This window comes from Myotis yumanensis, unplaced genomic scaffold (assembly GCF_028538775.1).
Source record: "Myotis yumanensis isolate MYYU_CA2020_CCGP unplaced genomic scaffold, mMyoYum1.0.hap1 SCAF_23, whole genome shotgun sequence".
NCBI lineage: Eukaryota > Metazoa > Chordata > Mammalia > Chiroptera > Vespertilionidae > Myotis > Myotis yumanensis.
The window spans coordinates 5289211-5433389 of NW_027223774.1; the positions used below are offsets into that span (position 1 = coordinate 5289211).

The 144179-nt window shown below is 44.0% G+C and overlaps 5 protein-coding genes across 7 annotated transcripts; all 5 read right to left on the reverse strand.

The window, feature by feature from the left end:
• Positions 1-504: 504 nt before the first annotated feature.
• On the reverse strand, positions 505-49341 carry LOC138999850 (zinc finger protein 91-like). Its single transcript, XM_070402062.1, has 5 exons — positions 49229-49341; positions 12106-12228; positions 5971-5979; positions 1733-2846; positions 505-1483 (listed from the first exon to the last, which is right to left on the reverse strand). Exons 1-5 carry the CDS (start codon positions 49241-49243, stop codon positions 564-566), a joined length of 2181 nt encoding a protein of 726 aa, XP_070258163.1. The 5' UTR covers positions 49244-49341; the 3' UTR covers positions 505-563.
• On the reverse strand, positions 26480-28924 carry LOC138999856 (zinc finger protein 420-like). Its single transcript, XM_070402071.1, is given in 3 exon segments — positions 26480-26986; positions 27234-28028; positions 28533-28924. Coding segments are annotated over 3 exon segments (1527 nt in total). The 5' UTR covers positions 28914-28924; the 3' UTR covers positions 26480-26635.
• Positions 49342-56255: 6914 nt separating the features above from the next.
• LOC138999853 (zinc finger protein 420-like) lies at positions 56256-76338 on the reverse strand. Of its 3 annotated transcripts, none has more exons than XM_070402067.1 (4): positions 76268-76338; positions 73547-73673; positions 64627-64700; positions 56256-58251 (listed from the first exon to the last, which is right to left on the reverse strand). In XM_070402067.1, the coding sequence occupies exons 1-4, from the start codon at positions 76280-76282 to the stop codon at positions 58210-58212; spliced, it is 258 nt and encodes an 85-aa protein (XP_070258168.1). In that variant the 5' UTR covers positions 76283-76338; the 3' UTR covers positions 56256-58209. The 3 variants fall into 3 exon arrangements, with proteins under 3 accessions (XP_070258168.1, XP_070258167.1, XP_070258169.1); XM_070402066.1 differs by having other exon boundaries at positions 56256-63296; XM_070402068.1 differs by lacking the exon at positions 56256-58251 and having other exon boundaries at positions 63623-64700.
• Positions 76339-90685: 14347 nt separating this feature from the next.
• LOC138999852 (zinc finger protein 665-like) lies at positions 90686-115263 on the reverse strand. The gene is made up of 5 exons (XM_070402065.1): positions 115120-115263; positions 112611-112706; positions 108500-108626; positions 96028-96101; positions 90686-93293 (listed from the first exon to the last, which is right to left on the reverse strand). Exons 2-5 carry the CDS (start codon positions 112623-112625, stop codon positions 91653-91655), a joined length of 1857 nt encoding a protein of 618 aa, XP_070258166.1. The 5' UTR covers positions 112626-112706; positions 115120-115263; the 3' UTR covers positions 90686-91652.
• A 5983-nt stretch (positions 115264-121246) lies between these two features.
• Positions 121247-139356, reverse strand: LOC138999472 (zinc finger protein 420-like). The gene is given in 6 exon segments (XM_070401592.1): positions 121247-123009; positions 123011-124554; positions 126748-126821; positions 131052-131178; positions 135742-135855; positions 139231-139356. Coding segments are annotated over 5 exon segments (1938 nt in total). The 5' UTR covers positions 135757-135855; positions 139231-139356; the 3' UTR covers positions 121247-122831.
• Between the last annotated feature and the right edge of the window lie 4823 nt (positions 139357-144179).

Sequence of the window (144179 nt, forward strand, 5' to 3'; positions counted from 1 at the left end):
AATGAACTCTCTGATGCATAGTAAGGTCTGAAGAGAAACCAAAGGATTTGCCACATTCTCTACATTAATAAGGCTTCTCTCCATGGAGAACTCTCTGATGATACATAAGGCGTGAGGAATGATTGAAGGCTTTGCCACATTCTCTGCATTTATAAGGCTTCTCTCCGGAATGAACTCTCTGATGCCTAGTAAGCCGTGAGGAGGTGACAAAGGATTTGGCGCATTCTCTACATTTATAAGGCTTCTCTCCAGAATGAAATCTCTGATGCCTAGTAAGCTCTGAGTAGGTGCCAAAGGATTTGGTGCATTCTCTACATTAATAAGGCTTCTCTCCAGTATGAACTCTCTGATGATAATTAAGGGATGCTGCAAAACTGAATGTCTTGCCACATTCTTTACATTTGAAAGGCTTCTCACCAGTATGAACTCTGTGATGTTGATTAAGGGATGAAGGGTGGCAGAAGGCTTTGCCACATTCTCTACATTTATAAGGCTTCTCTCCAGTATGAACTCTCTGATGATAATTAAGGGATTCTGCAAAACTGAATGCCTTGCCACATTCTTTACATTTGAAAGGCTTCTCCAGTATGAACTCTGTGATGCTTAGTAAGGTTGGAGGAGTAGCGAAAGGATTTGGCACATTCTCTACATTTATAAGGCTTCTCTCCAGTGTGAACTCTCTGATGAGAAGTAACATGTGAGGACTGGCTAAAGGCTTTGCCACATTCTCTGCATTTATAAGGCTTCTCTCCAGTATGAACTCTCTGATGCCTAGTAAGCTCTGAGGAGTAGCCAAAGGATTTGGCGCATTCTCTACATTTATAAGGCTTCACTCCATGAAGAACTCTCTGATGAGAAGTAAGAAGCGAGGACTGGCTAAAGTCTTTGCCACATTCTCTGCATTTATAAGGCTTCTCTCCAGAATGAACTCTCCGATGCCTAGTAAGGTCTGAGGAGAAACCAAAGGATTTGGCGCATTCTCTACATTTATAAGGCTTCTCTCCAGTATGAACTCTCTGATGATAATTAAGGGATGCTGCAAAACTGAATGCCTTGCCACATTCTTTACATTTGAAAGGCTTCTCACCAGTATGAACTCTCAGATGATGATTAAGGGATTGAGAGTGGCTGAAGGCTTTGCCACATTCTCTACATTTATAAGGCTTCTCTCCAGTGTGAACTCTCTGGTGATATATAAGGTTTGAGGACTGACTGAAGGCTTTGCCACATTCTCTGCATTTATAAGGCTTCTCTCCAGTATGAACTCTCTGATGCCTAGTAAGCTCTGAGGAGTAGCCAAAGGATTTGGCGCATTCTCTACATTTATAAGGCTTCTCTCCAGTGTGAATTCTCTGGTGATATACAAGGTTTGAGGACTGACGGAAGGCTTTGCCACATTCCCTGCATTTATAAGGCTTCTCTCCAGTATGAACTCTCTGATGCCTAGTAAGCTCTGAGGAGTAGCCAAAGGATTTGGCACATTCTCTACATTTATAAGGCTTCACTCCATGGAGAACTCTCTGATGAGAAGTAAGGAGCGAGGACTGGCTAAAGGCTTTGCCACATTCTCTGCATTTATAAGGCTTCTCTCCAGAATGAACTCTCTGATGCCTAGTAAGTTCAGAGGGGGTGCCAAAGGATTTGATGCATTCTCTACATTTATGAGGCGTCTCTCCAGTATGAACTCTCTGATGAGAAGTAATGAGTGAGAACTGGCTAAAGGCTTTACCACGTTCTCTGCATTTATAAGGCGTCTCTCCAGTATGAACTGTCTGATGCCTAGTAAGCTCTGAGGAGGTGCCAAAGGATTTGGCGCATTCTCTACATTTATAAGGCTTCTCTCCAGAATGAACTCTCTGATGCCTAGTAAGGTCTGAGGAGGTGCCAAAGGATTTGGCGCATTCTCTACATTTATAAGGCTTTACTCCAGTATGAACTCTCTGATGAGAAGTAAAGTGTGAGTACTTCCCAAAGGCTTTGCCACATTCTCTACATTTATAAGGCTTCTCTCCAGTATGAACTCTCTGATGATAATTAAGGGATGATGCCGAACTGAATGCTTTGCCACATTCTTTACATTTGAAAGGCTTCTCACCAGTATGCACTCTGTGATGCTGATTAAGGGATGAAGAGCGGCTGAAGGCTTTGTCACATTCTCTACATTTATAAGGCTTCTCTCCAGTATGAACTCTCTGATGATAATTAAGGGATGCTGCGAAACTGAATGCCTTGCCACATTCTTTACATTTGAACGGCTTCTCTCCAGTATGAACTCTCTGATGATAACGAAGGGATGAAGAGTCAGCAAAGGCTTTGCCACATTCTGTACATTTGTATTGCTTCTCACCAGTATGAACTGTCTGATGTCTATTAAGGGAGGAGGAATTACTGAAGGCTTTGCCACATTCTCTACATTTGTAAGGTTTCTCCCCAGTGTGAATTCTCTGATGAATTCTAAGTCTTGAAGAACACCTAAAGACTTTGTCACATTCTGTACATTTATAAGGCTTCTCTCCAGTATGAACTGTTTGATGTTGTTTAAGTTGTGCGAACTCAATGAATGCTTTGCCACATTCTGTGCATTTGTAAGGCTTCTCTCCAGAGTGAACTGTTTGATGTTGTTTAAGTTTTGCAAATTCAATGAATGCTTTGCCACATTCCATGCATTTGTAAGGCTTCTCTCCAGTATGAGTACGCTGATGACGATTAACGTTGGAGGACTTAGTAAAGGCTTTGCCACATTCTCTACATTTGTAAGGTTTCTCTCCAGTATGAACTTTCTGATGTCGAATCATGTTTGAGGCTTGGAGGAATGCTTTGCCACATTCTCCACATTTATAAGGTTTCTCTCCAGTGTGCATTCTCTGATGAAGAATAAGGGTGGAGGGTAGGCTAAAGGCTTTGCCACATTGTGAACAGTTATATGGTTTTTCATCCCTATGATTTCTATGATGTTGAGTATGTCTTGAGGACTGACTAAAGCCTTTTCGATTTTCCCTGAGTTTGTGTGTGTTTTCCACAATAGGAATAACCTGACGTATATTGTGAAAAGACATTTGGTCAAAGACATTTCCACTTTTACATTGGTCCCCTGTGAGCTCACTTGTCCGATGATTAAGATATGACTCTTGCTTAGATTTCTTCCAATGTTCAATCCACTGATAACTGCTATCTCCATTTTGTGTATTCTGGTGATAATTGGAGACAGAAAGATCTTTAGGGGGTTATAATCACATTAAACATGTACACTAGATCCATAAGAACCATTTTATGATACTCATTAAAGCGATCCTAATATATTAAAACTGGAGGCCTGGTGTATAAAAATCTTGCACTCAGGGGAGTATCCTTCAGCCCAGCCTGCACCCTCTTGCAGTCCAGGAGCCCTGGGGAGATGTCCAGCTGTTGGCTTAGGCCCACTCAGAGGTGGGAGAAGCTCCTGCCACTGCCTGTGCACTCATCAGCTGTGAGCCCAGCTTCTGGCTGAGCGATTCTACGCCTGTGGGAGTGCACTGACCACTAGGGGGCAGCTCTAATGTTTTGCAGGATCAGGCTGAAACCAACTCTCTGAAATCCCCTGACAGGTGCCGGATTGTGAGATGATGCATGCCAGAAAGAGGGACCCCAGAGGTGCATGACTGAGGGCGGGGAGGGATTCGAAAGTTTGGCCAGCCAGAGAGGAACTGTGGGTAGGCACCAGGGCCTGTACGGCCCATCTGGCTCAGTCCTGATCAACCAGACCCCAGCAGCAAGCTAACCTACCGGATGGAGCATCTACCACCTGGTGATCAGTGCATATCATAGCGAACAATTGAGTGTCCTTAACCTATCGTTAGCATATTATGCTTTGATTGGTTAAGCGGATGACCGGACCACCAAAAACTTAGTATATTAGGCTGTTATTATATAGGATGACAGACAAAATATAAACACAACACCTTAATTATTAGAGAAAGAAGAATGAATCCTTGTAGCAAAGATTGCCAAATGCCCAGCCAGCATGGCTCAGTGGTTGAGCTTTGAAGTATAAACAAGAAGATCCTGGTTCCATTCCCAGTATGGGCACATGGCCCAGCTCGGGGATCAGTACCCAGTGGGAGGCATACAGGAGGCAGCCAATGAATGATTTTCTCTCATCAGTGATATTTTCCTCTCTCTCTTCCTGTTCCTTATACTCTGAAATCAATAAAAACACATTTTTCATTAAAAAAATCATAAAAGATTGCCAAATTGAGCACATTATATAGATATACTATAAATTTATACCTCTTAGAAATGATTCAATGAAAGTTTAATCCCATCCTCCCTTTAAAACAATTCAAATGATTATTTATTCTAGTGACTACATGAGTTACTAGTTTTTCTAGATTTCCTTTCCAAGATTGGGTAACAGTAAAAAGTTGTTTTCAACCTTCATGTCCAGAAACACCCTTATCTGCCAATGTCACTGACTTTAATAAGGGAGGTTTCCCAAATCCAAAGTACACCTGACATGGTTAGGTAACAAGAAATTTATTATGATAATTGTTCCAGATTAGTTCTGTTTATATTAATATCCTCCCTTCTCATCACACTCTTCCTCAAATTCCAAGGCTTTCATTAAGTGTACATTATCAAAGCGACACCTTTTATATCTTACCTGTATTATTTCAGGGAATAAATCCTGTATTCTGGGCTTTGGCATAAAGGCTTGGTTATCTTTAGATGGTATAGCTGAAAGAAAACAAGTTTTCAGTTTTGACAATCAGGTAAGTGCACAGCAAGTATTGACCAAATGACATTTTGGAGTACTCTAAGAGCCAGTGAAGAATTCAAAGAAAGCTCAAGATAGGTACAAGGAAGAAAACTCACATCAAATAGGGGCAAAGAGTTGCTAACATCTGCCCATGATACCTGCTCAAACACCCTGTCACACAAGGGCAAAATATAACAACACTTCCAATTCCCAGTTTCTCTGCTGAAGAGAGAGATGAGGGAAGTGCGTGTTCAATGATCTCGCTCTTTTGAAGCATCTTCAAGAACATGTGTTTGTTGTGCATGACAGAGAGTGCGAATGGAATGGCAGTACACATTGAGTGCCCTGTTGTGGCTGCTATAAAGAGACAATGAGCTGAAACCGGTTTGGCTCAGTGGATAGAGCGTCGGCCAGCGCACTGAAATGTCCCAGGTTCGATTCCGGTCAAGGGCATGTACCTGGGTTGCGGGCACATCCCCAGTGGGGGATGTGCAGAAGGCAGCTGATTGATGTTTCTAACTCTCTCTCTCTCTCTCTCCCTTCCTCTCTGTAAAAAATCAATAAAAACATATTTACAAAAAAAAAAAGAAGAAGAAGAAAAAGGTAAAGAAAAAATTATGAAAAAAGTAAATACATATCTATCAACAAGTGATCTAAAAATCAAATGAATAAAAAATCTGATAAACAGAATAAACTGGTGAATGTAATAGAATCAGGGGCATGGAAATGGAAGAGACTGACGATTCTCACAGGGGATGGGAGCTTATACATATATATAAGCCTAATGTGCATTTACAACTTCCCATGCATGAGGTAAAACAATCTTCTACAGGATGCTTATACCACAAAAGAAAGAAAGGATACTCTCACATATACGAATAGAGTTGACATACCGAGATGTCTACTTGTAAAAGAATAAGTGAAGTTGGACTCTTATTAAACACCATATACAAATATTAAACCAAAATGGATAAAACATAGAAACATAAAGCTAATATCAACTCAATCTATTAAAAGAAAAGTTATAGAAAAGCTTTTGTTTATTTTTAATATATTTTTATTGATGTCAAAGAGGAAGAGGGACAGAGACGGAGATAGAAACATTAAGAGAGATTCATTGGTTGTCTGCCTCCTGCATGGACCCTACTGGGGATGGGAGCCTGCAACCTGCTCATGTGCCCTTGATCAGAATCGAACCCAGGAACATTCAGTCCGCAGGTCGACAGTCTATCCACTGAGCCAATCTGTCTAGTCATGTAGAAAAGTTTTTATGAAATTTGATTTTTTTATTTTAACACCAAAATGAAAGGTAAACAAAATGAAATAGTCAAAAAGTATTATACCCTGTATAAAAGTATTATTCACATGAAAGCAAATGGTCAGTGTGTTAAAAATACAAGCAGTGAAATGGAAAAAAATATCCCCAAAGCATATTATCAGATAAGTAGTTAATATCCAGAATATGTAAACACCTTTTAAAAATCAACATGTAAAAAAAAGTAACACAACTTTAAAAATGTCCAAAGCTATAGGGTTAACTAATCTGTAAGATAGAAGGCAAGAACACACAATAGGTAAAGACCGATTCTTCAGTTGTTCAAGTAGTTAATCAAAAATGAAACAGATACATGCAAAAATACTAAAACTACACCCTCTTTATAGGACGGGAACCAAACTGAACTCAGCAAGGATTAACAACAAAAATATGACACCTGAAACCATGGAAACACTGGAAGAAAGCATACTCAATGAACTTTACCATCACTCTTTAAAATACGGGTTTCCATATATCTTCCTAGGCATAATAAAGAACCCAAAAAATAAAGAAATGAGACTACAAAAGAATAATTTGACATATCAAAAGAAACCACAAAATAACAACAAAAACCCAGCAAAGCTACATCCTCCAAAGCTAAAGATCCAAAATATATGAGGAACTCACACAACTTTACACCAAAAAGACAAACAATATGATTGAAAATGGGTGGAGGACCTGAATACACATTTCCCAAATAGGACGTAAAGATGTGCAATACACATAATAAACGACGTTTTACTCATTCATCACCAAGAGATGCAAGTGGAGCCCTAACTGGTTTGGCTCAGTGGATAGAGCATCGGCCTGTGGACTGAAAGGTCCCAGGTTCGATTCCGGTCAAAGGCATGTACCTTGGTTGTGGGCATATCCCCAGTAGGAGGTGTGCAGGATGCAGCTGATCGATGTTTCTAACTCTCTATCCCTCTCCCTTCCTCTCTGTAAAACATCATTAAAAAAATATTTTAAAAGAGAAAGAAATGCAAGTGGACAATACCATGAAATATCAATCATACTTAAATCAAAAAACAACAAGTATTACTAATGCAGTGGAGAAATGAGAACATTATTGCACTGTTAGGAAGATTATAAACACTAGAGGCCCAGTGCACAAAATTCATGCAAGAGTAGGCTTTCCTTTCCCTGGCTGCTGGCACTGGCTTCCCTCTGGCAGTTGGCAGGCACCCAGGACCCAGGCATCTCTCACAGCCCTGGCTTCGTCTGCAAGGACTCCAGCCTAACTGGCATTTTATGCTTTTACTATTATAGCTTGGTGCAGTCACTAACAAACACAGAGGGTTTTCCAACATTTACAAACAAGTACCAGGTAACACAGCTCTTTGAACTTCACAGAAAGCAACATATAACTGACCATGTCCGGAAACGAATTCAGGTAGGAATATTCCTACTCTGTCTCGAGTTTGTCCTTTCTGGCAATTAAAACAGAGAACATGAATTCACAAAGATATACCCACCCATGTATGCACTGCAGCACGATTTGCAATAGTGAAGATATCCAACTGGAAAAAAAGACTATTTTCATAATGATGCTCTGCCATTTAAAATAAATTAAAAGACTTCATTTGACTTGACATGTAAGGAGACAAAATTTATATCTCAACTCATCTCCTTCAAGACGTGATTAACTATGTGTTTATTCCAGAGATGACACAATAGCTGGCTGCATATAAAATTTCCATGTTACTAAATATAAAACTACATTAATTTTACACACTTCAAATATTTGAAAGGCGAATATGTAACCAAGTTTGTATTTTAATCCATTGTATTAAAATGGAAACTCCCTAAGTATCAACTCAAACATTAAAGAAAAAACAACAATAAATACAGCATTCTCAAAAGAAAAAAAGAAAAAAAAACAACCAAGAAGCAACAGGCTGAGAAAATATATTTATAAAACTAAACATGGCCTGGCTGGTATGGCTCAGCAGTTGAGCGTCGACCTATGAAACAGGAGGTCACGGTTCGATTCCTGGGTGGGCTTATGTCAGGTGATCAATGATTCTCTCTGAGCATTGATATTTCTATGTCTCTCTGTCTCTCTCCCTTTATCCCTGAAATCAATAACAAATATCTAACTATCTATCTATATATATCTAAAAGGCTAGGATGCAAAGCGTCCCCTCAGGAATTCTACCGGGAGACCGGGAGTTCGATCATTCACTATGACATGCACCGACCACCATGAAGCGAAGCGGAATGAAGGAAGGCCCCGCTGGAAGCTGGCATCTGGGGAAGGAAGGCCCCAGCGAGCAGCCAGGGAAGGAACACCCTAGCCGGTACCTAGCAGTCAGGAAAGGAAGGCCCTGGCCTGTAGCCGGAAGGCCCGATTGTCCCTGATTGCCAGCCAGACCTTGGGACCCTAACCGTACATGAATTTTGTGCACCAGGCCTCTACTATATACATATATGTAACAAACCATACATCCGTATGACCATCCAGTTCATATGACATACACTGGCAATTGAAAAATAAATGTTCACCCGTGCATGCGTGACATTTGTCCCCATTTGACACTGGCCTCCCAGTTAAATTAATTCGAAGACAGTTTCGTGTGATTCCAGCATTTGTGATGGCTATTAATAAATCACAAGGACAAACTCTAGACAGAGTAGGAATATTCCTACCTCAATTCGTTTCCGGACATGGTCAGTTTTATGTTGCTTTCTGTGCAGTTCAAACAGTCTGAGATGCTAAAGTTGTAAATACTTCATCACAAGGATAATTAGTCAAGCAGTCTCAAAGTGTTTTTATTCTTAAATGAGTGTTTTTAATCTTAAATGACTGCCATCTTGTTAGGTGTTTGGTGGTAATTCACTCTTTAATGTGGTATACAGGGAGATATTAGAATGAGGTTAATGACTTTATCATTCCATGTTTGTTTCAATGTTGTTTTAATAACGTGTTTTTGTTCTTTTTACATAATGTTTTGTTGTTTTTGTATTAGGGGTTTGTGGTTCTGATATCATGTTGTTACTGTTTACTTCATTAATCAATTTATACATTATTTTCATATACATTTTACTCATTTTCTTTCATCTCAGACACTTCTATTATAGACAAGGGCGATATTGAAATATCCCTTCTAATTAATTTCCTTTCAATGTGCATGAATCTGTGCCAGGCCATTAGTACATTAATAAAAAAGTAAACATGTACAGGATAATTATGCAAAACACACAAAGAAACCGTTCAACTCGACACTGACAAAAGAACCAACATGTCTGAAAAGGGCCAAATACCTTTAAGGCACAGCACTACAAGATATATACACATAGAAAATCAGTGTAACAAGATCCTGCACATCTTACGTCACTAAGGAAATGCACATTAAAACAATGAGAACAAACAGCACAGCACAGGCAAGCAACACTAAACCACCATTGTACAGGTCAGAATCCAGAACACTGACCCCACCAACTGCCTTTGTGATTGATGGTGGAGCAACTGGAACTCCAATCACTGCTGCTGAAAATGCCAAATGCTTACAGTCCTTGGGGAGATGGTTTGGAGGTTTTTATAAAACTAAATATACACTTGCCATGGGATCCAGTAATTGGGCTCCTTACTATTGAACCAAAGAGTTAACCTTTTTATCTACTCAAAAGCCTACAAGGGGCTGCTTATTCATAATCTACAAAAGCTAGAGACAATGAAGAGGTCTCAACAGGTGGATGGATAAATACACCGAAGGACATACAATGAAGTCTTATTCACTTGTATAAAGATATAATACATCAAGCCATCAAAAGACATGATAGAAGCCTAGATACACAGAACTAAATGAAAGAATCCAATCTGCCCGCCCAGGTAGCCCAGTTGCTTAGATGATAGTACCGATATGCCAACGTTGTAGGTTTGATCTCTGGTCAGGGAACATACAAAAAAAAAAAAATCAATTAATGCCCATCTGAAGTTTCTATCTCTCTAACTCTCCCATCCTCGCTGAAATAAACATGATCTTCCCCTAACCGGTTTGGCTCAGTGGATAGAGCATCGGCCTGTGGACTCAAGGGTCCCAGATTTGATTCTGGTCAAGGGCATGTACCTTGGTTGCAGGCACATTCCCAGTAGAGGGTGTGCAGAAGGCAGCTGATTGATGTTTCTTTCTCATCGATGTTTCTAACTCTCTATCCCTCTCCCTTCTTCTCTGTAAAAAAAATCAATAAAATATATTAAAGAAACAACAGGGTGGCCAATTGTGGGCGAGCAGTCAGACATCCCCTGAGGAGCACCAGATTGGAGACGTTGCATGACGGGCTGAGGGAAATCCTCCCCCCCCCAACCCCCTGTGCACAAAAGGCATTTGGGGGCAAGCAGGCTTTCGGGTAACGGGGACAGGGGGACGGGACACTTGTGGCGATCAGGCCAGCAGCGGGGCAGTTGGGGATGATCAGGCCAGCAGGGGGGCACTTCGGGGCAAGCCGGCAAGCAGTTGGGGGCCATTAGGCCGGCTGTGGGTGGGGCAGTTGAGGGCAAGCAGGTCAGTGGCATGGGCAGTTGGGGGTGATTAGGCCAGCAAGGAAAGAAATTGGGGGTGAGAAGGCCGGCGGGGGCAGGCGGGGAAAGATGGGGGCAAGCAGGACGGCAGGCTGAGTAGTTAGGGGCGATCAGGCATGCAGGCAGGTGAGCAGATAGGAGCCAGCGGTCCCAGATTGCGAGAGGGATGTCTGAGGGGTCCTAGATTAGAGAGGTTGCAGGCCGGGCTGAGGGACACCGGGCCACTAGTACATATATATATATATAATTTCGTGCACGGGGACACTAGTGTGTGTGTGTGTGTGTGTGTATACGTTTATGCATGTACACTGGTGCCTTGACATACGAGTTTAATTCATTCCATGACGGAGCTCGTAACTCAAATTACTCGTATGTCAAATCAGTGGCGTTCTCTGTGATGTTCGCTGCGCCAACTAGCGGAGGGGTATTTAAAGCTGATTCGTAACCCAAATTTTAGCTCGCAACTCAAAGCAAAAAATCAGCAGAGAGACGGCTCGTATCTCGAAAAACTCGTTAGTCGGGACACTCGTAAGTCAAGGCCCCACTGTAAGTACGTATGTACGTACGTATGAATGTATGTATGTATAACGCCTTCAGTCTTCGCTAATCTGCTTCACGCCTCCATATGAAAAGTAAACGCCATATTTGTTGGTGGCTAATTTGCATATCAACCTGATTAGCGAATGGGACTCATAGCGAAGGTATGGGCAATTATCCTATTTGTCTATTATTAGATTCCATATATATATATATATATACACACACACACATACACATACACACACACACACACACACACACACAGGCACATATATGGCTAATATACAAAGTGTCCTCTCGGGACTATGACCCGGAGAGCAGGAGTTCCATCACTCCCTGTGATGTGCACTGACCACCAGGGGCCGGTCCAGAAGAAGGATGGAGAGCAGAGATAGCAGCGGGGCACTAATAGAGGGAGGGGAGGAGGAGGTGGGGAGAGTGGAGACCAGGCCTAGGGATGCTTCTCATGCACGTATTTCGTGGACTAGGCCTCTAGTGTAGACTATAGAATATTCTAGAAAATGATTTTTAAAATATGACTTTCTGATATTACCTTCATTAGTGTAGACAAAATGTAATGTGTGCAAACACTGAGTTACTAATTAACATACATCAAAAAGTGGTTCTTTTCTATACCAAGGAATTCCCCATTTGTTCCTTTTTAAAAAACTATATATATTTATTCCTTTTAGAGAGGAAGACAGGAGAGAGAGACAGAAACATTAATGAGGAGAGAGAATCATTGATCAGTTGCCGCCTGCACACCCCATACTGGGGAGGGAGCTGACAACTCTGGCATTTGCCCTTGGACAGAATCGACACTGGAACCTTTCAGTCTGCAGGCCGGTGTTCTATCCACTGGGCCAAACCAGCTATGGACCAACGTGTTCCCTGAGAGCAAGAATCTACCACAGAAAAGAAAAGGCCATGGAGATGTGAAACAAAAACCTGCGGGTAGAGTAGGAACTCAGGAAGGAAGTCATCCTTACCCACGGACACCAGGTTGCTGTAGTTCTCCAACATCACATCCAGGTACAATTTCCGCTGATCTGGGTCCAGGCATTCCCACTCCTCCTGAGAGAAATCTATGGCCACATCCCTGAAGGTCAACGGCCCCTGAAAGATAAGAAACATTTACCAAGAGATCTCCAGAAGTGTTCACAAAGTCACCCAACATGAAATCAGTATCAGAAGAGGTTTGGACCTAGGGGAGTATCCTGAATCAGATACCTTTGCCCCAGGAACATTCTCTGATATGTGTTCTAACATTGACAAATGAGGATGACACATGTCCATAGATCCAGGATTCAGATTTTCCTATATAAGAAAATAAACTTTAAAATTAAGTCATGGCCATAGCTGGTTTGGCTCAGTGGGCTCAGGTGGATAGAGGGTGGGCCTGCAGACTGAAGAGTCCCAGGTTCAATTCCTGCCAATGGCAAAAGCCTGGGTTGCAGGCTCAATGCCAAGTAGGGGGTGTATTGGAGGCAGCCGATCACGAATTCTCTCTCACCATTGTTCTCTCGTCCTCTCTCTCTCTCTCTCTCTTTCTCTCTCTCACCCTTTCCTCTCTGAAATCAATAAAAATATATCAAAAAATAAATTAATTAAATTGAGGCGTGGATACAAGCATATGGATTTCTGAGTGCTGCGTTTGCATCATTCAGGGCCAGTGGGGTATATTTCTCAGATAGAAATGCAATGATGGGTTGGAGTTTACGGAATTCTCAAGTTGAAACAAACCACAACAAAATGAACTCCTGTAAAGACACAGATTCTGATCCAGGTTCTGAGATGGGGCCTGTGTTTCCAAACGTGTCCCAAGCTCACTTTTTACTTGTGATGCCAATATTTCCAAATCATGTGCCATACTTCTGAATACACAGAAAAAGAAAACACAGTAAATAATTCATAGAGAACTTTGAACTAAAAAGTTTTGTTAATGGAATTCAGATCTCATGGAATAGGACAGATAAGAACCATACACCTAGTTGGAAATTTACTATGAGTAGTCTTAGAACAAGATTACTCTGCCTGGTCCAACTGGTGTGGCCCAGTGGTTTAGTGCAGACCCATTTACCAAGATGTCACTGGTTCGACAAAACAAAATTGCCAGCTCGATCCCCGGTGTGGGGTGTGCAGGAGGCAACCGTTCCATGATTCTCTCTCATCGTTGATGTTTCTATCTTTCTCTACCTCTCCCTTACTTTCTGAAATTCATACAAATATACTTGAAAAAAAATACTCGAAATAATGTTAACCATTTAGGCACAGAGACACACATATTGTAAGTATGAAATCAAGATGGTTAGGTGATTCCGTAAATCTCATGAATATATTTGTGTATGATCCCCTTTTTGTTTTATAAGCAAAATAAGGACAGAAACATAAGGATACAAAACAAGTGAAGACTTATTATTTTCTTTGTGTGGTTGTAAATCCTCACCTCTGGAGATTTTTTCCAATGAGTTTTGTAGAATAGGAGGCAGGGAGGTAGAAGCACAAAAGGGAAAAGGTGAGAGTGAGAAAGAGAGACACACACACACACATCAATGTGAAAGAGACAGAGATGCATGGGTTGCCTGCCTACCACATGTACCCAGGACCTACTTGCCCGAAACCAGGAATCAAACCCTCCACCACTGATCCACGCCAGACTGAGGGAACTAATTTTTCTTACTAGTACATTTCTTTCCAAATTTTTATGTATCATTAGTGGAAAGTTATGTTGTAGAAATTTAATGAAACTGAACATGCATTAATAATAACATTCTTTGAAACTTTCTAGAAAATACAAAAAGTGATCATGTAGGGTATGTCTCTCATGTGAGTATAGAACAGTGATGGCGAACCTTTTGAGCTTGGCGTGTCAGCATTTTGAAAAACCCTAACTTAACTCTGGTGCCATGTCACATATAGAAATTTTTGGATATTTGCAACCATAGTAAAACAAAGATTTATATTTTTGATATTTATTTTATATATTTAAATGCCATTTAACAAAGAAAAATCAACCAAAAAAATGCCTTTGCATGTCACCTTTGACACGGGTGTCATAGGTTCCCCACCACTGGTATAAAATATAATGAAAATTAAAGACTCAAGGTCTGATTGTTTAAAAGATCCCATGAAAAAGCCAATGATCCGTAGGAAATAAAAGTCCTTCATTTTCCAAAGCAAACACAAACTAAGAAGAAGAACATTTCCAGATGTGAATGAGGTCTTTGCACATCTTTCATTAAACCACTACTACACCCTTGTTCCTGAGCAAGGGAGACTATTAACTCTACAGTGAAGGGAGCATCTCTGCCACGTGATCATCAGGTAGCCTGAGACAATGGGCATCAGGTGACTGAGGCACACGGGAAGTCAGGTCACCACTGCTGTGACATTACTGCCAAAAATACCTCAATAAAGAAATCATTATGTGGAAATGATCACAAATTAACATTAATTCTTGCAAGTGTGAACCCATAGGTACCTCTCATGTTCTGTAAGCAAACAGTATATTTGAGTACCAAAACTTTCCCCCTAATCTAGTGAGCAAGTCTCTTCCATTTATTATTTACTCTTCATTAAGAACTTGCTGAGCTATTTTGAACAGTAAAATGTGCATTTTCTTACTCCTGATCATGAGCTGATGCTGCAGCCACTTGAACCTAAAACCTACCTTTCCCTTCTTCAAGACACAAGAGCCTCTGACCCCATCCCAATAGGGATGTTAGACATGGATGCCTTCCCAGGTGGATCTGTCATAAAAGGGATGTTTTGAGTAGTTGAGAGTCATTAATTAAAGGTGGGAATGCTTCCTGACCTTGTGGAGGCTGCATAAAATGAAGGCAGACAAGGCTCTAGGAAAAAGGAGAGAAATATAGCCGGGCCATAGAGGCTCAGAGGTAGAACACTGACCTCCCAACCAGGAGGGCAGGGTTCCATTCCTGGTCAGGGCACACTCCAGGTTTCAGAATTGATCCCCAGTGAGGGGTGTGGAAGAGGCAGCTGATCAATGATTCTCTCTGCTCATTGATGTATCTATCTCTCTCTCCCTCTCCTTGCCATTCTGAAATCAACAAAAATATATATTTAAAAAGTGAAGGAAATATAGAAACTGCTGACACTATTGGTGGAAATAGAAAAGCTCTTTCTAAAATTAATGTGAATGTCACAGGACTCCATGTAACCAAATCAATCAAGAAAAGAATGTATGAAATTAAAGGCTTCAGGCTTCCTGATTTTAAAACATACTTCAAAGCTTCTGTTATCAAAAAACTATAATGCAGCCCTAGCCGATATGGCTCAGTGGATAGAGTGCCGAACTGTGAACTGAAAAGTCCCAGGTTTGATTCCTGTCAAGGGCACATGGGAGGGTGGCGGACTTGATCCCCAGTTGGGGACACGTAAGAGGCAGCCTATCAATGAATCTCTCTCCTCATGGATGTTTCTAACTATCTCTTCCTCTCCCTTCCTCTCTGAAATCAATAAATAAAACAAAAAATTATAAACAAAGAAATAAAAAGCCTGTGATACAGATATTATGAGAAATAATGAAGGAAGGTAGAATAAAAGGCCTACATAGACATTCTCCTGGAAAGATGTAAAGATCTTCACCCAGGAAGAATTGGGTACGCGAGAGCGGGGACAGGAAGGGGGGTTTAGGGATGACAAAGTAGAGGGAAAAGCAGCACTGAGAATGAGCTAGCTGTAGGTCACAGGACACAGTGCAACAGGGGACACAGGCCCGAGGGAAAGACAAATATATCAACAAATGTTAGAGGAAAAGCAAACAGAGCCTCTGACCCCGGACACATCTTTTACCTGAGAGGCAGCCATTTGGTCCTGGTCCTGATGGGGTCTGGGTTGTTTCCTCAGGAGACAATGTGTTGAGGAGTCACAGAATGTGCCTTCAAAGGCGTCCCCACAGCCTGTCAATCAGCTCCCCTCACACAGTCAGAAGGACCTGGAAATGAGGAAAAGGACACCCCTCCTGTCCTGTGTCACAGGAGAGAGTCAGGAACAATGAGCTCCTACAGGGAGACCACAGTGAGGTGTTTTTTTTGTCTTCATGTGTCAAACATTCCACAAACTCCTACAGGAATGAGCACATGTGCTGCTCTGCTGAACCCCCAACCCCACAGAGCACCCCTTACCTCCCCTGAACAAAGCCTGCCCTGGGGGCCCTGACCGGCATTTTCGTTCCCTCCTCGGCCTCCCAGGCTGCCCCAGAGCTGTTTTCAGGGGCGCTGGGTACCAGACACCAGACCCAGCAGCCCTGAGACCTGCGGGGCGTGGGAGGGGGAGAAGCAGGAACTTGTACACGTGCAGGTTTCCCAAGCCTTTGCGGTGGGGCTAGGAGGTGGGGTGCAGACCCCCAGGCCGGGAGCCATCCGGGCTCTTTGGGAGGAAAGCGCCCGGCGTGGGGGGGTGGGGGGGCGCAAAGGGCGGGAACCCCCTGACCCAGACTCTCAGCCCCGCGGGGAGGACCGGCGGCCCCGGGAACGGTTTTCAGCGGGAAAACCGCGCGGCAGGCGGTGGCCACAGCCACAGGCGGAGAGACCCCGGGCCAGGGCCTCCGTTTCCTCCCAAAGACACGTGGCGCCCGCACCGCGCGGCCTCCCGGGACGCGGACTCACCGCTGAGAGAGGCTCCGGGGCGGGGACCCCAACACGGACTTCAGCGCCGGCAGCGCCCTCAGCCTTCCCTGCGGGGAGGGGGACGGGGAGCGTCAGCTTTAAAGACAAACACCCTCCTCAGGGAAACCGCCACCTTCCCCTCCACGGCCACTTCCGGGGCTGCAAGGAACTGCGCATGCGCCTTCCTGCGGGTGGGCGGGGCCAGAGCCTGAGCTGAGCGACTCCGCGATGGGGGCGGGGCCGAGCCTAAGCCAGAGCCTGCCTAAGCTCATCCTCTGGAAATTTTGTTTCTATGTTACTAATGCAATGCCCCCACCCCATAACAAAGAAACAATTTCCAGTGGATGAGGCCCAGAATTCAGGATTTTAAAAAGATTCCCCGGTGATTCTAATGTCCAGCTAAGGTTGAGAACCACTGCTATAGATAATAAACGTGCAATTCTTTGTCCAAAACATGAGCATGTTCAAAAATTAAATGAAGAAAATTTGGATATACTCGATGTAGATTTTCACACATATTTGAGTGATAATTCCATTGATTCCACAGATGATGCTGAAAAGGAAAATTTTCCCATCCAATTTCTTAATAGTATTACTCCTTCGGGAATGCCATTTCATAAATTAAAATTGAAAGTGGGTGCAATCATCATGCCATTGAGAAATATCAATAGTAAGTGGGGTCTTTGTAATGGTACCAGATTTATTATTAAAAGGTTACAAACTAACATTATTGAAGCTGAAGTATTAACAAGATCTGCAGAGGGAGAGGTCGTTCTGATTCCAAGAATTAGTCCCCATCTGACACTGGCTTCCCATTTAAATTGATTCGACAACAGTTTCTCGTGATGCCAACATTTGTGATGACTATTAATAAATCACAAGGACAGCCCTACCGGTTTGGCGCAGTGGATAGAGCGTCAGCCTGTGGACTGAAGGGTCCAGGTTCGATTCAGGTCAAGGGCATGTACCTTGGTTGCAGGCACATTCCCAGTAGGAGGTGGGCAGGAGGCAGCTGATAGATGTTTCTATTTCATCGATGTTACTAACTCTCTATCCTTCTCCCTTCCTCTCTGTAAAAAAATCAATAAGATATATATTTTTAAAAATCAGAAGGACAAATTCTAGACAACGTAGGCATATTCCTACCTGAAACCATTTTCGCACATGCTCAGTTATATGTTGCTTTCTCTCGAGTTTGAAGAGCATGTGACGTTACAGTTAAAGTTCTAAATACTTCATCACAAGGGAAATTAGCCAAGCACTCTGAAAGTGTTTTCACTCTTAATGTGGTGTACAGGGAGATATTATAATAAGTTTAATCACTTTATCAGTCATTGTTTGCATCACTGTTGTTTTTATATCATGTTTTTTTTTCATATCATGTTTTTGTTGTTTTCATGTCATGTTTCTGTCGTTTTTATATCATGTCTGTGTTTGAGTGAAGCATCACGACCCTGGCAGCCAGGAACCTAGATGGGGTGGACCCTCCCAGGTGGTGCTGAGCACTCCAACCGCCATCAAAGCTGCAGGAAAGAGGCACTGGATCCATCGCAGCCGTGACAGCCCCCAGAGGTGGAAAGTGAAACTAACCCAGGACCCACTGAAGGTGAAACTAGTACCTGCATCATGATTTATCTACTGCTGCTTGCTGTCATGTGGAGGTTCTGAGAAACGGGCACCGGTGAACCGACTCAACGGTTTGACCTGTGTAGCCTCTTTGGGGAGGATTGGAACCTGCCTCAGGACAGACCCAGGCTCAAGAACTTGGGCCCAGCCAGGTCACAGCTGGGGATCCCCGGGGGAATGGCTACACACAGGGCCGCAACCACCTACGGCTGCGGGACCCGAGGGACTGCACAACAACTATGACATACCCCCCTATATGTCTGCTCTCGCCAGCCCAGGATTCCCTTTCTGAAGTGCAGAGACCAGGAGGATTATTATTGTGGACAGTGGGGCTGTGAAACCTATGCCCAATGGCCCCAAAGCTTCAGGACAGGGACATACGATTCACCCGACAGGTGTGGCCAGGGGCCCCAGAAAGGAACTGTACTGTTGGAAACTGCAACCCCATTGTCATCAAACCAGTGGCCTATTGGGCTAAAGACTGGACAGGGGGAAAGACATGGGGATTGAGGCTATATGTCTCTGGCCCAGACCCTGGGGTACTATTTACTATCCAGCGACGGGAAATACCCCGACCGCTCAACCCAATTGGCCCCCTAGCCCCTCAGCGACCCGAGGTCAGGAGACCAAGCCCGGCCCCACTTGTGATGAGCCGCGACCACCATCATCAAAGACTGAGGCAAGGAAAACCAAGCTGGCGGCATAGGTTAACACGGGAGTTTGCTGTCTTGAACAACCAATTCAAAAATACAACTAAAAGACGGAACAGACATCACCCAGAACCACAGGACGGTTGGCTGAGGAGAGATTCTACAACTAGAAGTAAAGAGAAATCCATACCGAGAATCAGAGGAGGCGCAGTGCGGAGGTGAAATACTAAGGTGTGGAGGTGCACGTGGAGCGGGCTGGCGGCAGAGGGCGCGGTTGGTGGTTTCAATCAGGAGGGAGTTTCAGACTCTGAGCTCCAGATCCGGGCGAGTCTCTAGGGACCCAGACTCAAACAGGAGAAGCGGGAAGGCACCTTTCTCTCCCAGGTTTGCAGCGGTTGCAGAGCCGCTGGGGACGGAACTGAGAGCAGCCAAAACTGCTCCCTCTGCCTGCCCTGTAGATCCCCTGGGACCCGCCCCGCCCAAGCCCTGCACAGAGGCATTTGCCACATAGCCTCAGGCAAAGGCTAGATTAGCACCGCCCTAGAGATTCATCACAGAAGCTCTCCCACTGCAGACACAGCTGACTCTCATAGCCAGTTAGCCTGGAGGTCAATTCACTCCTTTATTGCCGACAACAATTAAGGCTTAATTACAAGACTTCGCACAAAGAACACAAGGGGGTGCACCAAGAAAGCATAAAAAATGCGGAGACAAAAAACATGACAGAAATGGAGCATATACAGCTAAAAAAACCACACTTTTGAGGGCTTTCAATAATTTGCTAGAAACTGCCGATAAACTTGATGAGAGCCTCAAGAAATCTAATGAGACCCTCGATGTTGTGATAAAGAACCAACTAGAAATTAAGCATTCACTGACTGAAATAAAGAAAATTATACAGACACCCAACAGCAGACCAGAGGAGCGCAAGAATCAAGTCAAAGATTTGAATTGCGAAGAAGGAAAAAACACCCAACCGGAAAAGCAAAATGAAAAAAGAATCCGAAAATACAAAGATAGTGTAAGGAGCCTCTGGGACAGTTTCAAAGGTATCAACATCAGAATTATAGGAGTACCAGATGATGAGAGACAGCAAGATATTGAAAACCTATTTGAAGAAATAATGGCAGAAAACTTCCCCCACCTGGTGAAAGAAATGGACTTACAGGTCCAAAAAGCGCAGAGAACCCCAAACAAAAGGAATCCAAAGAGGACCACACCAAGACACATCATAATTAAAATGCCAAGAGCAAAAGACAAAGAGAGAATCTTAAAAGCAGCAAGAGAAAGAGACCCAATTACCTACAAGGGAATACCCATAGGACTGTCAGCTGATTTCTCAACAGAAACTTTGCAGGCCAGAAGGGAATGGCAAGAAATATTCAAAGTGATGAATACCAAGAACCTACAACCAAGATGACTTTATCCAGCAAAGCTATCATTCAGAATTGAAGGTCAGATAAAGAGCTTCACAGATTAGAAAAAGCTAAAGGAGTTCATCACCACTAAACCAGTATTATACGAAATGCTGAAAGGTATCCTTTAAGAAGAGGAAGAAGAAGAAAAAGGTAAAGATACAAATTATGAACAACAAACATGCATCTATCAACAAGTGAATCTAAGAATCAAGTGAATAAATAATCTGATGTACAGAATGAACTGGTGATTATAATGAATCAGGGACATAGAAAGGGAATGGACTATTCTTGGGGGGGAAAGGGGAGTGGGAGATTCGGGAAGAGACTGGAAAAAATCGTGCACCTATGTGTGAGGACAGTGGGTGGGGAGTGAGGGCGGAGGGTGGGGCGGGAATTGGGAGGAGGAGAATTAGGGGGGAAAAAAAGAGGAACAAATGTAATCTGAACAATAAAGGATTAATTCAAAAAAAAAGATTAAAAAAAAAAGAGAGAGAGAGAAACAAAGACTGAGGAGAGTCGCCAGGATGCAGTAACCCGGCCTCTGCCTCAGGGAGCTTTGCTGATACCAGACATTTTCATGCCGCTGGAAGCCTCGGTCCAACTTCTGAATAAAAGTGCGCCATATCTTACTGAGAACTACTTGTTGTGGCTCAACCCCGAGCCCCTCTATTACGTAGGGATCGGAGCTACTAAACAGCTTAAAGCCAAAAAGAGAAAGGAAAAAAAACAACTATATAATGTCACCAAAATATTACATAGAATTTGCCTGGCAGCAGTGGCTCAGTGGTTGAGCTTCGATCTATGAACGAGATGGTCATGGTTTGGTTCCATGTCAGGGCACAGGACTGGGTTGAAGGCTCGATCCTGATCGTGCAAGAGGCAGCCAATTGATGATTCTCTCTCTTCATTGGTGTTTCTATCTCTCTCTCCCTCTCCCTTCCTCTCTGAAATCAATAAAGATATATTTTAAAAATTAACTTAAATAATCAAAGAATTTGTACATAAATCATTAAAATTTTGATTAAGAAAAGCCAACAAACGTGGAAAGAAGAAGAGAACTTAAGGAACTCCTAAGACACTAACAAATCAACCTCCAAGAGGATCCCATAAAGACAGGAGAGTGAAAAGGAGAAGATAGCTTATATAAAAAATTAATCGTTTCAGATTCTGACAATTGGAGAAAGAGACATACAAATGCAAGTAGCTCAATGAAGTCGAATTAGAATGAATATTCATTCATAATCTAATTCATTCATTTTTATTTGTGAGAACAAATAAAAAACAATGAATATGTCATAAATTCCAGAATACTATTTTAAAAGCATGTAAAAAACTAACTTCTATTGGAAAAAACAGCTGCTCTAAGATCATTAGGGGGTTTCTAAGAAGGATAATATTGGGGATAAAAAAGGGCATGAAATAAAAAACGGAACTGATAAAGGAACAAAAACCACCCAACAAAAATAATGACAAAACAGATCGTCAACAATGGAGAGGACGAAACTATTCCGGCTCCAAAACTTTCTCATTATCAGATCTTCTCATTATTAGACCTTCCCTATAAATAACCCTTAAGAAATATATTTCTGGAGGTAAGTTCAAAAGTCAAAACAACACTGAAATATAAACTTATGAAGATTCCTTGTATGTGGGAAAATATAGAGAATATAAAAATGTATGGTGTTCTATAAAAACACACATATCACTTTGATTTCTCTTGTGGACCTTTAGAAAATAAAATATTTTAAGTAGTTCCCATAGTCATAATAAAAATATCAAATAAGTAAATAAAATGATCCTGTTAACAGGTGACAGAATTCTGTATTGCAAATCACAGATTCTACATTTCTAATAACATATGTATATAATTAATTTCTCCAAACATGGTATACAAAACCAAACAACAAATTTAGCTATGTTTCTGTACATTAAAGAAATTAATACAAAATAATAAATTAAGTATGTGTTTACATGAATAACAACATAGTGAAAATGAAATAGTAACAGTTTACTTCCTAGGAAGGTGCATGATTTGTATGCTGTCAAGCATAAAATACTGCTGGCTGCTCCCTGCAGTGTGCTCAGGGGTTAAAGCATGAGCCACCCAGCAAATGGTTGCAGGCTGGATCCGAACCCCATTTGTTATATGTGAGGAAACCAAACAAACAATGTGTCCTCTCACCATCGATATTTTTCTCTCTCTTTCAATCCACCCAACCCCTCCTTCCCACTATCGCTAAAACTCAATGGGAAAAATATAATTGGGTGAGGATTAAGAAAATAAAACCTATATGTATTTATATATACACAAACATATACACATTGCTAGCTGTAATTAAAGAAGAAATCACTACGTTGAAAAAAACATTCCATGACCCTACTGTGAAAAGCAAACGGTCACACACAAATTCCATTTCTGGGGATTTATACAGAGAACACAAATTCAAAAAGATATACCCACACATGCATACACTGCAGCACTATTTGCAATCGCAAATATATCGGACTGGAAAACAAAAGACAATTTTTATAATGATGCTCTAAAATCTATATACATAAATGCCTAAGTGGCCGTTATGACCGGTCCACAGCTTGACCGGTTGCTATGACGCACACTGACCACCAGGGGACAGATGCTCAATGCAGGAGCTGATCCCTGGTAGTCAGTGCACTCCCACAGCCAATCTCCTGCAGACAGCCAAATTCCCGTGACCCCTCACCCGAGCTGCTTGGCCCTGGTCGGGACTGCGCAATACAGCGAAGACCAGCTAGGCCAAGGGACCCCACCCCTGGATGAATTTGTGTACCACATCCCTAGTTTAAAATAAATTAAACGACTTCATTTGACTTGACATGTAAGAAAACAAAATTTTTATCTCAATTTATCCCCATCAAGACATGACTATGTGTTTATTCCAGAAATGACACAATAGCTGCACATATAACTTCTGTGTTATTGAGTATGAAACTACATTAAGGGAGACCAAGATGGCAGCGTAAGGTACAGACCTGTGCGTGCTGCCTCCCACAACAGCAATGAAAGTACAGTGGGGCCTTGACTTATGAGTTTAATTCGTTCTGTGACGGAGCTCATAACTCAAATTACTCGTATGTCAAATCACTGACGTTTGCTGCGCCAACTAGCAGTGGGGTATTTGAAGCTGGCTCATAACCCGAATTTTTTTTTTTAATATATTCTACTAGTGGCCCGGTGCACAAAAATTTGTGCACTCGGGGGCATCCCTCAGCCCAGCCTGCCCCCTCTAACAGTCTGGGAGCCCTCACAGGATGTCCTACTGATGTCCCTGTGAGGAGCGGGCCTAAGCCGCAGTCTGGCCTCCCTTTGTGGAAGGCAACTGGCCAATCAGGTATATAGATACTTTCTGAAGGCAGCACAGACTCCTTCCTTATTTCTTTCCTCTGCGGTTGGAGAATAGGGGACTCAAAGTTGGACACAGAACTATGGCCGGGCCTGGGGCTCTTGTAGGCAGCAGAAAGAAGGAGAGGGCTGGGGAAAGTCTAGACATGGTTTTCTTCAATTCTCCTCCCTTCCTCTGGGCCCCTTGCTCTCTTCTCCCCTTGTCGTGGTGGAAGCTTGGGCCTTGGACAGACAGGAGCCGAGCGATGGTGGAGTTCAGCCCCCTCACTTCTCAGCTGAACATACAACCACCTCACATTCCAAGTGGAGCTGTTTTCAAGTGGCTACAGTGCTGGCAATTCATGCCTCCCGGCCTTTCCCCTCTCGGGTTTCCTCCTTGGGTCAGTTGCAAACGTCACCGAGACACCGAAGCAACTGTGCCCTGGTACTTCTGCACGGGCCCCTGCCTCGGCCCAAACCAGGAGGATCCCAGCTGAGGTCCCCTCCCTGCACCCAGTGCTCTCCTCCCTGTTCTACCACGGGGGAAGGGAACAGCTCACCTTCTCTGGACCCTGCAAAGCTGGCAGGCTGAGGCACAGGCAAGGAGGTACAGCCTAGGGTGCTGGTGGCTGTGAGCCTTCTCCCCCTCCCTGAAGCATGGGGTGGGGTTGCAGCAGTTCACAGCTGCCCCTGGGCACCATGCATGGAGATACCACTCTTCACTGAGCCATCGTCTGCCCAGGAACTGTGGGGGATGGGGTCGCCTCGGGCTCCCACTGGCCCAACTGTAGCCAGACTCGGCTTGGCGGCCACCCCCACTGCCGGAGGGCTGTGCATGCCCCATGGGCCTCATTGCCCTCATGAATCCCCGTGGTCTGGCCATCTCATCCCAGGAAGTGGCCATCCTGATTGCCATAGCTCACTCTCCGGTGCAGTTGCGCCTGCCCAGCAAGCATGTAGGCAGGAGCTGGGCCTCTGAGGGGAAGGAGGAGGGATGTGGGCCAGGGCAGAAGTGGGGAACTTGGTGGTGTAAACAGAGCCCCCCCCCGACCTCGTGCTGGCCCCTCGGTACACTGCATTCCGGAACCAGTGGGTGCCTTGCCCAGCACTGTGCTCTCGGGCCTGGGGTGGGGATGAGGGACTTGGAGCCGTGACCTGAAGGCAGCCCTCGCTAGCCTGAATCACAGTGGTTGATCAGGGAGGGATGCGGGGTGCCAAATTCCTCCTCGCTCTCTCCCTCCTTCTCTCCCCCTCTCTCTCCCCTCGCCCCTGTCTCAGAGGGTCACTGTCTGGGCTGGCGGGCGGGGTTCAGACCCGCTCACCATTGTATTGCTGCCAGCTCTGTTGCTGCTGAGCCGCTCACCATTGTATTGCTGCCCACAAGGAGCCTTCAGTGTGCAGTCCAACGCTCTATCCACTGCGCCAAACCAGCCAGAGCCAGCTCACAGATCTTTAAGGCAGAAGCAACCAACTCCATGATTTCACACACACACCAGGAATAAAATATAGCAACATCAAGTGAGATGGGAATAAGATCAAATTTATTTTGAAAATACTTCATATGTTTTCAATTTAAATGAGATAACACTCTAAGCAATTGTACATATGGAAACATTAATTCTTTTGATATATTCAAGTATACAAAACATTACCTAATTACATTTAAAGTTTGGAGTATACTGTAGTAAACATTCTGATGTAGAGCAATACTGAAAGGCATTTTGGCTACCTATCTAGTGTGAATTCAGTGATACATTAAAATTCATAAGCAATTACATAGTTGGATAAAGTTTTTACACCTTAAAGTCATTTTAAGGCAGAAATTCCTTGGATTTTTGTAAACTACATATATATTTTAAAAGTCCTTCCTCCTATATCATAAATATTGAACTTCTATCCAATTACAATCCCTGGTATTGACTGGGGCTGTAGGTCCCACTATATGATCTCCCACGTTCTTCACATTTAAGGTTTCCCTCTAGAACAGCCATGGGCAAACTACGGCCCGCGGGCCGGATCTCGCCCGTGTGAAATGAATAAAACTAAAAAAAAAAAAGACCGTACCCTTTTATGTAATGATGTTTACTTTGAATTTATATTAGTTCACACAAACACTCCATCCATGCTTTTATTCCGGCCCTCCGGTCCAGTTTAAGAACCCACTGTGGCCCTCGAGTCAAAAAGTTTGCCCACCCCTGCTCTAGAATGAATTCCAATGTGAGGAATAAGCTACAGATGCTGATTAAAGACTGTAGGACACTGTTTAAATTTGTATTGTTTCTCCCCAGTATGAATTCTGATGTCGTGTAAGGTTTCCATCTAAGTAAGCTTTCTAACATTTTTTGTATCTGCTGGGCTTCAATCCAGTAGTAATTACCAGATGTTGTATGAGATACAAATAAGGATATACACTTTCACATATGCCTCATAATTTTTAAGGCTCAATTTTATCATTTTCAATGACGATTCAACCATGGTTAAATCTTTGGGTGAAAACTTTATATTACTGCTGTTTCTCTTCAGAATGATTCGTAAAATGTTCAGTAAATTTGACCAAAGGCTAATGGCTTTCTCACATTTTTTACAATATAAGGCTTTCCTCCACTATAAAATCTCTGATGTAAACTTAAGCTAAGGGTAAACGCTCTAGCCCATTCTCTACATCTGTAAGGTCTCTTTATGTTCTGATGTTGATCAAGTACAGTAATACATCGGCTTTTAAACGCTTTTCACATTTTTCACATTCATAAGGCTTCTTTCCAGTATGAATTCTGTGATGTTCAATAAGTTCTCACAGGTGGTCAAGGACTTACCACACTCCTCACATCTGTAAAACTTCTCTCAATTATGAACACTCTGTTGTACAGTAACACAGGAACACTGATAAATGGCTTTGTTACCTTTTCTACATTTATAAGGCTTCTCTGCAGAATGAACTCTCCGATGCTTTGTAAGATCTGAAGAGATGCCAAAGGATTTGCTGCATTCTCCACATTCATAACGCTTCTCTCCAGTGTGAACTCTCTGATGACAAGAAAGTGATGAGGACTAGCTAAAGGGTTTGCCACATTCATTATATTTACACGGCTTCTCTCCAGTATGAATTCTCTGGTGGCTGGTAAGGCTTGCTGACCCAGTGAAGGCTTTTCCACATTCTCTACATGTATAAGGCTTCTCTCCTGTGTGAACCCTCTGATGATAATTAAGAAATGAGGACTTGGTAAGGGCTTTGCCACATTCATTACATTTATAAGGCTTCTCCAGAATGAACTCTCTGATGCATAGTAAGGTCTGAAGAGAAGCCAAAGGATTTGCCACATTCTCTACATTTATAAGGCTTCTCTCCATGGAGAACTCTCTGATGATATATAAGGTGTGAGGACTGACTGAAGTGTTTGCCACATTCTCTGCATTTGTAAGACTTCACTCCAGAATGAACACTCTGATGCCTAGTAAACTGTGAGGAGGTGCCAAAGGATTTGGTGCATTCTCTACATTTATAAGGCTTCTCTCCAGTATGAACTCTCTGATGATAATTAAGGGATGATGCCAAACTGAATGCCTTGCCACATTCTTTACATTTGAAAGGCTTCTCACCAGTATGAACTGTCTGATGATAATTAAGGGATGCTGCAAAACTGAATGCTTTGCCACATTCTTTACATTTGAAAGGCTTCTCACCAGTATGAACTCTGTGATGTTGATTAAAGGATGAAGAGCGGCTGAAGGCTTTGCCACATTCTTTACATTTGAAAGGCTTCTCACCAGTATGAACTGTCTGATGATAATTAAGGGATGCTGCAAAACTGAATGCTTTGCCACATTCTTTACATTTGAAAGGCTTCTCACCAGTATGAACTCTCTGATGATGATTAAGGGATATAGAGTGGCTGAAGACTTTGCCACATTCTCTGCATTTATAAGGCTTCTCTCCAGTATGAACTCTCTGATGCCTAGTAAGCTTTGAGGGGGTGCCAAAGGATTTGGCGCATTCTCTACATTTATAAGGATTCTCTCCAGTGTGAACTCTCCAATGAGAAGTAAGGAGCGAGGACTGGCTAAAGGCTTTGCCACATTCTCTGCATTTATAAGGCTTCTCCCCAGAATGAACTCTCTGATGCCTAGTAAGATCTGAGGAGGTGCCAAAGGATTTGGCGCATTCTCTACATTTATAAGGCTTCTCTCCAGTATGAACTCTCTGATGACAATTAAGGGATGATGCCAAACTAAATGCCTTGCCACATTCTTTACATTTGAAAGGCTTCTCACCAGTATGAACTCTGTGATGTTGATTAAAGGATGAAGAGCGGCTGAAGGCTTTGCCACATTCTTTACATTTGAAAGGCTTCTCACCAGTATGAACTCTCTGATGATAAGTAAGGGATGATGCAAAACTGAATGACTTGCCACATTCTTTACATTTGAAAGGCTTCTCACCAGTATGCACTCTGTGATGCTGATTAAGGGATGAAGAGCAGCTGAAGGCTTTGTCACATTCTCTACATTTATAAGGCTTCTCTCCAGTATGAACTCTCTGATGACAATTAATGGATGATGCCGAACTGAATGCTTTGCCACATTCTTTACATTTGAACGGCTTCTCTCCAGTATGAACTCTCCGATGATAACGAAGGGATGAGGAGTCAGCACAGGCTTTGCCACACTCTGTACATTTGTATTGCTTCTCACCAGTATGAACTGTCTGATGTCTATTAAGGGAGGAGGAATTACTGAAGGCTTTGCCACATTCTCTACATTTGTAAGGTTTCTCCCCAGTGTGAATTCTCTGATGAATTCTAAGTCTTGAGGAACACCGAAAGACTTTGTCACATTCTGTACATTTATAAGGCTTCTCTCCAGTATGAACTGTTTGATGTTGTTTAAGTTGTGCGAACTCAATGAATGCTTTGCCACATTCTGTGCATTTGTAAGGCTTCTCTCCAGTATGAATACGCTGATGACGATTAAGTTTGGAGGACTGACTAAAGGCTTTGCCACATTCTCTACATTTGTAAGGTTTCTCTCCAGTATGAACTTTCTGATGTTGATTCATGTATGAGGCTTGGCGGAATGCTTTGCCACATTCTCTACATTTATAAGGTTTCTCTCCAGTGTGCATTCTCTGATGAAGAATAAGGGTGGAGGGTAGGCTAAAGGCTTTGCCACATTGTGAACAGTTATACGGTTTTTCATCCCTATGATTTCTATGATGTTGAGTATGTCTTGAGGACTGACTAGAGCCTTTTCGATTTTCCCTGAGTTTGTGTGTGTTTTCCACAATAGGAATAACCTGACATATATTGTGAAAGGACATTTGGTCAAAGACATTTCCACTTTTACAATGGTCCCCTGTGAGCTCACTTGTCCGATGATTAAGATATGACTCTTGCTTAGATTTCTTCCAATGTTCAATCCACTGATAACTGCTATCTCCATTTTGTGTATTCTGGTGATAATTGGAGACAGAAAGATCTTTAGGGAGTTATAATCACATTAAACATGTACACTAGATCCATAAGAACCATTTTGTGATACTCATTAAAGCAATCCTAATATATTAAAACTGGAGGCCTGGTGTATAAAAATCTTGCACTCAGGGGGGTATCCTTCAGCCCAGCCTGCACCCTCTTGCAGTCCAGGAGCCCTGGGAGATGTCCAGCTGTTGGCTTAGGCCCACTCAGAGGTGGGAAAAGCTCCTGCCACTGCCCCTGCACTTATCAGCTGTGAGCCCAGCTTCTGGCTGAGCGATGCTACACCTGTGGGAGTGCACTGACCACCAGGGGGCAGCTCTAATGTTTTGCAGGATCTGGCTGAAACCAACTCTCTGAAATCCCCTGACAGGTGCCAGATTGTGAGATGCTGCAGGCCAGACAGAGGGACCCCAGAGGTGCATGATTGGGGGCGGGGATGGATTCGACAGTTTGGCCAGCCAGAGAGGGACTGTGGGTAGGCGCCAGGGCCTGTCCGGCCCATCTTGCTCAGTCCTGATCAATCAGACCCCAGCAGCAAGCTAACCTACCGGATGGAGCATCTACCACCTGGTGATCAGTGCATATCATAGCAAGCAATTGAGTGTCCTTAACCTATCGTTAGCATATTATGCTTTGATTGGTTAAACGGATGACCGGACCACCAAAAACTTAGTATATTAGGCTGTTATTATATAGGATGATAGACAAAATATGAACACAACACCTTAATTATTAGAGAAAGAAGAATGAATCCTTGTAGCAAAGATTGCCAAATGCCCAGCCAGCATGGCTCAGTGGTTGAGCTTTGAAGTGTAAACAAGAAGATCCTGGTTCCATTCCCAGTATGGGCACATGGCCCCGCTCGGGGATAAGTACCCAGTGGGAGGCATACAGGAGGCAGCCAATGAATTATTTTCTCTCATCAGTGATGTTTTCCGCTCTCTCTTCCGGTTCCTTACTCTCTGAAATCAATAGAAACAGTTTTTTCATAAAAAAAATCATAAAAGATTGCCAAATTGAGCACATTATATAGATATACTATAAATTTATACCTCTTAGAAATGATTCAATGAAAGTTTAATCCCATCCTCCCTTTAAAACAATTCAAATGATTATTTATTCTAGACGCTACATGAGTTACTAGTTTTTCTAGATTTCCTTTCCAAGATTGGGTAACAGTAAAAAGTTGTTTTCAACCTTCATGTCCAGAAACACCCTTTCCTGCCAATATTACTGACTTTAATAAGGGAGGTTTCCCAAATCCAAAGTACACCTGCCATGGTTAGGTAACAAGAAATTTATTATGATAATTGTTCCAGATTAGTTCTGTTTATATTAATTATTAATAGCCTCCCTTCTCATCACATTGTTCCTCAAATTCCAAGGCTTTCATTAAGTGTACATTATCAAAGCGACACCTTTTATATCTTACCTGTATTATTTCAGGGAATAAATCCTGTATTCTGAGCTTTGGCATAAAGGCTTGGTTATCTTGAGATGGTACAGCTGAAAGAAAACAAATTTTCAGTTTTGACAATCAGGTAAGTGCACAGCAAGTATTGACCAAATGACATTTTGGAGTACTCTAAGAGCCAGTGAAGAATTCAAAGAAAGCTCAAGATAGGTACAAGGAAGAAAACTCACATCAAATAGGGGCAAAGAGTTGCTAACATCTGCCAATGATACCTGCTCAAACCCCCTGTCACACAATGGCAATAGTATAACAACACTTCCAATTCCCAGTTTCTTTGCTGCAGGGAGAGATGAGGGAAGTGCGTGTTCAATGATCTCGCTCTTTTTAAGCATCTTCAAGAACATGTGTCTGTTGTGCATGTAACATAGTGCGAATGGAATGGCAGTACACAGTGAGTGCCCTGTTGTGGCTGCTATAAAGAGACAATGATATATTGTTCGAGCACCACAAAGACTGCAATATGGAAGATGTGTATCAAGCCTGAAAAGATACCATGGGTCTGAGAAACACAGAGAAGAATTCAAATATGAAATTAAACAAAGAAACGAAGAATACAGGAATCAAAACAGTGTTCCATGAAAGTAGAATTTGCGCCACAGATGGTTATTATTTGTTTCCTTCTATAGAAGGGATGTTCAAAAGCCTGGTTGTTTACAATACCAGAATCTCAAGAAAACATATCAAGTCATGCATAGAATCAGAAAAAGTGTACCATCAGATAAACAAACTGGGACTACATCAATAGAAAGATAATAATTACCTGAATAAGTAAGTTTGGCTGAGTGGATAGATTGTCTGCCTGTGGGCTGCAGGTTCCCTGGTTCAAGCCCAGTCAAGGGTACATGCCTGGGTTAAAGGCTTGATACCCACTGGGGGGACATGCAGGAGTCAGCCGGTCAATGATTCTCTGTCATCATTCATGTTTCTATCTCCCCCTCGCTTTGTTTCAGAAATCAATAAAAATATATTGTAAAAAAAAGCCAGGTAAAGACAGCACAATGAAAGAGAATTACAGGCCAATATCCCTCATGAACATAGATGCCAAAATCCTCAACAAAATCTTAGCAAATCGGATCCAGCAGTTCATCAGAAAGATCGTACACCATGACCAAGTAGGATTTATCCCAGGGATGCAAGGATGGTACAATATCCGAAAATCAATAAATGTGATACATCACATAAACAAATTGAAAGAAAAAAAAATATTGTAAAAAAGGAATGCAACTACATATATTAAAGCTAAAAAGGAGAAAAAAGACAACTACATAAAATCACTGAAATATTATAGAACCAAAATAAAAATACAATGAGAAAGTATTTTACAAACTCCACCATGAAAGGGGAAGTTGAAAAACAGAATACACGAATTAAAAAAGACAGTAGAATCATTAATTAAAGACATCTTCAGAGAAACCAAGATGGCGGCATAGGTAAACACCGGAGTTTGCTGCCTCGAACAACCACTTCAAAAATACAACTAAAAGACGGAACGGACATCAACCAGAACCACAGGAAGGCTGGCTGAGGAGAGACTCTTCAACGAGAAGGAAAAACAACAGCATTACGAGGCTTAGAGGCGGCGCAGTGTGGAAAATTTAAAGGTACGGTGGTGCGGCGGTGCGCGCACAAAGCGGGCTGGTGGCTGAGGGTGCAGTTGTCGTTTTCAATCAGGAGTGAGTCTCAGACTCTGGGCTACAGATCCGGGCGAGTCTCTAGGGACCCTGACTCAAACGGGAGAAGCGGGACTGTCTGGCTACAGTCCCTCCGAGGTTTGCAGCGGTTGTGGGGACAGAGAGGCAGAGCCCCTGGAGACGGACTGAGAGCAGCCATAGCTGCTCCCTCCCCCCGCCCTGTTGAGCCTGCCCCGCCCAGGCCCTGCGCAGGGCCATTTGCCGATCGCCTCAGGCAAAGGCTGGACTAGCGCCTCCCCAGAGGACTGAAGTTTTCCACACAGCTGATACCTACAGCCAGTCGGCCTGGTGGTCAAATCCCTCTAGTGTTAACTACAACAATTAAGGCTTGGCTAGAACAAGACTGTGCACAAAGACCACAAGGGGGTGCACCAAGAAAGCATAAAAGATGCGGAGACAAAAAAACATGACAGAAATGGAGGATATGGAGCTAAGAATCGCAATTTTGAGGGCTTGCTATAAACTTGAGCAGAGCCTCACGAAAACTAATGAGACCCTCGATGCTACGATAAAGAAATTAGAAAATAAGCATACACGGACTGAAATAAAGAATATTATACCCAATAGCAGACCAGAGGAGCACAAGAATCAAACCAAAGATTTGACAAAAAACACCCAACTGGAAAAGCAAAATGAAAAAAGAATCCGAAAGTGTGAAGATAGAGTAAGGAGCCTCTGGGACAGTTTCAAGCGTACCAACATCAGAATAATAGGGGTGCCAGAAGATGAAAGACAGCAAGATATTGAAAACCTATTTCAAGAAATAATAGCAGAAAACTTCCCCCACCTGGTGAAAGAAATGGACTTACAGGTTCAAGAAGCGCAGAGAACCCCAAACAAAAGGAATCCAAAGAGGACCACACCAAGACACACCTTCATTAAAATGCCAAGAGCAAAAGACAAAGATAGAATCTTAAAAGCAGCAAGAGAAAGAGACTCAATTACCTACAAGGGAATACCTATACGACTGTCAGCTGATTTCTCAACAGAAACTTTGCAGGCCAGAAGGGAATGGCAAGAAATATTCAAAGTGCTGAATAGCAAGAACCTACAACCAAGATTATTTTATCCAGCAAAGCTATCATTCAGAATTGAAGGTCAGATAAAGAGCTTCAAAGATAAGGAAAAGCTAAAGGAGTTCATCACCACTAAACCAGTATTATACGAAATGCTGAAAGGTATCCTTTAAGAAGAGGAAGAAGAAGAAAAAGGTAAAGATACAAATTGTGAACAACAAACATGCATCTATCAACAAGTGAATCTAAGAATCAAGTGAATAAATAATCTGATGTAGAGAATGAACTGGTGATTATAATGAATCAGGGACATAGAAAGGGAATGGACTGACTATTCTTGGGGGGGGGGAGGGGAATGGGAGATTCGGGAAGAGACTGGACAAAAATGGTGCACCTATGGATGAAGACAGTGGGTGGGGAGTGAGGGCGGAGGGTGGGGCGGGAACTGGAAGGAGGGGAGTTATGGGGGGGGGAAGAGGAACAAATGTAATCTGAACAATAAAAATTTAATAATAATAAAAAAAAGACATTTTCAACATCAAAGAATTTGCCTGGGAGAGAGGCACCAGATGGCAGAATAAGTAAACACCTGTAATCTGCTGCATCCCACAGTCACATCAAAATTACAAATAATATCCAGAACAATTATCATCCAGAATGGCCGGAAAGCTGGCTGAGTAGAGAGGTAAAGAAGAAGGTGCATTGAGACTGGTCGGAGGTGCAGAGGCATGGAATGGGCTGGTACCCAGGTGTGCCGCTTTTTTAGTTTGGAGGGAGATACAACCTTCCGAATGCTCCGAGCTCTATTGCCTAGTGAGAGTCAGAGGGACACAGATAAATAACAAAAAAAACTGGACTATCTGGCATCAGGGCAGGAACACGGAGGAAACTTTCTTCCAAACAGAGGTGCTTGCACCGGTCATGGTTTCCTGGCTGGGATCTCCCCGGTACACGGCTGATTGGCAGCCATTGCTGTTTGCTCCGCCCCGACGATTCGCTGAGACCTCAGCCTACCCAATTTAATACCACACCCAAGTTGTGCACAGTGGCTTTTGCATATGAAAGGCCTGTCCATTCTCGGCCTAAAACCTGTCAAACAATCTTCAGCTACATAAGGGACCTCCAAAGTTATCAAAAAAAAAAAAAAAAGGCCCAAGAACTGGCAACAACGGCAGCCTGCCTTGCTGCACAGCTGGACCTCATCTGGGCACTTCCAAACCCAATACAAAGAGAAGGAATCTGCAGATCTCTCTGCAGCTCCTGTTGGGTACCCCAAGCAATGGCTCACTTTGCATCTCCTTAGAGATCCAAGAGCCAGTGTATCCAGTGGTCAGTGTGAGACCATACCAGATTACAACTCTTCACATCCATAAGTGACACACTCAAGGAGCATACTCAGTGAGCATCACAGCACCAATGAGGTAAGTCCTGCCCCATAAGGGTGTCTCCTGCACAGCACTTCACCCACTATAGTCAAAGCTGGACAGCACTGACTATTGGCCTGGTGGTCAATATTCCCCAGTGATGCCAACAGCAATCAAGGCTCAACTACAAAAATGCCGTGCACACAGCAATAAAGGGGCGCAACAAGAGTGTCTACCTCAGGTGATTGGGGACGTTGAGTCACTGGGCCGATAGGACACCTACTACACAAGGCCACGCTAACAACTCAAGGAGAGTGAGCCGCTACATAGTACATAGAAACAAACAGGGAAGCAGCCAAAATGTGGAGACAAAGAAACATGTCAGAAATGAAAGGAATGGAAGTAAGCAAACTACTCTATATAGAGTTCAAAACCACAGTTATAAGGGTAATCAAGAATCTTCTAGAAGCCTCCAAAGAACTTACAGAGACCTTCAAAGATCTCAATGAAAATGCCAAAAAATGGAAAAGGACCAGTCATAAATTAAGCATACACTGACTGAAATAAAGAATAATATACAGGGATTCAACAGTACACTAGAGGATACCAAGAATCAAGTCAAAGATTTGAAATACGAGGAAGCAAAACACGCCCAATATGAAGATAGTGTACAAACATTCGAATTATGGGGTGACAGAAGAAGACAGACAGCAAGATGTAGAAAAGCTATTTGAAGAAATAATGACAGAAAACTTCCCCTACCTGGTGAAACAAATAGACTTACAAGTCCAGGAAGGCCAGAGAACCCCAAACAAAAGGAAATCTAAAGAGGACCACACCACGACACATCATAAGTAAAATGCCAAGGGCAAAAGACAGAGAATCTTAAAAGCAGCAAGAGGAAAACAGTTAGTTACCTACAAGGGTGCACCCGTATGACTGTCAGCTGATTTTTAGCAGAAACTATGCAGGCTTGAAGGGAGTAGCAAGAGATATTCAAAGTGACAAATAGTGAGAACATGCAACCAAGATTACTCTACCCAGAAAAGCTATCATTTAGAATTGAAGGTCAGATAAAGAGCTTCACAGACAAGAAAAAGCTAAAGGAGTGCATCACCACCACACCAGTATTATATGAAATACTGAATGGTATTCTTTAAGTAGAGGAAGGAGAAGTAAAAGGTAAAGACAAAAAATTATGAAAAAAGTAAATACATATCTATCAACAAGTGAATCTAAAAATCAAATGAATAAAAAAATCTGATAAACAGAATAAACTGGTGAATGTAATAGAATCAGTGGCATGGAAATGGAACAGACTGATGATTCTCGGAGGGGATGGGAGCTTATACGTATATATAAGCCTAATGTGCATATACAACTTCCCATGCATGAGGTAAAACAGTCTTCTACAGGGTGCTTATACCACAAAAGAAATAAAGGATACTCTCACATATACGAATAGGGTTGACATACCGAGATGTCTACCTGTAAAGGAATAAGTGAAGTTGGACTGTTATTAAACACCATATACAAATATTAAACCAAAATGGATAAAACATAGAAACATAAAGCTAATAACTCAATCTATTAAAAGAAAAGTTATAGAAAAGTTTTTGTTTTATTTTTAATTGATTTCAAAGAGGAAGAGGGACAGACAGAGAAACAGAAACATTAAGAGAGATTCATTGGGCCAAAACCGGTTTGGCTCGGTGGATAGAGCGTCGGCCTGCGGACTGAAGGGTCCCGGGTTCGATTCCGGTCAAGGGCATGTACCTGGGTTGCGGGCACATCCCCAGTGGGAGATGTGCAGGAGGCAGCTGATCGGTGTTTCTCTCTCATCGATGTTTCTGGCTTTCTATCTCTCTCCCTTCCTTTCTGTGAAAAATCAATAAAATATATTTAAAAAAAAAAAAAAAAAAAGAGAGATTCATTGGTTGTCTGCCTCCTGCATGGCCCCTACTGGGGATGGGAGCCTGCAACCTGCTCATGTGCCCTTGGTCAGAATTGAACCCAGGAACATTCAGTCTGCAGGTCGACAGTCTATCCACTGAGCCAATCTGTCTAGTAATATAGAAAAATTTTTATGACATTTGATTTATTTATTTTAACACCAAACGGAAAGGTAAACAAAATGAAATACTCAAAAAGCATTATACTCTGTATAAAACTATTATTCACATGAAAGCAAATGGTCAATGTGTTAAAAATACAAGCTGTGAAATGGAAAAAAATATCCCCAAAGCATACTATCAGATAAGTAGTTAATATCCAGAATATATAAACACCTTTTAAAAATCAACATGGAAAAAAAGTAACACAACTTTAAAAATGTCCAAAGCTATAGGGTTAACTAATCTGTAAGACAGAAGGCAAGACCACACAATAGGTAAAAACCGATTCTTCAGTTGGTCAAGTAGTAAAACAAAAATGAAACAGATACATGCAAAAATACTAAAACTAGGCCCCGTTGAAAGGCCGGGAACCAAACTGAACTCAGCAAGGATTAACAACAAAAATATGAGACCCGAAACCATGAAAACACAGGAAGAAAGCATACTCAACGAACTTTACCATCACTCTTTAAAATACGGGTTTTCATATATCTTCCTAGGTATAATAAAGAACCCAAAATATAAAGAAATGAGACTACAAAATCATTCCATGTTTGTTTCAATGTTGTTTCAATAACGTGTTTTTGTTCATTTTACATAATGTTTTGTTGTTTTTGTATTAGGTCTCTGTGGTTCTGATATCATGTTGTTACTGTTTACTTCATTAATCAATTTATATATTATTTTCATATACATTTTACGCATTTTCTTTCATCTCAGACACTTCTATTATAGAGAAGGGTGATATTAAAATATCCCTTCTAATTAAAATTTCCTTTCAATGTGCATGAATCTGTGCCAGGCCATTAGTACATTAATAAAAAAGTAAACATGTACAGGATAATTATGCAAAACACACAAAGAAACCTTTCAACTCGACACTGACAAAAGAACCAACATGTCTGAAAAGGGCCAAATACCTTTAAGGCACAGCACTACAAGATATATACACATAGAAAATCAGTGTAACAAGATCCTGCACATCTTACGTCACTAAGGAAATGCACATTAAAACAATGAGAACAAACAGCACAGCACAGGCAAGCAACACTAAACCACCATTGTACAGGTCAGAATCCAGAACACTGACCCCACCAACTGCCTTTGTGATGGTGGAGCAACTGGAACTCCAATCACTGCTGCTGAAAATGCCAAATGCTACAGCCCTTGGAGAGACGGTGGGAGGTTTTTATAAAACTAAATATACACTTGCCATGGGATCCAGTAATTGGGCTCCTTACTATTGAACCAAAGAGTTAACCTTTTTATCTACTCAAAAGCCTACAAGGGGCTGCTTATTCATAATCTACAAAAGCTAGAGACAATGAAGAGGTCTCAACACGTGAATGGATAAATACACTGAAGGATATACAATGAAGTCTTATTCACTTGTATAAAGATATAATACATCAAGCCAAGAAAAGACATGATAGAAGCCTAGATACACAGAACTAAATGAAAGAATCCAATCTGCCTGCCCAGGTAGCCCAGTTGCTTAGATCATAGTACTGGTATGCCAACGTTGTAGGTTTGATCTCTGGTCAGGGAACATACAAAAAAAAAATCAATTAATGCCCATCTGAAGTTTATATCTTTCTAACTGTCCCTTCCTCCCTGAAATAAACATGATCTTCCCGTAACCGGTTTGGCTCAGCGGATAGAGCGTCGGCCTGCGGACTCAAGGGTCCCAGACTCGATTCTGGTCGAGGGTATGTACCTTCGTTGCAGGCACATTCCCAGTAGAAGGTGTGCAGAAGGCAGCTGATTGATGTTTCTTTCTCATTGATGTTTCTAACTCTCTATCCCTCTCCCTTCTTCTCTGTAAAAAAATCAATAAAATATATTAAAAAAACAACAGGGTGGCCAATTGTGGGCGAGCAGTCAGACATCCCCCGAGGAGCCCCAGATTGGAGACCTTGCAGGATGGCCTGAGGGAAACCCTCCCGCCGTGCACAAAAGGCACTTGGGGGCGATCAGGCCAGCAGCGGGGCAGTTGGGGGAGAGCAGGTTGGCAAGGGGTCAGTTGGTGATGATCAGGCCAGCAGGGGGGCACTTCAAAACTAGCAGGCAAGCAGGGGGGCAGTTGGCGGTGATTAGGCCGGCTGTGGGTGGGGCTGTTAAGGGCAAGCAGGTCAGTGGCATGGGCAGTTGGGGGTGATTAGGCTGGCAAGGAAAGAAGTTGGGGGTTAGAATGCCGGTGGGGGGAGACGGGGAAAGTTGGGGGCAAGCAGGATGGCAGGCTGAGTAGTTAGGGGCGATCAGACACGCAGGTAGGTGAGCCGATAGGAGCCAGAGGTCCCAGATTGAGAGAGGGATGTCTGAGGGGTCCTAGATTAGAGAGCTTGCAGGCCGGGCTGAGGGACACCAGGCCACTAGTGTGTGTGTGTGTGTGTGTGTGTATATATATATATATATATATATATATATATATATATTTTCGTGCACCGGGACACTAGTGTGTGTGTATATACCTTTATGCATGAACAGTGATGCCTTGACATACGAGTTTAAATCATTCCGCGACGGAGCTTGTAACTCAAATTACTCGTATGTGAAATCAGTGGCATTCACTGTGATGTTCGCTGCGCAAACTAGTGGTGGGGTATTTAAAGCTGATTCGTAACCTGAATTTTAGCTCGCAACTCAAAGCAAAAAATCAGCAGAGTCGGCTCATATCACGAAAAACTCGTTTGTCGGGACACTCGTAAGTCAAGGCCCCATTGTATGTATGTATGTGTGTGCGTATGTATGTATATATATACATACACACACACACACACACACACACAGTAGAGGCCTCTTGTAGGAAAAGATTCGTGTAATAGGCCTTCCCTTCCCCTGGCGGCCGGCACCGGTTTTCCTCTAAAACCAAGGACCGAGACCTTCGCTCCCACCAGAGCCTTCAGTCTTCGCTAATCGGCTTTATGCCTCCATATGAAAGGTAACCGCCATATTTGTTGGTGGCTAATTTGCATATCACCCTGATTAGCGAATGGGAGGTGTAGTGAAGGTACGGGCAATTATCCTATTTGTCTATTATTAGACTACATATATATGTACACACACACACACACACACACACACACACATATATGGCTAATGTACAAATTGTCCTCTCGGGAGTACAACCCGGAGAGCAGGAGTTCCATCACTCCCTATGATGTGCACTGACCACCAGGGGCCGGTGCAGAAGAAGGATGGAGAGCAAAGATAGCGGCGGGGCACTAATAGAGGGAGGGAAGGTGGAGGTGGGGAGGGGGGAGACCAGGCCTAGGGATCCTTCTCATGCACGTATTTTGTGGACTAGGCCTCTAGTGTAGACTATAGAATATTCTAGAAAATGATTTTTAAAATATTACTTTCTGGCCCTAACTGGTTTGGCTCAGTGGATAGAGCGCCAGCCTGTGGACTGAGAGGTCCCAGGTTTGATTCCAGTCAAGGGCATGTACCTTGGTTGCGGGCACATCCCCAGTGGGAGGTGTGCAGGAGGCAGCTGATCGATGTTTCTCTCTCATCGATGTTTCTAACTCTCTATCCCTCTCCCTTCCTCTCTGTAAAAATCAATAAAATATATTTTTAAAAAATATTACTTTCTGATATTACCTTCATTAGTGCAAACACTGAGTTCCTAGTTCACACATACCAAAAAGTGTTTCTTTTCTACACCAAGGAATTCCCCATTTGTTCCTTTTTAAAAAACTATATATATTTATTACTTTCAGAGAGGAAGACAGGAGAGAGAGACAGAAACATTAATGAGGCGAGAGAATCATTGATCAGTTGCCGCCTGCACACCCCATACAGGGGAGTGAGCCCACAACTCTGGCATTTGCCCTTGAACAGAATCGACACCGGAACCTTTCAGTCTACAGGCCGGTGTTCTATCCACTGGGCCAAACCAGCTATGGACCAACGTGTTCCTTGAGAGCAAGAATCTACCACAAAAAAGAGAAGGCCACGGAGATGTGAAACAAAAACCTGCGGGTAGAGTAGGAACTCAGGAAGGAAATCATTCTCACCCACGGACACCAGGTGGCTGTAGTTCTCCAACATCACACCCAGGTACAATTTCCGCTGAGCTGGATCCAGGAAATCCCATTCCTCCTGAGAGAAATCTATGGCCACATCCCTGAAGGTCAACGGTCCCTGAAAGATAAGAAACATTTACCAAGAGGTCTCCAGAAGTGTTCAAAAAGTCACCCAGCAAGAAAACAGTGTCAGAAGAGGTATGAACCTAGGGGAGTATCCTGAATCAGATAACTTTGCCCCAGTAACATTCTCTGATATGTGTTCTAACATTGACAAATGTTTATGACACATGTCCATAGATTCAGGCTTTAGATTTTCCTATATAAGAAAATAAACTTTAAAATTAAGTCATGGCCATAGCTGGTTTGGCTCAGTGGATAGAGGGTGGGCCAGCAGACTGAAGCGTCACAGGTTCAATTCCTGGCAAGGACACAAGACAGGGATACAGGCTCAATGCCAAGCAGGGGGTGTATTGGAGGCAGTTGATCACGAATTCTCTCTCACCATTGTTCTTTCCCTCTCTCTCTTTTCTCTCTGAAATCCATAAAAATATATTAAAAATAAATTAATTAAATTAAGGCGTGGATACAAGTATATGGATTTCTTTTTTTATTTATTAACTAATTTATTTTTTATTACTTAAAGTATTACAAAGGGTATTACATGTGTCCTTTACCATATGGATTTCTGAGTGCTGCGTTTGCATAGTTCAGGGCCAGTGGGGTGTATTTCTTAATGGAAATGCAATGATGGGTTGGATTTTATGGACTTCTTCTCAAGTTGAAGCAAACCACAGCAAAATGAACTTCTGTAAAGACAGAGATTCTGATCCACGTCTGAGATGGGGCCTGTGTTTCCATTCATGATACAAACACACTTTTTACTTGTGATGCCAATGTTTCCAAATCATGTGCCATACTTCTGAATACACAGGAAAAGAAAACACATTAAATAATTCGTACAGAACTTTAAACTAAAAGGTTTTGTTAATGGAATTCAGTTCTCATGGAATAGGACAGATAGGAACCACAATCCTAGTTGGAAATTTACTATGAGTAATCTTAGAAAAAGATTATTCTGCCTGGTCCAACTGGTGTGGCCCAGTGGTTTAGCGCAGACCCATTTACCAAGACGGCACTGGTTGGCTATCTGATCAGGAAACACAACAAAATTGCCACCTCGATCCCCAGTGTGGGGTGTGCAGGAAGCATCCATTCAATGATTCTCTATAATGATTGATGTTTCTATCTTTCTCTACCTCTGCCTTCCTTTCTGATATCCATACAAATATACTTGAAAAAAGAAAAAATACTTGAAATAATGTTAACAATTTAGACACGGAGACACACATATTATAAGTATAAAATGAAGATGGTTAGGTGATTCCGTAAATCTCATGAATGTATTTGTGTATAATCCCCTTTTTGTTTTATAGGCCCAATAAAGACAGAAACATAAGGATAAAAACAAGTTAAGACCCATTGTTTCCTTGGTGTGGTTGTAAATCCTCACCCCTGGAGATTTTTTCTATTGAGTTTTGCAGAGTGGGAGGCAGGGAGGTAGAAGAAACAGCAATCCTAAATGACTCACTACATCACATGGACTTAATTGATATCTTCAGAACACTTCCCCCAAAGCCATGGAATATACATTCTTCTCAAGTGTTCATGGGACATTTTCAAAAATAGACCACATATTGGGTCACAAATAAAGTCTCCCCAAATTCAAGAAGATTGAAATCATACCAAGCATCTTCTCAGTCCTGAAAGGGAAGTTTATAGCTCTACAGGCCTATCTCAAAAAACAAGAAAAAATGGTAGTAAATCATCTAACTCTACATCTCAAAGAATTAGAAAGAGAGCAACAAGAAAACCCCAGAGTGAGCAGAAGGAAGGAGATAATAAAGATTAGAGCAGAAATAAATGACATAGAGACCAAAAAAACAATACAGAAAATCAATGAAACCAAGAGCTGGTTCTTTGAAAGGATAAACAAGATTGACGAACCTCTAGCCAGGCTCACCAAGAAGCAAAGAGAGAGGACCCAAATAAACAAAATCAGAAATGATAGCGGCGAAATAACAACAGACCCCACAGAAAAACAAATGATTGTTAAAAAATACTATGGACAACTCTATTCAAACAAACTAGACAACCTGGAGGAAATGGACATATTCCTAGAAAAATCCAACATTCCAAAACTCAATCAGAAAGAATCTAAAAATCTCAATAGGCCAATAACTATGGAAGAAATTGAAGCAGTCATCAAAATGCTTTCAGCAAACAAAAGCCCAGGACCAGATGGCTTCAAAGGGGAGTTTTACCAAACAATCAAGGAAGAACTAAAACCTGTCCTCCTCAGATTACTACAAAAAATTCAAGAGGGCCCTGACCGGTTGGCTCAGTGGAGAGAGCATCAGCCTGCAGACTGAAGGGTCCCGGGTTCGATTCCGGTCAAGGGCATGTACCTTGTTTGCAGGCACATCCCCAGTAGGGGGTGTGCAGGGAGGCAGCTGATTGATGTCTCTCTCTCATTGATGTTTGTAACTCTCTAACCCTCTCCCTTCCTCTCTGTAAAAAATCAATAAAATATATTTTTAAAAAAATTCAAGAGGAAGGAACTCTTTCAAGCTCATTCTATGAAGCCAGTTTCACTCCAATACTAAGACCAGGTAAAGACAACACAATGAAAGAGAATTATAGACCAATATCCCTGATGAACATAGATGTCAAAATCCTCTACAAAATCTTAGCAAATCAGATCCAGCAGTACATCAGAAAGATCATACACCATGAACAAGTAGGATTTAACCCAGGGATGCAAGGATGGTACAATATCCGAAAATCAATAAACGTGATACATCACATAAACAAATTGAAAGAAAAAAACCACAGAGTCATATCAATTGATGCACAAAGAACATTTGACAAAATCCAACACCCATTTTTGATAAAAACTCTCAGCAAGGTGGGAATAGAAGGATCATACATCAACTTAATAAAAGCCATGTATGACAAACTCAAAGCCAACCTCATACTCATTGGACAAAAACTAACACCATTTCCCCAAAGAACAGGAACAAGACAGGGATGCCCACTCTCACCACTCCTGTTCAACATAGTACTGGAAGTATTAGCCATTGCAATTAGACAAGAAGAAGAAATGAAAGGCATCCAAATTGGAAAAGAAGAAGTAAAACTGTCCTTATTTGCAGACAACATGATATTATACATAAAAAAACCCTAAAGACTCGATCAAAAAACTATTAGACTTAATAGATGAATTTGGCAATGTATTCATGGGACATTTTCAAAAATAGACCACATATTAACCCCAAGAAATCTGAGGCATTTCTATACACCAATAGTGAACTTACAAAAAGAGAGACTAAAAAAACAATCCCATTTACCATCGCACCAAAAAAATTAAGCTACCTAGGAATAAACTTAACTAAGGAGGTAAAAGACTTCTACTCAGAAAACTACAGGACGTTGAAAAAAGAGATAGAGGAAGACATAAACAGATGGAAGAACATACCGTGTTCATGGATTGGTAGAGTCAACATCATTAAAATGTCCATACTACCCAAAGCAATTTATAAATTCAACGCACTTCCCATTAAAATACCAACAACATATTTCACAGACCTAGAACGAACTCTCCAAAAATTCAGCTGAAATAAAAAAAGACCCCCAAATAGCTGCAGTGATCCAGAGAAAGAACAAAGTAGGTGGGATCTTAATACCAGATATCAAGCTGCATTACAAAGCCACTGTTCTCGAAACTGCCTGGTACTGGCACAAGAACAGACATACATATCAATGGAACAGAATAGAGAACCCAGAAATTGACCTGAACCAATATGCTTAATTAATATTTGACAAAGGAGGCAAGAACATGCAATGGAGTCAAGACAGTCTCTTGAATAAATGGTGCTGGGAAAATTGGACAGATACATGCAAAAAAATGAAAGTAGAGCACCAACTTATACCATACACAAAAATAAATGCAAAATGGATAAAGGACTTAAATGTACGATGGGAAACCATAAAAATACTAGAAGAATCCAAAGGCAACAAAATCTGAGACATATGCTGAAGCAATTTCTTTACCAATACAGCCCCTAGGGCATTGGAAACTAAAGAGAAAATAAACAAATAGGACTACATCAAAATAAAAAGCTTATGCACAGCAAAAGAAACCATCAACAAAACAACAAGAAAGCCCACTGCATGGGAGAACATATTTGCCAATGGTATCACCGATAAGGGTTTAATCTCCAACATTTATAGGAAACTCATACAACTTAACAAAAGGAAGATAAACAATCCAATCAAAAAATGCACAAAGGGCCGAAACCGGTTTGGCTCAGTGGATAGAGCGTCGGCCTGCGGACTGAAAGATCCCAGGTTCGATTCCGGTCAAGGGCATGTACCTGGGTTGCGGGCACATCCCCAGTTGGAGATGTGCAGGAGGCAGCTGGTCGATGTTTCTCTCTCATCGATGTTTCTGACTCTCTAACTCTCTCCCTTCCTCTCTGTGAAAAATCAATAAAATAAATTTTTTAAAAAAATGCACAAAGGGCCCAAACCGGTTTGGTTCAGTGGATGGAGCATCGGCCTACAGATTCAAGGGTCCCAGGTTCGTTCCGGGCAAGGGCATGTACCTTGGTTGTGGGCACATACCCAGTAGGGAGTGTGCAGGAGGCAGCTGATCGCTGTGTCTCTCTCATCCATGTTTCTAACTCTCTTATTTCCTCTCCCTCCTCTCTGTAAACAAGTCAATAAAATATACTTTTAAAAAAAGTGAGCAAAGGACTTAAAGAGACACTTTTCAAAAGAGGACATTCAGAAAGCCAAAATACATATGAAAACATGCTCAAAGTCACTCATCATCTGAGAGATGCAAATCAAAACAACAATGAGGTACCATCTCACACCTGTCAGAATGGCTATCATCAACAAATCAACAGACGACAAGTGCTGGAGAGGATGTGGAGAAAAAAGAACACTTGTGCACTGCTGGTGGGAATGCAGACTGGTGCAGCCAGTGTGGAAGACAGTATGGAGTTTCCTCAAAAAAGTAAAAATGGAACTCCCATTTGACCCCATGACCCCACTTCTAGGAATATATCCCAAGAAAATAGAAACACCAATCAGAAAGGATATATGCACCCCTATGTTCATAAGCAGCACAATTCACCACAGCTAAGATCTGGAAACAGCCTAAGTGCCCATCAGTAGATGAATGGATTAGAAAACTGTGGTACAGCCAGAACCGGTTTGGCTCAGTGGGTAGAGCGTTGGCCTACGGACTGAAAGGTCCCGGGTTCGATTCCGGTCAAGGGCATGCGCCTGGGTTGCGGGCACATCCCCAGTGAGGGATGTGCAGGAGGCAGCTGATCGATGTTTCTCTCTTATAGATGTTTCTAGCTCTCTATCTCTCTCCCTTCCTCTCTGTAAAAAATCAATAAAATATATATTTTTTTAAAAAAAGAAAACTGTGGTACATTTACACGATGGAATACTATGCTGCTGTAAAAAAGAAGGAATTCTTACCATTTGCAACAGCATGGATGGAACTGGAGAGCATTATGCTAAGTGAAATAAACCAGTCACAATGAAGGGAAAATACCACATGATCTCACTCATTTATGGAAAATAAAGACCATTATAAACTTATGAACAAAAATAGATACAGAGGCAACGCAGCCTTGAACAGACTGTCAGACTACAGAGAGAAGGCTGGGGAGGGTTGGGGGCGGGAGGGGGAGGGGTAAGAGATCAACCGAAGGACTTGTATGCATGCATATAAGCATAAGAATAGACATAAGACACTGGGGAGTACAGGAAGCCAGGTGATTGTCAAAGGGGGGGGCGGGGGGGGAAGGAGACATATGTAATACGCTTTGTAATACTTTAAGCAATAAAACAATAAAAAAAATATTTTTAAAAAAGGTAAATCCCAGAATAAAAAAAAAAGAAAAAAGGAGAGGCTGGGAGCTTCAGTCACCGGCCACCCTAAAAATGGCCCTCAGCCCCTCACCCAGACTGGCTAGGCACCCCAGTACTAAAGGGGGTGTGGCCAGCCTGAAAACTGCCATCAGCCCCTCATCCAGGCTGGCCAGGCACCCCAGTGGGGACCTCTACCCTGAAGGGGGTGTGACCAGCTGCAAACAGCCATCAGCCCCTCACCCAGGCTGACCAGGCACCCAAGAGGAACCCCCACCCTGATCCGGGACATCATTCAGGGCAAACCAGCCAGCCCTCACCCGTGCAACAGGTCTCTATCCTATATAGTAAAAGGGTAATATGCAAACTGACCCTAACAGCAGAAATACTGGGAATGACTGGTCACTATGACACACACTGACCACCAGGGGGCAGACCCTCAATGCAAGAGCTGCACTCTGGTGGTCAGTGCGCTCCAATATGGGGAGCTCTGCTCAGCCACGAGCCAGGCTGATGGCTGTCAGTACAGTGGTGGTGGTGGGAACCTCTCCTGCCTCCTCAGCAGCGCTAAGGATGTCTGACTGCAGCTTAGGTCTGCTCCCCGCTGGCAAGTGGACATCCCCAGAGAACTGCCAGAGGGATGTCTGATTGCTATCTTAGGCCCATTACCCCAGGGAGTGGGCCTAAGGCAGCAGGTGGTCATCCCGTAGGGTCCCAGACAGCGAGAGGGCACAGGCCGGGCTAAGGGCCCCCGCTCCGCCACAGACTTCACAAATTTTTGTGCACTGGGCCTCTTGTACATTAATAATATCATTCTTGGAAACTTTCTAGAAAATACAAAAAGTGATCATGTAGGGTATGTCTTTGATTTGAGTATAGAATATAATGAAAAGTTAAAGAATCAAGGTCTGATTGTTTAAAGATCCCGTGAAAAAGCCAATGATCTGTAGGAAATAAAAGTAAGTCTTTCATTTTCCAAAGCAAACACAAACTTAGAAGAAGCACATTTCCTTATGTGAAGTGATGGTCTTCCCACAACTTTCATTAAATCGCTACTACATCCTTGTTCCTGAGAAAGGGAGACTATTAACTCTACAGTAAAGGGAGCATCTCTGCCACGTGATCATCAGGTGGACTGAGACAATGGGCATCCGGTGACTGAGGCACACGGAAAGTCAGGTCACCACTGCTGTGACATTACTGCCAAAAATACCTCAATAAAGAAATCATTATGTGGAAATGATCACAAATAAACATTAATTCTTGCAAGTGCCAACCCACGGGTACCTCTCATGTTCTGTAAGCTAACAGTATATTTAGGTACCAAAACTTTCGCCCTAATCTAGTGATCAAGTCTCTTCAATTTATTATTTACTCTTCACTAAGAACTTGCTGAGCTATTCTGAGCAGTAAAATGTGCATTTTCTTACTCCCGATCATGAGCTGATGCTGCAGCCACTTGGACCTAAAACCTGCCTTTCCCTTCTTCAAGACACAAGAGCCTCTGACCCCATCCCAAAAGGGATGTTAGACATGGATGCCTTTCCAGGTGGATCTGTCATAAAAAGGATGTTTTGAGTAGTTGAGAGTCATTAATTAAAGGTGGGAATGCTTCCTGACCTTGTGGAGGCTGCATAAAATGAAGGCAGAGAAGGCTCTGTGAAAAAGGAGAGAAATATAGCCGGGCCATAGAGGCTCAGAGGTAGAACACTGACCTCCCAACCAGGAGGGCAGGGTTCCATTCCTGGTTGGGCCACACTCCAGGTTTCAGAATTGATCCCCAGTGAGGGGTGTGGAAGAGGCAGCTGATCAATGATTCTGTCTGCTCATTGATGTTTCTACCTCTCTCTCCCTCTCCTTTCCATTCTGAAATCAAGAAAAACAAATACTAAAAAAGAGAAAGGGAAATTTAGAAACTGTTGGTGCTGAAAGTCACAAGAAAAAAGGAAGGAAATAAGGAGAGGAAAACAACCTGCAAAGGCAAGAACAACAGAAGTAGAGAAATATGGAAGAGAGGAAGGAGCCTCACAGAGATGAAGGGGAGCTAAGAGGGAGAGAGGTCCTGGTGAAGAGAAGTGGGGGCAACAAAGGGGAGGTACTTCAGACAGATCAGTTCAGAGGGAAGAATTGGGGGAGCAAGAGCAGGGACAAAAAGAGGGGTTTAGGGTTGACAAACTAGAGGGAAAAGCAGCACTGAGAATGAGCTAGTTGTAGGTAACATGACAGAGTGTAACAGGGGACACAGGCCCGAGGGAAAGACAAATATATCAACAAATGTTAGAGGAAAAGCAAACAGAGCCTCTGACCCCGGACACATCTTTTACCTGAGAAGCAGCCATTTGGTCCTGGTCCTGATGGGGTCTGGGTTGTTTCCTCAGGAGACAATATGTTGAGGAGTCACAGAATGTGCCTTCAAAGGCGTCCCCACAGCCTGTTAATCAGCTCCCCTCACACTCAGTCAGAAGGACCTGGAAATGAGGAAAAGGACACCCCCTCCTGTCCTTTGTCACAGGAGAGAGTCAGGAACAATGAGCTCCTACAGGGAGACCGCACTGAGGTGTTTTTTTCTGTCTTCATGTGTCAAACACTTCCACAAACTCCTACAGGAATGAGCACATGTGCTGCTCTGCTGAACCCCCAACCCCACAGAGCACCCCTTACCTCAGCCACAGGCGGAGAGACCCCGGGCCGGGCCTCCGTTTCCTCCCAAAGGAACGTGGCGCCCGCACCGCGCGGCCTCCCGGGACGCGGACTCACCGCTGAGAGAGGCTCCGGGGCGGGGACCCCAACACGGACTTCAGCGCCGGCAGCGCCCTCAGCCTTCCCTGCGGGGAGGGGGACGGGGAGCCTCAGCTTTGAAGACAAACACCCTCCTCAGGGGGAACCGCCACCTTCCCATCCACAGCTGCTTCCGCGTCTGCAAGGAGCTGCGCATGCGCCTCCCTGCGGGGTGGGCGGGGCCAGAGCCTGAGCTGAGCGACTTGGCGATGGGGGCGGGGCCAGAACCTAAGCCAGAGCCTACCAGGGGTGGGCAAAGTTTTTGACTGGAGGGCCACAATGGGTTCTTAAACTGGACGGGAGGGCCGGAACAAAAGCCTGGATGGAGTGTTTGTGTGAACTAATATATATTAAAAGGAAACATCATTACATATAAGGGTACAGTCTTTCTTTTTTTTTTTTTAGTTTTATTCATTTCAAAGGGGCCGGATCCGACCCGAGGGCCATAGTTTGCCCAAGGCTGGCTAACCTCATCCTGTGGAAATTTTGTTTCTATGTTACTAATGTAATGGCCCCACCCCATAACAAAGAAACAATTTCCAGTGGATGAGGCCCAGAATTCAGGATTTTAAAAAGATTCCCCGGTGATTCTAATGTCCAGCTAAGGTTGAGATCCACTGCTATAGATAATAAACGTGCAATTCTTTGTCCAAAACATGAGCATGTTCAAAAATTAAATGAAGAAAATTTGGATATACTCGATGTAGATTTTCACACATATTTGAGTGATAATTCCATTGATTCCACAGATGATGCTGAAAAGGAAAATTTTCCCATCCAATTTCTTAATAGCATTACTTCTTCAGGAATGCCATTTCATAAATTAAAATTGAAAGTGGGTGCAATCATCATGCCATTGAGAAATCTCAGTAGTAAATGGGGTCTTTGTAATGGTACCAGATTTATTAGTAAAAGGTTACGAACTAACATTATTGAAGCTGAAGTATTACCAAGATCTGCAGAGGGAGGGAGAGGTTGTTCTGATTCCAAGAATTAGTCCCCATCTGACACTGGCCTCCCATTTAAATTGATTCGACAACAGTTTCTCGTGATGCCAACATTTGTGATGACTATTAATAAATCACAAGGACAGCCCTACCGTTTTGGCTCAGTGGATAGAGCCTCTGCCTGTGGACTGAAGGGTCCCAGGTTCGATTCCGGTCAAGGGCACATACCTTGGTTGCAGGCACATTCCCAGTAGGGGGTGTGCAGGAGGCAGCTGATCTATGTTTCTCTCTCATCAATGTTTCTAACTCTCTATCCCTCTCCCTTCCTCTCTGTAAAAAATCAAGAAAATATATATTTAAAAATATCACAAGGACAAATTCTAGACAAAGTACGCATATTCCTACCTGAACCCATTTTCGCACATGCTCAGTTATATGTTGCTTTCTCTCGAGTTTGAAGAGCATGTGACGTTACAGTTAAAGTTCTAAAAACTTCATCACAAGGGAAATTAGCCAAGCACTCTGAAAGTGTTTTCACTCTTAATGTGGTGTACAGGGAGATTTTAGAATAAGTTTAATCACTTTATCAGTCATTGTTTGCATCACTGTTGTTTTTATATTATGTTTTTTTTCATATCATGTTTTTGTTGTTTTCATGTCATATTTCTGTCGTTTTTATATCATGTCTGCGTTTGAGTGAAGCATCACGACCCTGGCAGCCAGGAACCTAGATGGGGTGGACCCTACCAGGTGGTGCTGAGCACTCCAACCGCCATCAAAGTTGCAGGAAAGAGGCACTGGATCCATTGCACCCAAGGGAAGGCTGCTGACAGCGGTGACAGCCCCCGGAGGTGGAAAGTGAAACTAACCCAGGACCCACTGAAAGTGAAACTAGTACCTGCATCATGATCTATCTACTGCTGCTCGCTGTCATGTGGAGGTTCGGTAAGCCCCTTTCCCACCAGGCCCCACATTATGCCTGGGAGGTGATCCGCTCCACGGACGGGGTAGTCCTGGCCTGAGAATCAGGCACCGGTGAACCGACTCTCCGGTTTGACCTGTGTAGCCTCTTCGGGGAAGATTGGAACCTGCCCCAGGACAGACCCAGGCTCATGAATTTGGGCCCAGCTGGGTCGCAGCTGGGGATCCCCGGGGGAATGGCTACACACAGGGCCGCAACCTTCTATGGCTGGGGTACCCGAGGGACTGAGCAACAACTATGGCATACTCCCCTATATGTCTGCCCGCGCCAGCCCAGGATTCCCTTTCTGAAGTGCGGAGACCAGGAGGATTATTATTGTGGACAGTGGGGCTGTGAAACCTATGCCCAATGGCCCCCAAAGCTTCAGGACAGGGACATATGATTCACCCGACAGGTGTGGCCAGGGGCCCCAGAAAGGAACTGTACTGTTGGAAACTGCAACCCCATTGTTATCAAACCAGTGGCCAATTGGGCTAAAGACTGGACCGGGGGACAGACATGGGGATTGAGGCTATATGTCTCTGGACCAGACCCTGGGGTACTATTTACTATCCAGCGACGGGAAATACCCCGACCGCTCAACCCAATTGGCCCCCTGACCCCTCAGCTACCCGAGGTCAGGAGACCAAGCCCGGCCCCACGTGTGACGAGCCGCCACCACCATCATCAAAGACTGAGGCAAGTCGCCGGGGTGCAGTAACCTGGCCTCCGCGTTGTAGAGCTCCGCTGCAACCAGACATTTTCATGCCGCTGGAAGCCTCGTTCCAACTTCTGAACAAAAGTGCGTCCGATCTTACTGTGAACTGCTGGTTGTGCCTCAACCCCGAGCCCCCCTATTACGTAGGGATCGGAGCTTCAGCTCCATTTGGGGCAAATGCGGCCCATGTTCACGTGTCCGCAGATGCAGAAACCCCGGGACTATGTGCATGGGGAAATGGAAGGAGGGCATTAACTTTAGGTGATATTACTGGAGCTGGGCTGTGTGTCGCATCTGCCAATTACTCCCTCCCCGATTTCCCCTATGCAGAAAATTGTAACCGGACACTCCAACTTACCGAGAGACCAGGATCCGGGCCCCCTGGTACCTGGTTGCCCCAAATGGTACCTGGTGGGCATGCATCACTGGAATCACCCCTTGCATACTCTCCCTAAACCTCCAGACTGGGCCCTTGCCAGGGCTCTGCGTCCTAACTTATACCATGCCGCAAGTGTATTATTACTCAGGGGAAGGAGGAAGGGAACACCTCCTTATAGAGCCTCGGCAGATTAAGAGCCCCGGTCCTGGTTCCCCTACTCGTAGGACTCGGAATTGCAGGATCCACGGCGGTAGGGACAGCCGCCCTAGTGAGAGGACATCAAAATTACAAAGAACTGGGTAATCAAATTGACCAAGACCTGAGTACCCTAGAAAAATCTATAGGACAGTTGGAGGAATCAGTAGGGTCCTTAGCTGAAGTAGTCTTACAGAACAGGAGGGGACTCAACCTACTTTTCCTGAAACAAGGGGGACTGTGCCTAGCATTAGGGGAGGCGAGCTGCTTCTACACTAACCACTCCGGAGTAATCAGAGAAAGTTTAAGTCAGTTAAGGAAATGGCTGATGGACAGAGAAGAGGCCCGTAGGGCAGAGGGGAACTGGTATGAGAATTTATTCTTCTGGTCCCCATGGCTCACAACCCTCCTATCCACTGTGGCAGGGCCCCTCCTTCTCCTAATGGTAGGTCTCATTTTCGGTCCCTGCCTGCTCAGGTGTGTCCTCAATTTTATCCAAGACCGAATCCAAGCTGTCAAGCCCATGGTCCTACACACCCAATACTCCAGAATCTTAGAGGAGGACGCTGAATCAAAGATTTGACTCGGGCATAAGACCAGTAGGGAATGTGATAGGGCAGAGGCCTGACAAAGAATTACTGAGTAGGCTGTGGGGCAGGGACCACGGGAGAGAAAAATTGCTAATTATCTCACTAGAAAAGGAATGTGTTATGACTGAACCCAGCCAGGTGTGACCCTGCTGGTTAATTTTACGTAAACTTTTTACCCTGCCAGTACCAGGAACGGCTAATGAACCGCTTTGCAGTTTTTTTAAAAAAAAAAAAAAAACAAAAAATACTTTGAAGTCTTTGCAGATAAAAGGTCTTGCTGTACTCTCGGTCAACACTGCAAGTTGTGAGGCTCCTACGGGAGGGACACAATTGTAGTCAGCTGGCCAGCTTAATAAAGGCTCTTAAGGAGAAACAAGATGGCAGCGTAGGGTGTAGACCTGTGCGTGCTGCCCTCTCAAACCATCATTGAAACTACCAACTATGAGGCAAACAACCACCACTCAGAACCATGGGGAAGTTTGCCCAGTGGGAGATCTACAACTGTGAGAAAAGAAAGAAGCGCAGTGAGACTAAGTGGGAGCTACGGAAGCGTAACAAACAGAGGTATGCAGTCACATGCCAGGCGGGCTGCAACTGGATGCTCGGTTTTGTTTTGTTTTTCAATCGGAAGCGGTTACAAACCCTCGAATCCTCTGGGCTTGCTCGGGGTGTGTCTCTGAGGCCCCAGATCCCACGGGGAGAGGCGGCTCAGCCTTACAGTGGTCAGAAAGCAAAGGAAGCTCTGATGCGCGGCTGCTCGACGGCACTGGGGGACATGAAGTCCTGGTGTCCCGGAGAGGCACGGGGCCACAGAGATGCCGCCATTGCTATTTCCTCCAAGCTGGAGACTCCCTGATACCCCACCCTACTCAATTCACATCCCCATCCAAGCTGTGCCAGAGGCAAAAGAGGAAATGCCTGTGCTTTTATACACTCTCAAATCCACTGAGCTGGTTCTGGCGGGTCTGTGAAGCCCCAGGCCCCAGGGGTAGAGACAGCATGGCCTTGGAGCGGTCAGAAAGCGGGGGAGGCTCTGGCGCGCGGCTGCTTGCCAGCACTGGGGACGCGAAGGCCCTGTGTCCCAGAGAGGCGAGGGGCCGCGGAGATCCCGCCCTACTCAATTTACATTCCCATCTAGGCTGTGCCAGAGGCACAAGAGGAAACACCTGTGCTGTTACAAACTCTCAAGTCCACTGAGCTGGTTCGGGCAGGATCATGAGGCACCACACCCTACGGGGAGAGGTGGCACGGCCTTGAAGCGGTCAGAAAGCAAGGGAGGCTCTGTTGCACAGGCTGCTCGCCAGCACTGAGGGACGAGAAGCCCCGGTGTCCCGGAGAGGTGAGGGGCCGCAGAGACACAGCCAGTGCTATTTGCTCCGCCATGGCGACTCCCTGAGACCCTGCCCTAATCAATTTACATCCCCATCCAAGCTGTGCCAGGTGCACAAAAAGACCCACCTGTGCTTTTGCAGCCTAACCCAACAAATCGCAGACTTCAACTGCTCGCATCCATGGGAGACACACTCAAGAAGCAGACCCAGGAAAACCAAAATGGTGGCGTAAGGAAGAGACCTGTGCGTGCTGCCTCCCACCACAACATCGAAACTACCAACTATAGGACAAACAGCTATCATACGGAACCATGGGAAAGCTGGCCCAGTGGAAGCTCTACAACTGGAAGGAAAGAAAGAAGAACATTGAGACTGAGTAGGATGTGCAGAGACACCAAGTACAGAGCCCAACCCAACAAACTGCAGATTTCAACTCCTCGCATAGAAAGAAGAGCATTGAGACTGAGTAGGATGTGCAGAGGCACCAAGTACAGAGCCCAATCCAGCAGGCTGAAGATTTCAGCTCCTAGCATCCAGGAGGGATGCACTCGGGGGGCGGAGTCGAGTTCCGGGCAGGACAGTGCTGGGCCAGGCTGGGCTGGCGATGTGGAACCGCTGTACCAGCAGGCACACTAGCACACCCACCGGTTCCAGTCTCGCGTGGGATGCTGAGGGATGTCAGACGGGCAGTCTGTGCACTTGGTGGAGGGTGTGGTCCAAGCAGACGTCCTGGATGTTCAGCCAAAAGGAACCCCTGGAGATTTTGTCTGGTGGGGAGCCACCTGGCAGGGGACAGAGGGCCAAACTTCGTGTCTCCCCAGTGACGCTCGGAAGGCACCCGTGAGGTCGGGACGGCTCCGGTAACAACGATACAGCTCCAGTGAAATCGAGATGGCCCTAGTGAGGTCGGGACAGCCCCGGTGAGGTCAAAACGGCTCCAGTGAGGCCGGGACGGCCCTGGTGAGGTCGGGATGCCCCAGGAAAGATCGAGACGGCCCTAGTGAGGTCGACACAAACCTGGTGAGGTTGGGAAGGCCCTGGTGATGTCGGGACGGCCACAGTGAGGTTGAAATGGCCTTGGTGACGTCGGGACGGCCCTGATGATGTTGAAACGGTCCCGGTGAGGTCAGGATGAACCTGGGGAGGTTGTGACAGCCCCAGTGAGGTTGTAACGGCCCCGGTGAGGCTGAGACGGCACCAGGGAGGTTGGGACAGATAATGGGGATCATTGTCTTGCAGATATGGTTCTGCCCCTTTTTGTGGGCTTACAGGAAGGCCCCCAGGTATCGATGATTTGTCCTGGAGCCAGCGATAACAACCTCCCCCACCTCTTCCCCCACCCAGGGCAATGCATTATTCACAGTTTTTAGGGCCTGACACGTCTTGCTAGACCAGTTTCCTCCTCAATCTGGAAAAAATACACTCAGTAAGCATTAAAAAAATTTTCTTAAAGATTTATTCAATAGCATGATTCTCTAATAGAAGAAAATACTGCCTCTTACAATGTATACATTATTCCATGAAAAAGTGTACACAAGGGAAGTCCATATAATATACCACAGGTCACAGATCTTTAAGACAGAAACAATCAACCCGATGATTTCACTCACATACACACTAGGCATAAAACATAGCAACATCAAGTGATATGGAAATAAAAATCACATTCATATTTTCTTTTCAGAAGACTTCAAGTGATTTCAATATAAAGAATATTCTAAGTTAATTGTACATATGGAAACATCAATTCTTTTAATATATTCAAGTATACAAATATTACCTAACTACATTTAAAGTTTGGAGTATTGCTGGAGACCAATTCCAGCATGACAGCAGGGCTGCAACTGGAAATAGCTGAGGGCATTTCCCCAAACCTGAATAGGATATATGAAATTGATTCGTGGCTGCCAGACAGCCCAGGGCATCTTAATCTTTATGTTATTGCCTCGTACAGGCCAAACACCTGAACAGCCGTAGGGTAATTCCCCCATTCTGACAATGGACTCTGTAGGAAACCCTGACTCCTTGAAGTGTGTATCTCTGCCTCATCTCAGGACAAATTGTGTTAATAAAAAGCGGGGGGGGGGGGGAGGGGGGGGGGCGAAGCTCACTGGAGCCTTGCCTCCTCCTCCTCTTTGTCTCCCAGATGTCCCTGGTGATGGCACAGGAAGGCCAGGTTGCAGGACCACACATTTTTATTTTGTTTCCCTATTCAACATTTTTGACACTGTGCTAATAGTTATATTCAGTACTGAAAGCTTTTTAGGAATTTTTGACAGTATTTTTGAACAAAACATTTTTTTGAAAAAAATACTTGTTAACTTATTCTATTTTAATTTGCCAAAGTCAAGAAAGAGTTAAGAAATAAAAAAAGAAAAGAAAATGACAAGCCTCACTGCATGGCCCAAGTGACTGTGCAAGCCCAATGGGGACTAAGCCCATTACCGGGCATGCACACTTCAGCCCAGTCCGTTGCAGTGCATGTGCCCTGCTGCCAGCGTTCTGCGGGGAGAAGGGAGGAGAGGCGGCCGTTTTACTCCATCACAACGGTTATCCCATTGTGACTGAACTGTGGTAAATATGATTTGGCGTTTAAGAGCAACTTCCTTCTGGAAAAGAGTCCTAGGAGAAGATGAAGAGTCTCCCCAGCCAGGTGAACCCATGGTTAATGATGTTCTTATAGCAAAAGTACAACCTTCATCTTCAAAATCTATACGTCAGCTTAAAGAAAAGACACCTCATCAGCATTTAGCAGTGGAAGCATTTCTAAAGGAATGTGAAGAACTAAAGAATACAGCACAGAAGTGGGAACAAGAACCAGTAAATCTCAGAACATATATGGAAACGAATAGGATAGAAATCTGTGAAGCAGACAAGTAGAAAAAGAAAACTGATGAAAAAGCAAAACGGGATGTAGCAGACACCCGAGAACAAATCAATTCCTTTTTACAGATACAAAGAGCATCTCAAGAAATGTCAGCGCAGATGATAAATTATCAGGCTTCAATAAGAAGTCCTTTGGAAGCCAGAAATAAAGAGCTGGAATCAGAAATCTCCAAAGTGCAAATTTCTCAAGATGGTATCAACAGAGAATAGGAAAAATATGTGCGACTCTGCCAAGAAGAAATGGAATGCAAAAAGTTATTGGAAAATAAACTAACTGATTTTCACAGGATGAAGGAGAGGCTAGCAGAGCTTAGCACCGAACTTCTGGAGAAACAGATGAATAGACTATTGCTCAGCAAGAGAAATACTACTCCAAGAGAAAACTTGGACAGTGCTACCTCAAGGCCATGCACTTCCACTTACTGCAGGAATGCAGACACCATCTTCTACCAGCATATCCATGCCAGCCCCAGTCAGGCTGCCTTTGGATCCCCAACGTTCGAAACCTGGTCACGAGGGGTCACCATGGGCTCCGGTTTCCTCCAAGACACCGCCTCTTTCCCTGGAGCGGTGGCAGGAGCATTGAGAAACCCTAATTAGAGAACTAAAAGATGCTGCAAAATTTAAAGCTGAATCCTATAGAGCTCGTAATGTAGGATCAGTCAGTCAATCAAGTTCATGTCAAGATCTACTTTTGAAAAATGCAACAAGAATATAAAGGGTCATATTTGGATAACGTTTTTACATCTTTATTTATTTTTTTTAGTTTTTATGAGTTTACTAAATCCTTATAAAACAGAATACAAAATTCCAGCATTGACAGTTGGTGTCAAGAAAAACTTCTGAGCTGTATCAGTTTACCTGGTACAGTGGAGTTAAAGTGCTTGGATGTCTTTCCCCCACTTTTATTTATTTATTTATTTTTTAGTATTTTGGGTTGTTTTTATTGTAGTTTATTTTTAATATTATGCCATTGCGGTCTGAGAAGATGCTTGGTATGATTTCAATCATCTTGAATTTGGGGAGACTTTATTTGTGACTCAATATATGGTCTTTTTTTTAAAATGTCCCATGAACACTTGAGAAGAATGTATATTCCATGGCTTTGGAGTGAAATGTTCTGAAGATGTCAGTTAAGTCCATCTGATCTAGTGAGTCATTTAGGATTGCTGTTTCTTTGATTTTTTGTCTAGAGGATTTATCCAGTGATGTCAGTAATGTATTAAAGCCCCTACTATGATTGTGTTGTTGTCGATCTCTCCTTTGATATCTTCCAGGAGTCTTTTTATGTATTAGGGTGAACCTGCATTGGGTGCATATATGTTTATCAGGGTTATATCTTCTTGTTATACTTATCCCTTTAGTATTATGAAGTGGCCTTCCTTATCTCTTCTTATGGCCTTCACTTTGAGGTCTACTTTGTCAGATATAAGTATTGCTACCCCAGTTTTTTTTTTCATTTCCATTTGCCTGAAAGATATTTTTCCATCCCTTCACTCTCAGTCTGTGTGAGTGCCTTATTCTGAGGTGGGTCTCTTGTAGACAGCAAATATATGGGTCATGTTTTCTGATCCATTCAGCCACTCGATGTCTTTAGATTGGAGCATTTAGTCCATTTAAAGTTACTATTAAAAGGTACTTGTTTGTAGCTATTTTTATTTTTTGTGCCTGTTTTCTTTCTTAGTTTCTTCTTTCTTCTTTTACACCAGTCCCTTTAGCATTTCTTGAATTGCTGGTTAGATGGTGATAAACTTTCTTAACCTTTTTTTGTCTGTGAAGCTTCTTATTTTTCCTTCAATTTTGAATGATAGCCTTGATGGATAGAGTATTCTTGGATTCAGTCCCTTGCTTTGCATTACTTTGTAAATTTCCGTCCATTCTATTCTGGCCTGATGTGTTTCTGGGAGATCCCTTGTATGTAACTTTTCGTTTCTCTCTTGCAGTGTGTAAGATTCCCTCTTTGTCCTGAACATTTGCCATGGTAATTATGATGTCTTGGTGTGGGCCTTTTCTGGTTCACCTGGTTTGGGACTCTCTGTGCTTGTGTGACTTTTATCTTCCTCACCTCAGGGAAGTTTTTTGTTATTATTTCTTCAAATAGGTTTTCTAACCCTTGTTCCTCTCTCTGTTGTTCTGGCACCCCTATTATACGTATGTTGTTTCGTTTCATGTTGTCCCATAGCTCCTTTAGGCTCTCCTCCTGTCTTTCAATTTTTTTTCTCCAATTGCAGTTCAGTTTGGGTGTGTTTTGTTTCCTTGTCTTTAATTCACTAATTCGGTCCTCGGCATCTCCTAGTCTACTGTTGAAACTTTCATTGGTGATTTTTATTGCAGCTATATCACACTTCATTTCTTCTTGGTTCTTACATAATTTATTGATTTTTTTCATCTGTTTCTTCTTGCATAAGTTGTTTTTTTTCCTCCATGTGGTTTATGAACTCTGGGACCCTTAATCTGAATTCTTTTTCTGTCATCCAGCATGCCTGTTTCACTTAGCTGCTTTTCTGGCGAGCCGTCCTTTTCTTCCATTTGGGGGTTTCTTTGTCTACCCATGTTTGATCTCACTGACATATCTAGATGTTGAGTTGTTTAGTGGCTGCTCCTTGGGTGGCAGTGGCTCCTCGGTCTGCGGTTGCTCCTCGGTCTGCGGTTGTGGTAGCAGCTGCTCCTCATTTGGCAGCAGCTCCTCTGGTGGGTTCTCTTCACAACTGTGGGCGCTCGTCTGGCTCCATTTTTACATATTTAAAGTCACTTTGAGGCATAAATTCCTTTGAGTTTTATAAACTTTATATTTTAAACAAAAGTCCCTCCTCCTATAACATGAATGTAGAATTTCTATCCATTTACAATACCCGATACTGACAGAGGCTGTAGGTCCAAGTATATGATTTCCCACATTCTTCAGATTTAAGGTATCCCTCTAGAACAGTGGTTCTGAACCTTCCTAATGCTGCAACCCTTTAACGCAGTTCCTCAAATTGTGGTGACCCCCAATTTCATTGTTACAAATTGAACATAATTAAAGCATAGTGATTAATCACAACAACAATATGTAATTATATATGTGTTTTCTGATGATCTTAGGTGACCCCTGTGAAATGCTCGTTCCACCCCCAAAGGTGGTCAGGACCCACGGGTTGACAACCGCTGCTCTAGAATGAATTCCAAAGTGAGGAATAAGCATCGGATGCTGATTAAAGACATTAGGACAATATTTCATTTGTATTGTTTCTCCCCAGTATGAATTCTGATGTTGGTTAAAGATTACATTATGTGTAAGCTTTGTCACTTTCTTTATATCTGCGGGAATTCGATCCAGTAATAATCATCCGATGTTGTATGAGATATGAAAATATACACTTTAACATATGCCTGATAATTTGTAAGACCTTATTTATCATTCTCAATGTAGCTTCAACCTCTGAAGCCTAAATCCTTAGATGAAAACTTTATATTATTGCTGTTTCTCTTTAGAATGATTCCTAAAATGTTGAGCAGGTTAGACTACATATTAAAGGCTTTCTCACATTATCCACAGTGTAAGGCTTACCTCCACTGTAAAATCTCTGATGTGCAATGAATTTTGAACTGAGTCAAGGCTCCAGCCCATTCACTACATTTGTATGTTCTCTTTTTAGTATAAAGTCTCTCAGGTACAGTAAGACATGAATGCCTTATATAGGCTTTTCTACATTTTTCACATTCATAAGGCTTCTTGCCAGTATCAATTCTATGATGTTCTGTAAGTTCTCACAGCTGGTAAAGGACATACGACACTCCTCACATCTGTAAGTCTTCTTACAATTATGAACTCTGCTGTACAGTAAGGCAGGAACACTGGCAAAAGGCCGTTATATCCTCCACATTTTTAAGGCTTCTCTCAAGTGTGAACTCTGCTGTAAAGTAAGACAGAAACACTGATGAAAGGCTGTTATATCCTCTACATTTAGAAGGCTTCTCTCAGTGTGAACTCTCTGATGCTTAGTAAGGGATGCAGGGCTTCTCTCCAGTGTGAATACTCTGGTGCTTAATAAGATTTGAGGAGGTGACAAAGGCTTTGCCACATTCTCTACACGTATAAGGCTTCTCACCTGAATGACTTCTCTGATGTACAGTAAGACTTGAAGACCAGCTAAAGGCTTTGCCACATTCTCTACATTTATAAGGCTTCTCTCCAGTATGAATAAGTTGATGACGATTAAGATCTGAGGAATAGCCAAAGCTTTTGCCACACACTTTACATTTATAAGGCTTCTCTCCAGAATGAACTCTCTGATGATAAGTAAAGTGTGAGAACCGGCCAAAGGCTTTGCCACATGCTCTACATTTATAAACCTTATCTCCAGTATGAAGTCTTTGATGTACATTCAGGGAGGAGGAATATCTAAAGGCTTTGCCACATTCTCTACATTTATAAGGCTGTTCTCCAGTATGAACTCTCTGGTGGCAAGTAAGGGCTTCGGACTGCCTAAAGGCTTTGCCACATTCTCTACATTTATAAGGCTTCTCTCCAGAATGAACTCTCTGATGACAAGTAAGGTGTGAGGACCGGCCAAAGGCTTTGCCACATGCTCTACATTTATAAACCATATCTCCCGTATGAAGTCTTTGATGTACATTAAGGGAGGAGGAATGTCTAAAGGCTTTGCCACATTCTCTACATTTATAAGGCTTCTCTCCAGTATGAATTCTCTGATGGCAAGTAAGGGCTGCGGACTGCCTAAAGGATTTGCCACATTCTCTACATTTGTAAGGTTTCTCTCCAGTATGAACTTTCTTATGTCGACTCATGCTTGAGGCGTGGAAGAATGCTTTACCACATTCTCTACATTTATAAGGCCTATCTTCAGTATGAACACACTGATGATTAGTAAGAACTGCATTGTTTTTAAAGGTCTTGCCACATTCTCTACATTTATAAGGGTTTTCTCCAGTGTGAATTCTCTGATGAAGAATACGGGTTGAAGGCTGGCTAAAGATTTTGTCACATTCTGAACATTTATAAGACTGTTTTTCCCTATGACTTCTACGATGTTGCGTATGTCTTGAGGACTGACTGAAGACTTTTTCATTTTCCCTGAGTTTGTATAATTTTGCTTTAGTGTGAATTCTTCCTTTATGTACAATAAGAGAGGAATGACATTTAAAGGCTTTGCCACATGCTTTACATTTGTAAGGCTTCTCTCCAGTATAAATTCTCTGATTTAGAGTATAACCTGAAGGCCAATAAGATGTTTTACCAAAATCTTTACATTTATAAGGTTCGTTTCCCCTATGGATTTTTTTGCGTCTATTTAGACTGACTATTTGACTGCAGACTCTCCCACACGGTTTCCATTTGTAAGCCTGCTCCCCAGTAGGAATATTCTCTTGTTCCTCGTAATTTGAAGGCTGTAGAAAATACTGGACACATTTACTTCCTGTGTGTGTCTTCTCCACAATAGGAAAAACCTGATGGATACTGTGACTGGACATTTGGTCAAAGACTTTCCCACTTTTATGATGCTCCTCTGCCAGCTCACTTGTCCGATGATTAAAATATGACTCTAGCTTAATGTTTTTCCAATGTTCAATCCACTCATAACTTCTGTCTCCATTATGTGCCCTCTGGTGATTATGGGAGATAGAAAGACCTTTAGTGACAGTTATAATTTCATTAAATATGTACACTTGCTTCAGAAAAACAATTTTGTGATACACATTAAACCTAGACGGTTGTATAACAAAAGCTTTCCTAATATACTAGACAAAAAATAAACACAAAACATTATTGTAAGAAGAAGAAGGATGAATCCTTATTTGAAAGATTACCAAATTGTCCTAGCTGGTTTGGCTCCGTGGATAGAGTGTTGGCCTGCAGACTGAAGGGACCTGGGTTCTATCCCCAGTAGGGGGCATGCCAAAGCAGCCGATCAATGATTCTTTCTCATGATTGATATTTCTGTCTCTCCCTCTCTCTTTCTCTCTGAAATCATTAAAAATATTTTTTAAAATAATAATAATAAAAATGAATAAATAAAATATTACCAAATTGCCCTGCTATCATGGCTCAGTGGTTGAGCTTTGACATAAGAACAAGGAGATCACAGTTCCATTCCCAGTAAGGGCCCATGGCCTGGCTACCGAAACAGTCCCCAGTGGGAGGCATGCAGAAGGCCGCCAATGAATGATTGTCTCTCATCGTGGATGTTTTCCTCTCCCTCTTCCTTTCCCTTACTCTCTGAAATGAATTATATATTTTTAATTTAAAAAACCATAAAACATTTCCAAATTGAGCACATTTTAATTTTATAGGTGCATGATAAATCTATATATTTTAGAAATGATTGACAAAGTTTAATCCCACCTGAATTTTATTTTATTTTTTTGTTTTTTTTGTGTGTTTTAAAAAAATATTTTATTGATTTTTTTACAGAGAGGAAGGGAGAGAGATAGAGAGCTAGAAACATCGATGACAGAGAAACATCGATCAGCTGCCTCCTGCACATCTCCTACTGGGGATATGCCTGCAACCAAGGTACATTCCCTTGACCGGAATCGAACCTGGGACCTTTCAGTCCGAAGGCCGATGCTCTATCCACTGAGCCAGACCAGTTTCGGCCCACCTGAATTTTAAACAACGCAAATGATTTACACTACAGACTATGTGAATTCCTAGTTTTTCCAGATTTCTTTTCCATGAATGCATAACAGTAAAAACTTGTTCTCAACCTTCATGTGCATAAACACACTGATCTGCCAAAGTAACTGACTTTAAATTGGGAGGTTTCCCAAATTCATAATATACTTGACCTCTTTAGGTAAAAAGAAATTTATTATGATAATTTTTCCAGATTAGTTGTTTATATTAATATCCTTTGTTGTCATCACACTCTTCCTCAAATTTCAAGACTTTCATTAAGTGTACATTATCAAAGCGACACCTTTTATATCTTACCAGTATTATTTCACAGAATAAATCTTGTATTCCGGGCTTTGGCATAAAGGCCTGGTTATCTTTAGGTGACATAGCTGAAAGAAAACAAATTTTCCGTTTTGACAATCACGTGAGTGCACTTAGAACTTACCAGCAAGTATTGACCAAATAACATTTTCGAGTACTCCAAGAGCCAGTGTAGAATTCAACAAAAGCTCAAGATAGGTACAACGAGGAAAACTCACATCAAAGAGGGACAAAGAGTTGCTTACATTTGCCAATGATACCTGCTCAAACGCTCTGGCACACAATGGCAATATTATAAAAACACTCCCAATTCCCAGTTTCTTCACTGGAAAGAGAGATGAGGAAAGTGCATTTGTGCATCTTCTATTTGTGGTGTTCTATTAAAGAAACACGTATCATTTTGATTTCTCTTGTGTAACTTTAGAAAATAAAAGGAATAGTCTGAGTGGTGCGGCTCCGTGGATAAGGGTCCCACCTATGAACCAGAGGTCACAGTTTGATTACCGGTGAGGGCACATGCCTGTGTTGCGGGCTCATTTCCCAGTGTGGGGGAGCCAATCAATGATACTCTCTCATCATGGATATTTCTATCTCTCTCCCCATCTGCTTCTTTGAAATAAAAAGGTATTTTGAAAAAATAAAAAATATATAAGAAGAATAAAATCTTAAATAACTGCAGGCACACAACATTAAAGATAATGTGATATCAACGTATGTCGGTACACGAGTAAAAATCACAATCTGCAGAGTTTTTGTATGTAGTTGATACTATGAGTTTAGGATACATTGTTATAACCTTAAGATATTTTAAGTAGTAGAAACCGGTTTGGCTCAGTGGATAGAGCGTCGGCCTGCGGACTGAAGAGTCCCAGGTTCGATTCCGGTCAAGGGCATGTACCTTGGTTGCAGGCACATCCCCAGGGGGGAGTGTGCAGGAGGCAGCTGATCGATGGTTCTCTCTCATCGATGTTTCTAGCTCTCTATCTCTCTTCCTTCCTCTCTGTAAAAAATCAATAAAATATATTTAAAAAAAAAAAAAAGAAAAAAAGAAAAGATATTCTCACCTTGCCCAAGAGCTCAGTTGTTTAGAATGTGATCCTCATACCAAAACATTGCACCTTTGACCCGTGCTCAGGACACACTAAAAAATAATCAATGAATGCATAACTAACTGGGGAAACATATGTCTCCCCCACCTCCCCTGAGTTGCTCTTCCTCTAAAATCAATAAAAATAAACTATAAAGTAGTGCTGGCTGTAATTAAATAAGAACTCAATAAATGCATATGCAATGACCTTACATTGGAATGCTAACAGTATAAGCTGTCACGAGTACCCAAGGTGGACAAACATTCAAAGCAGGACTTACAAGTCCAGGAAGCGCAGAGAACCCCAAACAAAAAGAATCCAAAGAGGGACCTCACCAAGACACATCATAATTAAAATGCCAAGAGCAAAAGACAAGGAGAGAATCTTAAAAGCAGCAAGAGAAAAAAAGTCAGTTACCTACAAGGGAGTACCCATACGATTGTCAGCTGATTCCTCAACAGAAACTATGCAGGCCAGAAGAGAGTGGCAAGAAATATTCAAAGTGATGAATAGCAAGAACCTACAACCAAGATTACTTTATCCAGCAAAGCTAACATTCAGAATTGAAGGTCAGATAAAGAGCTTCACAAATAACAAAAAGCTAAAGGAGTTCATCACCACCAAACCAGAATTATATGAAATACTGAAGGGTATTCTTTAAGAAGAGGAAGAAGAAGAAAAAGGTAAAGATACAAATTATGAACAACAAATACATATCTATCAACAAGTGAATCTAAAAATCAAGTGAATAAAAAATCTGATGAACAGAATAAACTGGTGAATATAATAGCATCAGGGGCATAGAAATGGAGTGAACTGACAATTCTTGCGGGGGGGGAAGCGGTGTGGGGGTGTGGGAAGAGACTGGACAAAAATTGTACCTATGGATGAGGATGGGGGGGGCTAAGGGCAGAGGGTGGGGTAGCAACTGGGTGGAGGGGAGCTATGGGGGTAAAAAGAGGAACAACTATAATATTCTGAACAGTAAAGATTTATTTAAAAAAAAAAAAAAAAAAGCAGGAACTATCCACGTCCCAATGTCGCTTTTCACAAAATTAGCAAACTTCATCCTAAAATTGATATGAAATGACACAGGACACCAGGGAACCAAAACAAACATGGGAGAGACAGTACAAACTGAAAGGCATCATACACCCAGATATAAAAAAAATATTTCAAAACTGGTGTGATCCAAACGTATCATCTACACGTTAAGACACAGGTAAATAAAGGAGCACAGTAGGCCCTGGTCAGTGTGGCTCAGGGTCAGCGCATCATCCTGTGTACTAAAGGGTGGCAGGTTCAATTCCCCTTAGAGGACACATACCTCGGTTGCAAATTCCCACCCCACCTGGGTGGAGGCGAATGGAGGAGGGGGCCAGTCGATGTGTCTCTCTCACATTGATGTTTCCCTCTCTCTCCCCCCTTCTTGCTCCCACCTTTCTACTCTCTCTGAAAAGTAATGGAAAAAATGTCCTCATGTGAGGATTAACAACAACTACCAAAAAGAAACACTGTGGAATAAAGAGCCTGTTTACAACTACTCACCCATGAGGTAAAATAATCTTCTACTAGGGTGCCTACACCACCAAAGAAGTAAAGCATATTCTCACATATACAAATAGTGTTGAGATACTTAAATGTCTACGTGTAAAAGAATGAGTGACATTGAACTGTAATTAAACATCATATACAAATATTAAAACAAAATGGATAAAAGATTCAAACATAATGCTAATAATAACTGAATCTATTAAAAGAAAAGTTATTGAAGAGTTTTTGTTTTTCATTTAAATACCAGTACATTTGTATTGCTTTCAGAAAGGAAGGGAGAGGAAGAGAAAGATAGAAACATTAAGAGAGATTCATTCATTGGCTGTCTCCTGCAGGGCCCCCCTACTGGAGATTAAGCCTACACCTTGTTTATGTACCCTTGACCAGAATCAAACCCGGGACCCTTCAGTCCACAGGTTGATACTCTATCCACTGAGCCAAACTGGCCAGGCCATATAGAAAAGTTTCTATGACATTTGATTTTTTTTATTATAGCACTAAATGGAAAGGTCACAAAACAAAATAGTCAAAAGGCATGACACCCCATCTTATCCAATAAGCAATAATATGCAAATTGACCATCACTCCAACATACAAGATGGCTGCCACAAGATGGCCAGCAGGGGAGGGCAGGTGGAGGCGACCAGGCCTGCAGGGTAGGGAAGTTGCAGGGACCAGGCCTGCGAAGGAAGGCAGTTGGGGGCAACCAGGCCTACAGGGGAGGACAGTTGGGGGGAGACCCAGGCCTGCCAAGGAGGGCAGTTGGGGGGACCAGGCCTGCAGGGGAAAGCAGTTAGGGGTGACCGGGCCGGCAGGGGAGGGCAGTTAGGGGCAACCAGGCCCGCAGGGGAGGGCAGTTGTGGACAACCAGGCCAGCAGGGGAGGTCAGTTAAGGGTCACCAGGCCTGTAGGTTAGGGCAGTTAGGGGCTACAAGGCCAGCAGGGGAGCACTTACGCAGCAATCCAGCTGGCAGGGGAGCAGTTAGGTCTGGGATCGGGCCTCAGCAGGCAGTCAGACATCCCTTGAGGGGTCCCAGATTGGAGAGGGTGCAGGCTGGGTTGAGGGACTCACAAGCCCCCACCCCGTACACAAATTTCGTGCACCAGGTTTCTAGTACAAATATAACTTCCATTAAAGCAAATTGTTAGTGCGTTCAAAATACAAGCTGTGGCAGGGGAAAATATTTCTACAAAGCACATTATCTGATAAGTAGTTAGTATCCAGAATATACAGTGACCTTTTAAAAATCAACATGAAAAAAGTAACACAACTTTAAAAATGTCCAAATCTGTATGTGTGATTAATTAATCTATAAGACAGAGGGCAAGAATACAAGATTCTTCACCAAGTAGTGTGACAAAAATAGAACAGATACATGCAAAAATACTAAAACTAGATACCTTTCATAGTCCATGACCCAAAATGAACTCAGCATGGACTAACAACTAAAATATAAGACCTGAAACCATGAAAACACTGGAAGAAAGCATAGTCAATGAACTTCACCAACACTTTTAAAAATACTGGTTTGGATATATCTTCCTAGGCATAACAAAGAAGCTAAAAAATGAAAAAATGAGAGTACAAAAGAGTAAGTTCGGCATACCATAGAAACCACAAAATAATAACAACCACAAAAGCCCAGCATTGTTACATCCTCAAAAGCTAAAGAGCCAAAATATATAAGGAGCTCATACAACTTAAAACCAAAAAGACAAACAATATGATTGAAAAATGAGCAGAGGACCTGAATAGACATTTCCCAAATGGGACATAAAGATGCACAATAGACATATTAAATATTCAATTCACTCATCATCAAAGAAATGCAAATGGACACCATCATGAAATATTACCAAAAACCGAACAGGATGCTAACCATCCATAAATCAAAAAATGACAAGTATTAACAATGAAATGGAGAAAGGAGAACATTCATGCACTGTCAGCAAGATTATAAACATACTAGAGGCCCAGTGCATAAATTTGTGTCCGGGTGGGGTCCCTCGGCCTGGCTGGCAATCGGGGCTGGCTGGCCAGTGGGAGGGACCACAGGAGGTTGGACAACCAAGGGTGGTTGGCTGTGGAAGCGCACTGACCACCAGGGCGCAGTTCCTGTGTTAAGCATCTGCCGCCTGGTGGTCAGTGCGTCGTCATTGCAACTGGTTGACCAATCACTTAGGCTTTTATATATATACTAGAGGCCCGGAGAACAAAAATTTGTGCACTGGGGGGGAAAAGGGGGGGACCCTCAGCTAGGCCTGTGCCCTCCCGCAGTCTGGGATCCCTTGGGAGGTAAAGACCTGCTGGCGTAGGCCTGCTCTCCAGTGGCAGAGGGCAGGCCCAATCCCTTGGTGCAGCCCCTGGTCAGGCTCGGAGCAGGGCCGATTGGGGAGTTGGGGCACTGCCCCCTGTCATGCAGAGCAGGGCGGATTGGGAAGTTGCGATGCCACCCTCAGTCACGCTCAGGGTGGGGCCGATTGGGGGGTTGGGCGCCACCTACTGTCACGCACAGAGCAGGGCCCATCAGGGGATTGGGGAGCTACCCCCTGTCATGCACAGAGCCGGGCCCATCAGGGGGTTGGGGAGCTCCCCCCTGTCACTCACAGAGCAGGGCCGATCAGGGGGTTGAGGAGCTCCCCCGTCACTCACAGAGTAGGGCCAATAGGGGAGGTAGGACACCGCCCCCTGTCACACACAGAGCAGAGCGGATCAGGAGGTTGGGGCGCCGCCACTGTCACACTCAGGGCAGGGCCAATGGGGAGGTTATGGCTCTACCATGTCACACACAGAGCAGGGCCTGTGGGGGGGGGGGGCACCACACCCTGTCACACACAGAGCAGGGCGATCAGGGGGTTTGGGCACTGCCCTGTCACGCTGACCCGGTGCCAGGAGGCCTCGCTACTCCACTGATCCCAGTGCTGGGAGGCATATTACCCTTTTACTATATAGGATAGAGACCTGGGGGCAGGCTGGTTTCCCCTGAAGGGTGTCCTGGATCAGGGTGGGGGTCCCCACTGGGGTGCCTGGCCAGCCTGGATGAGGGGATGATGGCTGTTTGCAGCTGGTCACACACCCTTCAGGGTGGGGGTCCCCACTGGGGTGCCTGGCCAGTCTGGGTGAGGGGCTGAGGGCCGTTTTCATGCTGGCGGGTGACTGAAGCTCCCAAGCGCTCCTTTTTTTCTTTTTTATTCTGGGCCAGCTTTAGCTCTGAGGCCTCGCTGCTGAAAGCAGGTTTCTGACCTTTGTTTACCTTCTGTATTTGATACAATGTTGCAGTCTGGCTGGCTGAAGCCCGGCTGACTCACGCAGGTTTCTGGGGTTTGGTTTAGCTTCTATATTTGCAACATAGTTGCTTAGAGTTGCAGCTGAGAGGCCAGCAAGTCAGGTGGGGAACGTTGGAGTCCTGGAGTCCGCCGTCACTGGAGAAAGCAAGCCTCCCTGTTTGCTTCAGTGCATGGCTGCCGGCTGCAATCTTGGTTGGCAGTTAATTTGCATATCTCAGTGATTAGCCAATGGGAAGGGTAGCAGCCATACGGCTAATTACCATGTTCCTCTTTTATTAGATAGGATAGATTCTTGCAGCCACTTACAAAACATGATGGAGGGTTTTCCAATATTTACAAAAAAGTACCAGTTAACACAGCGATTCCATTTCCGGGAATTTATACAGAGAACATGAATTAAAAAAGATTTACCCAGCCATATATCCATTGCAGCACTATTTGCAATAGTGAAGATATCGGACTGATAAAAAAAGGACTATTTTTATAATGACCCTCTAGCATTTGAAATAAAAGATTTCATTTAGTTATACACACAAGGTGACAAAATTTATATCTCAACTCATCTCCTTCAAGACGTGACTCACTATGTGTTTATTCCAGAAATGACACAATAGCTGCAAATATATCTTCCATGTTCTGGAATATAAAACTACATAAATTTTATATATTTCACATTTTTGAAAGGCAACTGCATAACCAGGTTTGTATTTCAATCCATTGTATTAAACTGGAAACGTCAATGTATCAACTCAAGCATTAAAGAAAAAATAACAACAAAAACGTCATCCTCAACAGAAAAAAAACAAAGAAGCCTCAGGCTGAGAAAATATATTTGTAAAAGTCAACATGGCCGAGCTGGCACGGCTCAGCAGTTGAGCATCAACCTATGAGCCAAGATGTCATGGTTCGAGTCCTACTCAGGGCACATGGCAGCCAATCAATGATACTCTCTGATCATTGCTGTTTCTATCTCTCTCTCCTCATCTTTTCTCTGAAATCAATAAGAAATCTACATATTGTCTGGGAGTTCGACCTGGAGAGCGGGAGTTCGATCGCAAGCTATGACGTGCGTTGACTACCAGGGGGCGACCAGCGGAGGTGGAGGCACTTAGGAGTGAGGGAATGAGGAGGCCAGGAGGCCAGGCCCAGGAACCCTACACAGCATGTATTTTGTGTTCCAGGAATCTAGTGAATTTATATATATTGATAAAAAAGTCAACATACACAGGACAATTATGCAAAATAAACAAAGAAGGCTTCAAACTCAACATTGACATAACAACATGAAAAGAGCCAAATACCTTAATGCACAGCACAGCACTACAAAATATATACTCATAGAAAATCAGTGTAATAATATCTTGCATGTCTTATGTCATTAAGGGAATGCACATTATGACAATGAGAAGTAACAAAGAGCACAACCAAGCAATAGTAAACCACCATGGAACAGGTCAGAATACAGAACACTGACCCCACCAAATGCCTTTGTGATGTGAAGCAATTGGAACTCCCAATCACTGCTGCTGAAAATGCCAAATGCTACAGCCCATTGGAGAGATGCTCTGGAGGTTTTACAAAACTGAATATACACTCAGTAATTAGGCTCCTTAACCTTAAATCAAAAAGTTGAGCCGTTTATCTATACAAAAGCCTACAAGGGGCTGCTTATTCATAATTTACAATTATTGGAAACAATGAAGAGGTCCATCAACAAGTTAATAAATACACTGAAGTACAAACAATGAAGTATTACTACTAGCCTATCTAATAAAGAGGAAATATGCTAATTAGCCCTTGTGCCATTGCGAAGACGGTGGATCACACAGCCAATAAGGAGGGAATATGCTAATTGGCTGTCCTGCCCTCAAAGATGGCTGCAACTACAGCCACAAGATGGTCGGCAGGGCAGTTGGGGGCGATCAGGATGGCAGGGGAGCACTTAGGCAACAAGCAAGCTGGCAGGGGAGTGGTTAGGGGGTGATCACACTGGCAGGCAGAAGCGGTTAGGTGCAATCAGGCAAGCAGGCAGGTGAGCGGTTGGGAGCCAGCAATCCCAGATTGTGAGAGGGATATCCGACATCCCCCGAAGGGGTCCCATATTGGAGAGGGTGCAGGCTGGGCTGAGTGCACCCCCACTGCCCCGTTAGCATAAATTTCATGCACTGGGTCTCTAGTAAAGAAATAATACATCAAGCCATGAAAAGACATGATAGGAGCCTAGATACATAGAACGAAGTGAAAGAATCCAATTTACCTACACAGGTAGCCCAGTTGCTTAGGGGATTGTACCAATATGCCAAAGTAGTATGTTTGATCTGTGGTCGGAACACATACAAAAAAAATCAATGAATGCCCAGCTGAAGTTTCTATCTCTCTCTAATTCTCCCTTCCTCCCTGAATTCAATAAAATCTTAAAAAATATAAAAATTAAAGAAAATGGAGTATTTTGAGAGAGGCCTTCCCATTTCCATTCCAAGTTGTCCTCTGGCTAGAAGACATGGTAGAATGTTAGAATGTTCTAGAAAATGATTTTCTAAAATTTTATCTTATGATAGTATCATAATTAGTGTATACACTATGTAAAGTGTGCACTGAGTTCCTAATTCACATACTTCACAAAGCCTTTTTCTACCCCCAATTTGTTTCCCTTTTTAAAAATGTATATTTTTATTGCTTTCAGAAATGAAGGGAGAGGGAGAGAGAGAAACATCAAGGATGAGAGAAAATTGTTGACTGGTTGCCTCCTGCACACACCATACTGAGTAGGGAGCAAGCATTGACCCTTGATAGGAATGGAACCTAGGACCTTTCAATCTGCAGGCTGGCAGTCGATGCACTGAGCCCAAACAGCTAAGGCCCAATTTGTTCTTCAAGAGCAAGAATCTACCAGAAAAAGGAGAAGCCCCTGAGAGATGTTAAAATAATAATGGAAACAAAACCCTGGGGATGGAGTAGGAAATTGGGAAGGAAGTCATCCTTACCTAGGGAAGCCAGGTTGCTGTAGTTCTCCAACATCACATCCATGTACAACTTCCGCTGAGCTGGGTCCAGGCATTCCCACTCCTCCCGAGAGAAATCTATGGCCACATCCCTGAAGGTCAACAGACCCTGAAAGAAAACACACATTTACCAAGAGGTCACCAGAAGAGTTCATAATGTCACCCAACATGAAAAGAGTGTCAGGAGAAGAGGTTTTGACCTATGGAATATCCTGAATTAGCCAGTAAGATCACGTTGCTCCAGTAACATTCTCTGATGTGTTTTCTGACACTGACACACGAGGATGACACATGTCCACAAATCCACAGTACAGATTTTATTTTACAGGAAAATAACCTTAAAAATTCAGAAATGCACAGGGGCATATGGATTTCTGAAGGCTGTATTTGCATCATTCAGGGTCAGTGATGTATATTTCTCAGTGGGAAAGGTTATGCTGGTTGGAAGTATATGGACTTCTTCTCAAGTGTGAAGCAGAACACAACGAAATGAACTTCTGTAAAAATACAGATGCTGACCCGGGTTCTGAGATGGGGCCTGTGTTTCCATATGTGTCACAAGCTCACTTTTTACTTGTGATGCCAATATTTCCGGGTGATGTGCCAAACTTCTGAATACCCAGAAAAAGAAAACACAAGGAAAAATTCATACAGAACTTTGAACTAAAAGTGTCTATTAATGGAATTCAGTTCTCATGGAATAGGACACATAAGAACTACAATCCAATTTGGAAATTTACTGAGTAATCGTAGAAGATTATTCGGCCTGGTCCAGCTGGTGTGGCTCAGTGTTGCGTGCTGACCCATGCACCAAGAGGTCACTCACTCAATTCCTGCTCTGGACACATGAGCAGGTTGCAGGCTCAATCCCAAGTGTGGGGTGTATAGGAGGCAGCTGGTCAATGATTCTCTCTCATCATTGATGTTTCTATCTCTTTCTACTTCTCTCTTCTTCTTTGAAATACATAAAAATATACTTGGGGGAAAAAAAACACAAAGAAAGATAGCTAAAATAAAGTTAACAGTTTAGGCACATACACACACATTTTACAACTATGAAATCAAAATGGCTTAGTGAGTGTGTAAATCTCATGAATCTATTTGTGGATGATCCCCTTTGTGTTTTATAAACACAATACAGAGAGAAACTTAATGATATAAAGCCAAAAAGGCACACTGTTACCTTTGTGTGGTTTTAAATGCTCCCCTGGGGAGATATTTTCCATTGAACTTTCGAGAGTGAAAGGCAGGAAGGTAGAGGCAGGAAAAGGGGAGAGACAGAGACACATGGATTGGCTGCCTACCACAGGTACCCAGGAGCTACTTGCCCTAGGAGAGGAATCAAACCCTCCACCACTGATCCACACCAGCCTGGGGGAACTAATCTTTTCTTACTAATACATTTCTTTCAAAATTTTTACATATCATTAGTGGAGAGCTATATTGCAGAAATTTAATAAAACTGATCAGACATTAATGATATCATTCTTGGAAACTTTCTAGACAATACAAAAAATGATAATGTAGGGTATGTCCATGATGGAATAGAATATAAGGAAAATGTAAAGAATCAAGGCCTAATTGTTTACAGCTCCCATGCAAAAGCCAATGATCTGTAGGAAAGAAAAGTAAGTCCTTCATTTTCTAAAGCAAACGCTATCTAAGAGGATGGACACTGCCAGATGTGAAGCGATGGTCTTTGTACAACTTTCATTAAATCGCTACCACAGTGAGGGGAGCAGCTCTGCCATGTGATCATCAGTTGGACTGAGACAAAGGGCATCAGGTGACTGAAGCATAGGGAAGGTCAGGTCATCACTGCTGTGACATTACTGCGAAAAATACCTCAATAAATTTTAAAAATTTCTGGAAATGATCACAAATAAACATTCATTTTTGCCTGTGGCAACCCACGTGTACCTCTCATGTTCTGTAAGCTAATAGAACATGTACTTCCCAAGTCTTTCGTAGTAATCTAATGAGCAAGTTTCTTCTATTTGCCCTTCTTTTCAGAACTTTCTGAGCTATTCTGAGTAGTAAAATGTGCATCTTCTTACCCCTGATCTAGAGCTCATGCTGCAGCCACGTGAACCTAAAACCTTCATTTTCCTTCTTTCCTGATACCTGAGCCTCTGACCCCATCCCAATAGGGATGTTAGACATGGCTGCCTTCCAAGTTTGATCTGTCACAAAAGAAATGTTTTCATTAGTTGAAAGTCACTAATTAAAGGTAGGAATGCTTCCTGACCTGTGAGGGTGACAAAATGAATGCAGACACGGCTCTGGCACAAAGGAGGGGATTATAGCCCGGCCAGTGTGCCTGAGATGTAAAGGGCTGACCTATGAACCAGGAGGGCAGGCTTAGATTCCTGGTCAGGGCTCACTCCATACCCAGTACAGGGTGGGGTGCAGGAGGCAGCTGATCCATAATTCTCTAATGTAATTGATGTTTCTATCTCTCTCTCCCTCTCCTATCCATTCTGAAATCAATAAAAATATTTTTTTAAAAAGAGAGAAAAAAAAGAAAAACACACAAAAAAAAGAAAGAAATATAGAAACTGCTGACATTGACTATGATTAATAAAGTAATGAAATAAGGAAAGAAAAACAACCTGAAAAGGCAAGAACACCAGAAAGAGAAATAAATCACCAGATGTTCGAGGAAAAGCAAACACAGCATCTGACAGAGGACACATCTGATACCTGAGAAGCAGCCATTGGGTCCTGGTCCTGATCGAGTTCTGGGTTGTTTCCTCAGTGACACAATGTTGAGGAGTCACAGTCTTTTAATCAGCTCAACTCACACTCACAGTTAGAAGGACCTGGAAATGAGGCAAAGGACACCCCTCCTGTCCCTGGTCACAGGAGAGAGACAGGGACAATGAGCTCCTACATGGAGACCACACTGTGAATTTTCGAGTGTATGTGTTCATGCGTCTCTCCTCCCAAAGACTTTCACAAGCTACTACAGAAATGAGAAGGTGAGCTGCTACCCGGACCTCCTAAACCAAAGAGCACCCCCTTACCTCCCCTGAACAAAGCTTGCTCCCCACTCTCACAAAGGCATCCTGCAACCCTCCAGCTAATCCCTGTCCTCACCTTCCAATCACCAAGAGCACCTCAATAACCCATGATGCCCCACCTAGAGAAGCTGTCCGACTCTATGGGGGAAAGCACACCTGAGGGCATTTCTTAAAGCTCCTCTGGAGAACTGAGAAGACCCAGAGGATTTATCTCAGGATGTTTTTAAATAATAAATTATCAGACATAGAAAAAGTAAATTCAGGAAAGTAACACACACACACAAACACACACACACCACCAACCACAGCAACAAAACTAAGGCTTCGAATATTCCTTTTAAAAAGCATCAGATGATGACAGACACAGGTGACTTACTCCTTGCCATACCAGGAAATGACAAGGGACCCATGACCAACAGACAAGTCTCTCCCCTCCGAGTGAATGAAGTTTGCAATTGGAAACAAATAATTATAAAATTCCCAAGCCTTATACACTGGACATTTATAATTGTCATTCAAATCTGTATAACTAAGACAATTCAGCTGTTAAATGAAATATATAAAGCCACACCTAGGCCACATAACTCAGTGATTGAGCTGGGACCTCTGAACAAGGAGGTCATGGTTAGATTCCTGGTCAGGGCCTAAGGCCAGGTTGCAGGTTTGATGCCCAGTGAGGGGCCAGCAGGAGGCAGCTGATCAATAACTGCGTATCTCTCCCTCTCTTTGCCTCCCAGAGATCAATAGTAATATGTATCTTTAAATACACACACACACACACACACACACACACAAAGCCATGTAGCTGGACATTTGTAATCAAGGATCTGAATTCCTGCCAAGAAGAGGTGAATGTTCCATCAGGAGCCCAGGGTGACTTGCAAGCGAGTCACGCTGGGTCAAGATTGCACACAATCTTGAGTTCCCGGAACATTTACCTCCCTAAGAAAGGGTAAGATTAAATAGTTGTGGGTGTAGAGCAGAAAGGCAGGGCACGGCTGCACGTTGTGTTCAATGCGCTATTGTAATATAGAACAAAACCAAATTTAGTTGATTAACTGCTGACGCACTAACCCTGTACCAAACCCCCAAAGAAGCAATGGTTGAGAGTACAAAGGTTGCTACATGCCAGAGCAAGCGGTAGCCCTCTGTCCGTCAATCAATGTCAATCAATCGCCTGAGTGCTCATCTTACCTCTGCATCTTCAGTTCATTAAACATCCCTCAACAAGCCACAAGCCAATAGATCCCAACTTAATGATCCACACCCCATGAGCTCACCACTTGCCCAGATCAGGGTTCCCCTCCTCCCACTACATGTATTTCTGTTTATGGATCTGTCTCTGTCTCCTACTCCCTTTCCACTGTGGTCCTTTCCTGTGTCCCCCCCTCTCCCTGCTCATTGTCCCCTTTTCTCTCTGTCTGTCCTACACCTGGACCATGAAACTCCTGAAACCTCCTTCCCTTCAGGGGCTCTTTCTCCTGGTCTCTGAGGCTCCATCTCCACACACGTCTGCGTCTTCCCCTCCCCACGCCCGCGGCCCCTCTGCTGCCTGTTCCCGTCTGTCCCGCTCCCACAGCTGCTGACTCAGGGCTGCTCCCTCTGCTCCCTCATGCCTGAGCCCCCCTTTCTGTCCCTGCACTCGCTCCCCAACTCTTCTCCTCTGAACGAGTGTCTCTGTCTCAAGTGCCTCCTCCTGTGCGGCCCCCACTTCTGCTCCCCAGGACCCGCTCCCTCTCAGCCCCCCTTCCTCTCTCTGGGCTCCCCCTCCTCCCTGTGTCTCCACTTCCTTCCTCCTCAGGCCACTTTCCCGACTGACCCCCTCACTCCTACCGTCGCCGTCCAGTCCCCCCCACACCCCCATGGGCCCCTCTGTGGACCCCTCGCTGCCCTTCCTCCCGCCCACATGTCTGTCTCTCACTCCCTCTCCTGACCCCCCAGCCTGGGCCCCCGCCCCCCGCAGTCACCGCGCCCACAAAGCCCCTCCCTGCGGGCAGGTCGCCTCTTCAGGGGACACCGCGTCCTCCCCCTGAGCCCCCCCCATGGACACTGTGCTCCCCGGCAGGCAGACCCCTCATTAAATGGGGGTGGGCCTAGGAGGGGGGTGCGAACCCCCAGGCCGGGAGCCATCCGGGCTCTTTGGGCGGAAAGCGCCCGGCGTGGGGGGGTGGGGGGGGCGCAAAGGGCGGGAACCCCCTGACCCAGACTCTCAGCCCCGCGGGGAGGACCGGCGGCCCCGGGAACGGTTTTCAGCAGGAAAACCGCGCGGCAGGCGGTGGCCACAGCCACAGGCGGAGAGACCCCGGGCCGGGGCCTCCGTTTCCTCCCAAAGGCACGTGGCGCCCGCACCGCGCAGCCTCCCGGGACGCGGACTCACCGCTGAGAGAGGCTCCGGGGCGGGGACCCCAACAAGGACTTCAGCGCCGGCAGCGCCCTCAGCCTTCCCTGCGGGGAGGGGGACGGGGAGCGTCAGCTTTAAAGACAAACACCCTCCTCAGGGGGAACCGCCACCTTCCCCTCCACGGCCGCTTCCGCGTCTGCAAGGAACTGCGCATGCGCCTCCCTGGGGGTGGGCGGGGCCAGAGCCTGAGCTGATCCATTCTGCTTTGGGGAGGGGGGGGGACTAGCAAGGAGAGCAGGCCACAAGCACAGAGGGAAGGAGGGGCGGGCGCAAGGGGGCAGCCTAGACTTCCTCTGTTTGCACAGCTCATGCACAGCTGGGGGCTGAGGGCTGACGCCCCCAGAGGGAACATAAGAACTGCCCTCCCCCTAACCCAGTGGTGAAATCTCCTCCCTGGAATCTGAAAAATCAGACAGAGGTGGAAAACCAGGACTACAGGCTTTATTAGAGAACGACCTGCCAGGCTGTCTCGCAAGGGAAGGAGAGCAGCACCTCCAGGGGTGGGCACACCTTTTGAGGGGAGGAACGGGAAGTGGCGGGGGCTTAGTGTACTCGGCGCACACTGATTGGTGGCTTACTGCATTGTCCATATAGGACGAGGGCTTAGGGTATTTGGCAGCTGTGGATTGGTGGTCCAATGTATAGTCCATATAAGGTACAGTGGGGCGTTGACTTACGACTGTCTCGACTAACGAGTTTTTTGAGATACCAGCTGTCTCTCCGCAGATTCTTTGCTTTGAGTTGACAGACTAATTTGAGTTAACGAGCTCCTTAACGAGCTGGGTCTCAGAACGAATTAAACTCATAAGTCAAAGCCCCACTGTACATGGTTAGTCACTCAGGTATTTCCGGGCTGCAGGTTAGGTCATACTCTGCCCACCAGTTGGGGGTAAAGGGAGGTTCTATCAGACTCCCTTGACCAAATTCTGCCTTCTGCCTCTTGACCAACGCCTGCACCACACCCTGACCCTGTAGCTCATACTTCTACCCTAAAGGAAACCTCGTCACCCCCTCAGGGCTGACACCAACAGCTGGGTCTCCAGCTGGGGTGAGAGAATGCAATGCAATTTCCTAAAGTCTCACCATGTTTCTGGGGCTGGCTCCTGGAAGTGGCACCAAACAGGAGGGAATCAGGGGAATTCACACAGAAGTTTCCCAGATCCCAGAGGCTGTGCTTAGAGCTATGGCTGATCTGCCCTTCAGCTGCAGGTGTCCCAGGGAGGTGTCTTTCTCAAGATCTTCACAAGCCAGGAACATTCTTACAGTGAAGTTAGAGAATTCAAAAGTGGGGCCGATTGAGTTTGAAACCAGAAACTCCCTGACTCAAATTTCCCGGGAGTCATTAAAACCTCAGTGAGGAAGCGGGAGGAGGAAGGGCAGCCTGCTCTCTCAGCCCCTGTGTCTCCCCACTGAAGGAGAGGCAGCTTGAATTAAGGAAGTCAGCCATCTTGTTAGGTCGGAGAGAGCCCAGGATCGGATACATGCTGAAATGTAACGAGATAATGGACTCCCCCTGGCATGTCTAACAGATCAGCATGCCAGACACAGATACGGGCTTCTCCCTGAATCCACAACGACCCCCACACAGATACTGACTCCTTCCTGAATACCTGGCTGACCCCCTGCAGCTGTAACTTCCTCAACTGAATACCTCAGCTCATGTCCCCACCCCTCACCCAACCGCAGTATAAAAAAAGCGCCCCCCTCCCTGTTGGTGTGAATCCACGTGCCCTGTCTTTGCCGGTAAAGACAGACACGTGGGCGGGAGGAAGGGCGCTTAGTTTTTCTTTGTGGGTCTCCTGGGGACACAGAAATAAACCTTCTGCTTTCCTCCTGAACCACCTAACCTAACACATCTCAGCGGGTAATTATCAGTACGGTGTCTTACTTCTTATTCAACCATCCAGGCCCCTGACCTCAACTGCTCCTTGCCTTCCCTTTTTCTTTTCCCTTGGGTAATAGTTCATTCCCTCCCACTTCCACTGCAATAAAAACCTCAACCACTCATCTGCCACACCTTATAAAAAGAAAAGAGAGAGAAGATGGAAGTGGGTTATATGAAATTGATTGGTGATAGATTAGAGAGGTCCGGGAGAGCCCGGTGAGGAAACCTGGAGGAGTGGGTGAAAAGTAAAATGATTGTGTACACACCTTAATTAACAGTGAACAATTAACATAATAACGAGAGGGTTTACAGTTTCCCCCTGGTGCACTGGTTGTGTCCTGAGGGCTCTGGAAAAGGGGGAGTTACCCTGATATTCCAAAGGGATGTTATCCTGGCTGCAAAAGACAATAGACAGGCTTAGATAAGGATTCCCTCTTTTTTTTTTTTTTTTTAAATATATTGTATTGACTTTTTACAGAGAGGAAGGGAGAGAGACAGAGCTAGAAACATCGATGAGAGAAACATCGATCAGCTGCCTCCTGCACATCTCCTACTGGGGATGTGCCTGCAACCCAGGTACATGCCCTTGACTGGAATCGAACCTGGGACCTTTCAGTCCGCAGGCCAACACTCCATCCACTGAGCCAAACCGGTTTAGGCAGGATTCCCTCTTTTTAAGGAAAATTCTTGCATAGGACCTGACTACCTGCTATAAACTGCTTTTAAAAAGGTTTTCATTTCAGACCATCCTTTCTGGTTACTTTAGGTCTCTGACTTTGAAAGACTGATATGCAGGCCTTCAATGAGCTTGTTAAGGTAGCAGGTGTCCCCTTTTCATGCACACATTCCCTTTAGGATAATCAACCCAAAGGAAGTATTGAGGAGCCAACTTTTTGTAGGATAATGAAGTGCCCTGGTAGTGGGTCTTAGGTTTTATGCCGCCACAAGAAAAAACCGTGAGTCCAAACAGAGACCAGATTAAACAGGCTTAATTGGGAGCACACCGGCGGGTTCACCAGCTCGGAGAGGGGAGCTGGAGAAGCCGCGCCAAACTGGAGCAGGGGCAAGTTTTTACGCTGGCAGAAACTGGTGGCAGTGGGGGTTTTCCGGAGTCAGGTGAAACCTGCGGTCTGTCCTGCGGTTTTGGCCATTTCCAGGAGCTGTTTGTCTGGCAGGGACTTTCCACCGGGGTGGGGCGGTTTCTGGACGTCAGTGTGGGGAGGTCAGTTTTTCACCGGCTCAAGAGAGGGAGGGGGTCTTTTCGCCCCCGGGACAGGGTGCCAGCGAATACCGGACAGTGGGAAGGCTCAGTCTTAGTTTTTCTTTATAAATAATGGGCCATTGGGGTTGGACAAAGACTGTAACCTTGAATGGCAGTCAAGTCCAGTTTTTTTTTAGTAAAATGAAAATACTGTAAATGGGAGGCATTCGAGTCTTATGGGCCTCTATCTACACTAATAAAAGAGAAACATGGTAATTAGCGTACGACCACTACCCTTCCCATTGGCTAATCAGGGAGATATGCAAATTATCTGTCAGCCAAGATGGCGGCAGGCAGCCAGGCAGCTGATGTGAACAGGGAGGCTTGCTTCCTTCAGTGACAGAGGACTCCAATGTTCCCTGCCTGCCTTGCCAGCCTCTGAGCTTCAGTTGGAAACATTGTAACATTTATAGAAGATAAACAAAACCCCAGAAACTTCCTGTCAGTCAGCCGGGATCTCAGAGCTGGAGTCACAACACTGTTTCGAATACGGAAAACAAAGGCCAGAAACCTGCTTTCAGCCGAGCCTCAAAGAGAAAGCCGGCTCTCAGCTCCAGTGACAGCCATAGAAGGTAAATAAATGCCAGAATAAAGAAAAAAGAAAAAAAGGAGAGGTTTGGAGCTTCAGTCGCCCGCCAGCCTGAAAACGGCCCTCAGCCCCTCACCCAGACTGGCCAGGCACCCCAGTGGGGACCCCCACCCTGAAGCAACAAGATGGCGGCTAATTTGCATACTGAAGGCAGGCGGCAGCAGGCAAGGCTGTCTGTGGTCTGGGACCCAGATCTGTGACCCTGCCGGGCGGGGTCAGCAGAGCTGCGAGGCCTCCCGGAACTAGGATCAGCATGACGGGGCAGCACCCAAACTCCCTGATTGCCCTGCGGCTCTGTGTGTGACAGGGGGCGGTGCCCCGACCCCCGAATCAGCCGTACCCTGAGCGTGACTAGGGGTGGCATCGCAACCTCCCAATCCGCACTGCACTGTGCATGACAGGGGGCGGCGCCCCAACTCCCCAATCGGCCCTGCTCTGAGCCCAACCAGGGGCTGCACCTAGGGATTGGGCCTGCCCTCTGCCACCCAGGAGCAGGCCTAAGCCAGCAGGTCGTTATCTCCTGAGGGGTCCCAGACTGCGAGAGGGCAAAGGCCGGGCTGAGGGACCCCCTCTCCTCCCACCCGCCAGTGCACAAATTTTTGTGCACCGGGCCTCTAGTTAAGTATAACAAGCAATTTTTTAAAATAGATTTTATTGGTTTCAGAGAGGAAAGAAGAGGGAGAGGTGGGTCAGCTGTCTCCTGCATGCCCCTCCCTAGGGATGGAGCCCACAACCCTGACATGTGCACCAACCTAGAATGGAACCCTCACCTGTCAGTTCCTAGGACTATGCTCAATAAGTGAGCAACACTGGTATGGCACAAGAGATTAAATTTGTTATTATGATTCAGCTTTTGTTTTACTTATTATATATTGTGTTTAGTATATTTTCTTATAGTTTAAGGGCATCTACACTAATAAAAGAGAAACATGGTAATTGGCATACGACCGCTACCCTTCCCATTGGCTAATCAGCATATCCTTATGCAAATTAACTGTCAGCCAAGATGGCGGCCGGCAGCCAGGCAGCTGGAAGCGAACATGAGGCTTGCTTGCTCCAGGGACTGCAGACTGCAACAGTTCCCCACCTAACTTGCCCGGCCTCTGAGTTGCAACTCTAAGTAACTATGTACTATGTTGCAAATAAGAAGCTGAAACCAGCTTTCAGCCAGCGGGGATCTCAGAGCTGAAGTTATACATTGTTTCGATTATAGAACGGCAAACAAACCAGATACGAAGCCTCAGAGCTAGAGCCAGAGCTAAAGCTGGCCCAGAATAAAATAAAAAAAGAGAAAAAAAAGGAGCGGTTGGAAGCTTCAGTCAGCCTGAAAGCAGCCCTCAGCCCCTCACCCAGACTGGCCAGGCACCCCAGTGGGGACCCCCACCCTGAAGGGTGTGTGACCAGCTGCAAACAGCCATCATCCCCTCGTCCAGGCTGGCCAGGCACCCCAGTGGGGACCCCCACCCTGATCCAGGACACCCTTCAGGGCAAACCAGCCGGCCCCCAGGCCTCTATCCTATATAGTAAAAGGGTAATATGCCTCCTAGCACCGGGATCAGCGTGACAGGGGGCAGTGCCCAAACCCCCTGATCACCCTGCAGCTCTGTTCGTGACAGGGGAAGGCGCCCCAACCCCCTGATGGGCCCTGCTCTGTGTGTGACAGGGTGCAGCGCCCCAACCCCCCTCCCCCCACGGGCCCTGCTCTGTGTGTGATGGGGTAGAGCCATAGCCTCTCCATTGGCCCTGCCCTGAGTGTGACAGTGGCGGCGCCCCAGCCCCCTGATCGGCCCTGCTCTGTGGATGATAGAGGGCGGCGCCCCAACCCCCTGATCCGCCCTGCTGTGTGTGTGACAGGGGGCGGTGCCCTAACTCCCCTATCGGCCCTACTCTGTGCGTGACAGGGGGGAGCTCCCCAACCCCCTGATGGACCCTGCTCTGTGCATGACAGGGGGGAGCTCCTCAACTCCCTGATGGGCCCTGCTCTGTGCGTGACAGGGGGCAGCGCCCCAACCCCCTGATTGGCCCTGCTCTGTGCGTGACAGGGGGTGGCGCCGCAACCTCCCCATCGACCCTGCCTTGAGTGTGACAGGGGGCGGTGCCCCAACCCCCCAATCGGCCGTACCCTGAGCGTGACTGAGGGTGGCATTGCAACCTCCCAATCCGCCCTGCTCTGTGCATGACAGGGGGCAGCGCCCCAACTCCCCAATCAGCCCTGCTCTGAGCCCGACCAGGGGCTGCACCTAGGGATTGGGCCTGCCCTCTGCCACCCAGGAGCAGGCCTAAGCCAGCAGGTCGTTATCTCCTGAGGGGTCCCAGACTGCAAGAGGGCACAGGCTGGGCTGAGGGACCCCCCCCCCCCAAGTGCACAAATTTTTGTGCACTGGGCCTCTAGTATAATATATCTTCAGTAATATTAATAGCTGTGATACATATATGTTAGCTTGACAAAATCCTATTTTTATTATTAATTACTGCTACTATTAGCAGTAACATTCATTAGATAGGCCACAGCAGTGTTTTTGGATGGCTGACTATTTATGATGTTTGGGCTGTTCATTTTTGAAAAGTCTAATTTGTATTGTAGATGAGGGAAGTGTAAGAAACAGACACAGATGTCCAACCATGGGTAGGCAACTGATAACATAAGATACCTTCCAACACTGTGGGAGAGAAAATTTAAAGGGCCATCCTATCTAATAATAGACAAACATGGTAATTGACCGTACCTTTGCTATGCCTCCCATTGGCTAATCAGCACAATATGCAAATTAACCACCAACAAAGATGATGGCTAATTTGCATACTGCAGGTAGGGCGGGACAGCATGAACCACCAGTGCACCGCCATCCAAGGCAGGCCAGCTGCCCTGGTACCCGAGATCAGCGGGTCCCAGGGTGGCAAGGCACGCCCTCCCCAGGAAGCCCCAGGACCCGAGATCAGTGGGTCACAGGGCAGCAAGGCATGCCTGCCCCAGAAGCCACCTGAAAGTCAGTGGCATAAATGTACCAATTAAAAGAGATTATGAGGGTGAATCTAAAACGAAATCCACTTTAAATATAAAGACACATACAGATTAAAAGTAAAGGAATTAAGCTGCAGCCTGTTTTGCTAAGTGGATAGAACATTTGGCATGGACTGAAGGGTCCCAGGTTCGATTCCAGTCAACTGCATGTACCTGAGTTGCTGGATTGATCCCCAATCCCTATCAAAGCATGTATAGGAGGCAACCAATCAATGTGTCTCTCCCTTTCCCTTCACTCTCTCTAAAATTCAATGAAAAAATATCCTTGGGTGAAGATTAACAAAAACAAAGTAAATGGATTAAGTAACATTAAAGAGATTATAAGAAAAATATATTCCAAATTATGTTAGTTGTATAATGGTTATGTTTAAATTATTAACACCTAAGAAATTGGGTGAAGGGTACACATAATATCCTGTAGTATATTATAGGGTTTTTTTTTTTACATGTATAAGATTATTTCAAATTAAAATATTAAAAAATTAAAAATTAATAAAATATTAATTGAAATGTGTATTACATGAAAAATCTCCTAATTGCTTCTAGCATAATTTATTAAATTGTGCTAAAATTTACAAGGGTTCAATTAAAAAACATCTTAATTCTAAATGATATAATACAAAACATATAATAGTGTAGTTATAAGCACTTATATGAAAATTAAATTTTAAAGAAGTGAATTTAAAGAAGGGATTAGCCGAAGAAAATATATGCACAACCCATGGACACAGACAACAGTATGGTGATGGCCAGAGAGAAGTGGGGGGCAAGAGCTGGGTAGAGGGGGCAAAGGGGGAAATAGGGACATTCTATATAATAATAATAAAAGGTTAATATGCACATTGACTGAATGGCAGAATGACCAGTTGCTATGATGCGCACTGGCCACCAGGGGACAGACAATGCAGGAGCTGCCCCTTGGTGGACAATGCACTTCCATATGGGGAGTGTCACTCAGCCAGAAGGAGCCTCACCCACCTTCGTGGCAGCACTAACAATGACCAAATAACAGTTTAGACCCCATCCCTTGGGGGCTTAAGCCTTTAGTCAGATATCCCCCGGGGGCTCCCTGACTGCCAGAAGCATGTCTGACTGCAAGCTTAGGCCTGTTCCCCCCCGGGAGTAGGCCTAAGTTGACAGGTGGACATCCCCCAAGGGGTCCTGGACTGTGATGGGAGCAGCCGAGCTGAGGGACCCTCCTCCCTGAGTGCAAACATTTTTGTGCACCAGGCCTCTAATTAATAATAATGAAGAATGTCTCCTTCTACTTTTTCTTCGAAAACAAATTTCTGGGGAATGATAAACTATTTACATGCTAACTTCACCAAAAGGCAGAACTTCCACATGGGTCAGCTCTGAGCACAGTTATCCTCATGCCTACTGTATGTACACTGTCCAAGATTAGTGCTCTCACCAGAGCAAAATTCTCTGAAGAGTAACGTATTTGGGACCCAAAGGTAGAGATGAAATAACTTTTTTTCCAACCCTTTACTTTCATCTGAAATGGGTCTCATTTAGAGAGCATAAGTATGGGTATCATTCTCATATCAATTCAGCTACCCTGTGTCTTCTGGTTGTAGCAGTTAACTCATTTATATTGTAAGTGATTATTAACTATAGGTATATAGTTATTGGCATTTTTAAATTAACACAGTCCTAGCTGGAGACTTTAGCTTCCCATTGACATCAATGGATAGATCTGCCAGAAAAAAAGTCAATACAAAAAATTGGTCTTCATGTCAAGGGGGGGGGGGAGGGGGGGGAAGGAGACATATGTAATACTTTTTGTAATACTTCAAGAAATAAAAATTATTTTTAAAAATTTGGTCTTAAATTACTCATTAGACAAGATGGATTTGATAAGTTTACAGCAGAGATTATCAAGCAGAGAGTCACACTGGCAAACTGGTGTGCTGCGAGAATTTTTAGTACAATAAACACCTGGCTATGTAGTCAATAGCACAAACTACATTACCCATAGATTGTCGAATAAAATGTGACAAAGGCACGCACAGTAATAGCTGTGTGGTGTGCATGAGTCAAAATCAGACATTTTTTTCACAGGGTGGCAAAATACATATTTTGGTGGACCTCTGAATTTCAATAATTACTCCATTTGTGCCAAGAGATTAAAACATGTTGAAATCTCTCGTTCAGAGCCTTTCACCCCAAAGCAGAATATGCATTCTGGACAAAATGAAGATAGAAGGCCCTCTTAACCTAGAAACAATGTCTGCTTCATCTATTTTCCTAATGACTATGTGAAATACAAATCGTTGGAGCAGATTCGAAAAATAGGAGACCAAGATGGGGGCGTAGGTAAACACCGGAGACCGCTGCCACAAACAACCATTTCAAAAATACAACTAAAAGACTGAAGGGACATCACCCAGAACCACAGGAAGGCTGGCTGAAGAGAGACTCTACAACTAGAAGGAAAGAGAACAGCAAATCGAGGCTCAGAGGCGGCGCAGTGTGGAAAATACAAAAGTACCGAGGTGCGCGCGCAAAGCGGGCTGGTGGCTGAGGGCGCGGTTGTCGTTTTCTGTCGGGAGTGAGTCTCAGACTCTGGGCTCCAGATCCGGGCGAGTCTCTAGGGACCCAGACTCAAACGGGAGAAGCGGGATTATCCAGCATCGGTTGGAACCTGAGGGCAGCTTTCTCTCCGAGGTTTGCAGCGGCTGCCGGGGTTCTGAGAAGCGGAGCCTCTGGGAACAGGACTGAGCGTGGCCATAACTGCTCCCTCCGCCTGCCCGGTTGATCCCGCCCGGCCCAAACCCTGCGCACAGCCATTTGGCAATCGCCTCAGGCAAAGGCTGGATTAGCGCCTCCCCAGAAGGCAGACGTTTTCCATACAGCTGATTCCTATAGCCAGTCGGCCTGGAGGTCAAATCCCTCTAGTGTTAACTACAACAATTAAGGCTTGGCTAGAACAAGACTGCGCACAGAGACCACAAGGGGGTGCACCAAGAAAGCATAAAAGATGCGGAGACAAAAAAACATGACAGAAATGGAGGATATGGAGCTAAGAATCGCAATTTTGAGGGCTTGCCATAAATTTGTGCAGAGCCTCACGAAAACTAATGAGACCCTCGATGCTACGATAAAGAAATTAGAAAGTAAGCATACACGGACTGAAATAAAGAATATTATACCCAATAGCAGACCAGAGGAGTACAATAATCAAACCAAAGATTCGACAAAAAACACCCAATTGGAAAAGCAAAATGAAAAAAGAATCCGAAAGTGTGAAGATAGTGTAAGGAGCCTCTGGGACAGCTTTAAGCGGTCTAATATCAGAATTATTGGAGTGCCAGAAGATGAGAGACAGCAAGATATTGAAAACCTATTTCAAGAAATAATGGCAGAAAACTTCCCCCATCTGGAGAAAGAAATGGACTTACAGGTCCAAGAAGCGCAGAGAACCCCAAACAAAAGGAATCCAAAGAGGACCACACCAAGACACATCATCATTAAAATGCCAAGAGCAAAAGACAAAGAGAAAATCTTAAAAGCAGCAAGAGAAAGAGGCTCAATTACCTACAAGGGAATACCCATACGACTGTCAGCTGATTTCTCAACAGAAACTTTGCAGGCCAGAAGGGAATGGCAAGAAATATTCAAAGTGCTGAATACCAAGAACCTACAACCAAGATTACTTTATCCAGCAAAGCTATCATTCAGAATTGAAGGTCAGATAAAGAGCTTCACAGATAAGGAAAAGCTAAAGGAGTTCATCACCGCCAAACCAGTATTATATGAAATGCTGAAAGGTATCCTTTAAGAAGAGGAAGTAGAAGAAAAAGGTAAAGATACAAATTATGAACAACAAACATGCATCTATCAACAAATGAATCTAAGAATCAAGTGAATAAATAACCTGATGTACAGAATGAACTGGTGATTATAATAGAATCAGGGACATAGAAAGGGAATAGACTGACTATTCTTGGGGGGAAAAGGGGTGTGGGAGATGCGGGAAGTGACTGGACAAAAATCATGCACCTATGGATGAACACGGTGGGTGGGGAGTGAGGGTGGAGGGTGGGGTGGGAGCTGGAAGGAGGGGAGTTATGGGGGGAAAAAAAGAGGAACAAATGTAATAATCTGAACAATAAAGATTTAATAAAAAAATAAAATAAAAGTAAAAAAAAAAAAAAAAAAGAAATACAAATCGTTTGTATCTTTTGCATCAATACACACCCTCAATATTACTCACTACAGTACCAGAAAATGGAACTCTTGTCTAGGTGACATCAAATTCCTATCAATGATCCGGATCCAATAGTTTGTCCTGAACAAAACCATAAAGCCCCTGGTCCAGATAGAGACCTAGAGACAACATAACAGGAGATTCTTATACGTATGAATGCTCCATGGGAATGTCCAGAAGTAGAGTAGAAGAGTATCCAATATCCAGTTTCTTTAATCATTGTGTGATCCTTTGGGTTGGCCCATGCAAAGCATCTGATATTACCAGCTTGTACTAATTCACAAGACTCTGGAGAAGGAATGAATGTGGCGCTTTCATTTCAATCACTGCTATCCTGCCGTCCCTGGGACTTAGTCACGGCTAGGAAATCACTGCGGGGACAACTAACGCTTCTATGAATATAACTGTGGACATGCTGTCAATATACAAAATAACTTCTGATGAAAGGAAATTTTTTCAACCTCAAATCTGCCATGGTGTCTGGATTCTCTTGGAAGAATGACCAATATCCAGCAACATTTAATTAATTGACAAGAAAATCTGTTTAACAAGGGCTGAATCCATCCCAAGAAAGAAATGAGGTAACACTGAGAAATTCTTTTCTTAAAAAAATAAATCTTTATTTTTCAGATCATTACAGTTGTTCCTTTTTTCCCCCCCCATAACTCCCCTCTACCCAGTTCCCACCCCACACTCTGCCCTTACCCGCCCCCACTGTCCTCATCCATAGGTATACGATTTTTGTCCACTCTCTTGCCCCAGCGCCCCCCTTTCCCCCCGAGAATTGTCAGTCCACTCCCTTTCTATGCCCCTGATTCTATTATATTCACCAGTTTACTATGTTCCTGAGAGTTTTTATCCACTTGATTGTTAGATTCACTTGTTGATAGATATGTAATTATTGTTCATAATTTTTATCTTTACCTTTTTTCTTCTTCCTCGTCTTAAAGAATACCTTTCAGTATGTCATATAATACTGTTTTGGTGGTGATGAACTCCTTTAGTTTTTTCTTATCAGTGAAGCTCTTTATCTGACCTTCAATTCTGAATGATAGCTTTGCTGGGTAAAGTAATCTTGGTTGTAGGTTCTTGCTATTCATCACTTTGAATATTTCTTGCCACTCCCTTCTGGCCTGCATAGTTTCTGTTGAGAAATCAGCTGACAGTTGTATGGGTACTCCCTTGCAGATAACTGACTTTCTTTCTCTTGCTGCTTTTAAGATTCTCTCTTTGTCTTTTGCTCTTGGCATTTTATGATGTGTCTTGGTGTGGTCCTCTTTGGATTCCTTTTGTTTGGGGTTCTCTGCTCTTCCTGGACTTGGAAGTCTATTTCTTTCACCAGGTAGGGGAAGTTTTCTATCATTATTTCTTCAAATGGGTTTTCAATATCTTGCGCTCTCTCTTCTTCTGGCACCCCTATAATTCGGATATTGGTACGCTTGAAGTTGTCGCAGATTCTCCTTACACTATCTTGATATTTTTGGATTCTTTTTTCTTTTTCGGTTGGGTTTTTTTGCTTCTTCACATTTCAAATCTTTGACTTGATTCTTGGGATCCTCTTGTCTGCTGTTGGATCTCTGTATATTATTCTTTATTTCAGTCAGTGTATGCTTAATTTCTAGTTGGCCCTTTTTCATATCCTCTGCTTCTCTACAGTATGAACTCTGTTATGCGGACTAAGTTCTGAGGAGGATCTAGACTTTGCCATATTCTCCACATTTATAAAGCTTCTGTCCAGTATGAACTTTCTGATGCGTAGTAAGTTCTGAGGGTATTCTAAAGGCTTTGCCACATTCTCCACATTTATAAGGCTTCTCTCCAGTATGAACTCTTTGATGCCTACTACGGTGTGAGGACGTTGTAAAGGCTTTGCCACATTCTCTGCATTTATAAGGCTTCTCTCCAGTATGAACTCTCTTATGTGCAGAAAGTTCTGAGGACCTTCTAAAGACTTTGCCACATTCTCCACATTTAAAAGGCTTCTCTCCCGTATGAACTCTCTGATGTGTAGTGAGGTGTGAGTACCATCTATAGGCTTTGCCACATTCTCCACACTTATAAGGCTTCTCACCAGTATGAACTCTCTGATGCGTAGTGATGTGTGCGAACGATCTATAGGCTTTGCCACATTCTCCACATTTTTGAGGCTCCTCTCCAGTATGAACTCTCTGATGCCTAGTAAGGTGTGAAGACCTTGTAAAGGCTTTGCCACATTCTCTACATTTGTAAGGCTTCTCTCCAGTATGAACTCTCTTATGCAGAGTAAGATCTGAGGACCTTCTAAAGACTTTGCCACAGTCTCCACATTTATAGGGCTTCTTCCCAGTATGAACTCTCTGATGCGTAGTAAGCTGTGAGGACCATCTATAGGCTTTGCCACATTCTCCACATTTAAATGGCTTCTCTCCAGTACGAACTCTCTGATGCATAGTAAGGTGTGAGGATCTTGTAGAGGCTTTGCCCCATTCTCTACATTTATAAGGCTTCTCTCCAGTATGAACTCTCTTATGCAGAGTAAGTTCTGAGGACCATCTAAAGACTTCGTCACATTCTACACATTTATAAGACCTCTCTCCAGTATGAAGTCTCTGATGCCTAGTAAGGTGTGAGGACCATCTATAGGCTTTGCCATATACTCCACATTTTTGAGGCTCCTCTCCAGTATGAACTCTCTGATGCCTAGTAAGGTGTGAAGACCTTGTAAAGGCTTTGCCACATTCTCTACATTTATAAGGCTTCTCTCCAGTATGAACTCTCTTATGCAGAGTAAGATCTGAGGACCTTCTAAAGACTTTGCCACAGTCTCCACATTTATAGGGCTTCTTCCCAGTATGAACTCTCTGATGCGTAGTAAGCTGTGAGGACCATCTATAGGCTCTGCCACATTCTCCACATTTATAAGGCTTCTCTCCATTATGAATTTTCTGATTTAGAATACAACCTGAAGACCAATTAGATATTTTACCAGAATCTTTACATTTATAAGGTTTTTCTTTATTACGGATTTTTTCCATTTTATTTAGATTGAATATTTGACTAGACATTCTACCACAAGGATTCCAGTTGTCAGCCTCCTCCATGGTACGAATATTCTCTTCTTCAGTGTAATCTGAATACTGCTGAAAAGACTGGACACATTTACTTCCTATGTGTGTCTTCCCCACAATAAGAATAACCTGATGTGTATTGGGATTGGACATTTGGTCAATGACTTTTCCACTTTTATAATGGTCCTCTGCAAGCGCCCTTCTCCACTGATGATTAAGAGATGACTCTTGCTTAAAATTTTTCCAATATTCAATCCATTGATAACTGCTCTCTCCATTATCTGTACTCTGGTGACAATGGGAGATAGAAAGGCCTTTAGTGACAGTTATAACTTCATTAAACTTGTACACTTGTTCCATAAGAAACATTATGTGATACTCTTTAAACCAAGAGGGTTGTACAGAAAAACCTTTCCTAATTTATTAAAATTATACACAAAAAATAAATACAAAACATTGTCGGCGAAGGAAGAATGAATCCCTGTTTAAAACACTGCCAAATTGCCCTAACTGGTTTGTTTCAGTGGATAGAGTGCTGGCTTGCAGACCAAAGGATCCCGGGTTTGATTCTGGTCAAGGGCATGTACCTTTGTTGTGGGCATGTCCACAGTGGGGAGTGTGCCGGAGGCAACTGATCAGTATTTCTAGCTCTCTATCCTTCTCCCTTCTTCCCTGTAAAAAATCAATAATATATTTAAAAATAAATCTAATCTAATAATAGACAAACATGGTAATTGACCATACCTCTGCTACACTTCCCATTGGCTAATCAGCAGAATATGCAAATTAACCTAACCAAGATGGCAGCCGGCAGCCACGAAGCTGAAGTGAGCAGGAGGCTTGCTTGCTCCAGTAATGGAGGAAGCCAAGGTTCCACACCTGCCGTGGCCTGGCTCTAAGCTCCGAAAGCAACATTTCGATTTTAGAAGCTAAACAAACCCCAGATACCTGCTTTCAGCAGGCCCTGGCCTGAGAGCTGGAGCGGCAACAAAGTTTCAATTATAGAAGGTAAATAAATCCCTGAATAAAAAAGAAAAAGAAAAAAAGGAGGGGCCGAGAACTTCCATCGCCGTCTTGGCCAGCCTGAAAATAGCCCTCAGCCGCTCATCCAGACTGGCCAAACACCCCAGTGAGGATCCCCACCCTAAAAAGGGTGCGGGCAGCCTGAAAATAGCCATCAGTCCTTCATCAAGGCTGGCCAGGCACCCCAGTGGGGACCCCCACTCTGAAGGGGGTGTGACCAGCTAGAAACAGCCATCAGCCCCTCACCCAGACTGGCCAGGCACCCAAGCGGGACCCCCACCCTGTGTGGGACACACTTCAGGGCAAACTAGCCGGCCCTCACCTGTGCACCAGGCCTCTATCCTATATAGTAAAAGGGTAATATGCAAACTGACCCTAACAGCAGAAATACTGGGAATGACTGGTCACTATGACACACACTGACCTCAAGGGGGCAGACGCTCAATGCAAGAGCTGCCCTCTGGTGGTCAGTCAGCTCCCACATGGAGGAGCTCCGCACAGTCCCAAGCCAGGCTGATGGCTGCCAGTACAGTGGTGGTGGTGGGAGCCTCTGCTGCCTCCTCAGCAGCGCTAAGGATGTCTGACTGCAGCTTAGGTCTGCTCCCCACTGGCAAGTGAACACCCCCTGAGGGCTGCCGGGCTGCCACAGGGATGTCTGATTGCCACCTTAGGTCCAATCCCCCGAGGAGCAGGCCTAAGCCAGCAGGTGGTCATCCCCAGAGGGGTCCCAGACTGCGAGAGGGTCAAGGCCAGGCTGAGGGGACCCCCCACCCACCCCAGTGCACAAAATTTTGTGCACCGGGCCTCTAGTAAATAAAATAAAAAACTGCCAAATTGCCCAGCAAGCATGGCTCATTGGTTGAGCTTTAATGTATGAGCAAGATGGTCATGGTTCCATTCCAGGTGAGGGCACAAGCCCTGGGTTCGGAATCGGTCCCCTCTTTGAGGAATGCAGGAGGCAGCCAAGAAATGATTATTTCTCATCATTGATGTTTGCCTTTCTCTCTTCCTCTATGTTCCTATCAAAAATCAATAAAAATATATTTTCTAATAAAAAAATAATGAAATACCTAGCCTTATTGGCTCAGTGGATAGAGCATTACCCTGAGGACTGCAGGAACCCAGGTTCAATTTCAGTCAAGGGCACATGCTCTGGTTTCCAGTTTAATCCTCATGGGGGGCATGCAGGACTCACCGATCAATGATTGTTTCTTATCAATGATGTTTCTCTTGCTCTCTCCCTCTTACTACTTCTCTGAGTTTAATAAAAATATATTTAAAAGTAATAATAAGCCCTGGCTGGTTTGGTTCAGATGATAAGAGCGTCAGCCTGCGGACTGGGGGATCCCAGGTTCGATTCCGGTCAGGGCATGTACCTTGGTTTGCAGGCAAATCCCCAATAGGGAGCGTGCAGAAGGCAGCTGATTGATGTTTCTCTCTCATCGATGTTTCTAACTATCTAGCACTCTCCCATCCTCTCTGTGAAAAATATATATATATACACAAACACACACACATACATATATATATATATGTATGTGTGTGTGTATGTATGTGTGTGTGTGTGTGTGTGTGTAAATAAATTATTAAGATTTCCAAGTTGAGGACATTTAAATTTTATAGGTACATTATAAATATCTATAAATATTTTATACATGATTGCATGAAAGTATAATCCCACCCTATATTTTAAGCAATTCAAAGGATTATTTATACTACAGACTATAATTACTAGTTTTTCCAGATTTCCTTGGTTTAACAGTAAAAAGTTGTTTTCGACTTTCACCTGCAGAAACACACTGATCTGCCAATGGAACTGACTTTAATATGGGAGGTTTCCCAAAAGCATAATACACTTGACCTGTATAGGTAACAACAATTTTGTTATGATAACTATTCCAGATTAGTTCTGTTTATATTAATTCCCTTTACTCTCATCACACTCTTCCAAGGCTTTCATTAAGTGTACATTATCAAAGCGACACCTTTTATATCTTACCAGTATTATTTCAGAGAATAAATCTCGCATTCCAGGCTTTGGAATAAAGGCCTGATCATCTTCTGATGACATACCTGAAAGAAAACAAATTTTTAGGTTTGACAATCAGGTGGTGAGTGCACTTTGAAGTTACCAGAAACTATAGGCCAATGACAGTTTTGAGTACTCCAAGACCCACTGAAGGATTCAACAAAGCTCAAGATAGGTACAATGAGGAAAACTCACATCAAAGAGGGACAAAGGGCTGCCTACATTTGCAAATGATACCTGCTCAAACCTCCTGGCACACAATGGCAATATTATGGAAACACTCTTAATTACCAGTTTCTTCCCTGGAGAGAGAGAGGTATGAGGGAAGTCCATGTTCAATGATCTCTCTCTTTTGAAGCCTCTTAAACAACACGTTCTGTTGTGTATGACATAGAGTGTGAACAGAATGGCAGTGCACAGTGAGTGCCCTGTAGTGGCTGCTACAAATGAGAAATTGTTCGAGCACCATAAAGACTGCAGTACTGAACATGTAATATGAAGACTGAAAAGACACCGTGTGACTGAGAAGGAAACAGAGAACATTTCCATCTGGGAAATTAAACAGACAACCAGTGTAGAACCGAAAGGAGAATTTCTTCCAGAGGTTATTATTTGTTTCTTCCATAGAAAGCATGTTCAAAAGCCTGCTACTTTACAACTCAGGAATCTGACCAAAAGATATCAAGTCCTGAAGAAAATCAAAAACAGAAAAAGTGTACCATCAGGAAAACAAAATAAATATATAAAAACTGGAATTATATTAATGAAAATATATTAATTATCTAAAAAAAATGGAAAATAAATATCTTAATGTTGTAAAGAAGGGGGAAAAAGACGATATAATATCACAAAAATATTATATAATCAAAATAAAAATACAATGAGAAAGTATTTTACAAACATTATACCAAAAGAGGAAATTGAACTACATAAAACATGAATTAAAAAATAGAGTAGAATCATGAATGAACGATGTGATCAACTCAAAACATCAAAGAATTTGCCTGAGAGTGGTGGCTCAGTGGTAGAGCTTCTACCTATGAACAAGGAGATCACAGTTTGGTCCCACATAAGAGCACAGGCCTGGGTTGAAGAATTGATCCCCCAACGTATAGGAGGCCGGCGATCAATGATTCTCTCTCTTCACTAATGTTTCTATTACTCTCTCCCTCGCCTTTCCTCTCTGATATCAATAAAGATACATTTTTAAAAAAATAGTAAATAATCGAAGAATTTGTATATAAATCATTAAAATTTTAATTCATTAAGATTTTTACAAGAGAAGCCAACAAATATCTGGAAATGTGAAGAGAATTTAAGGAACTCATAAGACACTAACAAATCAACCACCAAGGCAATCCCATAGAGAGAGAATAGTGAAAAGGAATAGGTAGCTTATATAAAAAATTAGTCGTTTAAGATCCTGAAAATTGGAGAAAGAGACACAAATACAAGCAGATCACTGTATTCTAAGTGGAATAAATATAACATGAGCACAGATAAAAACAATGAAAATATCACGAGTACCAGAATACTACCTAAAAACATACAAAAAAATAATTCCTCATGGAAAAGACATCTCCTCTAAGATCATTAGGGGGTTTCTAAGCAGAAAACTACTGGGGGGGGAAGGGCATGAGATAAAACATGGAACTGATAAATGAACAAAAACCATCCAACAAGAATATTGACAGAACAGATGAAAAACAATGGGAAGGAAACAACTGTTCCAGTTTCAAAACTTTCTCATAATTAGACCTTCTCATTATTAGACTTGCCCTATAAGAAAACCGTGTGGAGGTAATTTAAAAATTCTACACAACACTAACATATGAACACATAAAGATGCCTTGTATGGGGAAAAATATACAGAAATATAATAATCTGTGGTGTTGTAATAAACATATATCACTTTGATTTCTCCTGTGTAACTTTAGAAAATAAAAGGAATTGGCGGAATTGAGTGGCTTATTAGTTAAGCGTCTATCTATGAACCAGGAGGTCACAGGTTGAGTCCCGGTCGGGGCTCATGCCTGTGTTTCAGCTCATTCCCCAATGTGGGGTGTGCAGGAGGTGGCCAATCAATGATTCTCTCTTATCATGATGTGTCTATCTCTCCCCCCATCTCCTTCACAAAAATAATATTAAAAAATGTATTTTTTAAAAGAATAAAATCTTAAATCTCTTCTATAAGACAAACAACATTAAAGACAATGTGATATCAACTTATGTGGGTACATGGATAGAAATGGCAATCAGCAGAGATTTGTATGCAATTGACAATATGAGTTTAAGGTACACTGTTATAACCTTCAGGTATTTTAAGTAATTCCCATGGTCACAACAAAAAATAGGAAATAAATAAAATGATCTCTACTAATAGATAACAGAATTCTGTATTGCAAATCACAGACTCCACATTTCTAAAAATATATATACATATGAATATAGAGATAAATATATATATATTTATAAATATAAATCTATATATAATTAATTTCTCAAAACATGGTATATAGGATGAATGAAATTAGCTGTGTCCCTGTACAGGAACAGAAATTAATACAGAATAAGAAATTTTCTATGTATTTGCATGATTACCAGCAAAATGGAAAATAAAATATTAACAGTTTACTTCCTAAGAAGGTGCATGACTTCTCTGCTGTAAAGCAGCCGTCCTCAAACTACGGCCCGTGGGCCACATGTGGTCCTCCGAAAACATTTATCCGGCCCGCCAGGTGTTTTTGCCGCCGCAGTGTGCATAGGAATTTGTTCATAGTTTTTTTTAAACTATAGTCCGGCCCTCCAACGGTCTGAGGGACAGTGAACTGGCCCCCTGTTTAAAAAGTTTGAGGACCTCTGCTGTAAAGTATAGAATACTACTGGCTGCTCTCTGCAGTGTGCTTGGTGGTGAGAGCATGGGCACCCACCAAATGGTTGCAGGTTCAACTTCAACCCCGTTTTGGATGTGTGAGAAGCAAAACAATGCGTCTCTCTCACCATCGATATTTTATGCTCTATCTCTGTTTCTATCCCTATTGCCCTCTCCCTCTCTTTAAAACTCAATGGGGAAAAAAAAAGTGTGAGGGTTAACAAAAGAAAACATATACACACACATTGACGGCTGTAATTAAAGAACAAATCACTAAGTTGGAAGACACATTCCATGACCCTACTCTGAAATGCTAACAGTATCAGCTGTCATTAGTACCCAAAGTAACCTAAACATTCAAAGCAATCCCTATCAAAGTCCCAATGACACTTGGTGGAAACAGAAAATCTCTTTCTACAATTAATGTGAATGTCACAGGGCTCTGTGTAACCAAGTGAAAAGAGATCTGTGAAAAGAATGTATGAAATTAAAGGCTTCAGGCTTCCTGATTTTTAAACATACTTCAATGCTTCTGTTATCAAAAAAACTGTAATACAGGTCTAGCCAGTTTGGTTCAGGGGATAGAGCACCAGCCTGTGAACTGAAGGTTCCCAGGTTCAATTACGGTCAAGGGCACGTGCCAGGGTTGCCATCTTGATCCCCACTAGGGAACATGTAGAAGGCAGCCTATCAATGATTCTCATCACTGATATTTCTATCTTTCCCTCTACCTTCCTCTCTGAAATTAATAAAAAAATATATAAACGAAGAAATAAAAACCTGTAATACAGACATTAAGAGAAATAATGAAGCAAGGTATAATAAAAGGCCTTCATAGACATGCTCCTGGAAAGGTCTAAAGATCTTCACCCAGGGTGCCTAAACCACAGATAAGAAAAGGATATTCTTTCCTTAACCAGTAGCTCAGTTGTTTAGAGTGTGGTCCTTATACCAAAACATTGCAGTTTTAATCTGTGCTCAGGGCATATTAAAAAGTAACCAATGAGAGACAGAACTGAGAGACAGAACCTAGAGAGACAGAACCTAGAGACAGGACTAGGCTGGAGATCCAAGACAGAACCTAGAGACAGAACCTACAGACAAAACCTAGCGAGAGAACCTGGCTGAAGAACCTAGAGACAGGGCTTGGCTGGAGATCCTACACAGAACCTAGAGAGAGAACGTAGCAAGAGAGCATGGCAGGGGATCCTGGACAGAACCTGGCTACAGAACTTCACTGGAGAACCTAGACAGAACATGGCAAAAGAACCTGGATAGAACCTGGCTGGAGAACCTGGCTAAAGAACCTGGAGAGCCTGGCTAAAGAACCTGGCGACTGAACCTGGCTGGAGAACCTGGAGAACCTGGCTGGAGAACCTAGCAAGAGAACATGGACACAGAACCTGGCTGGAGATCCTGACCAGAACTTGGCTAGAGATCCTGGCTAGGCTGCTGATCAACTGATTGCTGCCTCCATGTCATTCCTTCTTCGCCGACTCCGTCCACACCTTGGGAACCCCTGGACATGCTGGGGTCGGACCCCAGCAAATAACGATATATTAAAAAAAAAAAAAAAAGAAAAAAAAAAAAAAAAAAGTAACCAATGAATGCATAACTAAGTGGGGAAGTAAATGTATCTCTCTCTCTCTCTGTGTGTCTCTCTCTTCCCCACTCCCCCCGCCCGCCCTCGCCCCATGGCTCTCTTCCTCTAAAACCAATAAAAATAAAGTATACAGTAGTGCTGGGTGTCTTTAAAGAACTCAATAAATGAACTACACATGCAGCCTTACATTGGAATGCTAACAGTATAAGCTGTCACGAGTACCCAAGGTTCACATAAACTTTCAAAGCCGTCACTATCCACGTCTCAATGGCACTTTCCACAAAATTAGCAAACCTCATCCTGAAATTGATATGAAATGACACAGGACACCAGGGAACCAAAACTAACATGAGACACAGTATAACCTTAAAGGCATCATGCTTCCTGATTTAAAAAAAAACAAATATTTCCAAACTGGTGTCATCCAAAAGTATCATCTACACATTAAGACACAGGTAAATAGAGGAGCACGGTAGGCCCTGGCCAGTGTGGCTCAGGGTTAGAGCATCATCCTGTGCACGTAAGGGTGGCAGGTTCAATTTCCCTTTAAAGGGCACATACCTCAGTTGCAAATTCCCACCCCACCTGGGTTGAGGCTTGAGTAGAAGGGGGCCAGCCGATGTGTCTCACATGAATGTTTCCCTCTCTCTCCCCCCTCCTTGCTCCCACCCTTCCACTCTCCCTGAAAAGCAATGGAAAAAATGTCCCCATGTGAGGATTAACAACAACTACAAAAAAGAAGCACTGTAGAACAAAGAGCCCACTTACAACTTCTCACCCATGAGGTAAAATAATCTCCTACAAGGGTGCTTATACTACCAAAGAAGTAAAGCAGATTCTCACACATACGAATAGTGTTGAGATACTTAGATGTCTACGTGTAAAAGAAGGAGTAAAGTTGGACTGTTATTAAACACCACATACAAATATTAAACCAAAGTGGATAAAAGATTGAAACATAAAGCTCATAATAAGTCAATCTATTAAATGACAAGTTACAGAAATGTTTTTGTTTACAAATACATTTTTATTGATTTCAGAGAGGAAGGGAGAGGGAAAGAGAGATAGAAACATTAAGATATTCACTGAATGGCTGCCTCCTGCATGGCCCCTACTGGAGATGGAGCCGGCAACCTGCTCATGTGCCCTTCATCAGATTCCAGCCCAGGACTCTTCTGTCCACAGGCTGACACTCTATCCACTGAGGCCATCTGGCTCGGCCATAAAGAAAATTTTTTATGATATTTAATTTTTTATACTAGCACTAAGAGGAAAGGTAAACAAAGCATAATAGTCAAAAGGCATTAAACCCCGACAGGAAAATGGCAGAAGTATAGACGGATGTGTTCCGTGCCTTGTCCCGGAGCAGATAAGGGTGAGCAGTTGAAACGGGTATCATACAGCCTGAATAAGCAGAAGATATTCAGCTAGGAGACAGTTTGCAGCCGGGAAAGACAGAGGACTCCCAGAGAAAGGGGACGGTTGGAGACTGCGGCTGAAATCTCTCCCAGAGCGCCGGCTCAGCTGCGGAGACCGCGCCATCTTGAGTGGCTGTTATTGGAAGCATATACATCCAAAGACACGGCATCCACAACATCCAGAGATCGGCTACTAACCCGGAAACAACAGATCTCAAGCATCGCGACTATGTGGACTCAGAAGAGTCCTGCTTCTCCTCACAGAAAGTTCAGATTTCGCCTAAACGTGTGGTTTGCAATTCAGGTTGGAGAGAGGAACGCGCACAGGGGAAATCTGCGCCCCACAAAGTCCGCGGCCATTGGGGCCAGCGTGATCCACGAGTGTGGAAGGGCTCCAACAGGGTGGCTGGCAGAAGGGAACGCTAAAAATAAGCCCATAGCTGGACTGGATGCAAAAACGCAGCCTTGGATTTTGTCAGTATGCCGAGTGCTTAGTGCCAGGGGAGAGAGGAAACTCGGAAGAGACTGCACGCACAGAGCTGGAAGGTGGAGGGTTGCGAATTCGCGCAACTTCTCAGGCTCTTGTTTTTTCTCTTCCGCTTAAATATTTGTGTTTGATTATTAAACCAAGTGCATGGGATTGCCCAGTTGGGGTCACTCGCAGAGACTGCAGGGGAAAGTTGTTTTCTTGGAACTTGGGAAACAGAGCGGGGAGTAATGATTAAAGAATAGGCTCTAAGGCAGTCGACTCTCCCAAACCAGTTTGAAGTGTGACAGGGAAATAAACCCTAACTGCTGGATAGAGAGGACTAGCCTTGGAGGTCAATCCAGAAACACTGCCACCCAGGGGCTGATCTACAAACTGACTCTTCTGTAAATACAAATAAAGGCAGTCTGGGAAACAAATATGGCCTGCCTTAAAATCAGGACTGTGGTTTACAACATGGAGGAACAGTGTATTGCAGGGAAATTCAACACTCTCCTGCATACCTGGCAGGACTAAGGCTTGCCAAAAAGAAGAGTAGAGGAACTGAAGTACCTTCACTACTACACATTTTTTAAAATTCTTTTTTCACCTTTTAATTAAGAAACTACTTTTTTTTCATTTTTCATCACCTGATTTTACCTTTTTAATTACTTCATTTTTATTTTTAACCAGTATTTTTTTTTTAAAAAATCTTTATTGTTCAGATTATTACATTTGTTCCTCTTTTTTCCCCCCATAACTCCCCTCCTTCCAGCTCCCACCCCACCCTCCACCCTCACTCCCCACCCACTGAGTTCATCCATAGGTGCATGATTTTTGTCCAGTCACTTCCCGCATCTCCCACACCCCTTTTCCCCCAAGAATAGTCAGTCCATTCCCTTTCTATGTCCCTGATTCATTATAGTCACCAGTTCATTCTGTACATCAGGTTATTTATTCACTTGATTCTTAGATTCATTTGTTGATAGATGCATATTTGTTGTTCATAATTTGTATCTTTACCTTTTTCTTCTTCTTCCTCTTCTTAAAGGATACCTTTCAGCATTTCATATAATACTGGTTTGGCGGTGATGAACTCCTTTAGTTTTTCCTTATCTGTGAAGCTCTTTATCTGACCTTCAATTCTGAATGATAGCTTTGCTGGATAAAGTAATCTTGGTTGTAGGTTCTTGGTATTCAGCACTTTGAATATTTCTTGCCATTCCCTTCTGGCCTGCAAAGTTTCTGTTGAGAAATCAGCTGACAGTCGTATGGGTATTCCCTTGTAGGTAATTGAGCCTCTTTCTCTTGCTGCTTTTAAGATTTTCTCTTTGTCTTTTGCTCTTGGCATTTTAATGATGATGTGTCTTGGTGTGGTCCTCTTTGGATTCCTTTTGTTTGGGGTTCTCTGCACTTCTTGGACCTGTAAGTCCATTTCTTTCTCCAGGTGGGGGAAGTTTTCTGCCATTATTTCTTGAAATAGGTTTTCAATATCTTGCTGTCTCTCATCTTCTGGCACTCCAATGACTCTGATATTAGTCCTCTTAAAGCTGTCCCAGAGGCTCCTTACACTATCTTCACACTTTCGGATTCTTTTTTCATTTTGCTTTTCCAATTGGGTGTTTTTTGTCGAATCTTTGTTTTGATTCTTGTGCTCCTCTGGTCTGCTATTGGGTATAATATTCTTTATTTCAGTCCGTGTATGCTTACTTTCTAATTTCTTTATCGTAGCATCGAGGGTCTCATTAGTTTTCGTGAGGCTCTGCACAAATTTATGGCAAGCCCTCAAAATTGCGATTCTTAGCTCCATATCCTCCATTTCTGTCATGTTTTTTTGTCTCCGCATCTTTTATGCTTTCTTGGTGCACCCCCTTGTGGTCTCTGTGCGCAGTCTTGTTCTAGCCAAGCCTTAATTGTTGTAGTTAACACTAGAGGGATTTGACCACCCGGCCGACTGGCTGTGGAAATCAGCTGTGGGAAAACTTCAGTCCTCAGGGGAGGCGCTAGTCCAGCCCTTGCCTGAGGCGATCGGCAAATGGCTGTGCGCAGGGTTTGGGCGGGGCGGGCTCAACAGGGCGGGGGGAGGGAGCAGCTATGGCCGCTCTCAGTCCGTCCCCAGGGGCTCTGCCTCTCTGTCCCAGCAATCGCTGCAAACCTCGGAGGGGCCGTAGCCAGACAGTCCCGCTTCTCCCGTTTGAGTCTGGGTCCCTAGAGACTCGCCCGGATCTGTAGCCCAGAGTCTGAGACTCACTCCTGATTGAAAACGACAATCGCGCCCTCAGCCGCCAGCCCGCTTTGCGCTCGCACCCTCACCACCGCACCGCCGTACCTTTAAATTTTCCACACTGCGCCTCCGCTGAGCGTCGGAATGCTGTTGTTTTTGCTTCTAGTTGAAGAGACTCTCCTCATCCAGCCTTCCCGTGGTTCTGGTTGATGTCCGCTCCGACTTTTAGTTGTATTTTTGAAGTGGTTGTCCACGGCGGCAGTCTCCGGTGTTTATCTATGCCGCCCTATTTTTAACCAGTATTACTACTACTACCATTTTACCATTGTTTAAAGTGTCATTTTGCCGAAGCTGGTTTGGCTCAGTGGATAGAGCGTCGGCCTGCGGACACAAGGGTCCCAGGTTCGATTCCGGTCAAGGGCATGTACCTGGGTTGCGGGCACATCCCCAGTAGGGGGTGTGCAGGAGGCAGCTGATCGATGTTTCTCTCTCATTGAAGTTTCTAACTCTCTATCTCTCCCTTGCTCGCCGGCAGTAGGGGACGCAAAGTCCCGGAGAGGTGAGGAGCCGAGGAGATGCCACTGCTATTTGCTCGGCCCTGGTAACTCCCTGGGATCTCGCCCTACTCCATTTACATCCCCATCCAAGCTGTGCTAGAGGCACGAAAGGAACCTCCTGTGCTTTTACAAACTCTCGAATCCACTGAGCTTGTTCGGGGGGGGATTATGAGGCACCAGAACCCTACGGGGAGAGGCAGCACAGCCTTGCAGTGGGTCGGAAAGCGAGGGAGGCTCTGTCTCGCAGCTGCTCGCGGGCAGTAGGGGACGAGAAGTCCTGGAGTCGTGGAGAGGCGAGGAGCCACAGAGACGCCACTACTATTTGCTCCGCCCTGTTGACTCCCTCAGACCCCACCCTACTCAATTTACAGCTCCATCCAAGTTGTGCCAATGGCACAATAGGAACCACCTGCGCTTTTGCAGCATAACCCAACAAACTGCAGATTTCAACTCCTTGCACCCATAAGGGACACACTCAAGAAGCAGACTCAGGTTCGAAGAAAGCCGGAGCCGGACCCAGCTGGGTCAGCAAAATGGAACTGCTGTGAGGCTGAAACGGTCCCAATGAGACTGAAACGGTCGCAGTGAGGCTGAAACTGCCCCCGTGAGGCTGAGACAGTCCCCGTGAGGCTGAGACGGTCCCTGTGAGGCTGTGACGGTCCCAGTGAGGCTGAGACGGTCCCTGTGAGGCTGTGACGGTCCCAGTGAGGCTGAGATGGTCCCTGTGAGGCTGAGACGGTCCCTGTGAGGCTGAGACGGTCCCTGTGAGGCTGCGACGGTCCCAGTGAGGCTGAGATGGCCCATGTGAGGACATCTACACAATGGAATACTACGCTTAGGTAAAAAAGAAGGAACTCTTGCCTTTTGCAACAGTATGGATGGAACTGAAGAGCATTATGCTAAGTGAAATAAGCCAGTCAGAGAAAGATAAATACCTCATGATTTCACTCATTTGTGGAATATAGAAAACAACATAGACTGATGAACAGGAACAGATCCAAAGACAGGGAAACAGTGATCAGACTATTAATCCCCAGAGCGAAAGTAGGGGAGGGAGAGGGCAAAGGGAAGAGATCAACCAAAGGACTTGTATGCATGCATAGAAGCCAAACCAATGGACATGGACAACAGGGGGATGAGAGCATGAGTGGGGGCGGAGGGGAGGATGGAGGTTAATGTGGGGGATGAGGACACATTAGCAATACTTTAACTAATAAAGAATTAAAAAAAAAATTATTGGACTTAATAAATGAATTCAGCAATGTAGCAGGATACAAAATTAATGCCAAGAAATCCATGGTGCCGAAACCCGTTTGGCTCAGTGGATAGAGCATCGGCCTGCGGACTGAAAGGTCCCAGGTTCGATTCCGGTCAAGGGCATGTGCCTTGGTTGTGGGCATATCCCCAGTGGGAGATGTGCAGGAGGCAGCTGATCGATGTTTCTCTCTCATCGATGTTTCTAACTCTCTATCTCTCTCCCTTCCTCTCTGTAAAAAAATCAATATATTAAAAAAAAAAAAGAAATCCATGGCATTTCTTTACACCAAGAGTGAACTTACAGAAAGTGAGATTAAAAAAGCAATCCCATTTACCATCGCACCAAAAAAATTAAGATACCTAGGAATAAACTTAACTAAGGAGGTAAAAGACTTATATGTGAAAAACTACAGGACACTGAAAAAAGAGATAGAGGAAGACATAACAGTTGGAAGAACATACCGTGTTCATGGATTGGTAGAATCAACATCATCAAAATGTCCAAACTACCCAAAGCAATCTATAGATTCAATGCAATCCCCATTAAATTACCAATGGCATATTTCACACATCTAGAACGAACATTCCAAAAATTCATCTGGAATAAAAAAAGACCTCGAGTAGCTGCAGCAACCCTGAGAAACAATAACAAAGTAGGTGGGATCTCAATACCAGATATCAAACTGAATATTACAAAGCCACTGTTCTTAAAACAGCTTGGTACTGGCACAAGAACAGACATATAGATCAATGGAATAGAATAAAGAACCCAGAAATCGACCTAAACCACTATGCCCAATTAATATTCGACAAAGGAGGCAAGAGCATACAATGGAGTCAAGACAGTCTCTTCAAGAAATCTTGTTGGAAAATTGGACAGATACATGCAAAAAGATGAAACTAGACCACCAACTCATACCATACACAAAAATAAACTCAAAATGGATAAAAGACTTAAAAGTAAGACGGGAAAACCATAAAAATACAAAAGGACAATATGATGGGAAAATGGACAGAGTACCTGAATAGACATTTCCCAAACAGGATACAAAGATTCCCAATAGACATATTAAATGATGTTCAACTGTTCAACTCATTCATCATCAGAGAAACGTAAATGGACACCACCTGAAATACCACTGAACACCTGACAGGATGCCAATCATCCATAAATCAATAAAAAGTGACAAGTATTACCAATTAAGTGGAGAAATGAGAACACTGATGTACTGTCAGCAACATTATAAACACAATTTGTTTATAATGGTGTAGCCACTAACAAAACACAATGATTTTCCAATACTTAATAAAGATACCAGGAAACCAGTGATTCCATATCCGGCAATTTATACAGAGAACACATATGGTCAGGGCACATATAAAAAAATCAATTAATGCCCAGGTGAAGTTTCTATCTCTCCTAACTCGTCCTTCCTCCCTGAATTCAACAAAATCTTTACAAATCAAAAAATAAAAGAAAATGGAGTGTGAATTTTTATAGAGGCTTTCCCATTTCCAATCCAGACTGTCCTCTGGCCAGAAGACATGGTAGAATATTACAATATTCTAGAAAATGATTTTCTAAAATATTCTTTTCTGATAGTACCTTAATAAGTGTAGACAACACGTAATGTGTGCAAACACTGAGTTCTTAATTCACATACATCAAAAAGCCTTTCTTTTATATCCCAAGGACTCCCAATTTGTTCTTTTTTTAAAAAATATTTTTTTTATTGGTTTCAGATGGCAATGGAGAGGGAGAGAAAGAGAAACATCAATGATGAGAATCATTGATAGGATATCTCCTGCACGACCCCCACTAGGGAGCAAGCCAGCAACCCTGGCATCGGCCCTGACCAGAATCAAACCTAGGACATTTCAGTCTGCAGACCAGTGCTCTATCCACTGAGCCAAAGGAGCTAGGGCTCAATTTGTCCCTTGAGAACAAGAATTTAAAAGAGAAAGCAAAAGCCCCTAGAGATATTAAAATAATAAAAGAAAACCCTGCGGGTGGAGTAGGAACTCAGGAAGGAAGTCATCCTCACCCAGGGAGGCCAGGTTGCTGCAGTTCTCCACCATCACATCCAGGTACAATTTCCGCTGAGCTGGGTCCAGGCATTCCCACTCCTCCTGAGAGAAATGTATGGCCACATCCCCGAAGGTCAAAGGTCCCTGAAAGAAAATAAATATTTACCAAGAAGTTACCAGAAGAGTTCATAATGTCACGCACAATGAAAACAGTCTTAGGAAAAGAGATTGGGACCTATGGGAGTATCCTGAATTACCCAATAAGATCACTTTGCCCCAGTAACTTTCCTTGATATGATTTCAAACACTGACAAATGAGGATGACATATGTCCACAAATCCTAGATATGGATTCCCGTTTACAGGAAAAAAAACTTTAAAATTAAGGTAAAGACCTGGCTAGTTTGTCTCAGTGGATATAGTGTCCGACTAGGCACTTAAGAGTCCCGGGATTGCCCTAGCACCGGTTTGGCTCAGTGGATGGAGCGCCAGCCTGCGGACCAAAGGGTCCTGGGTTCAATCCCAGTCAGGGCACGAGCTTTAGTCGGAGGCAACCAATCTATGTGTTTCTCTCACATCGATGATTCTATCTCTGTTTCCCACTCTCTTCCACTCTCCCTAAAAATCAATGGAAAAATATCAGAGGAGGATAAATAAAATAAAACAAAACAAAATAAAATAAAATAAAAAATAGTAAAAAAAAAAAGTCGCGGGATTAATTCTGGTTGCACGCTCAATCCCCAGTAGGGGGTGAGCAGGAGGCAGCCGATCAATAATTCTCTCTCATCATTGATGTTTCTCTCTCTCTCTCTCTCTCTCTCTCTTTCTCTCCTTTATTCTCAAAAATTAATAAAAATATATTTTAAAATAAATAAATAATAAAATAAAGGTATAGACACAGGCATATAGATTTCTGAATGCTGTGTTTGCATTGCTCAGGGTCAGTGGTGTATGTCATTTTCAGCTGGAAATGTCATGCTCACTTGGAAGTATAAGGACTTCTTCTCAAGTGTGAAGTAGAACACAAAGAAATGAACTTCTGTACAGGCACAGATTCTGATCCAGGTTCTGAGATGGGGCCTGTGTTTTCCACATGTGTCACAAGATCACTTTTTACCTGTGATGCCAATGTTTGTGCATCATGTGCCATACATTTGAATACTCAGAAAAAGAAAACACAAGAAAAAATTCATATGGAACTTTGAACTAAAAAGGTTTGTTAATGGAATTGAGTTCTCATGGAATAGGACACATAGGAACTACAATCCTATTTAGAAACTTACTATGAATAATCTTAGAAGAAGATTATTCTGCCTGGTCCAGCTGGTGTTGCTCAGTGGTTGAGCACTGAATCATGCACCAGGAGGTCAATGATTAGATTCCTGTTCGTGGCACATGATCAGGTTATGGGCTCAACCCTCAGTGTGGGGTGTGCAGGAGGCAGCCGGTCAATATTGCTCTCTCATCATTGATATTTCTATCTCTCTCTACCTCTACCTTCATTTCTGAAATAGATAAATATGTACTTGAGGAAAAAAAAAGAAAAAATAGCTGAAATAATGTTAACAGTTAAAGCACAGAGACACACATTTTACAACTATGAAATCAAGATGGTTTAGTGATTCTGTAAATCTCATGAATCTATTTGTGTATGATCCTCTTTGTGTTTTATAAACAAACTAGTGGCCTGGTGCATGAAATTCGTACACATTAAAAGGAAATTAAAGGTAATATTTTAATATTGCTATTTTCCCTTTCTCTATAACAGAAGTGTCCGGCTGGACACACCTCCATTGGGCAACACCAACACCCAGCCGGCCCCACCAAAGTCAAGCTCTGCCAGGTGGGGGATCTAGCCTCCCATCCCGGTGCTGGGGCAGGAGGTGCGGCCTCAGGGGGACCCCCAACCTTGCCATGACATCGGGATCCGCCTCCACAAGCATGCAACCTCCTGGTGATGGATTGTGACAGCATGAAGGCACCAGAGCCTGATGGCATGAGGGCGTGAAGACCATTTGAATATTACCTCTTAATTATATAGGATAAGGAGAGAAACATAAGGATACAAAACAAGTTAAACCTAGTTTCCTTTTTGTGGTTGTAAATCCTCACCTGGGGAGATTTTTTTCCATTGAGTTTTTGAGAGTGGAAGGCAGGGAGGTAGAGGGATGAAAAGGACAGAGAGAGAGAGAGAGAGAGACAGAGAGAGACAAAGAGAGATAGAGAGAGAGAGACAGAGAGAGACAAAGAGAGATAGAGAGAGACATCAATGTGAAAGAGACACAGATACACGGATTCGCTGCCTACCACAGACACCCAGGAACTACTTGCCCTGGACCAGGACCAAGAATTGAAACCTAATCCACACCAGCCTGGGGGAACTAATTTTTCTTATCAGTACAATTCCTTCAAAATTTTTATGTATCATTAGTGGAGAGCTATTTCGTAGAAATTTAATGAAACTGAACATACATTAATAATATCATTCTTGGAAACGTCCTAGAAAATACAAAAAGTGATCATATAGGGTATGTCATGATGAGAGTATGGAATATAATGAAAATTTAAAGAATCAAACCTGATTAGTTACAACTCCCATGCAAAAGCCAATGATCTGTACGAAATAAAAGGAAGTCCTTCATTTTCCAAAGGAAACGCAAACTAAGAGGGACATTTCCAGATGTGAAGTGATGGTCTTTGTACAAATTTCATTAAATCGCTATTATACCCTTGTGCCTGAGAAGGTCAGGTCACCACTGCTGTGACATGACTCCCAAATACACCTCAATAAAGAAGGAATTATGTGGAAACGATCACAAATAAACATTAATTTTTGCAAGTGTCAATCCACAGGTACTTCTCATGTTCTGTAAGCTAATAGAATATTTACCTGCTAAGTATTTCGTACTAATCTAGTGAGCAAGACACTTCTATTTACTATTTACTCTTCTTTCTGAACTTTCTGAGCTATCCTGAGCAGTAAAATTTTCATTTTTTACCCCTGACCAAGAGCGGATGCGGCAGCCACACGAATCTAAAATCTACATTTCCCTTCCTCAAGACACAAGAGCCTCTGACCCCATCCCAATAGGGATGTTAGACATGGATGCCTTTCCAGGTGGATCTGTCACAAAAGGGATGTTCTGAGTAGTTGAAAGTCGTAGATTAAAGGTGGGAATGCTTTCTGACCTTGGGGAGGCTGCATAAAATGAAGGCAGAGAAGGCTCTGAGAAAAAGGAGAAATACAGCCTGGCCAGTGAGGCTCAGAGATAGAGTGTTGACCTCTGAACCAGGAGGGCAGGTTTCCATTCCTGGTCAGGGCACAGTCCAGGTTTCAAACTGGATCCCCAGTGGGGGGAATGCAGTAGGCAGTTGATCAATGATTGTCTCTGCTCATTGATGTTTCTCTCTCTCTTCCTATTCCTTACATTCTGAAATCAATAAAAACATACATTAAAAAAGAGAGAGGGAAATAATAGAAACTGCTTACACTGACTATGATAAGAAAAAAGGAAAAAGGCATTGAATGGTTTGGCTCAGTGGACAGAGTGTCGGCCTGCGGACAGAAGGATCCCGGGTTTGATTCTGGTCAGGGACATATACCTTGGTTGTGGGCACATCCCCAGTAGGAGGTGTGCAGGAGGCAGCTGATAGATGTTTCTCTCTCATCGATGTTTCAAACTCTCTATCCCTCTCCCTTCCTCTCTGAAAAAAATCAATAAAATATATTTGAAAAATAAATAAAAAAGGAAACAAATAAGGAAAGGAAAAAAACCTGGAAAGGCAAGAACATCAAAAGTAGAGAAATATGGAAGAGAGGAAGGAGCCCCAGAGAGATGAAGGGGACTGAGAGGGAGAGGGGTCCTGGTGGACAGAAGTGGAGGCAAAAAAGGGGAGTCACTTCAGGCAGAGACTGGTTCAGGGTGAAGAATTGAGGGAGGGAGTGCAGGGACAGAATGTGGGGTTTAGCGAGCAGAGGGAGAAGCAGCACTGAGTCAGCCAGCTGTGGGTAACAGGAAAGACTGTAACAGGCAGCCGAGGGGACACAGGCATGGGGAGGGAAAGAATAATATATACACAGATGTTCTAACTAAAGCAAACAGCCTCTTACCACGGACACATCTTTTACCTGAGAAGCAGCCATTTGGACGTGGTCCTGATCGGGGTGTGGGGTGTTTTCTCAGGTGACACTATGTTGAGGAGTCACATTCACAGTCAGAAGGACCTGAAAATGAGGAAAAGGCACCACCTCCTGTCCTCGGTCACAGGAGAGAGTGAGGAACAATGAGCTCCTACATGGAGACCACACTGTGAAATTTTGAATGTGTGTCTTCATGTGTCTCTCCTCCCAAAGACATCCACAACCTCCTACAGAAATGAGAATGTGAGCTGCTGTCCCGATGCCCCATACAGAGCACCCCCTTACCTCCTTTGAACAAAGCTTGCTCCCCACTCACACAAAGGCATCCTGTAACCCTCATGCTAATCCCCATCCTCACCTTCCATCACCCAGAGGTCCTCAGTCACCAATGATGCCCCACCCAGAGCAGCTGTCCACCTCCATGGGGGAAAGCCCACCTGAAACCATTTCTAAAGCTCCCCAGGGATCTGGGAAACCCCAGAGAATTTATCTCAGGATCTTTTTAAATAATAAATTAAGTGTCAGACATAGAAAAAGTAAATCCATGGAAGCAGCACACACAGACAGAGACACAAAACACCACAGCAACAAAGCTAAGGCTTCTAATATTCCATGAAAAGGCATCAGGTGGTGACAAACCCAGGTCACCTCCTCGTTGCCATCCGAGGAATGACCCATGAGCAACAGACAAGTCTCTCCCCTCTGAGTGAATAAGAGTTGCAATTGGAAGCAAATTATTATAAAACTAGAGGCCTGGTGCGTGAAAATCGTGTGGGGGTGGGAGAGGGGGTCCCTAAGCCTGACCTGTACCCTCTTCAATCCAGGACCCCTTGGGGGATATCTGACTGACGGTTTAGACCCAATCCCATATGACTCGGGACTAAACGGGCAGTCAGACTTTACCCTCGCAATGCGGGACCTCTGGCTCCTATCTGAAAACCTGCATGCCTGCCCTAACCATTGTCCTTACCTGCCTGATCCCCCTAATTGCCCTCTCAGACCAGCTTGATCCCCATAACAGCCCTCCCCAGCAAGCTTGATCCCCCTAAATGTCCTCCCCTGCCTGCCCAGTCACTCCCAACTGCACTCCCCTGCTGGCCTGGTTGCCCCTAACGACCCTCTCTTGCTGGCCTGATCCCCCTAACTGCCCTCCCCTGCTGGCCTGATCCACCTAAATGCCCTCGCTGGCCGGCCTGAACCCCAGAATTGCCCTCCCCTGCCGGCCTTGTTAACTTCAACAGCCTTCCCCTGCCAGCCAGGTTGCTGCTAACTGCCCTCCACTGCAGTCCTGGTTCCCCCAAACTGCCCTCCCTCCCTGGAAGGCCCGGTCAACCCAAACTGCCCTCCCCTGCTGGCCGTATTGACTCTAACTGCTCTCCCCAGCCGGCCTGGTCCGCCTAACTGCCCTCCCCTGTCTGCCTTGTGGCCCCTAACTGCCCTCCCCTGTCTGCCTTGTGGCCCCTAACTGCCCTCCCCTGTCTGCCTTGTGGCCCCTAACTGCCCTCCCCTGTCTGCCTTGTGGCCCCTAACTGCCCTCCCCTGTCTGCCTTGTGGCCCCTAACTGCCCTCCCCTGTCTGCCTTGTGGCTCCTAACTGCCCTCCCCTGTCTGCCTTGTGGCTCCTAACTGCCCTCTCCTACCAGACTGGTTGCCCTCAAACACGCATGCCTCTGCCCCCACCACTGGCTCTGTCCAGAAGGATGTCCAGATGGTTGTCTGGAAGATGTCTGGTCTAATCAGCATATTACCCTTTTATTATTATACATAAATGGGCGGTCGGACATCCCTCTCACAATCCAAGACTCTGACTCCTAACCGCTCACAACCTGCCTTCTTGATCCCCATAACTGCCCTCCCCTGCCGGCCTGGTTGCCTGTAACCGCCTCTGCCTCATCCCCCCTCCTCCCTGTGTCTCCACTTCCTTCCTCCTCAGGCCACTTTCCCGAGTGACCCCCTCACTCCTACCGTCCCGTCCAGTCCCCCCCACACTCCCTATGGGCCCCTCTCTGTGGACCCCTCGCTGCCCTTCCTCCCGCCCACGTGTCTTTCTCTCCGTCTCCTGACCCCCCAGCCTGGGTCCCCGCCCCCCGCAGTCACCGCGCCCACAAAGCCCCTCCCTGCGGGCAGGTCGCCTCTTCAGGGGACACCGCGTCCTCCCCCCTGAGCCCCCCATGGACACTGTGCTCCCCGGGCAGGCAGACCCCTTATTAAATGGGGGTGGGCCTAGGAGGCGGGTGCGTACCCCCAGGCCGGGAGCCATCCGGGCTCTTTGGGCGGAAGCGCCGGGCGGAGGGAGGGGAGCAAAGGGCGGGAACCCCCTGACCCAGACTCTCAGCCCCGCGGGGAGCACCGGCGGCCCCGGGAACGGTTTTCAGCGGGAAAACCGCGCGGCAGGCGGTGGCCACAGCCACAGGCGGAGAGACCCCGGGCCGGGCCTCCGTTTCCTCCCAAAGGAACGTGGCGCCCGCACCGCGCGGCCTCCCGGGACGCGGACTCACCGCTGAGAGAGGCTCCGGGGCGGGGACCCCAACAAGGACTTCAGCGCCGGCAGCGCCCTCAGCCTTCCCTGCGGGGAGGGGACGGGGAGCGTCAGCTTTAAAGACAAACACCCTCCTCAGGGGGAACCCCACCTTCCCCTCCACGGCCGCTTCCGCGTCTGCAAGGAACTACGCATGCGCGTCCCTGCGGGGTGGGCGGGGCCAGAGCCTGAGCTGAGCGACTCCGCGATGGGGGCGGGGCCGAGCCCGGCGGCCAGGCCTGTGCAGGGACAGAGGGAGGGAGGGCGGGGCGGGCGCAAGGGGGCAGCCTAGACTCCCTTTGTTTGCACAGCTCATGCACAGCTGGGGGCTGAGGTCAGACGCCCCCAGAGGCAACCTCAGAACTGCCCTTTCCCTAACCTAGTGGTGAAATCTCCTCCCTGGACTCCCTTTTGACCAAATCCTGCCTCCCCGCCTCTTGACCAATGCCTGCACCGCACCCTGACCCTATAGTGCACACTTCTACCCTAAAGGAAATCTAGTTACCCCCTCATGTCTGACACTAACACTCTGGTCTCAGGCTGCGATGAATGAATGCAATGCAATTTCCTAAAGTCTCACCATGGCTCTGGGCCTGGCTCCTGTAGGTGGCACCAAACAGGAGGGAATCAGGGGAATTCACACAGAAGTTTCCCAGATCCCAGAGGCTGTGCTTAGAGCTATGGCTGATCTGCCCTTCAGCTGCAGGTGTCCCAGGGAGGTGTCTTTCTCAGAATCTTCACAAGCCGGGAACACATTCTTACAGTGAAGTTACAGAGAATTCAAAACTGGGGCAGATTGAGTTTGAAACCAGAAACTTCCTGACTCCAATTTCCCTGGAGTCATTAAAACCTCAGTGAGGAGGGGGGAGTGGAAGGGCAGCCTGCTCTCTCAGCCCCTGTGTCTCCCCACTGAAGGAGAGGCAGCTTGAATTAAGGAAGTCAACTATCTCTGTGGGTAATTATCAGGAGTATAACGCCTTACTTCTTTTTTTTTTTTAAATATATATTTTATTGATTTTTTACAGGGAGGAAGGGAGAGGAATAGAGAGTTAGAAACATGGATGAGAGAGAAACACTGATCAGCTGCCTCTTGCACACCCCCCACTGGGGATGTGCCCGCAACCAAAGTACATCCCCTTGACTGGAATTGAACCCGGGACCCTTGAGTCCGCAGGCCGACGCTCTATCCACTGAGCCAAACAGGTCAGGACACGACTTACTTCTTATTCAACCATCCAGGCCCCTGACCTCAACTGCTCCTTACCTTCCCTTTTTCTTTTCACTTGGATAATAGTCCATTCTAGCTTTCCCTCCCACTTTCACTGCCACAAAATATCAACCAGTCATCTGCGACCCCTTATAAAAAAAGAGAGAGAGAGAGAGAGAAGATGGGAGTGGGTTATATGAAATCGACTGGTGATCGATTAGGGAGGTGGGGGAGAGCCGAGTGAAGAAACCTCTGGGAGTGGATGAAAAGTAAAATGACTGATACATATCCTATCTAATAATAGACAAACATGGTAATTGACTGTACCTTTGCTACGGTTCCCAACAGCTAATCAGGGTGATATGCAAATTAACTGCCTACAAAGATGGCAGTTAATTTGTATACGTACGCACAATGCTGGGAGGCGAAAGGGGAAGGACAGAGAAGCTGCCTGCCTCTGACAGTGATTGGAAACCCAGGCAGCAGGTGAGAGCCGGGGAGCAGGGCAAAGGCGGCCCCCCACCTTTGCCCTGCCCCCGGCCCATGATCACAGAACTGAGGCTGCCTTTGCTTGCCCCCACCCCCCCCCCCCCCGGCCAGTGATCAGAGAAGTCGGGTGGGGCAGGGAAGAGGCAGCCATCAGCAGCCACCTCTTCCCTGCCCTGTCCCGCCAGTGATCGGAGAAATACCTGTATTTTTTTTTTCAAAGTACCTGTATTTTTAATAATTTCTTGACATGGTAAAAAAATTTTACATTATGATCCTAGGGTGGTGGGGTGAGAAAAAGGAGCAGCAGAACAATCCAACAAACAAATAGGGAAGCAGAAATGAATGGTGGAAGGGCTTTGAAGGGTGAGTAGGGGCACTGCCCAACTAAAATGCAATTGGATTTTAATGAGTACTATTCATGGGAAGACAGCATCCTGACTCCTTCTCTATACAGCATATTGGGAGTAAAAATGATGCATCCAGGTAGAAATATGATTAGGGGTTGGAAGAGAGACAGGGAAAGAAGAAATCAGAAATAGACACTGAGAGAGTTACTGGCTGGCTGGCTGCAAATACTGACTCTCCAGTAGCGATAGAATAAAAAAGTGGGGGACATCTCTGGAATATTCAAGAGATAGGGGGCAACTCTTCTATGGTTTTGACTTTCCCAGCAGATTTCCACATACACACGTGCACACGCCTATGTTTGCATGCACACACATATACACATAACTGACTGCCCTCCCTGGAAGCACAGAAAAAGCTGCCCACCTTTGGTCCAGGCGCCAGCGTCTGCGGGTGGCTGCAGCCCAGGAGACGGACAAGCCACCCGCCCAAGGTCCCAGGCTGCAGCCACCCGGACAAGCTGCCAGCCCTGTAGTCCAGGTCGCCAGCGCCTGTGGCCAGGGAAATAGGTTCCCTCTTCTCCTACTGCACTCATTACTTCAATATTCCCCTTCTGAATTTCTCTCCTGTGCTGCAACCCAACTCCACTTTTCATTGGAAGGATATGTAACAGAGAGAGCAGTGTTAAAAGCTTACATTTTTAAGCCGGTAAGGTTGGTACTTAAACATATAAATGGAAAACTAGAGTCCTTCAGGTAACAATGGCTACAAAGGGCAGGGACAGCACATGACCTATTATATCCAGTAATCCATATGGGGACTGAAAACTTTGCAATGATGACAATTAGTGAAGATATCAATCAACTAAAATAGTTGACAGGGACAATTCTTCCATCTTTGAAAATATCTACATCAAATCTGTTTAAATAGATTTTCATCTGCATAATAAAACACATTTTGACAAGACCACCACCACCAACAATGTGGTCAGTGTTATGCTGATAAATTTTTAATAACTGAGCCCCCCCCCCCCCCCATGAGTGCACAAATTTTTGTGCACCGGGCTACTATATTGTGTGTGTTTCTGACACTTCCGTCATCTACAATAGAAATTAGACTTCAAAAATGAGCAGTCAAAACATAAGTAGACTGTACACTTTTATATAAGTGTACACAGCTTAATTAACAGTGAACAATTAACATAATAACAATGAGAGTGTTTACATTTTCCCCCTGTGTCCTGAGGGCTCTGGAAAAGGGGGAGTTACCCTGATATTCCAAAGGAAATGTTATCCTGGCTGCAAAAGACAATAGACAGGCTTAGTTAAGGATTCCCTCTTGTTAAGGAAGATTCTTGTCTAGGACCTGACTACCTGCTATAAACTGCTTTTAAAAAGATTTTCATTTCAGACCATCCTTTCTGGTTACTTTAGGTCTCTGACTTTGAAAGACTGATATGCAGGCCTTCAATGAGCTTGTTAAGGTAGCAGGTGTCCCCTTTTCATGCACACATTCCCTTTAGGATAATCAACCCAAAGGAAGTATTAAGGAGCCAACTTTTTGTAGGATAATGAAGTGCCCTGGTAGTGGGAAGGCTCAGTGTTAGTTTTTCTTCATAAATAATGGGCCATTGGGGTTGGAGACTGTAACCTTGGATGGCAGTCAAGGCCAGTTTTGTTTTTTTGTAAAGTGAAAATACTGTCAATGGAAGGCAGTCAAGTCTAATGGGCCTCTATTAAGTATAACAAGCAATTTTTTAAAATAATAGATTTTTATTGATTTCAGAGAGGAAAGAAGAGGGAGAGGTGGATCACCTGTATCTTGCATGCCCCTTCCTAGGGATGGAGCCCACAACCCTGGCATGTGTACCAACCTGGAATGGAACCCTCACTTCACAGTTCCTAAGTCTATGCTCAATAACTGAGCAACATTGGTATGGAACAAGAGATTAAATTTGTTATGATGATTCAGGTTTTGTTTTACTTATTATATATTGTGTTTAGTATACTTTCTAATAGTTTAAGGGCATATAATATACCTTCAGTAATATTAATAGCTGTGATACATATATGTAAGCTTGACAGACTCCTATTGTTATTATTAATCACTGCTATTAGCAGTAACATTCATTTGATAGGCCACACCAGTGTTTTTGGATGGCTGTCTGTTTTGACTGCTCATTTTTGAAGTCTAATTTCTATTGTAGATGACGGAAGTGTCAGAAACACACACAAATGTCCATCCATGGGTAGGCACCTGACAACATAAGATACCTTCCAACACTGTGGGAGAGAAATTTTTTTTTTGGAGAAATTTTAATTAATGTATTTTTCAACAGAATATATTGATAGTAAGTTGTGATCTTTGAGGTCTGTGTGTCCTGGGAGTACATTGTCAAATGAATGTTATTAATTTAGTAGTCTCTGCAATCTCATTAATGGGCCATTGATAATAATATAGAAAGTCTCCTACTTTTCCATCCAAAACAAATTTCTGGGGAATGAAAAATGATTTACGTGCTGACTTCACTAAAAGGCAGAGCTTCCACATGGGTCAGCTAACTCTGAGCACGGTTATCCTCATGCCTATTATATGTACACCGTCCAAGATTAGAGCTTTCACCAGAGCAAAATTCTCTGCAGAGTAGTTTCTTTGGTGCCCAAAGGTAGAGATGAAATAACTTTTTATCCAACCCTTTACTTTCATCTGAAATGGGTCTCATTTACACAGCATAATTATGGGTATCGTTCCCATATCCATTTAGCTACCCTATGTTTTCTGGTTGAAGCAGTTAACTCATTTATATTGTAAGTGATTATTGATAGGTATGTAGTTATTGCCATTTTAAAACTAATTAACACAGTCTGAGCAGGGAACTTTAGCTTCCCGTTGACATCAATGGATGGATCTGACAGAAAAAAAAAGTCAATACGAAAAATTGGTCTAAAATGACTCATTAGACAAGATGGATTTGATAAGTTTACAGCAGAGATTATCAAGCAGTGTCACACTGGCAAACTGGTGTGCTGTGAGAATTTTTACTACAAGAAACACCTGGTTATATAGTCAATAGCACAGACTACATTACTCATAGATTGTCGAATAAAATGTGACAAAGGCCAACACAGTAATAGCTGTGTGGCGTGCATGAGTCAAAGTCAGACATTTTTTTGACAGGTTGGCAAAATACATATTTTGGTGGACCTCTGAATTTCAGTAAATACTACATTTGTGCCATGAGATAAAACATATTGAAGTCTCTAAGAGCTTTTCATCCCAAAGCAGAATATGCATTCTGAACAAAATGAAGACGGAAGGCCCTCTTAACCTAGAAACAATGTCTGCTTCATCTATTTTCCTAATGACCAAGTGAAAAACAAATCTTTTGTATCTTTTTTATCAATACACACCCTCAATATTACTCACTACAGTACCAGAAAATGGAACTCTTGTCTAGGTGACATCAAATTCCTATCAATGATCCTGATCCAATAGTTTGTCCCGAACAAAACTATAAAGCCCCCGGTCCAGATAGAGACCTAGTCACAAAATATCAGGAGATTCTTATACGTATGAATGCTCCATGGGAATATCAGGGAGTAGAAGGGTACCCAATATCTAGCTTCTTTAATCATTGTGTGATCCTTTGGGTTGGCCCATGCAAAGCATCTGATATTACCAGCTTGTACTAATTCACAAGACACTGGAGAAGGAATGAATGTGGCGCTTTCATTTCAATCACTGCTATCCTGCCGTCCCTGGGACTTACAGTGATGGTAGGAAAACAATGCAGGGACAACTAACGCGCCTGTGAATATAACTGTGGTCATGCTGTCAATATACAAAATAACTTCTGATGAAAAATAAAATTTTTCAACCACAAATCTGCATTGCTCTCTGGGATTCCTCTTGGAAGAATGACCAATATCCAGAAACATTTAAGTAATTGACAATAAAATCTGTTTAACAAGGGCTGAGTCCATCCCAAGAAAGAAGGTAATGAGGTAACACTGAGAAATTCTTAAGGAAAACAATGAAAATCAGGACAAGAAAAATCATTCCAGTTATAAAGCACACAGGAGCCAATTTATTATAATCCAAAAATTAACATTCATATTCAAAATCTAGAATCCAGCATGGAAACATGAATGGTCACCTTTCTACTACATGAATATAGAGCAAGATATTGCCAAATCCTGAAGTCAGTTATTGCAATAGTAAAATTCTAAATTGCGGAACAGAATCTACAGGGGCCAGAGGGCCCATGTGGGAGGGGAAGAGGTTTAGATGGCATTGTTAAAGCACTGCAGAAAAGAGTATCAGCTGAGTAGAAAAATGAGAAAAGAAAAACATAACACAGAGAATATGAAATAGGAAATGAAAGAAATAAACTTAATTTTCTGGGTTCAGCTAGGAATGCAGCTCAGAAACCGGTGTCCTCTCTCCAATGCAGAGTTCATAGCAATTCTGCATCCTGGGTATGAAACATCTCCTACATTGTACTACATCACTGGTATAGGATTTGAGAGAGAAGAAGGGAGAGGGAGAGAGATAGAAACAGCAATAACAGAGAATCATCTATAAGCTGCCTCTTGCATGAAAACTACTGTATATATAGTCCACAAACAGGGCATGAGACTTAATCGGAAAATGAACGCTGACTTCCTGCTTCATGGGTCCACGCTCTACAACGAAGCTTCACAATGCAGGCAACCCCAATGCTGATCAAAGTCGCACACAGTACATTTATAGGTGTTCCCTCCACTACGAATTCTCTTGTATTGAGTAAGACAAGGATAATTAAAAGTTAGGCCTCATACTTCACCTTGATAAGGCTTTCCTTCACAATGAATTCTCTGATTTTAAGAGACTCCATTGATATAAAAAGATTATATCACTCATCACATTTGCAATGTTTCTCTCCAGTATAAACTCTCTCATGTACAGGAAGGAATACACACTGACTAAAGGTTTCCTATTTTTTTTCTTTCAAAATATATTTTTATTGATTTCAGAGAGGAAAGAAGAGTGCGTGATAGAAATATGTGTAAGAGGAAATCGTGGATCAGCTTGCTCCTACCAGCCCCACATTGGAGATCGAGTCTGCAACCAGGGCCTGTGCCCTGACCAGGAATTGCACCCTGACATTGTGGTGCGTGGTCAGAGGTAAGCCACCGAGTCATGCCAGCCAGTGCTTTCTCACATTTTCTACAGTGTCAGGTCTCCTCCAGTATGAAAGCTCTGATGTTTAGTAAATTTTGAGCTGTGGGTAAAGGCTCCAGCCCATTCTTTACATTTGTAAGGACTCTCTCTGTTAGGAAGTCTCTCAAGTACAGTAATACCTGAATGACTTTTCAAGGCTTTTTTACATTTTTCACATTCATTAGGCTTCTGTCCAGAGTGAATTCTGTGATGTTCAGTAAGTTCTCACTGCTGGTCAAGGACTCAGGAAACTCCGCACATCTCTAAGACTTCTCTCAACTGTGAAATCTATGCTGTCTAGTATGGCAGAAACAGTAAATAAAATCTTTGTTGTACTTTCTATATTTAAAAGGCTTCTCTCCAGTATGATCTCTCCACTGTGCAGTAAATTTTGAAGACCTCCCAATTGATTTGCCATATACTCTATATTTATAAGGCTTCTCTCCAGTTTAAACTCGCTGATGATAATTTAGGTATGATGCTACACTAAAGGTTTTCCCACATTCTCTACGTGTATGGTATAAGAATTCTGAGGACCTTCTAAAGGTTTTGCCACTGACTCTATATTTACAAGGCTTCTCTCCAGTATGAACTCTGTTATGAGGACTAAGTTCTGAGGAGCATCTAGACTTTGCCATATTCTCCACATTTATAAAGTTTCTCTCCAGTATGAACATTCTGATGTGTAGTAAGGTGTGAGGACCTTGTAAAGGCTTTTCCACATTCTCTACATTTATAAGGCTTCTCTCCAGTATGAACTCTCTGATGCCTAGTAAGGTGTGAGTATGATCTATAGGATTTAACACATTCTCCACATTTATAAGGTTTCTCTCCAGTATGAACTCTCTGATGAGTATTAAGATATGAAGACCATCTAAAGGCTTTACCACATTCTCTACATTTATAAGGTTTCTCTCCAGTATGAACTCTCTGATGCCTAGTAAGGCGTGAATACCATATATAGGCTTTGCCACATTCTCCACATTTATAAGGCTTCTCTCCATTATGAACTGTTTGATGCATACTAAGGTTTGAGGACGTTGTAAAGGCTTTGCCACATTCTCCACATTTATAAGGCTTCTCTCCAGTATGAAATCGCTGATGCCTAGTAAGGTCTGTGGACCATCTAAAGACTTTGCCACATTCTCCACATTTATAAGGCTTCTCTCCAGTATGAACTTTCTGATGTCTAGTAAGGTGTGAGGACCATCTAAAGGCTTTGCCACATTCTCTACATTTATTAGGCTTCTCTCCAGTATGAACTTTCTGATGTCTAGTAAGGTGGGAGTAACATCTAAAGGCTTCGCTACATTCTCTACATTCATAAGGCTTCTCTTCCGTATGAACTCTCTGATGCGTATTAAGATGTGAGGACCATCTAAAGGCTTTACCACATTCTCTACATTTATAAGGCTTCTCTCCAGTATGAACTCTCTGATGCTTCCTAAGGTCTGAGGAGCTGCCAAAGGCTTTACCACAATCTCTACAGTCATAAGGTTTCTCTCCAGTGTGAATTCTCAGATGAGTACTAAGGGTACAGCACCGGCTAAAGTCTTTGTCACATTCTGAACATTTATAAGACTTTTCTCCGGTATAATTTCTATGAGGTTGAGTATGTCCTGAGGACTGACTAAAGCATTGTCCATCTTCTCTGAGTTTGTAAAATTTTGCAATAGTATGAATTCTTCCCTCATGTACAGTAAGAGAGGAATGACATTTAAAGGTTTTGCCACATGCTTTACATTTGTAAGGCTTCTCTCCAGTATGAATTTTCTGATTTAGAGTACAGCCTGAAGGCCAATTAGATATTTTACCAGAATCTTTACATTTATAAGGTTTTTCTCTATTATGGAATTTTTTCATTTTAGTTAGACTGAATATTTGACTGGAAAGTCTACCACAAGGATTCCATTTGTTAAACTCCTCCCCTGAATGAATATTCTCTTGTTCATGGTAATTTGAAGAATAATGAAAAGACTGGACACATTTCCTTCCTTTTTGTGTCTTCTCCACAATAAGAATAACCTGATGTGTATTGGGATTGGATGTTTGGTCAATGACTTTTCCACTTTTATAAAGCTCTCTTCTCCACTGATGATTAAGATATGACTCTTGCTTAAAGTTTTTCCAATGTTCAATCCATTGATAACTGCTCTCTCCATTATCTGTACTCTGGTGACAATGAGAGATAGAAAGTCCTTTAGTGACAGTTATAACTTCATTAAACTTGTACACTTGTTCCTTAAGAACCATTATGTAATACTCATTAAACCAAGTGGGTTTTATACAAAAAGCTTTCCTAGTTTACTAAAATTACAGACAAAAAATAGATACAAAACATTGTCAGAGAAGGAAGAATGAATTCCTGTTTAAGAGACTGCCAAATTGCTGTGGCCGATTTGGCTCAGTGGATAGAGCGTTGGCCTGCGGACTCAAGGGTTCCAGGTTCAGTTCCAGTCAAGGGCATGTGCCTTGGTTGTGGGCACATCCCCAGTTGGGGGGTGTATGGGGGGCAGCTGATTGATATTTCTCTCTCATCGATGTTTCTGGCTCTCTGTCTCTCTCCCTTCCTCTCTGTAAAATCAATAAAATATATTTAAAAAAAAAGAGAGAGAGACTGCCAAATTGCCCTAGCTGGTTTGGTTCAGTGGATAGTGTGTTGGCCTGTGGACTGAAGGGTCCAGATTCAATCCGGTCAAGGGCATGTACCTTGGTTGTGGGCATGTCCCCAGTGGGGAGTGTGCAGTAGGCAGCTGATCAATGTTTCTACCTCTCTATCCTCCTCCCTTCCTCCCTGTAAAAAATCAATAATATATTTAAAAATAAATAAATAAATAAAAGACTGCTAAATTGCCCAGCAAGCATGGCTCACTGGTTGAGCTTCAATGTATGAGCAAGATGGTCATGGTTCGATTCCTGGTGAGGGCACAAGCCCTGGGTTCAGAATCGGTCCCCTGTATGCGGAATGCAGGAGGCAGCCACGATATGATAATCACATAGAGTGTGATTATCTCTCATCATTGATGTTTGCCTTTCTCTCTTTGTCTATGTTCCTATCAATAATCAATAAAAATATTTTTTCTTATAAAAAAAAATAATGAAATACCTAGCCTAATTGGTTCAGTGAATAGAGCATTACCCTGAGGACTGAAGGGACCCAGGTTAAATTTCAGTCAAGGGCACATGCTCAGGTTTCGGGTTTAATCCTCATGGGCGGCATGCTGAAGGCAGCTGATCAATGATTGTTTGTTATCAATGATGTTTCTCTCGCTCACTCCCTCTCATTACTTCTCTGAGTTTATAAAAAATATATTTAAAAGTAATAATAAGCCCTGGCTGGTTTGCTTCAGACAAAAGAGCATCAGCCTGTGGACTGGGGGATCCCAGGTTCGAATCTGGTCAGGGCATGTACCTTGGTTGCAGACACACCCGCAGTAGAGAGTGTGCAGGAGGTAGCTGATCCATCTTTCTCTCTCATCGATGTTTCTAACTCTCTAGCCCTCTCCCTTCCTCTCTGTAAAAAAAAATCAATAGAATATATATATATATATGTAATATATATTACATATATAATAATATAATAATATATATATAATATTCATAAGATTTCCAATTTGAGTACATTTAAATTTTATAGGTACATTATAAATCTCTACATTTTAGAAATGATTGCATGAAAATATAATCCCACCCTACATTCTTTTTTTAAAAAATATATTTAATTGATTTTTTACAGAGAGGAAGGGAGAGGGATAGAGAGCCAGAAACATCAATGAGAGAGAAACACTGATCAGCTGACTCCTGCACACCTTCTACTGGGGATGTGCCCGCAACCAAGGTACATGCCCCTGACCAGAATCGAACCCGGGACCCTTCAGTCCGAAGGCCGACGCTCTATCCACTGATCCAAACCGGTTAGGGCCCAGCCTACATTCTAAGCAATTCAAAGGATTATTTACACTACAGCCTATAATTCCTAGTTTTTCCAGATTTCCTTTCCAAGAATGCATAACAGTAAAAAGTTGTTTTCAACTTTCACCTTCAGAAACACACTGATCTGCCAATGGTACTGACTTTAATATCGGAGGTTTCACAAAAGTATTATACACTTGACCTGTAGAGGTAACAACAATATTGTTATGATAACTATTCGAGATTAGTTCTGTTTATATTAACCCTACCAGACTGCTGTACCGATTTTTTGGTAATTATGAATCTGCCGCTATACTGCTGTACCTAATTTTCGGTACTTTGCCTAGGTTCAGGGCCTCAGGTCTGGTAGACTTAATTCAGTCTCTTCTCATCACACTCTTCCAAGGCTTTCATTAAGTGTACATTATCAAAGCGATACCTTTTATATCTTACCAGTATTATTTCAGAGAATAAATCTTGTATTCCGGGCTTTGGAATAAAGGCCTGGTCATCTTCCGATGACATACCTGAATGAAAACAAATTTTCAAGTTTGACAATCAGGTGGTGAGTGCACTTTGAAGTTGCCAGAAACTATAGGCAATGACAGTTTTGAGTACTCCAAGACCCACTGAAGGATTCAACAAAGCTCAAGATAGGTACAATGAGGAAAACTCACATCAAAGAGGGACAAAGAACTGCCTACATTTGCAAATGATACCTGCTTAAACCTCCTGGCCTGCAATGGCAGTATTATAAAAACACTCCTAATTACCAGTTTCTTCGCTGGCGAGAGAGGTATCAGGGAAGTGCATGTTCAATGATCTCCCTGTTTTGAAGCGCCTTGAACAAGTGTCAGTTGTGTATGACACAGAGTGTGAACAGAATGGCAGTGCACGGTGAGTGCCCTATAATGGCTGCTACAAATGAGAAATTGTTCGAGCACCACAAAGACTGCAGTACTGAACATGTATATGAAGCCTGAAAAAACACTGTGTGTCTTAGAAGGAAACAGAGAACATTTGCAACTGGGAAATTAAACAGACAATCGAACCAAGAACAGAGATCCTGAAAATAGTGTTGACCGAAAGGAGAATTTGTTCCAGAGGTTATTATTTGTTTCTTCCTATAGAAAGAATGTTCAAAAGCCTGCTACCTTACAATTCAGGAATGTGAACCAAAGATATCAAGTCTTGAAAAAAAAAACAACAGAAAAAGTGTACATTCAGGAAAACAAAATAAATATATTCAAACTGGCACTACATTAATGAAAATATATTAAATACCTCAAAAAGAATGGAAAATAAACATCTTAATGCTGTAAAGAAGGAAAAAAAGACAACGATATAATATCACAAAAATATTATTTAATCAAAATAAAAATACAATGAGAAAGTATTTTACAAACATCACACCAAAAGAAGAAATTGAAATACATAAAACAGGAATTAAAAAATAGAGTAGAATCATGAATGAATGATGTGATCAACTCAAAACATCAAAGAATTTGCCTGAGAGTGGTGGCTCAGTGGTAGAGCTTCTACCTATGAACAAGGAGATCACAGTTTGGTCCCACATAAGAGCACAGGCCTGGGTTGAAGGATCAACTCCCCCAATGTACAGGAGGCATGCAATCAATGATTCTCTCTCTTCACTAATGTTTCTATTACTCTCCCTCTCGTTTCCTCTCTGAAATCAATAAAGGTACATTTAAGATTTGGGAGAAACCAAGATGGCGGCATAGGTAAACACCGTAAATTGCTGCCTCCCACAACAACTTCAAAAATACAACTAAAAGATGGAACGGACATCATCCAGAACCACAGGAAGGCTGGCTGAGTGGAAATTCTACAACTAGAAGGAAAGAGAAAAGCATACCAAGACTCAGAGGAGGTGCAGTGTGGGAGTAAAATACAGAGGTGCAAAGGCGCACGCGGAGAAGGCTGGCGGCTGAGGGCAGGGTTGTCTTTTTCAATCCGGGGGGAGTCTCAAGCTCTGAGCTCCAGTTCCAGGCGAGTCTCTGGGGACCCAGACTCATACGGGAGAAACTGGACTGTCTGGCATCAGTCGGAACTCGAGGGTAGCTTTCTCTTGGAGGTGCATACAGCGATTGCCAGGACACTGAGAAGTAGGGCCTCTGAGGGCAGGACTGAGAGCAGCCATAACTGCTTGTTCCGCCCTGTTGATCCCCGCCCCACCCAAGCTATGTGAGGAGGCTTTTGCATATGAAAGGCCTGGCCCTTTGCAATCTGATAATTACCTAACAAACTGCAGCTGGCCCAAGGCCCAAGAAAAAACTTGCATTGCTTCACAGCTGGCTCCTGCTGGGTAGCCTCAGGCAGAGGCTAGATTAACACCTCCTTAGAGATCCAGGAGCTGGTGTGGGTGTGCCCGGTGGTCAGAGTGGGACCATCCAGATTGCAGCTCCTCGGATCCATAAAGGACACACTCAGGGGGCAGACTCAGTGAACACCAAAGCCCCATTGAAGCAAGTCTTGACCCAGAGAGGTGTCTCCAGCATAGAAGTTCTCCCACTACAGACACAGCTGATTCTCACAGCCAATTGGCCTGGAGGTCAATTCCTCCCAGTGTTACCTACAACAATCAAGGCTTAACTACAACAAGACTGTGCACAAAGCCCACAAGAGGGTGCACCAAGAGTGTCCACCTCAGGAAATTTGGAGAGGCACAGTCACTGGACCCTATAGGACACCTAGCGCAGAAAGCCACTCTACCAACACAGGGAAGCATAAAAAATGCGGAGACAAAGAAACAGGACACAAATGACAGAAATGGAGGAAAGCAAACTACTGGATATAGAATTCAAAACCACACTTTTAAGGTTTTTCAAGAATTTTCTAGAAACCACCGATAAACTTAATGAGACCTTCAAGAAATCTAATGATAACCTCGAGGTTGTGATAAAGGACCAACTAGAAATTAAGCACACACTTACTGAAATAAAGAATATTATACAGACTCCCAACAGCAGACCAGAGGATTGCAAGAATCACGTCAAAGATTTGAAATATGAAGAAGCAAAACACACACAACTGGAAAAGCAAAATGAAAAAAGAATCCAAAAATACAAAGATAGTGTAAGGAGCCTCTGGGACAGCTTCAAGCGTACCAACATCCGAATTATAGGGGTGCCAGAAGAAGAGAGAGTGCAAGATATTGAAAACCTATTTGAAGAAATAATGAAAGAAAACATCCCCTACCTGGTGAAAGAAATAGACTTAGAAGCCCAGGAAGCGCAGAGAACCCCAAAAAAAGGAATCCAAAGAGGACCACACCAAGACACATCATAATTAAAATGCCAAGAGCAAAAGACAAAGAAAGAATCTTAAAAGCAGCAAGAGAAAAAAAGTCAGTTATCTGCAAGGGAGTACCCATACGACTGTCAGCTGATTTCTCAACAGAAACTTTGCAGGCCAGAAGGCAGTGGCAAGAAATATTCAAAGTGATGAATGCCAAGAACATACAACCAAGATTACTTTACCCAGCAAAGCTATCATTCAGAATTGAAGGTCAGATAAAGAGCTTCACAGATAAGAAAAAGCTAAAGGAGTTCATCACCACGAAACCAGTATTATATGAAATGCTGAAAGGTATCCTTTAAGAAGAGGAAGAAGAAGAAAAAGGTAAAGGTACAAACTATGAACAACAAATACACATCTATCAACAAGTAAATCTAAAAATCAAGTGAATAAATAATCTGATGAACAGATTACTTGGTGATTATAATAGAATCAGGGGCATAGAAAGGGAGTGGACTGACTATTCTAGGGGGAGAAAAGAGTGTGGGGGATGCGGGAAGAGAGTGAACAAAAATCGTGCACCTATGGATGAGGACAGTGGGGGGGGTGAGGGCGGAGGGTGGGGGTGAAAACAGGTGCAGGGGAGTTATGGGGGGAAAAAGAGGAACAACTGTAATAATCTGAACAATAAAGATTTAATTAAAAAAAAAAAAAGATACATTTAAAAAAAAATAGTAAATAGCCCTGACCAGGTTTGGCTCAGTGGATAGAGCATCAGCCCGAGGACTGAAGGGTCCCAGGTTCAATTCCAGTCAAGGGAATGTACCTTGGTTGCGGGCACATCCCCAGTAGGGGGTGTGCAGGAGGCAACTGATCGATGTTTCTCTCTCATCGATGTTTCTCACTCTCTATTTCTCTCCTTTCCTCTCTGTAAGAAATCAATAAAAAAATATAGCCGAAACCGGTTTGGCTCACTGGACAGAGCGTCGGCCTGGGGACTGAAAGGTCCTGGGTTCGATTCCAGTCAAGGGCATGTACCTGGGTTGCGGGCACATTCCCCATGGGAGATGTGCAGGAGGCGGCTGGTCGGTGTTTCCCTCCCATCGATGTTTCTAACTATCTATCTTTCCCTCTTCCTCTCTGTAAAAAATCAATAAAAAATATATATTTTTTAAAATGTATTTTTTATTGGTTTCAGATGGCAATGGAGAGGGACAGAAAGAGAAACATCAATGATGAGAATCACTGATAGGATATCTCCTGCACGCACCCACTGGGGAGCGAGCCAGCAACCCTGGCATTGGCCCTGACCAGAATCAAACCTAGGACCTTTCAGTCTGCAGACCAGAGTTCTATCCACTGAGCCAAACGAGCTAGAGCTCAATTTGTTCCTTGAGAGCAAGCATCTAACACAGAAAACAGAAGCCCCTTGAGATGTTAAAATAATAAAGGAAAACCCTGCAGGTAGAGTAGGAACTCGGGAAGGAAGTCATCCTCACCCAGGGAGGCCAGGTTGCTGCAGTTCTCCACCATCACATCCAGGTACAATTTCCGCTGAGCTGGGTCCAGGCATTCCCACTCCTCCTGAGAGAAATGTATAGCCACATCCCCGAAGGTCAAAGGTCGCTGAAAGAAAATAAATATTTACCAAGAGGTCACCAGAAGAGTTCATAATGTTATGCAACCTTAAAACAGTCTTAGGAGAAGACGTTGGGACCTACAGGAGTATCCTGACTCACCCATAAGATCACTTTGGCCAGTAACTTTCCTTGATATGATTTCAAACACTGACAAACGAGGATGACATATGTCCACAAATCCTAGATATAGATTTACGTTTACAAGAAAAAAACTTTAAAATTAAGGTAAAGCCGTGGCTAGTTTGTCAGAGTGGATACAGTGTCGGACTAGGCACTTAAGAGTCCCAGCCTGCAGAATGAAGGATCCCAGGTTCGATTCTGGTCAAGGGCAAGTGCCTTGGTTGTGGGCAAATCCCCAGTGGGGGGTCTGCAAGAGACAGCTGATCGATGTTTCTCTCTCGGTGATGTTTGTAACTCTCTATCCCTCTTCCTTCCTCTTGGTAAAAAATCAATAAAATATATATTTTTTTAAAAAAGAGTCCCGGGATTGCCCTAGCCGGTTTGGCTCAGTAGATGGAATGTCGGCCTGCGGACGAAAGGGTCCTGGGTTCGATCCCGGTTAAGGACACTTGCCTTGGTTGCAGGCTCCTTGGGCCCTGGCTCTGGTCGGAGGCAACCAATCCATGTGTTTCTCTCACATCCATGTTTCTATCTGTATTTCCCTCTCTCTTCCACTCTCCCTAAAAATCAATGGAAAAATATCGGATGAGGATTAATAAATACAATAAAATAACATAAAAACTAGTAAAAAAAGAAGAGTCATGGGATTAATTCTTGTTGCTCAATCCTCAGTAGGGGGTGTGCAGGAGGCAGCCGATCAATAATTCTTTCTCATCACTGATGTTTCTCTCTCTCTCTCTCTCCTTTATTCTCAAATATCAAGAAAAATATTTTTTAAATAAATAAAAAATAAAATAGTGGTATGGACACAGGCATATAGATTTCTGAATGCTGTGTTTGCATTACTCAAGGTCAGTGGTGTATATTTTTCAGCTGGAAATGTCATGCTGGCTTGGAAGTATATGGACTTCTTCTCAAGTGTGAAGTAGAACACAAAGAAATGAACTTCTGTACAGGCACAGATTCTGATCCAGGTTCTGAGATGGGGCCTGTGTTTTCCACATGTGTCACAAGATCACTTTTTACCTGTGATGCCAATGTTTGTGCATCATGTGCCATACATTTGAATACTCAGAAAAAGAAAACACAAGAAAAAATTTATATGGAACTTTGAACTAAAAAGGTTTGTTAATGGAATTCAGTTCTCATGGAATAGGACACATAGGAACTACAATCCTATTTAGAAACATACTATGAATAATCTTAAAACAAGTTTATTCTGCCTGGTCCAGCTGGTGTTGCTCAGTGGTTGAGCACTGACCCATGCACCAGGAGGTCAATGGTTACATTCCTGGTCTGGGCACATGACCAGGTTGTGGGCTCAATCCCCAGTGTCGGGTGTGCAGGAGGCAGCCGATCAATATTGCTCTCTCATCTCATCATAGATATTTCTATCTCTCTCTACCTCTACCTTCATTTCTGAAATAGATAAAAATGTACTTGAGGAAAAAAAAGAAAAAATAGCTGAAATGATGTTAACAGTTAAAGCACAGAACCTATGAAATCAAGATGGTTTAGTAGCCCGGTGCAAGAAATTCGTGCACATTAAAAGGAAATTAGAGGAAATATTTTAATATTGCTATTTGCCGTTTCTGTGTAACAGAAGTGTCCAGCTGGACCCACCTCCATTGGGCAACACCAAGACCCAGCCGGCCCCACCCAAGTCAAGCCCTGCCTGGTGGGGGATCCAGCCTCCCATCCTGGTGCTGGGGCGGGGGGCGCAGCCTCAGGGGGACCCCCAACCTTGCCGCGACATCGGGACCCGCCTCCATGACTCCACACAAAAGCAGCCTCCTGGTGATGGATTGTGACGGCGTGAGGGCATCACAGCGTGATGGCATGAGGGCGTGAAGACCATTTGAATATTAGCTCTTTATTATATAGGATAAGGAGAGAAACATAAGGATACAAAACAAGTTAAACCTAGTTTCCTTTTTGTGGTTCTAATCCTCACGTGGGGAGATTTTTTTCCATTGAGTTTTCGAGAGTGAAGGCAGGGAGGTAGAGGGATGAAAAGGACAGAGAGAGCCCTAACCGGTTTGGCTCAGTGGATAGAGCGTCGGCCTGCGGACTAAAGGGTCCCAGGTTCGGTTCCCGGCAAGGCATGTGCCTTGGTTGCGGACATATCCCCAGTGGGGGTCGTGCAGGAGGCAGCTGATTGATGTTTCTCTTTCATCGATGTTTCTAACTCTTTATCCTTCTCCCTTCCTCTCTGTAAAAAATCAATAAAAATATATTTTAAAAAAAAAAGGACAGAGAGAGACAGAGAAAGAGACAGAGACAGAGAGAGAGAGAGACATCAATGTGAAAGAGACACAGAGATACACGGATTGGCTGCCTACCACAGATTCCCAGGAACTCCTTGCCCAGGACAAAGAATTGAAACCTCCACCACTAATTCACACCAGCCTGGGGGAACTAATTTTTCTTATCAGTACAGTTCTTTCAAAAAAATTTTTTTAAATATATTTTATTGATTTTTTACAGAGAGGAAGGGAGAGGAATAGAAAGTTAGAAACATCGATGAGAGAGGAACATCGATCAGCTGCCTCCTGCACACCCCCTACTGGGGATGTGCCTGCAACCAAAGTACATGCCCTTGACCGGAATCAAACCTGGGACGCTTTAGTCTGCAGGCCGACGCTCTATCCACTGAGCCAAACCGGTTAGGGCTCTTTCAAAATTTTTATGTATCATTAGTGGAGAGCTATTTCATAGAAATTTAATGAAATTAAACATACATTAATAATACCATTCTTGGAAACTTCCTAGGAAATACAAAAAGTGATCATATAGGGTATGTCCATGATGAGAGTATGGAATATAATGAAAATTTAAAGAATCAAACCTGATTGTTTACAGGTCTCATGCAAAAGCCAATGATCTGTAGGAAATAAAAGTAAGTCCTTCATTTTCCAAAGGAAATGCAAACTAAGAAAAGGGACATTTCCAGATGTGAAGTGATGGTCTTTGTACAAATTTCATTAAATCGCTATTATACCCTTGTTCCTGAGAAGGTCAGGTCACCACTGCTGTGACATTACTCCCAAATATACCTCAATAAAGAAGGAATTATGTGGAAATGATCACAAATAAACATTAATTTTTGCAAGTGTCAATCCACAGGTACCTCTCATGTTCTGTAAGCTAATAGAATATTTACCTGCTAAGTATTTCGTACTAATCTAGTGAGCAAGACACTTTTGCTTACTATTTACTCTTCTTTCCGAACTTTCTGAGCTATCCTGAGCAGTAAAATGTGCATTTTCTTACCCTTGATCACGAGCTGATGCTGCAGCCACTTGAATCTAAAACCTGCATTTCCCTTCTTCAAGACACAAGAGCCTCTGACCCCACCCAATAGGGATGTTAGACATGCCTGCCTTTCCAGGTGGATCTGTCACAAAAGGGATGTTCTGAGTAGTTGAAAGTCGTAGATTAAAGGAGGGAATGCTTCCTGACCTTGGGGAGGCTGCATAAAATGAAGGCAGAGAAGGCTCTGAGAAAAAGGAGAAATACAGCCTGGCCAGTGAGGCTCAGAGATAGAGTGTTGACCTCTGAACCAGGAGGGCAGGTTTCCATTCCTGGTCAGGGCACACTCCAGGTTTCAGACTGGATCCCCAGTGGGGGGAATGCAGTAGGCCGCTGATCAATGATTGTCTCTGCTCATTGATGTTTCTCTCTCTCTCTCTCTCCCTATCCCTTACATTCTGAAATCAATTAAAACGTACATTAAAAAAGAGAGAAGGAAATATAGAAACTGCTGACACTGACTATCATAAGAGAAAAGGAAAAAGGCCCTGAACTGTTTGGCTCAGTGGATAGAGTGTCTGCCTGCGGACTGAAAGGTCCCCGGTTCGATTCTGGTCCAGGGCATATACCTGGGTTGTGGATACATCCCCAGTAGGAGGTGTGCAGGAGGCAGCTGATCGATGTTTCTCTCTCATCGATGTTTCCAACTCTCTATCTCTCACCCTTCCTCTCTGTAAAAATCAATAAAATATATTTGGAAAAAAATAAATAAATAAATAAAAGAAAAAAGGAAAGAAATAAGGAAAGGAAAAAACCTAGAAAGGCAAGAACATCAAAAGTAGAGAAATATGGAGGAGAGGAAGGAGACCCAGAGAGATGAAGGGGACTGAGAGGGAGAGGGGTCCTGGTGGACAGAAGTGGGGGCAAAAAAGGGGAGGCACTTCAGGTAGAGAGACTGGTTCAAGGTGAAGAATTGGGGGAGGGAGTGCAGGGATAGAATAGGGGCTTTAGGGATGATGGAGCAGAGGGAGAGCAGCACTGAGTCAGCCAGCTGTGGGAAGCAGGACAGACTGTAACAGGCAGCAGAGGGGACACAGGCATGGGGAGGGAAAGATAAATATATACACAGATGTTCTAACTAAAGCAAAGAGCCTTTTACCACGGACACATCTTTTACCTGAGAAGCAGCCATTTGGTCCTGGTCGGGGTCTGGGATGTTTCCTCAGGTAACACTATGTTGAGGAGTCACAGTCTGTTAATCAGTTCACTTCACACTCACAGTCAGAAGGACCTGGAAATGAGGAAAAGGCACCACCTTCTGTCCTTGGTCACAGGAGAGAGTGAGGAACACTGAGCTCCTACATGGAGACCACACTATGAAATTTTGAATATGTGTCTTCATGTGTCTCTCCTCCCAAAGACATCCACAACCTCCTACAGAAATGAGAATGTGAGCTGCTGTCCCGATGCCCCATACAGAGCACCCCCTTAACTCCCCTGAACAAAGCTTGCTCCCCACTCACACAAAGGCATCCTGTAACCCTCATGCTAATCCCTGTCCTCACCTTCCATCACCTGGAGGCCCTCAGTAACCAATGATGCCCCATCCAGAGCAGCTGTCCACCTCCATGGGGGGAAAGCCCACCTGAAACCATTTCTAAAGCTCCCCAGGGATCTGGGAAAACCCAGAGAATTTATCTCAGGATGCTTTTAAATAATAAATTAGGTGTCAGACATAGAAAAAGTAAATCCATGGAAGCAGCACACACACAGAGAGACACAAAACACCACAGCAACAAAACTAAGGGTTCTAATATTCCATGAAAAGGCATCAGGTGGTAACAAACCCAGGTCACCTCTTCGTGGCCATCGGAGGAATGACCCATGAGCAACAGACAAGTCTCTCCCCTCTGAGTGAATAAGAGTTGCAATTGGAAGCAAATTAATATAAAACTAGAGGCCTGGTGCATGAAATTCATGCGGGGGGTATGGGAGGGGGTCCCAACGCCTGACCTGTACCCTCTCCAATCCGGAACCCCTTGGGGGATATCTGACTGCTGGTTTAGGCCGGAATTCTATTGGATTCAGGCCTAAACGGGCCGTCGGACATAGCTCTCGCAAGCCGGGACCTCTGGCTCCTAACTGTACACCTGCATGCCTGCCCTAACCAGTGTCCTTACCTGCCTGATGCCCCTAACTGCCCTCCACTGCTGGCCTGATCCCCATAACAGCCCTCCCCGACCAGCTTGATCCCCGTAAATGTCCTCCCCTGCCGGCCCAGTTAACCCCTAAATGTCCCCCCCTGATGGCCTGGTTGCCCCTAACTGCTCTCTCCTGACAGTCTGATCACCCTAACTGTCCTCCCCTGCTGGCCTGATCCCCCTAACTGCCCTCCCCTGCTGGCCTGATCCCCCTAACTGCCCTCCCCTGCTGGCCTGATCCCCCTAATTGCCCTCCCCTTCCGGCCTGGTTGCCTCTAACTGCCCTCCCTGACCTGCCTGATCCCCCTATATGCCCTCCCCAGGAGGACTGGTCGCCCCTAACAGCTTCTGCCAAGGCCCCTGCCACAGTGGATATGTCCAGAAGGACGTCCAGATGGTTATCCAAAAGATGTCCAATCTAATTAGCATATTAACCTTTTATTAGTACAGATAAACTGGCAGTCGGACATCCCTATTGCAATCTGGGACCTCTGGCTCCTAACTCCTCACCTGCCTGCCTGCCCTAACCACTCTGCCTGCCTGCCTGATCCCCCTAGCTGCCCTTGCCTGCCAGTCTGATCACCCTAACTGCCCTCCCTTACCTGCCTGATCCCCCCAACCACCCTCCCCTGATGGCTTGGTCGCCCCTTAACACCTCTGCCTCCACCACAATAACTCTGTCTGGAAGGAAATGCGAATGGTTGTCACCCCAGTCTAATTTAGCATATCCTTTTATTAGTATAGATAAACCAGCAGTTGGACATCCTCTCCCAGTCCGGGACCTCTGGCTCCTAACTCCTTACCTGCCTGCCTGATTCCCCTAACTGCCCTCCCCTGCCAGCTTGGTTCCCTGTAACCGCCTCTGCCTCAGCCCCTGCCACTATGGCTTTGTCAAAAAAGATGTCCGCATGATCTTCCAGAAGATGTCAGGTCTAATTAGCATATTACCCTTTTATTAGGATAGATTCCCAAACCTTATAAACTGGAGATTTATAAGTCTGATTCAATCTGTATAACAAAAAAAATCAGCTGTTAAATATATGAAGCCATGCTTAGGCGGCACAATCACTGGTTTCAATTGGACTTATGAACCAGGAGGTTATGGTTAGATTTCTAGTCAGGGCTTATGCCAAGGTTTCAGGTTTGATCCCCTGTGAGGAGCCTGCAGGAGGCAGGTGATCAATGATTGTGTCTCCTCATTGATGTTTCTCTCTCACTCTCTCTCTCTCTCTCTCTCTCCCCCCCTCTCCCTGTGAATTTGATATCGATAAAAAATATACTTTAAAATTTATATCTGCATATATTTATATCTTTGTGTGCCACAAGCTGATATATCACAACTGAACCATCCACATCTAATCAGCTCACCCCTCACCCAGATCAGGGTTCCCCTCCTCCCACGACAAGTATTTCTGTCTGTGGATCTGTCTGTCTCTGTCTCCTGCTCCCTTTCTCTCCACTGTGGTCCTTTCCTGTGTCCCCCCCTCCCCTGCTTCCCCCCCTTTTCTCTCTGTCTGTCCTACACCTGGACCATGAACCTCCTGAAACCTCCTTCCCTTCAGGGGCTCTTTCTCCTGGTCTCTGAGGCTCCATCTCCACACACGTCTGCGTCTTCCCCTCCCCACGCCCGCGGCCCCTCTGCTGCCTGTTCCCGTCTGTCCCGCTCCCACAGCTGCTGGCTCAGGGCTGCTCCCTCTGCTCCCTCATCCCTGAGCCCCCCTTTCTGTCCCTGCACTCGCTCCCCCAACTCTTCTCCTCTGAACCCGTGTCTCTGTCTCAAGTGCCTCCTCCTGTGCGGCCCCCACTTCTGCTCCCCAGGACCCGCTCCCTCTCAGCCCCCCTTCCTCTCTCTGGGCTCCCCCTCCTCCCTGTCTCCACTTCCTTCCTCCTCAGGCCACTTTCCCGAGTGACCCCCTCACTCCTACCGTCCCGTCCAGTCCCCCCCACACTCCCTATGGGCCCCTCTCTGTGGACCCCTCGCTGCCCCTTCTCCCGCCCACGTGTCTGTCTCTCACTCCCTCTCCTGACCCCCCAGCCTGGGTCCCCGCCCCCCGCAGTCACCGCGCCCACAAAGCCCCTCCCTGCGGGCAGGTCACCTCTTCAGGGGACACCGCGTCCTTCCCCCTGAGCCCCCCCATGGACACTGTGCTCCCCGGGCAGGCAGACCCCTCATTAAATGGGGGTGGGCCTAGGAGGGGGGTGCAGACCCCCAGGCCGAGAGCCATCCGGGCTCTTTGGGAGGAAAACGCCGGGCGGGGGGAGGGGCGCAAAGGGCGGGAACCCCCTGACCCAGACTCTCAGCCCCGCGGGGAGGACCGGCGGCCCCGGGAACGGTTTTCAGCGGGAAAACCGCGCGGCAGGCGGTGGCCACAGCCACAGGCGGAGAGATCCCGGGCCGGGGCCTCCGTTTCCTCCCAAAGGAACGTGGCGCCCGCACCGCGCAGCCTCCCGGGACGCGGACTCACCGCTGAGAGAGGCTCCGGGGCGGGGACCCCAACAAGGACTTCAGCGCCGGCAGCGCCCTCAGCCTTCCCTGCGGGGAGGGGGACGGGGAGCATCAGCTTTAAAGACAAACACCCTCCTCAGGGGGAACCGCCACCTTCCCCTCCACGGCCGGTTCCGCGTCTGCAAGGAACTGCGCATGCGCCCCCCTGCGGGGTGGGCGGGGCCAGAGCCTGAGCTGAGCGACTCCGCGATGGGGGCGGGGCCGAGCCCGGCGGCCAGGCCTGTGCAGGGACAGAGGGAGGGAGAGCGGATCCTTAAACCCTCAGAGAGGAGTGGCGAGGGGAAGGGCAGCCTGCTCCCTCAGCCCCTGCCTGTCTCCCCATCTGAAGGGAGAGGCAGTTTGACTTAGGGAAGCAGGTGGATGGGGGTGTCAGAGACAGACCCAGATATCCATTCATGGTTATGTGATGGGCATGCACGCTTAGCGTCATATGGTGAAATGGGTATAGATATGTAACCTTTAACTGACGTAAAGAAAATTTTGTAACTTCTTTGTACTCTATGTATCTTGATGTCAATCTGTACTTCGGGGACTCGAACACGCTCTAGCCAAGCGTTACACCTGTTTTTCTACTAAACTTTCAAAGAATAGGTAGTTTCCACTGGATTGTTCAAAGAATGGGTTGTGGTTAAAAGCTCCAGCCAGGTGTGACACAGCACTGGCCGCATGTGACAGCCTTTAAAAAGGCTCTCAGAGAAAGGCTCGGGACTGCAGCAGGGGAAAGCTCCCTGTGTGCAGTCGCTGGCCAGCTTTCAATAAATCCTCGCTTGCTGCTAAGACCTAATTGGAGTTGGTGGTCTTACTCTCGCAAACATTGGTCCATAAGAGTTTGCAAGACTGCAATGCAGGCCTCTCCTGAGCTTGTCAGGTCAGCATGTGGCCGCTTTCGTCCAATAGATAAAGACAATCTATTCTACAAAGACGGTGAAAGACTTACACACTGAAAATGACACAGCAATGCTAAAGAAAGCAGATACAAATAAACTGAAAGACATTCCTTAATATGTCCAAGTGTCTACACAATAAATAGATTACTTATTGAAATTCAAGACAGTTTTGGTTGTACTTTAAGCAAAGAGATTCGGGAGAGGCTAAATACTTCAAATAGAGGAAGATTCACTTTTTTACCCTGAAAAACATTTTACAAAGCAAGAGTAACCAAGTGGGCGTGATCCTGGATTAACACAGACCCATACACCAATGGAACGGAGGGGAATGCCCCGGCAGAAACCCTGATGAAGCCTCACCTGCATCCAACAGGAGCCTTCTCTGTGGGAGAGGATACAATCCACAGGGGCAAATACTATCTCCAGAAATGATGTTAAAAGTGATCTACTGAAGTATGGTAGCAATCATTTTGGGTAGAAACTGTAGTTTAACTCTAACCTGTTATGCCCAGATTTCAGGATCCCCAAGAGACCACACCAGGGAGCCAGCCGAGTCTGATGCAAAAGCAGAGAGTCTTTTATTCAAAGCCGGGCTTGGCTCCCCTACCCTCCTTAGTGGCACAGCAGTAAGTGGGAGAGGGAGGGCCAGCACTATGGTGAGAGAGGTTTTATAGTAAGGGGAGGAGAGAGGACTGTGGGCCCTGCCGATTGGCCAGGCGCAAGTCGGTGTCTCGTTAACAGGATGTGGTCATATCCATGGTGCGTACTTCCCTTGATTGTCATTGGTTAGTTTAAAGAAATCCTGGGTGTAGCTGGCAGAGGCTTGGGCTTCCAGGAGGAAGCCCCGCCGAGCACACGGCTGCCCAAAAATGGAGGACGCAGGGTAAGATGGAGGGCGCAGTCCTCGCCCTTTCATAACCCTGCTGTTTGGTTTCCGTACTTATCTTCTTGCTAAAATAATAGAAAAGTTATTTTAATTATCTGGATTATAATAAATCACCTCATTTGATTAAATAACCTATTGACTGTAATGTGAAATCCCATTGGTTGTGGTCATACTGGTCTTAGAAAGCACATTTTCCTTTACCTGGGAAGGACAGCACAGTTATCCCAAGGTCAGAGGGCTCCAGCTAAAGTGTCCCTGTTGACTCAGTGTTCCAGAGACCCAAAAACTATAATTGAGATAACATGCTTAAGTCTGCTTCTGTAAATGGCTTTTTTTGCAAACCAGGTTCCTCATTCTGACATGAGGGCTCTAGATAATGTGTTTCTGTCAATTCAGTGATCCTGGGACCCAAAACTATAATTTAGATAACATGCTTAACTAAACTGCTTCTGCTTCTGTAAACTGATTTTTTCCAAACAAGGATCCTCATTCCAAACCTTGGGATGTAAACAATGTGCCAGGATTGAGGGTTCTAGAAGAGACTGGGGCACATCCAGGGGTCAAAAATAAACACAAGAAAGAAATAATTAATTGTGTAACATTTTGTATGGTGGCACATTCTCTGTAATGTAAGCCTAAAAAGAGGTAAAACCATTGACCACTATCCAATAATTACATCTCCCTTTTTACCCACAGTAATTTTTACAACAATATGTGTTAGAGAGCATCTAATGTCAAGTATGTTTCATTGAAAAATATTCCATCTATAGACAAACAGCAGAACATTCTCTGCATAGTGAGTAGACATGAGTGGGAGTAAGCTGAGTCCTGGGAGCTTGTTTTTTTTTTTTCTCCCCTAAAAGCAATGTATCTTCCAAACTTTCAATCTATCTCAACATAAGCATTTAATTACTGAAAATAATAAAACATGCCCAGATGGCATGGCTCAGTGGTTGAGCATAGGACTATGAACCAGAAGTCAGGGTTCTATTCGTGGTCAGGGCACATGCCCCAGTTGAGGGCTCCATCCCAATGTGGGGTATGCAGGAGACAGGGGATCCATGGTTCTCTTTTACCATTGATATTTCAATCTCTCTCACCCTTTCCCTTCTGCTCTGTAATGAATAAAATAATTTTTAAAACAAAATAAAGAAAAGAAAATGTTATTAAAATATCAGGATGAAAATACTTCATAATTTTCACAACACGTATTATTTCTGAGAAAACCAGGAGGCCCTGTATTGTAAATAAAATTTTAGAAATGTCTCTGGACATACAGATGTGATCAGGTTGATGCAAGCTCCACCAGTACAATCTCCAGAATTTCCACAGGAAACAGAATAATGAATATTAGGTTGTTTCAAGTTGACAATTATTTTGGGTTTAAATGATGCCACTAAAAATTTGAAAGCTAGGTTTCCTTTCCCTTTTATGTTCACATAAGGAAATTAACATCCTTACCACAGGTCTCTGCATGAGGCAGTAACGTGGAACTCAACCACAGGCTTTGGTGAGGTGATCACATTGAGAATGGGTGTCTATTCACACATGGACTAGAGCAGTGGTTCTCAACCTTCCTAATGCCGCGACCCTTTAATACAGTTCCTCATGTTGTGGTGACCCCCAATTTCATTGTTACAAATTGAACATAATTAAAGCATCGTGATTAATCACAAAAACAGTATGTAATGATATATGTGTTTTCCGATGGTCTTAGGCGACCCCTGTGAAAGGGTCGTTGGACCCTCAAAGGGATCGCAACCTACAGGTTGAGAACCGCTGGACTAGAGCCTGCAAGTAGGCTCTGGACTATCAGCCAGGTTGGTCAGTAAGGACAGCTTAGGGGCATCATCTGGATGCCCTGGCAGCTCTACACAAATGAAGAAATAAGAGACCACAAGTGCAGTGATGTATTAATGTGCACAAATGCGCAGGAACCTATGGAAAAAAAAGACACACCACTGATAGAAGAAACACTTTTGCCAGATTTTATGAATCCATCTGTTACAGAATAGAAATAGGGTGTTCCTGACTCAAAAGTATTAATAATTGGTAACAAAATGGAAAGTTCAGAGATAGAACTAAGGTTCAAAGAGGGGTTTTAAATGACATAATTAGTGTTAAAATGTATCATGAATGTGACTTTTGACAGTGAGTATTTGTTATTCTCTGCATGTCCTTCTCACAAAAAACCTTGGTGTTCAGCTGGGGACTCTCATTGAGCAGGTGACTGCAGTAAAAATGGTTATAATTTATCCAAGACATAGAACCCATATGTGAGCTAAATGTAAGAACTCTGAGATAAAAACATAGGATTGAATCTTTATGACCTCGGATTTTACAATAGTTTGAGATATGATACCAACACAAAAACAGAGAAAGTTTAAATAATTACTCATCATCAAAATATATACTCTGTGCATTGAATGCCTATAGTACATGGGAAAACACAATCAATCAGATGAGGAAAAGTGATTGTAAGTCATAGGTCTTGAGGCATCTGTATCCCTATTTCCCCAAGTCCTACAAATCAACAACCAAAATACAAAGATCCCAGGGGGAAAAGATCAATCTCTGCTTTCATGTCCACCAACATTTGCTTTATACACTCAGGTCCTCCTACTTTGCATCCATAAGTGTTTATAAGGGTTTTATCCTCTTGATAAGATGATCCCTTTATCATTAGGAAGTATCCGTCTATTACTATGGCATGCCTTTCAAAGTCTATGTTTTGTCTGACATTAGTATTGCAACCACAGCATTTTAAAAATTTCATTTCCATGAAATCACTGGTTTTACCCACAAGGGTAGAGTTTTTTCCTTTATTGGATTTCCAAATTTTAGAAAAAGACTCTAAAGCCATCAATTAAGTGGTTCACATAAAAGAGAGGCATCTTTATCTGAGATTCCCCGCAGGCCTGCTTTGACCTGCTCCAGCTCCTTCTTCAACTTTCTGGGCATTGAAACACTTCAAAGTCAACGCTTCCACATGGGTTAGCTAACTCGGAGCTCGGTTATCCTCATACCTATTTTTTTTTTTCCGTTGATCAACAGCCTAGCCAGTATCTCTAGCCAGGATTTCCAGCCAAGTTCTGTCCAGGTTCTCTAGCCATGTTCTCTCGCTAGGTTCTCTGG

Coding starts and splice junctions, on each gene's coding strand:
- LOC138999852 (XM_070402065.1), bottom strand. Junction 96,102..108,499: donor CAGCAACCTGGCCTCCCTGG/GTGAGGATGACT, acceptor GTTTTCTTTCAG/GTATGTCATCAGAAGATGAT. Junction 93,294..96,027: donor TATTCTCTGAAATAATACTG/GTAAGATATAAA, acceptor CATTGTCACCAG/AGTACAGATAATGGAGAGAG.
- LOC138999850 (XM_070402062.1), bottom strand. Junction 1,484..1,732: donor GCCTTATAAATGCAGAGAAC/GTGGTAAAGCCT, acceptor ATAAATGTAGAG/AATGTGCCAAATCCTTTGGC.
- LOC138999853 (XM_070402066.1), bottom strand. Junction 64,701..73,546: donor CAGCAACCTGGCTTCCCTAG/GTAAGGATGACT, acceptor GTTTTCTTTCAG/CTATGTCACCTAAAGATAAC. Junction 63,297..64,626: donor TATTCTGTGAAATAATACTG/GTAAGATATAAA, acceptor CATAATCACCAG/AGGGCACATAATGGAGACAG.